Below are 121896 nucleotides of genomic sequence, written 5' to 3' on the forward strand. Positions count from 1 at the left end.
TAGCAATAACTCTAATTTTGCACTATTTATATGCCACTATATTTTCTTAGATACAACTACCGTGAATATCACTACTTTTACAGTCGGAATGTTCCATGCAAGTACTGTTCTAAGAGTCGGCATTGCCTCCCCGTGGTGTAATGCTAACGTCTTTGCCTTGTAACGAAGGGTTCCATTTCTGACATCCGGCTGGGGCACAAAGTGGGACGAATGGGAACTGTACAAGGTGTATGACCAGTCCAGATTAACCTGTGATAATGTGGACTTGAAACAAACTCAAAAGCTGTCAGAGTTACAGAATATCGACCTACAATGAGAAGAAATCCTAATTGAGACTATGTAATACTTGGAACCATACGTTCAGTTGAACAAGCAAATCATTTGATGAGTCCAGGAGAAAAACCTGATAAGTCACAAAGAAAACAAATTCAAACTTTCAAGACTCAATATTTTCCCCATGAGTACCATTTTTGAACTGTCACATTTGACAAGACTTGGAGGTTTCGTCTGTACAGTTACACCATACAAAACTACACTGACGGAGCTATTTGATGCCATCGACAACAGCAAATCGATAATATTGGACTTAAGTGTTTCGCCTGTACTCTTCGTTTCGTAAGGTAAGGACTTTCCGTCAAATGCTTTAGGAACCCTCAATAAGCAATTCTAGTCCTGGGAGCAATATATCCAATCCTTTTGTTGAAAAAGCTTCTGAAAAAGAATCACGACTCTTCATCCCAGGAAATCAAACAAAATGAAGACCTATTTCGCCCAATCAAGAGCGGTGCTGCCTTCCATTCTAATGAATCCATTCAACAAAGGCAAGCATTTGCTTTAAGAGCGAGACCGAGGAAAATGTATTGTGCCCTTTGCTAAGGACTTGACGATATGAGACCAAGCACAATTTTTTTCAGTTGCAATATTTCGAAGTCTGCCCGAAGTTTGGAGAAAAATCATTCTATTGTTGTTTATTTTTTATTATTTCAGTACTGTTTTATTCATGGGATTATAGCCGCAGATTTATCTCATAGCTATTAATGTGATATACCAAATAATGTAAATCTACCCCGTGCACATTGCACCATACCGTGAATATATATGGGGGGATGTGGGGGTAGTGCCTCAATGCGTTCAGAATCTCTGCCATTTGTAGAGGTGACAAGATTAGCACCATACCTTTATCCCTAAGAGTTTCCCCCGTTATCCGTCAACCCCTGAACTATCCTATGCAGACGTATTACAGGAAAAATTCTCACCTGAAATCACTTACTTCGGGAATCGAACCCGATTATTCCACGTAGCAGTGATAAACCCTAACGACTGATCCATCGCAGCTCTCACCGCATAACATTTAATACGTAATTAGAGACCGGATTTTCAAGGGAAAAACTTTCCTCTAAAGTGGAGAAAAAAGGGAAAACTATTGCCAAAAAGAAGAAACAAAAAGGACTATAGTTTATTTTTGCACTCCATTATTAAAAATACTATTTTAAATGAAAGCACAATATATACCATTCATATGTAAAAAGGGGATACATTAAATTTCATATTAATGTATCCCTTTTTATACATGAATGGTATATATTGTGCTTTCATTTAAAATATTTTTAGTGGAGTGAAAGAATAAACTATAGTCCTTTTTCATTGACTTTTTTGAAGATAAAGTACAGCGAATAATCTTACCTTCCGTTTCGATGAAATCTTCCTTGAAACAGCTTACCGCATCCCATAACTTGATTTCACTTGTACCTGGCTTCCCCATTTCACTGACACTCAATACTGTCGTCACTGTTACACAGTAAAGTTAAAAACTATTCCAAAGACTTCACAATAAAAGTCTAACAGATAAGTACACTTTCAACCCAGATCTCATTGTTGCAACAATCGCTGCAACGTACTCCCAACATTCATGGAGGGAAGGTTAGATAGGAGCTTGTTCTTTCTTTTCTCTAAACTGCACCAACTAGACAATTGTTGAATGTTTTGTTCAGGGAAAATACAGTCGTAGAAAATATTTGATGTCTTGTCAATAAAGGGAGCAAGGAAGATGTTTTTATTTTTAGAAAAAGGGGGGAAAAAAGAGAATGTACGTTGAAAAACTAGTCAGTAAAGGGACCAGAAAGGAAATTGTTTTAAAAAAAGGAAAAAATGGAATTTGGGGTGAAAAAGAGGAAAAAAGGGAAGTCAAAAACCATGTAATCTTGTTGGTGGAAGATAATCATGCACACTGTTGTTACTTATTCCGTGCTCCGTATTGAAAAATAAAACAGGGCTTCCCTTTAAAATTCGGCCTCTACACATACACAATTAACATTTGGATGATTCCACATTGCATCATGGATCTAATTTTTTTCATATTTTGAGTTGAGGTTTGGTTTTATGTCCAACTTTATGCACAGATAGGCTAATCGGAACCGGTTCCGTGGACCCCGAACCACCATGTGCCTCCACTGAGTATCGAACCAGGCGGGTTACAAGGCGATGACATTACCACTACCCCACCGGAGAGGCCTCTGATATTTTGAGTTTCCACGTTTGTCGAATTTTGACTTAGTGGTGTGGATCATATTTTTTGCGAACCCCCTTACAAGAATTTTGAATAAAAATGAAAATTGTATAGTTTTTAGTAATTTTTCAAAAAGACTGATTTGTAATAAGAAGCACGGTATTTTTAAAAGGTTATATCTCGGGAGTGTATCAATCTACGAAGGTGAAACCGATCCTATTTTTAAGTTGAAGAGTCTACAATACCTTTTATGTGGTCAAACACTTTTTGAGCAAGTCTTCAGCGTTCATAGTTAATAGCAGAACGACCCAAACGATTTTGCTCAATTTCGGATATTTTTAGCGTGCATATGTCTTTTACATCCCATTTGATAATGCACACGTAGAGTGTACCTGACGGTTGAGGTGTAGCGGTGACCCTTTTCGAAAATACGCAAATGTTAACCTCACTTCCACGTACCTGCAATACCTCGACTGCAATGTGCAGATAACGAGGCTCTGCGATCTGGACTCGCAGACAGTATAATTCTCTGTGTGGATTGTGTTATGTCCTGTCCATGTGTGTTTGTGATTATCCTCTCATAAATTTCATCTTATCACCATTCGTTATCTTCGCGATTAGCCAAAAGTGGCAGCTAAGCGAAGTAAAATAAAACAAATCAATCGTTCTGAAATGTGGTAATGTGTTGGATTAAAATTTACAAATCTCTACCGAGTGGATATCACACCACACTTTTACCTACATATTCAGTGATATCTTGCCAACTTAAAGGAACGAACAACATCCATTTTCGCTCCAGTTTTTATTTTATCTGTAAATGTAAAATAATATTCATGAGTAGGGAAAGGATTTTAAGTTGCGAAATTATAGTTTTCAAAAAGGTGCATAAAAAGGTGATGATAAAAAGCCTTTATTCAGGTCTAAACCAGTTACATTAACATTTTGTATTCAATACTGCTGCAAATAACATAATTAGTAATAATTAGATAAATTAAATAGCATTTAGGAATTAACGTGGTATTTACAGGGTTTCAAACAACTTGTTACTATATGGTATGATATGATATTAAAGATACAAGCCCTTGAGCTGTGCGTATCCTACAATATTGTTATATAAACACTCCGCCATAAACCCATTGATCATACATTTAGAAGAATTTATAATCAGAAACATTGTAGATTGCTCACTAATCACTATCACTACCTTAACAACTATGCACTCCACGCTCGGCCTATGCCTGAGCCACTGTTCCGTACCCTTCACTTTCACTGACCCCTTGCAGCATTTTTCTGCGCTCGCCCCAGACTGCACGTAAATAGGAGCCCAGGGCTTTGATGTTCTCATCCGTTATATCACTCCTCTTCTTAGATACAGCCTGGATCGTCTGCTCAATGCTGTCCTTTGCACTGTCCACCCATTTGCGTTGTCTGAGGGGCGCCGACCAAAACACACTCATGTAGGATGTGAGCCCTCGAGTCCTCTTCGCCGCATAACGTGCAGATGGCACGACCGTTCGGCCCCTTGAGTTTGTGTTGCCTCCACCCCCCTAGCAGGAACCAGGCGAGTCTGGAATACGCTCAATATTTCTATGTTTTCGAATGTAAGTCGCTGACGCTTTGAGCTCAAGATATCTTTATATGTGGAGAAAGTACATTATCTTGGGAACTTTTGGGGCTGCAATGATTACATTGTACCATTTGATAGCTCTCGTTCTGCTCTACAAAATGAGACTATAGAATTTTATGTAGCTGCTCAAGAAGAGTGAAAATCATTTATTTTTCTATCCGTTTTTTTTAACAAAACATGAAAGAAAAGGAAGGAAATAGATGCTGAAGCATCAAAGAGGGGGTAAAAAGGAGATAAATCTGCCAATCTCACGAAAAGATGCAAAAAAAGTACAACAAAGTGTGTTCATTTTACTTGATTTCATGTCCTAAAATACATATCTCAAACGATCGATAGAAAACAGCTATATTTTTGTAAAGGTGCTGAACCTTAAAATTCATTCCCTATTCCTTCCAAACAACCCTATGTTTAGATTCGGCTCAGTGACATATCCAAATTGACCCTAACTATTTAAAACAAATTTCACCGTACTCCCAGATTTGGTTACGGTAGAATTATTTATGGTCATTGTTGTTCAAACTATATCTTTCCAACCTTACACTATCACATCCTTTTAATAGAAAGAGTTCTGAATAAACAAATATCCCTCTCTACAAGTTTTTGCATAATTTCCCAAGTAGGATTATGAGGGAGTATTATCTGAGGGGGTCAGTCACTTTTATTTTGCCCTATATTCCATACAAAATATAGTAAAACGAGCATGTATTTAAGTTGGTGGTTGGAGCAATCACTGCATCGTGGCCATTTCTATATGCTAATGAACTTGGAAGGGCTTCCCCAATGACGTAATGGTTGCGTCATTGACTTGTTATCAAGGGTTACGGGATTCGATGCACAGTGGAGGCACATACTGGTTCGAATCCCACTTTAATCTCCTTAAGCTCAATCCTAATTAGCCTATCTGTGCATAAAGTGGACTTAAATCAAGAACCCAAACAAATATAGAACTTGGGATTTTAAGGATTAAGTAAGTGCATGTGGTTGATCGATTTCAACTGTTCTTAGAAGGTCAATGAGGGACTTTATTGATTGATAGACATTAAATTTTGGGCGCGTCAGCACTTAGGCTGTTTGAACCGTCACATTATATCAGGCTACCGTAACTAAAATCAAGACTTGTCTGTGAGGACTAAAGTCTGCTTTCTCTTGGTAAAAGGTGAGGCTCTAAAGGGGCACTCAGCACATGTGTGGACAAAACAGAGGACAACACACAACCCTACGGAGGATTACTCTGGCTGTAGGTGGAGGCACCAGAGCCTCGTTCGTCTGCAATAAGCTGTTACCGGGGTATACTACGTGGAAGTGAGGTCGGGGTGTCTTCTTCGCATGTCACCCCTTACACCCCAAATGAGGGACTTGGCAACGTTTCAGTTCTCGTCGGAACGCCACTTTACTTCAAAGAAGGTTCCCCTCTGAAAACCATATGTAAGTGCACGTGGAGCCCAGTAAATTCTCCACTGAAACCTTCCCCACCAATGGCGTCCGTTTTAGGAACTGACAGTACTTGTCAAGTCCACGTGGAGTAAATGACATGTTGCCAATTCAGTTTCTTTAGAGATTTCTTAACTTGAGGTTGCTGTTGCGTTATCTTTGCTAGGTTGTGTTATTGTGTTGTGCAATTTTCTATGCAATATGGAGACCTTGGGAATATAACGTCTAAACACCGGAGGTGCAAGTGACAACAGCCCAAGGCTCGAAACCAGATACGCATCCGGTCGGCTGCCTGTGTGCAAAGATACTGAACTGTCGTTCCAATGAAGCGTTAAGCCTGGTCCACATGTAATGTTTTGTCGTCAGTCCTGCATAATCATGCCAGACGGATGAAACAAAACATTGCGTATGGACGGCAAGTTTGACAACGTCTTGCATGAACTGAATGAGGTTTCACGACCGCTTGAAAGACGGATAGATTGGGGCTTTATTCTCAAACAAAACGGTCAAATTTCGCATAATTTTGCGCCGGGTCTCGTTGATATTGAATGAGTAAGATCTTGATTTTCAACTTCTGGGGTCACTAGCTTTAATAATTTGCAGTAGGTGTCCACATCCATACGAAATTAACTATGCCTATCCTCATGTTCCTACAGTAATTCACGGAGCAAATTGACATGTGAAAATTTACCCGTCTTAAGTAACAACTCTCAATACCACAGCGGGCGATGCGTATTTTTTCCATTCTCATCGTACACATTGAAATTATGCTTGTCATTAATGCTTCATCCATGCTGCTTTTGGAAAGACTGAGAGAAAGCATGAATAGTGTAGCCGCGTGTTTTGCGTCAGTCTTATCTGTCAAACTTACCTTATCATGCAAGACTGACAAGACATTGCGTGTGGACCAGGCTATAAGCATTAGATGGAAAGGTTAGTAATGTAAATTACAGGCTGGTGAGTGATTGATACCAAAATTCAAGGTTTCTGGGGCAATTCGCGCACAGAATAGTGGCGGTGAAGTCCATTCTTTAAGATCTTCGCCAGTCTAATAGCGAACAATAAATATCAATCAGAAGAGGATCGTGGAGAGTTTAATAGAATATCTGCATTCTGTCTGCCTGAAAGTCTCTGCTCGTTCTTCAGTTTAATTGTGCGTCATCCGCGATGAGTCTTTCCCTTTGTTCCTTCCGCAGAACAAGAGCTGGCGAGCTGAACCAAGATAAATAGCCCAATTATCGACTCCTCTCAAGTTTCAAGAAAGTTGTCCGCTTGTGATAACGTCAATTCACGCCGAATAATTCCTCCCAAGCGGATTAATGGCTGCACTTTATGTTGCCGGAGCCTGGGAGCGAAGATCCGATGGAGATATCCTTTCGAGTTCTCATTCTCACGGTAGGTGTACGGGAGGTGGTCGTGGCTTCAAAGGTGACTCTGCGGCCAAACTTTCCGGGGAATTCACTTTTCCTTGTGGCTCGGATGAGGTAACACGGTGGCTGGAATCCAAGATCGTGAAGTTATTGACTCCTGCTTCATCTTGTAAATATTGCTCCTCGCTCTAAATGGTATTTTTCCCTATGAGATTTCTTTGCGAATTTGCACTAGGTTGATTAAATTATTATAGTAAGAATCATATAGGATCGTAACTAACTCTCTAGCGTTCTTATACCCGAAGGTTTATGGTTGCAGCAACACAAGCCTTCCATCTTTCCCTATCCTGGGCAAGATGAATGCAATCTTTTCCATCCTTATCGATTTCCCTTAGGTCCATGTAAATGTTATCCACCCATCTACGTCTTGAGCTTCCTACAGCTCTCATACCATCAGGTTTCCCAACAACAATAAGCATATAGGATTCTTCTCTCTATTATAAAACATCCTGTTTTACAGTACGATATCCTACTGTACCTAGGACTTTTACTAGGGATAGAACAGGAACCTAACAATTTAGAGCATAAAAACTATTCAGTATATATCTGTGTGGGTGTGCATGCACACACACATAGAAATCGAATTGGGGAGAGGCAGAGGGATTCTATTCCCCAGGTAAGATAATCATCATAAAGCACCCTCCAGCTTGGAGTCTTTTGAATCTTTGTTTTAAATTCACTTTATGCACAGATAGGCTAATCGGGACTGGACTTACAGCTTAAAGTGGAACCTAACTTCTGTGTGTGTCCACCAGACCCCTTGATTACATGACGACGATGTTACCACTACACAATCGGATAAACCCTGCCAGCTAGAAAAATTTGGTTTAAAAAACACAACCATGCATAGGGCGCCAAAATATCTAGCTAAGGGGCTGCAGAGGGCTCCGCATTCTATTTTTACCCTGTGTGTGTGTGTGTGTGTGTGTGTGTGTGTGTGTGTGTGTGTGTGTATGTGTGTGTGTGTGTGTGTGTGTGTGTGTGTGTGTAGTATATGAAAAGATGGGTACACGGGTACATTGGAGTACGTTAATAAGTGGGTACGTGATTCTACTCTTGAAGAATCAATACATGCGAGCAGCTTACTCAGCTTTCAAACTCAATCTGATCCAAGTTAAACCCTTCCCCTTCCAGATCGTTGGAGACATGACATGGAGAAAAATATGAATACGTTTTCAGTCTATACTCCCACCCTCGATTCACAATTTGGCTTGGTTCCATACGCCATATCACATACTCCTCTACTTCATTCACGAATGCGCAGAAAGGAAACCGAAAGAAATTGAGACTGCCGCATTTTCTGAACCGTTCTCGGATTTCAATCGACCTAAGGCAGCGTCACACTCATTTGAAAGCTGACGATTTCGGACGAAATCTCAGTCCGATCTTGGTGGTCCCAAGAAATGGAACATAGGGAATTGAAAGCAATTGCACGGAAAGACAATTCACTTAGAAGGAAACCCTCTCAAGAAGAAAATCAATTGAAAAACCCTCGACTCTTATTGGAACGTTTTCATACTCGCCGAACTCGTCAGACTGTTACTTTGCAATGACTTTCTTTAAAATATCGATACACAGTGTATTTGGATGCTAAGTATCATTAAATATCAGGGCACGTCATAAAATTGATTTTTGCTTCCTTCTTATCAATTTAATGTTACATACATACAATCACGGTGGTTTCATTCGATTTTTTTTAAATCACGCATTTTAATCAGTTTAAGGAAATAATGTATAGAATAATGTTCATAAAGAATTCGTAGATATCAGAATCGCTTTTGGTGAAAGTACATTAATCTCGTAATTATTGAATGGTGTTTATGAGGCTATAAGAAAGGAAAATACACTTTTCTGATGGGGTGAAGCTCATACGAAAGTATATGTAATATCTACACTGTAAACACACTTAAATATCTCTCGATTTAAAATTCAATAATTTCAATAGTCAAAAATAGCAAAACTTTTCTGCAAAATAATACACAAAATGTTAATCATATTTTGAACAGTAATGAATGTCATTATCATTAAGCCGCAAACAAACAAGGCAGCTGATTTTTTGCAAACTATCATTTTTTTAAAATCATGAAAATAGTTGCTGAAATTATTGTATCATAGTTCCATTAACACGTTCAATAAGCATTTCCATAGTATTTTCATATGTATAGTATCAGAAACACAAAAATGTATATTTACATAATTTTTTATTTCCTTCAATCAAACAGTTCAAATATTTTACAGGGACGTTTACCAGAAAAACGTCTCTCTATAAATATATAATATATATATGTATGTATGTACGGCGTCAATAAACTTACAATCAATTTACCATGTTTTTTAAATTAAAAATCCGATTTAAATAAATCATCAAAAATGATTTTTTTAAATAGAAATTATGATATTTATCCACTCTGCGTCCAATTATAAATTTTTCGAATTGCATTATACATTCTTGCTAAAAGTTTGAACACTTTTGTGGAATTTCACGAACCGACTGTTTAGTTGGATAAACTTCAGCGAAGGGTTAATGCTGCCACTTTTGGCGCGAGTAGTCCTGGGTTCCATTCCCGGTAGAAATTCTAGAAATTCTGTATTGACTCAATATCGTGGGCGCGAGGATTTAAAGAAAATCTGAAAATATAAGTTTTAGCACATACGTTTTTCATATTTCAGCTTGCTCTTTGTAGTAGTTCGATGCTGTGATGAACACATGCAATTACAGTATCTTCGTCAGATCTTACAATATAACCGAGATGTGTGGCAAATAAGCATATTCTTATTGAAAACCAACAGCAGGAATTTATTGAATAAATACACTGTTTTCCTTCACCATATTTTGAGCCTTATGCCTATATCTTTGTTAATGATATTCATTTTTTTTGTTTGATTTTCAAAAAAATGTACAGCATTCCGGCATGGAAAAATGTATCCAACATCAATACAAATAGTTTCTCATTTTCTGGCGCGGTATTCGATGGTGGAAGGGAGAAGTATGCGGTGCCGCCAAAACAATGACAGGTATTTAATTTAAAAAAAAAAAATGAATTAAGGCGGAAATGAGATTACGGGACGCGCGATATTAAAAGGGTGTTTGTTACCGATCCAAACATCTTAGTCTCTTCAATGTGACGGTGGGTATCGTTAGAAGCCGTTCGGTACTGATGTAAAGATGCTTAGACATAACATTTGCATCAAAACAGAAAAAAGCGTGGGATGGTTTTTTCTGGGATATAGCCACAGTCAGGGGTAGACAAAGCTAAAAATAATTCAGGCGACAGCCCTTCTTCCTGGACCAGTCTTTTTTTTCAAATATTGGCCAAGAAAGCCATGAATTAAGATAAGGAATTAAATGTGATATTAAAACATTCCATTTATTAATTAATACAAGATTGGATTAAATGAATTCTTGCGCCGGAGTGGCCTTCCTAATGAAGACTCAACTATAATATTCAATTCCATAGTGATATAATGCAAGATAATTTCTGATGAGACCACATGACGCAGGAAATGTGCTTATAAGGAAATGTTGTTATAGTAACATCATGAATAACTGTGCAATACCTGCCTTCTACCATATCGGCTAGCAACAGTTAAAAAATTCATAATGACATGTTCGTTATTCTGACTTAATGATACACGTGATACAGATAGCACACAAATATTTGTACTCGTTATTTTTTAAAAAAAAATGTAATGAAAATTTCCGTAAACAAACTTGAAATATTAAAAAAAGTGTTCGAACTGAATTTAAAAATTCAGACGCCAGGTAAAGAGTATCAGGTGCCATGGCGACCGGCTGCCCTGTATTTTTCTACCCCTGGACACAGTTACTATGTACATATTTACCATACAAAAATGCATGTGGGAAATTCCTAAGGAAATAGGACACTAGACTTAAAAAATTAAAGTGCATTTTTTGGAAAATACTTAATATTGCATACATCTATAATATCTTAAATTTTCAGTTCAGATACTTATTTGACCAACTTCCTCCCATGTGACCCAGAAGACTAACTTATCTGAGTTACATGTGTGTATAATATTAATCAGCATTATTGCTTGTTGTTGTAGTAAATGTTTCAGAGTCTTTATTTACTGCAAAGCCTAAAAATAATGTGAGCGGTGAGCCTAATGTAAACAACATACGTATGGAAAAAGTAATTTGCGTAAATATTGTTCTTATTTCTTTATAATTCATAGCATTTTTGCAATATGCATGGAACTGAAAAAACTAAGTCCTTTTTGTGTTACGTCAGTAACAGAATATTTAATATTCTGTCGGGGGAATCAAAATAACAGAGAACCAAATTTTAGTGCCTCTTATTATTTGCATACGAACAACCTTTTTATGTGTAGTGTTAATATTGAATGAAGTTATGCATGTGCAGTGAAAAATGCAAAACTAGGTCTCAAGAACACTTCTGAATGTTACGTTAGTAACGATGGAATGGCCAATTTTTTTGAAAGAAAAGAGCATTTTTTTTAGTGTTTCTTGTTTTCTGGGGGAAGGGACGAATTTCTCAACTTGGCAGGGGGGGTTCGTCCCCTAATTTTTTCTTGCACCGTCACATATGTTTAGTCTTCTTTCCTCAGTATTCTTGGAGTGTAAGGAATTACCTTCGATGAAGGCCAGTGCTGATATCAGGTTATATCAGGTGATAGACTAAGGTACTAGCTATACCCGTGACTGCCATTGCAAGCCCAATGGTAAACCATTGGATGCTGGGCATTCGATATTTTTAATCATTAAGGTATGCCCCTAGTATGTATGTTACACTGATCCACCTCCAAGAGCCCAAATATCAGCCTGGTGTTATCTTCGAAGCACAGCAGCACCTGGTTGAGCTGTTGCAAGCAAGTGACGTGATTGGTTGTTTGATTGAATTGTTGTTCTAAGTCCTCTTTATGCGCATAATGGCTAATCGGGACTGTACCTCTGTTTAAAGTGGGATCCGAAGAACTATGTGTCTCCACCGGGTATCGAACCCGGGACCCTTTGATTGTGGCGTGATTGGTTCACACGTTCTCTTATCATATGACAGAGGATGTTTGGAACCACTAAGAAGGCACGGTTATTCTTTATACCTGCTCTTACTGTACCATGAGTTGTAGCCTACTTGTTGATTCATTAAGTTGATTTATTTTACTTACCTTTAATTTCCACTTTTGCCAAATCGCCGTGAAGAATGAGTGATGATACGATCAAATTGATGAAGTGACACTCAACATAGAACACCCATGCCAAAGCCGGGATTCGAACTCGGGATCCCTGGCGTCCTAGCGCGGTTTTGTAACCACTCCGCCACAGACGTCAGCGTCTGATGCAATAACAGTTGGCAGTCTTTATCTCCAATGACAATTCTTGAATTCGCTGCCATTGCCCAAGAAGATCTTTAAGAATTAAAAAAAAAATTACTAGGAACCGATATTCTTAAGATGACTGAAGGAAGCAGGAATAAAAAGTAAAAAAATGAAAATGCTAAATACGGTTACCGAAACCTTACAAGAAAAAGTCGGGAAGTTTGGAGAGAAAATGAAAAAGAGGGAAATTGGAAGATTGGTAGTTTACAAAGCATCGAAACAAGAAACCTAAGAGCACTCTTTTAATTAGCATTGTGCATGTTAACGAACTTACAAGACTACAGGTTCTTTTTAGAAAAATGACATCATTGCGCTACGTAATTTTTCAGCTCTCTTGTGCCTTAGATTACAATAAAATTACAGCCCCGTAGCTAGATATTTTGGCTCCCTATGCAGGATTAGGGTTTAGCGCCCCCACACCCCCACTAACACATTTTATTTACGTCCTTTGATATTTTCTTCTTTTGCCATGATTTGTGATATTTACATTCTACAAGTTTTGAAATGAGGAAACAAAGAAATCCTCTTTAAAAAGTAATATAGAAAGATTTATACATAGTTTGCATTTCTGATTTAAAAGAAGTTTAGCATATTTGAAGGGTCAAGGGAAAACAACATATAAGTGAATTTTCTGTCCTAAGCGAGTGGTGTTATTTCCTGCCATGTGGGTGATACAACATGCTTTCTTTTGTTTCATACAGATGAAACTTCCCATTAATCCAAGCATATTTTTTTTGTAGCTTTTAATTTACATGTTGAGTAACGTTTTGCAGTTAAAATTTATTTTTCTGGAGTCTTACGAGCGTTGACTTATCTGTTTTATCCTCTCATTTAAGAATATTTCTGTTATGTATTAGTGTCGGAAGAAAAGGAGTTTAAGGGGCGACCTTCTTGTAAGGCACCGAAAAGGCAACTAAACTTCCACGTAGTACACCGCGGTAACTGTAATGTTGGTGGCCATTAAAGCTCTGGCGTCTGGAACCACAGCCACTATGATCATCCGTAGGACTGAGTGGCCCTTTACAGCCTCAGCTTTCAATAGCTACGGATATTTTATTCCTCAGAAACAGAAGAGTTTTAGCTTATGTTAAGCAATGAATCAATGAACTAGTTTTCAAAATTTAATAATTAAGTAATAAGATATGTTTATTTTCTTCTCTACTTTACACTACGCCACTGATTTAAGTAAGCAGTCCATCACGATAAAAAATACATAATAATTATAATATCATAACAAATTATTGGTGTGCTCGGGTCCTACTGGCCCATATAAGTTGTCGCCAGTGCCCTATTTGACACTACATTGATTATTTCATAACACTAGCGCAACCCCGATCGGTAGCTAAGGAGTGGCGCAACGTGTTAGCAAATCTTGAAATTTCACATACGAGAAGTGTGAAATGCTCTGCTTAAACGAAGATTCATTAATGATAAAGTTCATTCTGTGTTAATTGTTCGTAACGAACATTGAAATCGAAGTTGAAATATGACAAATTTTCCTTTGCGTGATTAATTTGCTTGGTATTTGACACTGAAAAATGTGAATATTTGTAGTGATGCATTTTGTGGGAACGCGTCGTATTTTACAGCATGTGCGGATTAATTGGCCACAGACAGAAGAGAAATGTACAATGCCTGATTCGTCGTGCACTCTACTTCATAAAAAATCCACACTTTTGTTGTTTCTAACACCTGACAATTATCTGTTACGCTTTTTCATTGAAGCATGCATTTCTACATGTTTGTGAACTTACCTACATACAAGATATGAAAGAACAGTGTTGCAATATACACATATAAAGAACACCAAACACATTCTAGAAACAATTGTGATAAACGGGCTAATAGCAAAGAGTTCGTACACATACCTAATGTTAATAGAATGAAGCAATATTTTCACCAACCCTGATACATTTTTAAAGATTCAGAATGGAATTAATGTTGGATTATAAACATATTGACACATGGATTATAGGGAGAATGTCAGACGTTCAAGATAATTTGAAAATAACCTATTCCTGTTTTAGGTCGGGTGAGAATACGCATATTTTAAAAAACATATTCTGTTCTTCCCTGTTTGGTCTGTTACTCAAATCTGTGAAGATCTATATTTTCTAACATGGTAGATTTCAATGTATTTTTAGCTCTTAAAGAAGATTACTGTGCGTGTAATAAATATATTGAAATCTTAAATTAAATAATGTAAAACTTATACGAAACAACATTTCTTATTTAGGTATAATATTACTTGTTAATCTTTTACATCTAAGCAAATTTGCATTCAAGAGGTATTCAAAAAGTTCATTTACAATAACTGTACGAAATGTTTTTTCACCTGTTCTTAATTTTATGCTTGGGCATGATTTGCTCGGAAGCTAATATCTACAGTAGTTGCTTTTAGGACGTTAATCCAAATGAATAACTTGTATTCGAATGAAAAATTTCGATGGCTTAGATATTTTTTTACCTTTGATTCAAGGTGTCCTGAAATCGTTTCAAGAGGTTCATATCCTAATTTAAATTAGAAGTCAAATACCGAAGCTATCGAATTGAAGACAAACCTAAAAAGGGGACGAAGGTGTTATTCAAATTTACGGAATCAACTGGGAAGTGACTAGGTTCATTTGTATGCTTTATTTAAAATGTATTTCATGCACTATGATCTTGTTAATAGTTTGCGAATAGACTCATCACACAAAACTCAGAGAAAACACTTCAATTACTGATAAATATTTTGCAGATATTTCTATGATCCTACCCAGCCTATACTCAATTTTTGACTTGCAATAAATAAAACAACAATTGTGAAAGTCGATGTGAACATGTGTCGTTAAGGTTTGACTGGGCCTTGGGCCGACGAGAGCTTTGAGATGAATCTTCGTGTGGTTTGATGTCGCTGTCGTCTAGATCAGGGGTTCCCAAACTTTTTTGTTTCATGGTGTCCTTAGTGTTCCAAATATTTTCCATAGCGCGTAAGTCATAATGTACGCTTATCTAACACTTGCAACGCTAAGTAATGTCGTTAGTTTGCGTGTCTTAAGTTTCAAAATAAACACATATTTCAAATTCAGAAACATTTTACCATGTATAAAGTACTAAATAAGCACATACTTGGGACAATTATATAATTTCAGTGAAAATATTCGAACATTTCGATGCGTTCCAGGGAACCACTGGTCTAGATATTCGCAATACATTAATAGGATTACGTAGTCACGACACTATTGCAAATATCTAGAAAACAACGAAAGTAAACCACACGAAGACTCACGTGAATGCTCTAGAAGTAATTCAAAGCAGATATAATTTCTCAGATTTTTTGATATCATAGAGTCTAGCGATTTTTAAAAGGAGAAGAAATTTCGAAAACGCCTTTGTTGGCGGCGGTAAATGGTCCAGCCTTACGTGATTCCTTAAATTATCACCCATTTTCCCCCATAACTTTATTAACTTTGTCAATACGTGTTCGGAAAGCTATACTTATACCTATATAGGCCGATGGAGATTTTGTTGAAAGTAGAAATGGTGAGGAAATGAGAGAAATCTCTGTTTTTGTCCCAGTCCTGTCTCGAATTTCGAGATCTGCTTTCGATGGTCTTTTAAAATTAAAGACGAGAATGGTACAAAATATTTCGAGGCTTTTTGAGATGAAATCGATGAGAACCTCCCCCTTCCCCTCTTTTTCTCTAAGAAAATGAAGAATTAATAACTCAAATAATTTATATCACGGTAGGCGCTAGAACCTTTAGATTCCATCACTGGTGTACTACAGCCCACTCCGAAATTTTGAGAAAATCAAAATTTTTAAGTGGAAGTAGTACTAAAGAACTCGCGAAAAACCAAAATCATAAATGCAAACTCCCCTTAAAATGACACAGGACACCATTTCTTAATAACTTTTAAAATGATTTTTTTTTGTATCCTGGCCCCTAGACCTTTACAATTCCATCCCTTCCGAAAAAAATGCTAGTGGATTCCGCATATAGACTTCTGCATTGAATATATTAACTATATACATTTTATGAATTTTATATTGCTAGCATCTTTACGCTTGCAAGAACGAATCCACTCTCACAAAGGAGACAATACTTTGGAAGTGAATACTACGAAAAGTTTGTTGTTTGTATCTTTGGACCTGCGACTGTCGGCAAAAACAGAAGCTAGCAGTATTATAACTTAACCATTTGCAAATTAACAAAATAGCGTATGTACAAGTATAAATTATACAACTTTTCCTCCATGTAAAAACTGGTTATGATTCGTTGAAATGGAATATGCTGCTTGAATTTTGTAAAATCGTCACATTAACTTCCATAATTTAATCTGGCGGATGAATCACAATTTTCATAGTCTTACATAAATAAATAAATTAAACGCTCTTGTGGGACAACAGAAAATAATTTAAAACATTAGTAATATATTTTTCCTCAGTTGAAAAATTGAGTTCTAAGACATCATTCTTTTTTTAGAAATAATCAGGTTTAATTTCACAATTACGTAATATTATATTTTTCCTCCATTCAATAAATATTGAGCATATTAAAATGCACTGTACTAATAATGATACAAATTATTCATAAATTATTTCTTCCAATTCTCACTAAAATATAATACATGTATTTAAATTCTTCGGATTAATTGAATCATACGATGTTGCAATTAATAATCATGTTATGCAATAGAATGAAAGTAACAAAGGAGCAAACTGCAAATATGAAAAAAACCCTGCAGGATTCGACCCTACAACCTTCAGATTGTAAAGCAAAAACGACATCCTAATTTGCCACAACAATACGTGTCAGTTATAAATAAAGTATATACTTTCTGTTGTTTTTAGGCTTGAACTAGGAATCAAAATTTATTGATTTAGCAGTGTGTAATTGCTTTTGAGTTACGAAACTTGCCTTTTTGCGATTCGTCGTCAGATTCGCATGAATTTTGAGTAAACAAGCTTACGACCCAACCATATATAATTTTAATAACCTTGCACTAGTGTTACGTCTTGATTAGATCACAAATAATTTATAAGGATAAAATCACAACCATAGATTGCTAACAATTGGAACATCGAAATGCAATGCACATACCATGCTTTAGATTACGTCAACGTAACTACGTCAACAGAAACATGATCTCAGCTGAATGGGAATTGTTTGGAGTGAAAATTCCCGCGTGGTTTTTTGGGTGAATCACGCTCGACAATATTGATTCGGCAAACATTCCTGATCACGTCGTAAACATTGTTTTGCCCTGCGGTGACTTGTTGCTGTTGTTTTCGTTAGGTAATACCTTTTATTGAAGGGAATGATCGACAATATTATTATGGTATTCAGCCGATCACCGTGACGGGGTGGTCAGCACAATGCGCTACGATGAGTGTTCTTTGTAAATGTCCCTTCATCAATTTAATCATATCACTCATCCTCATCTTCGCGATTAGCCAAAGTGGCAGAAAAGAGAAGTAAAGTAAACCAAATCAATCAATCCTATAGTATTCAGAGATTTTCTTGTCAGAATTACAGTTTCCAGGAACTTTGGTTTATTTTACTTCGCTTTTCTGAAACTTTTGAGTAATCGCGAGTTTCTAAAAATTCAATGGTCTCCGTAGATTATTTGTATATAATCAAAACTAGGGGTCAAATGGATTTTGAGATATGAACATTATGTGCAAAAAAAATAGATTGCTGGACAAAAGTGATAATATTTTTGAAGATGAAGTTCTGTCTGTGTGTTATTCCTGCTATGGAACGGGTTCTGTAAATGGAGACGAACCAATCAAAAGTCAGATGGTGCCTTTCTTTTGGGAGCGTTTTTCTACCTGTACCTAATGTTCGGCGCTTCATTGAATTCTTTCAAACACTCAACTCCCTACCGAGCCTATATTTGACCTTTCAGACGCAGGTTTCTTGAAAGCATTGTGATGTCTGGGAAAGAGGACCAACGAGAGGGGATGAAGATTGCGGATTCCATTTCTTCTGCCGAAAAAAAAATATGTGATAGATTATAGAAAGAAGCGAACCAGAACAAAGAACATGATGCTAGAGAGGAGATATAAAATTAACTATTTTATATCCATTGTAAGAACTAAATTAATACAAACAAAAGTACGTGACTTCTGAGGAATGAATCGTTTCCAAGTGTATATATGTCGTATTGGCATAGACAGTTTGTAGTGGTCGACTTTCGATTTCGCCAGCAAAGTTCTCGGCTTCGATTGATTGATTGATTTGTTGTTTTTTGCACAGTGACGCTAATCAGGACTGAACTTACAACTTAAAGTGGGATCCGAACCACTATGTGGCCCCACCGGGTATCGAACCCGGAACCCCTTGATTACAAGGCGACGACGTTACCATTACCCCATCTGGGAGGCCTTCCCGTGTTCAAGTCTTCGCCTGGGCATGAGTTTTCTTTGTGAGTATATATATTCATGAAATTCACACAATCATCACTCATCCTTACCATTGCGATTAGCCAAGAGGGGTATAAAAGCGATGCTAAGTAACAAAAATAGCAAAAAATACAAATACATAATTCTAGCCGCACTGAAAAAGTTGACAGGTGAAATGATGGCCAAAGACTGCCATTTTCAGTTGCAATGGAACTACTGTCAAAACATGACCATCGCTCCTTTTTAAAAAAATTGACAACAATTATATAGTTTTTCTAAGGATTTCTTAAATTTTATTGCCGGCCCTTGTGGCGGACTGGTTAGCACATCGCGCTACGACGCCAGGGGTTCCAGGTTCGAATCCTGGCCTGGACATGGATATTTGTGAGTGTGCATTCATCAATCTCATCATATCATCACTCATCCCCATCTTCGCAAATTAGCCAAAAGTGGCACAATAAGCGAAGTAAAATAAAGCAAATCAAATCACAAACCACAAATCTTAAATTTTATTGATTCAGTTTCTAAAAATGTATGTGCATGCAAAAATAGTGACTACGGGTGATGCTTCACAACCGGGACGAATCGGGTTCGATACTCGGTGGGGGCACAAAGTGGTTCGGATCCCACTTTAAACTGTAGGTCCAGTCCCGATTAACCTTACTGTGCACAAAGTGGACTTAAAGCACCAACTCAATCAAGCAAACAAACAACCGGGACAAAGTTTCGCGCCTTACACCTCTCCTGTTAACTCCTAACCATAGCAGTAATCGGACTTTCAAAGTACTCCCACTCCAGAATGTTATAGAATGCAAGCCACATGTAATTGTTTTGAAATTAGCAGAATATGAGTACTTTATGAAATAACAAATGCTAATGAATTATGAAACGGATTGCAAACATTATTAATTCAGTATTATAGCACTTTGTGAAACATGGAATTGAGATTAAATCAATTGGACTGTATTTTCGAATATTAATTAAACAGTAATTGTGCAGACCACATAATCAAGATAAAATGTATGTGACTATTTCAAGTTTAATTGCTGCTGCTCATGGAGGTGTGTAAATAATTTAAGAACATTGTTTGTTTTTTTAAAAAAAAAGAGGCAGGTATTATTTATTGAAACCACGCACAATTGAAGCCCGACATACATGTCCAGATTTACTTTTATCGTAGAAATGTTAATTGCTTTATGTAGAAATATAATGTATGAATGTTGTTTGTATATGCATATATATACAGGGTGTATCATAAGTGATAGCGCAAACTGAAATGTTGAAAAGTATACGGTAGTATAAGCAAACCAGTCTCAGTAAACACAGGGTAGCAAACGAACAGTTTTTAAGGTAATTGGTTACGATCCGCCACTTGCTTGATTGTATTATTTATATATATTTATATATATATATATATATATATATATATATATATATATATATATATATATATGAGCTTAACTCGAGAAAAGTCCTTCCCGGATTCGATACCCGGTGGAGGCACATAGTGTTTCGGATCCCACTTTAAACTGTAGGTCCGGTCCCGATTAGCCGTACTGTGCATAACGTGACCTTAAAACACCAGATCAATCAATTAATCTAGAAACGTCCCTATTCATTCGTTCATTTCTTCGTTGACGTGAACAATCGAACGATTCAATATCTGCGTTTCCTCGGAAACTACTCTAAGTACAATTGTATAATATTTATTATCTTGATCGATCCGTCTACAAATGGTGACCACTATCGGAATTATAACGACTTTCCCTAACCAAATAATATTACACATAGGGGTAAATGCCCATAAAATAAAATAAAAATTAATGAGGCATTATATTGATTTAGAAAACTATGAATGCTATAAAGAAAAATTGTGTATAATGCTATTTAATAAATGTATAGATTGTCTTCATGAATAATTCGTTAGGAATGTATGAGCATTTAACTGGGGGATATGCCACGCACTTATTAATGCTCATGGAACATACCGCGGTTACGTAAAAAAATTCAACTATAACTTGTTTAAAATTGTTTGTGTTCCAAAGCAATTGCTTCGAAATTAATTAGAGATAATTGTTTTCTTTCCTATTAATTTATTTTCCTTGTGACTGACAAACGCCTCAATGAAATACTCTTTGTACATTCTAATTATACAGTTTTAATTAAGACTGAAGTCAGTTCCGGGTTTGTGAACTTCTCGTGTAACTTTGGAATCTGAGAGATATGCTGTCGAATTGAGTACAAATATTGATATTTCATAGGAGAGTGTCTGTGCCTGTGTTAATATTTAACTACCTATGACTTTTGTTTGAAGGAACTGTTCTTTGGCTAATGGTTGAGCCGGTTCATTATGTAATTCTGCCACAGTAAGGCCTAGGTTTATTTGTGTGTAATCGGCCAAAGTTAGGACTAAGTTTATATTTGTGTAATCTTCCAAAGTTACGCCTAGGTTTATTTGTGTGTAATCTGCTACATTTAGGTCTAGTTTTAAATGTGTGTAATCATCCACATTTAGGTCTCTGTTTATTTGTGTGTAATCTGCCACATTTAGGTCTAGTTATAATTGTGTGTAATCTTCCACATTTAGGCCTATATTTATTCGTATGCAATCTGCCATAGTTAGGCCTAGGTTTATTTGTGTGTAATCTGCCACAGTTAGATCTAAGTTTATTATGGTATTGCTTACTAAGATCTGACACTTTGAATACATGTACTTTTTATCAGCCTCATAAATCTAGAATATTTCACTTGTTTACAATATTACTTTCTTCTTTATTGCTTTAGTTTCTCACGTATACAGGTAAAGGTAAAAGGTAAAGTGTTCCCCTGTGCATAGCACCACGCTATGAAGGCGTATAGGGGGTCTGGGGGTAACGCCCCACACTTTCTTGATCCGGTCGTGAGTGGGGGTGATGTGATCAGCATCACGCCCCTAACCGCCTTTACCCCCCAGGGTTTCCCCCAGGTACCCATGTTATTCGACGCTGGGTGGGCGCCGGGGCCGCTTCCACCGTTAGAAAAGTTCCCGGATTTGAACCGGCCAAAGTTCACGTATACAGTCGCAGTTAAATTGTGTTGGAATTTAAGCAATCACGGTGGAAAACTTATTCAACCATATCCTTACAAGTAGGCAATTTAAATTACATTTCGATTTAACAGTTAACATGGAATATAAGGTTGTATGTTAATGACCACGAACTCTCGTGGCTGTGCAATATGCTGTACAGTCATCTGCAATAAAATGGAACATTTGTATCCTGAAACACTCTCTTTTCTGCAGTGTGTTATGTTTGTTGTCTAACTCTACGGCTATTAGCAAATTGCAATAGCAAGTTGCAATAGCTAATTGCGCCATCGCCGTAGAATTGGGCAACACACATAACGCTCTGTCGGGGAGATAGTGTCTCAGGATATTAGATGTTCAATTTTCTATTGCGAGTGTCTGTACATAGCAAATCAATTATGAACGGAACAATTTAGAAGACGGGAACTGTTTTGGTAAATGCTAAAGTGTAATAAGATTTTAATTTTCGTGATTTAAAATATCATATAGGGATATGCATCTCTTTACATGAATAATTGGTATTTTTCTTTCCCAAGACAGATTATGTGCAGTAGATTTACATGGAATTGAAATTTGGTGTATATGTAAAAACAAACTCGAATTAGAGAAATGACGGAATGAATATACCGTCGACGAAGTTTGACGTTGAAGTTTCTAAAGTTCAATTTACGCACAGAAAGGCTGATCGGGGCTGGATATACAGTGTAAAGTGAAATCTAAATCAATATGTGCTTCCATCGGGTATCAATCCCGGATCTCTTAATTACAAGGCGACGGCCGAATAAACCGTCTAAAGTATGGAAAGAAAACATCCATTGAGCCATATTTTTATGCTTATCTATTTAATATTTATATTACAGGTCTCGTCTGTCCGGCTTCCCATGTGTAATGCTAGATGACCTGCGGACATGGACTCATTTGGGTACGTTGTTCATGTTACTAGTTTTTCTTTCATAATATTCATGTAATCGCACGTTTTCCAGAAAGGGATATGAAATGAACAATAACCAAACTAATAAATAAACAGTTCTTTTAAATGGACGCAAGCCATCACATTTTATGTAAGATACTTCATAAGGACCCCTGTCTTTGCTTACTACACTATGTTTCGTCTGTAGCAGAGTTAAAGATAAAAACGTGTCATCGTCTAGAATTTGCTAACCTACACTGAGATACTATTGTTTTTGTATTCTTAATGACAAAAATGTAACTGCGATAGGCGTCCGAAATTATTCACTAATCCAACTCGAGCTTTGGCAGCTGAAAGGGCAAATATTTTCACATTTTCCTCTCCATTCTAAAAACCGCTGTGATATTCCAAAATCTGAAAAATTAAATCAGCTTGGAATTCCTTCTAGAGCATTCACGTGAATTTTCGTGTAGTTTGCTTTCACTGCTATCTAGATATTCTCAATAGTTTCGCGATTACGTAAGTGTATTAAACTATTGATAATATCTGGATAACAGTGAAAGCAAACTACACGAAAATGCACGTCAATGCTCTAGAAGGAATTCTAAGCTGATGTAATTTTTCATATTTTGGAATATCACAGCGGCTTTTAGAATGGAGAGAAAAATGTGAAAATATTCGCCCTTTCGGCTTCCAAAGGTCCAGTCGAGCCTTAAGTTGGCTCGGAATTATATTGTGAAGTAGACTGATCTACTAGGTGAAGTTGATACTGAAACAAAATATATTTATGATTAAGATGTAGCCTTAATTAGTATTCCAACATTGGAGATGTGTAGTATAACAGCTAAGTCGAAAAGAGCCGAGAGAAAACCTTGGTCAGAAGAAAAAGTAGGGTGTAAATTGATAGAAGAACTTATTGGTTTCATATTTTATTACAGAGATGGCTAAAGTCCTCGAGAGATGGAGCTACTTCCCGACTTAACAAACGTACAGGGCAATGAAATAATTTATGTCGTACTAAACTATTATTTGAAAGACCTTTAATGACAAAATTTTACATCCTCGCATTTATTAGTTTCTCACGAAGATACTGCAATCTTCTTCAAACGAACAAGACGTCGGCGCCAGCAGCAGAATCTGACTCTGGTACATACATCGCTGGATCTCTCGACCTGATGCTTAACCTGATCTGACCTTTAGAAGACAAGTAGAAGAGCTTCAGCATAAAGCCAACCAAAGGCTACGATGACTGGACTCTATCTTCAAAAACCTACGGCTGTCATTGGAAGCTCATGTGTGTATCTAGAAGATCATGGTGCGACCAGCCATACTACATGGCATCATCCCACGCGCAGTGGCACACCATAGCCAAATTCAACTTGCATAAACAAGTTCTCAAGAACAAAGCATTTGGAACAGTCGAGACATTTGCAAATCCAGGAGGACCTGGAGTTTGATCATCTGGAAGGCATCATTTCAGAAGAAGACGAAACCTTCTCAAGCAGCATAAAAACACATTCCGATTCTGAAGTTTGGAACATTGGTACACAGGTGCTCGGATGGGTCACCACGACGACCATGACATATTTCTGGTAACACCTTGCAAGAAACCTCTTCGGTCTTGTAAGGACCACAGATGCAACACAAGATCTCAAAGCTATAGGTGCAGGGATCACAGAATCCATACTGCAAGAACGCCAATGATTGGGATGACCATAATATTTTGACCCAAAAACGGGACATCCCAAGGAGATCAGTTTACCACCCCCCTTCCTGAAAAATCGATTAGCCTTAATTATAAAATTATTGTTATTATTTATTAAAGGATGGATCACATAAATGATACATTATAAACAATAAATTAAATATGATCTCCCGGTATGACTTACACAGCGTTTCTCGTCCTTTCTGATCAACCTTTGATGTTAGTCCCATGCTGAAGTTGAGTAATGTCAGAAGTATTTAGCAGAAAAAGCAATCTTCTTACGAGCAGCTTTAGTCTTCATCAACCGTTTATAACTCTCCCCGAAAACCTTACCCTACATATCAGACACACAACAGTAGTGAGTAGATCACAAATATGCCTTCTAGCACAGCTTTGATTTCTTGACCAAACGACTACAAAAAGTTGAAAAACTCATTTTCTCTCCCCGTTCCGCGCCTCATTTATTGCGCTGACGATGTTTCACGGGCGCAAAAAGGCAGTGATGAGTGAAAGATGAGCTCTCATCCTCTCATCCCTCTCATCCCTCTCATCCTCCTCTCATCCTCCTCTTATCCTCCTCTCATCCTCTCATCTTCCTCTCATCCTCTCATCCTCTCATTCTCTCATCCTCTTATTTTTTGAAAGATGAGTGCACCTTATCGTAATTTTCCAAGTCTGGGACCAAATGTTTATATATCGTGACCTTCGTAAACCTCTCCTCTCATCCTCTCATCCTCTCATCCTCTCATCCTCTCATCTTTTGAAGGATGAGTGCACCTTATCGTAATTTTCCAAGTCCGGGACCAAATGTTTATATATCGTGACCTTCGTAAACCTCTCCTCTCATCTTCTCATCCTCTTATTCTCTTATTTTCTCATTTTCTTATTCTCTCATCCTCTCATCCTCTCATCCTCTCATCCTCTCATCCTCTCATCCTCTCTACTTTTAGAATATTGTCGTCAACATTAGAGATGAAGTTGGAGTGCTGGAATCAACGGGGCCAAATGTTTATATATCGTGACCTTCGTAAACCTCTCTCTTGGGGGAACGATGTGGCATATACACACGCGCGCGCTCTCATCCTCTCATCCTCTCATTCTCTCATCCTCTCATTTTTTGAAAGATGAGTGCACCTTATCGTAATTTTCCAAGTCCGGGGACCAAATGTTTATATATCGTGACCTTCGTAAACCTCTCCTCTCATCCTCTCATCCTCTCATCTTTTGAAGGATGAGTGCACCTTATCGTAATTTTCCAAGTCCGGGACCAAATGTTTATATATCGTGATCTTCGTAAACCTCTCCTCTTATTTTCTCATCCTCTCATCCTCTCATCCTCTTATTTTTTCATCCTCTCATCCTCTCATCTTTTGAAAGATGAGTGCACCTTATTGTAATTTTCCAAGTCCGGGACCACATGTTTATATATCGTGACCTACGTAAACCTCTCCTCTCATCCTCTCATCCTCTCATCTTTTGAAGGATGAGTGCACCTTATCGTAATTTTCCAAGTCCGGGACCAAATGTTTATATATATCGTGATCTTCGTAAACCTCTCTCTCGGGGAGGGAACGATGTGCCACACACACACACACACGCGCGCGCGCGCGTATGCCTCTCATTATTTTCCGTATTGTGACGCAAGCAAACAAATAATAATTGTTGTTTTTTTTTTAGGATCCCTGGCCCCTATATAACCTCGCCAGGGGTGCAACCCCTCCCCGAACCCATTCACCTTGCATCCTCTTCCGCCCGAAGAGATTCTATTTTTTTCAGCTTTCCCACGGTTCTGAATGAAGAATCCACCACATCCCCGATAACAATAGAATCAGAAGCGGATGTGGCGGAAGCGAACACAGCAGCATCTTCCGCTTTTTGAGTTTTGTGCTGGGGATCGTCCGTTTCACACACCACACCCTGACGGGGCGTGGAATAGAGGCTGAGGGGGGGAAATGATCGACAATACATGCATGGGTGGAACTGTCAACATCCCGTTTATTGTTATTTGTCCCCCACAGGATATTGTGCGTATCACAAAAGTTTTTTTGTTGAAAAAAATATAGCATGAATGAATCAGTCAACAAGGGTTTTATTTGCTAGGACATTGACTATAGCCCTCATTGTGTTTTCACCAAAAAGAGTCGCGTGGAGTAGGAAGGAGAGAAGGAGAAAAAAGAGAGGAGTTCCTATATAACGTACCAGTTTCTTCTTTTGTACATTATTATCATAGTGAACGTCAATCGTGGCAGTTCAGTATTTTTTAATTTGTTTATCTGGCAGTATACATATATATCATCGTGGAAGTTTTAGTGAGCTACAAGTTTTTATTTTGAAGTTTTTCTATCTCTCTTGAAAGGTGAACGTCAATCGTGACAGTTCAGTATTCTTAATTGTTTGTCTGGCAGTATACATATTAGGGTGCCAAGGAAATGCATGGTAAAAAATAAATATATATTTTTTGTGAGTCTTACCCCCTAAATTTTTTCCTTTTGACCTAAAAATAAGATAAATGCCTTTTTCTTCAAAATTTTTTAATATTTACAGGTCCCTCAAAAGCATTGAACTTTATAATTATTACCAGAAAAAGTGCTGTAAATGAAATTTGACGAAAAGAGGGAACTGCTTGTGATTTTTTAAATATAGTTCAAAAGTTTCTATATGATACAGTTCAATAATTAAAATATCCAATTTTATGTTTTTAATAAATTATCAAAGTTTCTCTTCTCTGAAATGGCAGCACAGTGCTTTCAAAATGGCTACCGTCCACAATCACGTTTTTGTTTTAGGTTTTATTTCCAATGATTTGATAATTTTAGAAGATAAAGCACCAAGACATTTTAGAAGATAAACATTTTAAAAGATAAAGAGTATGAAGACTTTTTTGAAGATGAGGACATTTTAGAAGATAAAGAGTATAAAGACTTTTTAGAAGATAAGGACATTTTAGAAGGTAAAGACAATAGAAATGAACAAATCTTACACAATTTTTTGTTTTATTTAAACAATATTTCTAAAGGATATTGATAAAGTTAACTTTGTTTTATGTTCGATCATAACTAATTAACTACGCAATATGTATATTTGGATAAGTTACTTTTGAAATGAATTATGAAAGAAAACTAACCCTAAAAAAATATCACTTATTTAGTGAATGAGAGAATATTTAAAATTTTTGAACACGTTTTGAATTTATAATCAGGATCTATATTTTTAACATATTTATACGCTGTTACAAATTATAAATGCAATAATTAGGTGCGTTTTTGCTTTCAGGTAGATAGCTGCCATGACTTCACAAATTGGAAAAGACCGTGGAATTTGGTTGATTGGTGGCACTATAGATTTAATTACAGGATGCAAATTGCCATCAAATAGACAAATTTTAGCAAGATTCTTTCATTCTCACACAAATGAAAAGCAGACCATTCAAGAAAGTGCTAGGAGGACAACGATGGAGCTTCTAGAATTGTGGGAAAAGGCGAGAATACCTACTCGTCAAGAATACAATATCATTGTGAAAATTAAAAATTTATATGGACAATGGCAAACATTACAGAAAAATGCCAGTCGAAAAAGTGATACACAGAAACATAAAGAAGAAGCATTTACAGAAGCTTTGGATGATTTGTTTGATGTTGCCCATGCTGATGCCATGAGTCTCATAAAGATCAAGGAAGACAAAATGTTCTTGGAAGCACAGCGAGAAAAAGGAAGGAGGGGAAGTATGGGGCCGGTTGACATAAAGTTAGCCAGACAGGAAGAACGGCGTCATAAGCAAGAATCTTTACAAGATTTAAGAAAGCGCAAAGAAGAGCAGAGAAAGAAGGAGTTGGTGACAACTGATGTTGAAGTGCTTAGTGGCAGCAGTGAGACTGAAAACGATAGTTCATCAGATGATATGGTACCAGTTTTTAGTGCTTCAGCTGAAGATGTCTCACATTCTAAAAAGCAACGCGTGACTAATTTCTTTACTCCAGAGCTGGGCGCTGCTCTGGATCGTACAAAGGTAAGCGACAGAAATGCTACCTATATTTTGGCTGCTGCTGCAAAATCTCTAGGTCACAATCCTGCTGAACTAACTTTAAATAAAGAATCCTGTAGACAGTTTCGAAGACGAAACAGAGAGAACATTGCTACTCAAATCAAAAAGACTTTTTCACCAGACACACTATTGACTGTTCACTGGGATACCAAGCTATTACCCTCTTTGGAAATTCCTCAGTGTGGGGGTTCTGCTAAATCTGTAGACAGAATTGCAGTGCTTGTCTCTGGATGTGGTTTAATGAAATTGCTAGCTGTCCCATCATTACAAAATGGTACTGGTGAAGCGCAGGCATTCGCAGTGTATAACGCACTAAGAGATTGGAACTTGACTGATTCTGTTTGTAGTATGTCATTCGATACTACTGCAAGTAATACAGGGAGCAAAAGTGGCGCATGTGTATTGCTTGAGCAGAAGATGAATAAAAAATTGTTATCTTTGGCATGCAGACATCATATTCATGAACTTATCATTGCAAGAGTATTTGAAACATTATTTGAGACCGGTGGAGGTCCGCAAATAAAACTGTTTCAGAGATTTTCATCGGTGTGGAACATTATCAATGTAGAGGCCTATGAAAGCAGTATTAGTGATATAGAGCTAACTGTAAAATTGAATCCGATTAAAGATGACATTTTGACTTTTTTGAAAAACCAGTTGCACATACATCAACCCAGAGACGATTACAAAGAATTGTTGAATTTAGCAATTCTTTTCCTAGGCGACCTATCTAGTGCTGCTAATATTAATGCGCCAGGTGCCTACCATCGTGCAAGATGGATGGCAAAACTCATTTATTGTTTTAAGATCTACCTGTTTCGCTCACAATTTCACCTTACAACCCGTGAACTTTCCCAACTTCGGCAGTTTAATCTGTTCGTTGTGTCCATATATTTGAAGGTGTGGTTTACTTGTCCTTGTGCAGCTTCTGCTCCACAACAAGATCTGGAACTGTTGCAAAAATTAGTTGAATACCGGATTACAAATAAAGCTGTAGCTAATGCAGCACTGAAAAGTTTCCTGCATCAACTTTGGTATTTAAGCGAACACCTAGTAGGTTTGGCATTCTTTGATGATAATGTGTCAGTGGAGAACAAAATTCTGATGGTCAGTGCTCTTTCACGAGATGAAAAAAACGAACCTGCTAAGAGAATCAACCTTGACATTGACAATTGTGACATTTCTTCAAAGCGATTATCTGATTTCGTTACTGTGAACACAAGACATATTTTTGTTGCACTTGATATATCGCAGGACTTTCTTCGAGAGCATCCATCCAAGTGGACATCACTTAATAGCTATTTGGTTGCTCAAGTCAGAGTTAAATCACTTAAGGTGGTGAATGACGCTGCAGAGCGTGGAATTTCACTAATTCAGGAATTCAATCCTATACTAACAAATCAGGAGGAACAGAAACAATTTCTACTGCAGGTTGTGGAAAAGCACCGGCGTGAATTTCCCGAACCTAAGAAGTCGAAACTCGTAGAAAGTGTAACTGCAACAAGTTCCATTGAACATTGAGTTGATGGCTACAAAAAGTTTTGTAATTCACTTACTGACTCTTTACAGTACTTTTTGCTTCAGAAATACTACATTTATGGCTATTAATAACTAGTTTTCACACGTTTTTGTCATGTAAATAAATTTCCCTAAAATTAGTTAATGTAATAAATTTCAAATGCTTTGAGGAAGTGGTAAATATAATTTTTATGTCCTAATATTTTTGGTAGATAATTACTATGCCAAAAGGAACATTTTTGAGGGGTAAGACTTTAAAATTTTTAAACTTCGTTTTTCCTTGGCACCCTAATACATATATATCATCGTGGAAGTTTTAGTGAGCTACAAGTTTTTATTTTGAAGTCTCTCTCTATCTCTCTTGAAAGGTAAGTTTTTATTTTTTCATGATATATTAATATTTTTTTGTTTTGCGTCTGACACACACATATTCAGAGGAGTCATAAAAAATTGACACACACTTACATGTCGCATATTTTTTACCTCCTACAACAGTGCACACACACATACATACATACATACTGTTCGCGTCTAATATATATATGTGGAAGGAAAAATGTCTAGCATTTTTTCAATTTTTTTTCCTTCTGTTTCAGTGCGCTTTCCACTACCACCACCACAACCCCCCCAAAAAAATTTCTCTGTATATATATAAATAACAGAGAGAGAAAAAATGGAACCGCAACCAGGTCCCTCCGGTTTTTGCGGGAAAGTGGCATGTCGCAACTGTAGGAAGTTGATTTCTAAACCTAACATTGCTAGGCATTTGAAAAAATGTCGTCTACCGGAACATGATGTCGTAGTCCCGCCGGCAGAAAAATCTCGCATTGATGCGCATGAAGGCGGTGCTTTGAATAAAAGTGCACGCATCATGACGTATAAATCTGGAAGCGATGAAAAGTGTGACTCGAGCATCTTCCTCAACAATGTGAAATCTCAGGTAGTCGATAAATTACGTGATTGCCTCCTCAATGTTGCAATTAAAATTCATCTCGTCTTGACCCTGCTGTATGAGAAAGTTGTCTCGTCCGAGTCAAGCACTTTTAGCTTTTACGTAGGGTGTGAAGGCTTACACGATGACAATAACGAGGATCTTGACGAGATAGTGACACGGCTATTTGATCACCTGACACAAAAACAAGAAGAGTTTGAAGGTAGAGGAAGTGGATGGAGTCTTTGCGGTCGCAGCCACATGTTAGAACTTCGAGTCTGCAATTTCAAGCCGTTACGCAGCGCTCAAAAAAAAACAAAAACAAAAAAATGTTGCACGAGACATTAAAAAAAAAAAAGCTGTGTTGAACATACAAAGTAATGATCAGAAGAGTTTCCTATGGTCTGTCATCGCCGCATTACACCCAGCTAATAATAACCCCCAACGTCTGTCCAATTACAGAGGATACGAGGGAAAATACGAGAATATGATGAGAGGAATTTCCTATCCTGTGCCCCTGAATAAGATCAATCAATTTGAAAAAAACTATAGAGAGGAAAAAGGAGAAGATATCGATATTTCTGTGTTTGGGGTTGACGATTCCGGCAATATTCGTGTCTTAAGACCTGCTAGAAGCCAGAATAATGTAATTCGACTCTTGCTTGTAGATGGGTGTTACAGTTTAATTCGGAATTTCTCACGATTAGTAGGAAGACAGATCACCAAGGATCACGATAAGATCGAAATTTGCGATCGATGCTTCAGAATTTTTCGCGTGGGAAAGAAGATGAAAGAACAGCACAAGTGTTTTGGCTCCGTGAATGCAGAACCCGAAGATGTCATGCCGGAACCCGGAACCAAGATGAAATTTCAGAAACACCAGGCTCTTCTCCACCACCCCGTCGTCCTTTATGCCGACTTTGAAAGCTTCCAAGTTCCCATGACGTCTTGCAACCCTGATCCCTCTACCTCAAACACGATCCAAATTTTTCACCACGAGCCTTGCAGTTTCTCCATCTACGGAGAAAAATTGAATGATGTCATCTTGTATTGCGGACCCGATGCGGCAAAACATTTTGTTAAGAAGATAGCGGAATGTGCGAGAGAACTTGCACCCAGCCTGAAAGGCTCTTACGTTTCTCCACCTGCTCTCACGACGGAACAACAACGGAGACATGACGCGGCGACAAGATGCGAGGAGTGTAACCAGCCTTTTACCGCCGAAAATCTCAAGGTTGTCCACCATGACCATCAGAATGGATTATTCCTGAGCACCATCTGTAATTCGTGCAATCTTAAAATTAAGGAGTCGCATTTCGTTGCCGTGTTTCTGCACTACACGGAGAAGTACGACACGCATCTCTTCGTCAAAGAGCTCTACAACATAACTTCTCGAATCAGGATTATTCCGAGAACGAGTGAGAAGTATATTGCGGTAAGAATTTGGATCCCTCTCCAAGAAGGAGGAAGTGTGGAAGTGCGAATCCTGGACTCTTACAATTTCCTGTCCTCCAGCCTCGCAAGCCTTGCATCTCAACTTGGCGACGAAGATCTTGTGGCCACCAAGCAAAAATGTTTTTCGGGGAGAGATGAGAATTTGAATCTGTTGCGTCGCAAGGGCGTCTACCCCTACGAGTACGTCAACGATTTCGAGAAATTTGACGAGACGGAACTTCCACCCCGGGAGGTATTTTATTCTCATCTCACGGAGGACGTCTGTTCCGAAGAGGACTACGAACACGCTCGTAGTGTATGGACGGCATTCAATTGCCAAACTTTTCGCGATTATCACGATCTCTATCTGAAATTGGACGTGACTCTCCTCATGGATATTTTCGAATCGTTTCGTAAGAGATGCATCGCGATATACAAGTTGGATCCTGCGTATTTCTTCACGACGCCGGGGTTGACTTGGGAATCGATGATGAAATACACCAACGTGGAACTAGGACTCATCGCAGAGAAGGAACAGTATGCTTTCATGGAGAGTGCGATACGCGGTGGCATCGTCCAATGTCCCCGACGCCATGCTCAGGCAAACAATCCTCATACGCCTGGTTACGATGCATCGAATCCCAACACCTATATTGTCTACTGGGATGTCAACAACCTGTACGGCCACTCCATGTCCCAGTGTCTTCCCATCAGCGACTACGCGTGGATGACCGAAGAGGAACTCTCCTGCGAAGATTTTCTCAACTGGAGGGAAGATAATGAATGGGGCTGTTTCTTGGAAGTGGATCTCGATTATCCCGAAACGCTTCACGAGAAACATCACGGATTGGCCCTGGCCCCCACCAAAAAGAAGCCACCTGGAGGATCATCGGCGCCAAAACTAATACTAAGCATGGAGAACAAGCGGAATTACATTCTGCACTACCGACTCCTCCAATTTTACATAAGTCACGGCTTGCAGTTGAAGAAAGTTCATAGAGGATTGAAGTTCCGACAGAGCAAGTGGCTGGAACCCTACATAACCGAGAACACGCGCCGCAGAGCGCAATCGACATCGCCTGCAGACAAGGATCTGTACAAACTGTTCAATAACGCCATCTACGGCAAGACGATGGAGAACGTGCGTAATTACATCGACGCAACGTTGGTCACGGACGAAAAGAAATTTGAAAAGATCGTCGCGTCCCCCTACTTCAAAAACTTCACCATTTTCGACGAGAATCTAGTATTCGTCGAGAGGAACAAGAAGCAAGTGATGCTCAACAAGCCGATTGCCATAGGTGCCACCGTCCTTGAACTATCAAAATTGCACATGTACCAATCGTACTACGATCAGTTTCAACCCTTTTATGGAGATAACATCCAAATATGTTACATTGACACGGATAGCTTCATTTTTCTAATCCAAAACACACCAAGCCTCGAACATGATCTGACTAAGATGAAGCATCTGTTTGATTTTAGCAACTTACCATCAGGCCATCAGTTGCATTCGGCAGAAAACAAAATGACGATTGGAAAATACAAAGATGAAGTTGGCGGGAAGTACATCAGCGAATTTGCGGGGCTTCGTGCCAAAATGTACTGTGTAAAGATTGCAGAAGAAAAAGAGATCAAGAAAGCGAAGGGGGTGGGAAAAATAAGTACCAGCAAATTTAGCATGCAAGACTACAAGGAATGCCTTTTTCATGGTAAAAGGCAACTCAGCACCGATCATCGCATTGCAAGTAAATTGCATGATTTGTACACGACGCGCGTAAGCAAGGTCGCATTGGATGCAACGGACAACAAGTTACGTGTTCTCGATTGTCAAATCCACACGAGAGAGTGGGGCCACTACAATGGAAGCGATAAATGTGACGTGTGTTAACCGTAACCCCATAGCCATGAAGTCCGTTGTGTTTTTTGCTATTCTTCAAAACATACGGAGGAAAAGAGGAGCCCTCGGGCGATGAAAAGTTGCAAGCTGTTATTATGTTGTTAAGCCCGCTCCAAACCGAGGCTCATTAAATTCAACTCTTACTTTTCATCGCCCGAGGGCTCCTCTTTTCCTCCGTATGTTTTGAAGAATAGCAAAAAGCACAACGTGTTAAATAACTAACAAGAACAATGAATCTCTTTGGTTTCCGCAAACAAAACAACATGGACACTGCATCACCAAATTCCAATAACCTCTTACCTTCCGTGTTATCTAAACTCAATGGTCTACTAATTGTACATCTTAATAGTATATGGACGAAAATAAATGACGATGTGGGCAAGATGTTTTATGTTTTTAATAACAATTTACATTTCTATGAAATTCCGATCGACGGGAAACTTCAAATCACCGTGAATCCGGAGAACACAGGCGAAATCAAAATTTCTACCGGCAAGAACATTTTTCGAATGAAGCACGACAAGGTACTTTCTAACATGTCGTACGATGTGTCTGCAGGAGATTATCTTTACGTGGAACTCCTAGGAGATTACGACAAACTCGTTCCTCTCTTCGTAGAATTACGAATCGTCTATTCTATTATAAATAACCATTAACCAAAAATGCCTAACGACATTTTCGGCAACACCAAGCGTGTAGACCATGCAGAAGAGATTCTCATGTTGGACGTTCGTGTTAAGAAGTTGAGGACCGATTTGATCGCTTTGCAGGAGACCTTAAACAAAAGTTTAGAGTCTGAGATCGCTACGCTCCAAACGCAATGTCTCGATCCCATTCTGAAAATCGATTCCGAACTGAAAACACTGATAAAAAATTATGTCGACGTACCTTCTTACGACAACATTCAAAATATACAGTTGAGCATGGATTCGCTTCAAAATGATTTGGCCAAATTACAGCAATTTCAATCGAAAAATGAAGATTTGGAAAAATTGAAACTCGAAATCGAAGAGCGAACTTCCGCAATAGAAAAGAATTTCTCTGAACTTCAAACCGTGGTGAATGATATTGATGTAGAACGCTTGCAGGTTGTTGTTTCCAAATTACAAGAAGAATTCACCGGCACGTTGGAAGAAATCAAATCCAAGTTGCAGATTTTGGAAGATACAATGACGAACCTACCATCGTCGGACGAACTGCAGGTCATCGGTGAAAGCGTCGCGGACATAAAAATTCAACTGGAGGCTTATCAAGATTTCGAACACATTCAAACCACCATCGCTACGCTTCAGGCGTCCTTGGAATTGATCAACGAAGAAATTAAAAATATTCACGCTGAAGCAAGTGTGTTGACGAGTATTCAGGACACGTTAAGCACGGTTCAGCAGAAGATCCAATATTTGGAAAATTTGAACGTCGAATCCAATCTTACTCATTTTCATCACGTACTGGACAACATACAGGGTGACTTGGAATCGTTACGAACGAGCGTGCCTTCGAGCGAAGATTTGGAAAAATTGAAAACGGCGGTGACGGCACTATCCGATTCGAGTGACATCAAAAGTTCTTTGAGCGATCTCGAGAGTAGGGTGGCCAATCTCCCCACCTCCAAAGAATTACACGCTTTGAAAAGGAACATATCACGTATGCTGAAACGACTGGAAACGGAAACGGCGAACGTGGAACAGATTCGAGACGAACTTGCTTCGCTGGTGTCGACGCTGCCCACTTCGCAGAGCGTCGCCGACCTTCACACGCAGTTTACAGACATGCGAATCATCGTGAATGATCTTACCGAGAAGAGCTCGAAATTGAATCAAATCGAGAACCTTCAGAACATTGTGGTCAACATCAGAGATCAAGTTGGAGTGCTGGAATCAACGCAGGAATCGACGCTGGCCTCTTTCGGTGCCAAGTTGCAAGAACTCAACGAAAGCTACAAGCAGTTGAACGTGGAAGTGAAAATCAAACCTTCATTTTCTACCGTAACGGATACCATAGTCGAGCATTTGGTGCCCGTACAAAACACACTGGGTCAGCTTCACAGCAACCTCGTTAGCGTCGATACTAAATTCGCTAAACTGCATTCTCTGCAAGCCATCGAAATCAACAGCGTACCCAATCAACAGAGAATCTCCACGTTCGTCGAAGGTAACAAACTGTACATGCTGCATCCTTATCATCCGTACTACAAGTTTCTCCTCGATGGCACGATTCAGGTAAACGAATTTTCGTACTGGTCTCACGGCAGAAAAGCTAGCGTTCCCACCATGACTTTGATATCGAATCGTGGTGTCCAGAAAGCAGGAAACATTCCTCTGGCGCGTTGGAACGAAACGCGCAACATATATGAAATACAGGAAGACGAAGACCTTACCGTTTTCGACGTGAGTGCCGGCGATAAGCTGATCGTTCAAAACACGAGCGAGGTGCCACCCTCTTTGAATCCCATCACGCTGGTGCTTCTCTTCAAACGTAATCTCTAAAAAAGAATGTCAAGGCAAGCCATCGTCCAAGAATTGCATAAACCTGCACGCCGCAACTACAAATGTTTGGCTGTGGTAACCAAGGGAATCGACGACCTCTGGGAAAGTGACCTCGTGGAGATGAGTAGCGGCAAGTTAAAAAACGTACATAAATTGAACAAGGGCAACAAGTACCTCCTCACCGTCATAGACACATTTTCGAAATTCGCATGGGCTCTACCTTTGAAGGTGAAAACGGGAACGTGCGGCACGGAAGCATTCAAGACAATTTTTCGCGAAAGCGGCGGCAGACGACCTCGGTTTCTGCACACGGACAAAGGGAAGGAATTTTACAATGCCGTATTCCAAAAGTTTATTCGGAAACACAACGTTCAACATTACTCGACCTTCAGTGACGTCAAGGCCAGCATCGTGGAAAGATTCAATCGCACTCTGAAATCGCGCATGTGGTCACGCTTCACGCTTCAGGGAAGCTACAAGTGGGTCACCATTCTTCCGGAACTCGTTAACGACTATAATCACACACGGCACGGAACGATAGGCATGAAGCCAGCTGACGTTACCAAGTCTGACGAGCAACGTTTAATTTCTAGCGTTTACTGTCCAAAGTACACGCCCACGACAAAAAAAGCTAAATACAAAATTGGAGAACAGGTGAGGGTCAGTAAATTGAAGCGAACGTTCGACAGGGGTTTCACACGAAACTGGAGCACTGAACTTTTTACCGTGGTTCGAGTTCTACCCGGGAACCGTCACACGTATATAATAAAAGACAGTGGCGGTGAAATTTTATTGGGGCGCTTCTACGAGGAGGAACTCTCTAAAACTAAATACCCCGACACGTACCTTATCGAAAAAGTTTTGCGCAAGAGAGGCAACAAACTTTTGGTGAAATGGCTGGGACTTCCGGAAACAAGTTGGATCGATTCAAACGAAGTGATTCTATGAGTACGTGGAATGTTGTGAAACGTTTACCTAATTCGGAAAGTGGAACGAAGAAAAAAAACGGTGAATTGCTCCCCGACAGCATCCGCTGTCTGATCGTAGGACCTTCGGGGTGTGGAAAAACGACACTGCTCGTGGACAATTTTCTCCTCGCACCGAATTGGTTAGATTGGAAGAACAGGCACCTGTACGTGTTCTCGAAAAGTTTAGAGCAATCCAAATACCAGCAACTGATGAAACTGTACGATGGTCTGGACATTGCAACGTTCGCCTCGGAAATAAAACCACTCGACGATTGTCGTGAAAATTCAGTCGTTCTGTTCGACGACGCCATCCTGGAAAATCAAAATGAAATTCGCAACTTTTTCACGCAAGGTCGTCACAAAGGAATGGATTGCTTCTACCTAGCTCAAACGTTTTCCAAAATTCCAAAACAGTTAGTACGCGACAACGCTAATTTCATATGTTTGTTTCGTCAAGATCACACCAACCTCAAGCACGCGTACGATGACTACGTAGGCGGAGACATGAACTACAATCAATTTTCGGAACGCTGCTGCTCTACTTGCTGGAACGGTGACGATTTCGGATTCGCTACGATCGACATGACGAGGAAACCCAACGACGGAAAATACAGAAACAAAATCAACGACTTTCTAAACGTTGCAACGTTGTGAGAAACGACGTGTATAAATAACGTCATGACGAAACGAAAAATCGAAGACGAAAATCTCAAGCTTCGCGATTACCTCGCGAAACGCTTCAAAGGTTGGAAATCCGAGAATCGTGGATTCTACGAAGAGAAGAAACGTCAGGATCAACCCGTGATCGATGCCATCAGCGGTCTAGGTAAAGAAATTAAAAGTGTCACGGAACAAAATAAAAATTTGATCAACGAACTCGTACCGCTCGCAGCTAAAAGTTACGCCGTACCCACGCCCATTTCGAGCATTCCTTCGACGCCGTTCGAACTGAAGGATGCACCGGCACGACGTCGAGCCATAGGCAGCACGTCTTCGGATAAAATCGAGTTGGGACCTTTGGCACGAGACTACCTGAGCACGGGGAAATTCGACAAGGATGAAGTTTTCGGATTGTATCCCAGCATGGAAACCAACGAAGGCGGTGGTGTGGTGTGGAAGATTGGGAAATCGAAGGTGACCTTCGAAGGCAACGACATTAAAGTCAATTTAGGCGACAAGGATAGTTGGACCAGGTATCCGGGTACGGTGGGGCTGTGGGAACTCGTCGCCAAAAAGCAGCCGAAAGATTACACCGACGAAGATTACCAAAGTTACAAGGAAATTCTGATCATGACGGATGCCTTGTACCAGAACAACGACGCCTCGCAGAATAGGGTGAAATCGAGCAGCGGCGAGAAGTACAGGAATCTCATCAAACCGATTTGGAACCAGGTCAAAACAGGCAGCGGCGTCAAACGCTACAACACGTTACCCAAAGAATTCGTTTGGGTGGACGACGTGAGGAAGCTCGTGGACCGATTGTTGGTGATAGCCGGCGAAGAGAATGCAGGCAACCGTAATTTCTACAACGAGAAGGTTGGCATCGTGGACATGATCAGCACGAAACTTTCCAACTTCATCGTGAACGACGACAAGGGCATAGGTTACCTCATCAAAATCATCAACACGCTGCCTCCTAAATTTTGGAACGTGGCCGAAGGAAAGGGGCTTGTGAACGACATCATCAACAAGTTACCTTTCGAGATGCATCTACCTGGCTACCAGTACTGCGGACCGGGTACCAAACTCGAGAAAAGATTGGAGAGAGGAGACAACGGTGTGAATCCGTTGGATGCCGCATGCAAAGATCACGACATCGCCTACAACACCACGCAGACGGATCTGGACGCACGTCACGAAGCAGACAGAAAATTAGAGCACGCAGCTTTCGAAAGGTTCGTAAGCAGAGACGCATCGCTGGGTGAACGGGTCCCCGCACTGGGTACCACCATCGCCATGAACACGAAACAAAAATTGGGGTGGGGTATATAAATAACATACAGTAAAAAAATAAACATGGCTTGCATAACTGATTTGCCGCACGAACTACTATCTAAAATATTCAAAAAGGTAGTTAACGGAGATGTTAATAAACTTGTGATCATAGCTAGAACGACGCCGGCATTTCGCATGGGATGCGAAATAGTTCTCAAGGACCATCTTCGGGAGATCAGTGGAATAAGGTGCGGTGATCTCGACACTCTTCTGTCGGCCGCGGGGGAGAAATTGAACGAAAGGTTGGACGAACTGCACGAGGCGAGGCAGGGAAGAAGACGATATACTGATGATTGGCGTAAATCCAAACAGGAAACTGAAGAAATCATCACGCAAATCATCGCGTTCTCCGAAGCACGAACTTTCTTCCTCTGTTAAAAAAATCTTCGATACAAATCGTGAAAAAAAATATATATAAATAACACGCATCGTGAAAAAAATAATCTTCGGTATAAATAACACACATCGTGAAAAAAAAATTAAATTTCTCTAACACACACACTGAAAATTTCTCTTCTTCGATATGACAACTGAAAAAATAAGTGACCTCCAAGCATTAAAACAAATGCTAAATTTGTCAGTCGAGTATGTCAAAATTCGGGAATTGGAAGTCTACAAACCTTACACGATAACTTCCGGTTCAATCGTTTCTACCCAGTATGGTCCCAAGGTACGCCTGTTGCTCAACGCACAATACAGTCTATTTTTACCAGATCGATACGCTAACATGTTATCGGACGAGAAGCTATCTATTTTAATCGAGAACAAAACTCGAATCGTGTACAAGGGGACAAAGGAACTTCTTGGCAAGAAAACGAAGCACGTAATAGAATTTGTGTAGCGACTGCGGGGGGGGGCCGTGAAAAAAAAATCTCAGAATATTTATATATAAATAACATACCGTAAAAAACTACACAAGAAAAAATATCAGAATATATATATAAATAACATACCGCGAAAATAACACATAGAGCATCAACATGAAGCCCAAGGGTGTCGTGTACCAGATACCATACTCCAATCTGAAAAATCTAGGTGCCCTCGATGGGTTACTCACCAAGAAACAACGCGAGAAGAAACGTTCTTGCTTGTCGAAAGGACATGGAATGAAATTGCTGCTCAGCACACCTCAATTGAGACGGTTGCAGCGTTCGCGGAAACAGCAAAAGATCGGAGGTTTCATATTCAGCATCCCGGCCATCCTAGCAGCATTGGGGGGCGTTGGAAGTTTGGCTGGCGGAAGTGCCGCCATCGCGAAAACCGTCATCGACTCGAAGAAGAACAAAGCGGAATTGGAAGAACAGAAACGTCACAACCTGGCCATGGAGAAGAAAGGGGGGAAGGGCGTGATGAGAAAATTTAAAAAAAAGAAACAACAGCACTCACCAACCGAGACATTGAATCTCTGATCGGACCGTTACAAATCAAACACTTCAGAGGAGTTTTTATGTCCGACTCGTTACCTTCAAGCGTGAAAAGAAGAGAATGCGGAGTAGTCAACTTGGACGGTCAAGAAAATCCAGGCACGCATTGGATATGTTACCACAAAAATGATGATAAAGCATTCGTTTTCGATTCTTTCGGAGGTGTTCCACCTACAAATTTAATTCATTATCTGAAAACGAACAAAACCTCTATATACTACAACGACGAACGCATTCAAAATTTCGGAGACGTGAACTGCGGCCATCTCTGCCTCTCCGTGCTCGCGTTTCTCTCTGAAATAAATAACCCTACGGTCGAAGATTTCCAGAAAGCATTGTGGAACCTCAAACAGCATCACTAGGATGGGCGTGTTCCATCTCACGAGCGAATCTTCAATCTTGAAACTCACGCTGCACGACGACATCGTCTATCCTAAATCCGTGGCTCTGCGTGCATTCTACAGCATGTACCTCATACCTAACGTCACGCAGCACAACAACAAAATTAGCGTCGGAAGCGAACACATCGTCGTCACGCCAGGACAATACAATCTTTCCACTTTGCAAGCTCAATTACCCAAAGGCACATACCTTTCTCAAAATTCGGTCACGCACAGAGTGGAAATCCTATCCGCGACGGAGACCGTGGACCTGGGCACCATGGGAGAACTTTTAGGTTTCGAGAACAACCACCCAAAACTCGAAGCTGGTATCAAGCACGTGGCAACCAACATTCCTAAATTCTTGGCCATAGAGACTCTGAACGTACACTGTAACGTGGCGGAAGGCATGATCACGAAATCTTCGGACGGATTGTTAGGAAGTCACAAGCAGACGGGAATCATAGCCACTTTAAAACCAAGTTCCGAGTTCATGGAACCGATCATCTACACGCCCTCTCCGCCGATCTATTTTCCAGTATGTCGCAACCGCATAGACGACATAGAGTTGGTGGTGACGAACGAGAAAGGAGACGTGGTGGATTTCGCAGGTGCCACTACGACGGCCATCGTGGAGATCAACATATAATAAATAACCATACATGTAAAATGGAGCAAATCGAAAGTTACGAATTGCAATCTTTCCCACCCAACCGTCGCACGTTCGCCAATCTGAACGAGGCGAACAGGGAGATCGAATACGACGTGGACGTAGGCGATGGGTTCGTTCATCCTCACAGAGCGGACCTCTACCTTCAATTCGACGTGGTGAAGAAAGAAAGCGGAGACGCGTTTCCCGCAGCAGCAAACTTGATACTCGTGGACAACTTCGTGCCTCACCTGTTCTCGCAGGTGGAGGTGAGGAAACACAACACCGTCATCGACAGAATAGATTATCCAGGCATCACGTCGACGGCAGTGGGAACGTTGAAATTATCCAAAACAGACGCAGCGTACTATCAGGCCGGGGGATTCGAAGCCGGGACCAAAATATCGACGAGAAGTCACACGGTGCTCTTTCCCATGCGTCTGCTGCCTGGTTTCTTCTCGGACTACAAGGAGATCATGTGGAAGGGAGGACTGAGGGTCACGTTTCGAAGAGCGGCCAACGACAACGACGCACTGATGCGATACGCTACTTTGGGTCCGGACGGCACCACGCCGATAGCCAACACTTTACCCGAAGCAGCAAAATGCGTCATCCGGAGCATGGAATTGAGAATGCCTGTGGTGGAATACGAAACGAATTACGCCCTCAAGTACAAAGCGGAGATCTTGAAAAGTCCGCAGGTGCCGATTCACTTTCACGGTTACCAGTGCGTACAGAAAATGGCGTCGGGAAGTCACATGGAATTCGACGTGACGACGCAGTTCAACAACATACAGTTCGACATGCCAGATTTCGTCGTAGTGCTTTTTCAGACCGGGAGGGACAAGAATCAGGAAAAAGATTCCAGCAAGTTCGAGGACTGCAAAATCAAGAACGTTTATCTGAAGAACGGTAGGAACGAAGTGTTCCCGCGCGAGAATTACAACCTCGACGTGACCAAAAACGATTACCTCAAACTTTACGAAGCGTTCTCGGCTTACAAACGCGTGACCGAGGGAAGCGTGGACATGTACTACACGCCCAGCGAATTCAAAGCCCGGAGACCCATGACCGTCATCAATACCACAAAAAGAAAGCAGGTGGTGGTCAACGATCGAACCAACATCAAGATCGTCTGCGAGTTCCACGATGCCTTGCCCGAGGACACCCTGTGTAGCGTCATCCTGATTGCAGAGAAGTCCTTCGCCTACGACGTGAAGAATGAGAGGGTCACAGAGCAGTTTTAACAGGTTTTTAACATCTATTTTCTTGCACAATAAGAAATTTTTAGTACTAGCACAATCAGTTACAATGGCACAATACGAATTTCACTAGTTCAGATCAGTTACAATGTCAATTTCATCAGTTATCAGTTACAATATCTTTTTCATCACTATAGCACAAGACAATCAGAATTTGCACAAAATTTTTTGTTTTTTACACGAGAAAATTAACAATAAAATTCTTTCTTTTTATCGTTTCAGATGCTGTCGAACATCAAAACACATATACACATACACACACTAGAAAAAAAAAAGCATGCAACTTTATTTGTAACACACACACACACATATTCTCCATCTTCATCAAGAAAATATTATAATAAACATAATTATTTTTATCTATCTCGCAATAAAACTCTATATCCCAAAAAGTTACAATATCAAAATAACACTAGAGTCGTTAGTACATGTTGCATGCAATTACGGAGGTCCTCTGTAGAGTTTCATGGAAGTTTGAGAGAGAAAAAAAACAAACACGTGAAACTCTATAGAGGTGCGGTAATCTATAACCGCAGCCGTTAGAGAACCTTTTACTTTTTTGGTTGGGCACCACGCACCCCTGGCGAGGTTATATAGGGGCCAGGGATCCTAAAAAAAACAACAACAATTATTATTTGTTTGCTTGCGTCACAATACGGAAAATAATGAGAGGCATACGCGCGCGCGCGCGTGTGTGTGTGTGTGGCACATCGTTCCCTCCCCGAGAGAGAGGTTTACGAAGATCACGATATATATAAACATTTGGTCCCGGACTTGGAAAATTACGATAAGGTGCACTCATCCTTCAAAAGATGAGAGGATGAGAGGATGAGAGGAGAGGTTTACGTAGGTCACGATATATAAACATTTGGTCCCGGACTTGGAAAATTACAATAAGGTGCACTCATCTTTCAAAAGATGAGAGGATGAGAGGATGAAAAAATAAGAGGATGAGAGGATGAGAGGATGAGAAAATAAGAGGAGAGGTTTACGAAGATCACGATATATAAACATTTGGTCCCGGACTTGGAAAATTACGATAAGGTGCACTCATCCTTCAAAAGATGAGAGGATGAGAGGATGAGAGGAGAGGTTTACGAAGGTCACGATATATAAACATTTGGTCCCCGGACTTGGAAAATTACGATAAGGTGCACTCATCTTTCAAAAAATGAGAGGATGAGAGGATGAGAGCGCGCGCGTGTGTATATGCCACATCGTTCCCCCAAGAGAGAGGTTTACGAAGGTCACGATATATAAACATTTGGCCCCGTTGATTCCAGCACTCCAACTTCATCTCTAATGTTGACGACAATATTCTAAAAGTAGAGAGGATGAGAGGATGAGAGGATGAGAGGATGAGAGGATGAGAGAATAAGAAAATGAGAAAATAAGAGAATAAGAGGATGAGAAGATGAGAGGAGAGGTTTACGAAGGTCACGATATATAAACATTTGGTCCCGGACTTGGAAAATTACGATAAGGTGCACTCATCCTTCAAAAGATGAGAGGATGAGAGGATGAGAGGATGAGAGGAGAGGTTTACGAAGGTCACGATATATAAACATTTGGTCCCAGACTTGGAAAATTACGATAAGGTGCACTCATCTTTCAAAAAATAAGAGGATGAGAGAATGAGAGGATGAGAGGATGAGAGGATGAGAGGAGGATAAGAGGAGGATGAGAGGAGGATGAGAGGGATGAGAGGGATGAGAGGATGAGAGCTCATCTTTCACTCATCACTGCCTTTTTGCGCCCGTGAAACATCGTCAGCGCAATAAATGAGGCGCGGAACGGGGAGAGAAAATGAGTTTTTCAACTTTTTGTAGTCGTTTGGTCAAGAAATCAAAGCTGTGCTAGAAGGCATATTTGTGATCTACTGTAGTGTAATCAGCCCGGTTCAACGTCATTAAGTGAGGATCAAAAAAACCTCAAAAACTCACTTTCTCTCCATGTTCCGCGCCTCATTTATTGCGCTGACGATGTTTCACAGCGTAGAAAACAGCACCAAAACCTCAAAAACTCATTGAAGTGAGCCACAGTGTTGCAAACCTACGAAAATTTCATCAAAACATCAAAAAACTCATTTTTTCTCTACGTTCCGCGCCTGACGATGTTTTACAGCGCAGAAAAAAGCCGGTACGAGTAAATGTACTTTCTCATCTTTCAAGGATGAATGTACCTTATCATAATTTTTTTTTCCAAGTCCCGGCCAATGTTTATATATCGTGACCTTTGTAAACCTCTCTCTGTCGCACACACACACACATATGCGCGCGTGCCTGTATTGTGACGCAAGCAAACAAACAAAAAAAATAATTGTTTTTTTAGGATTCCTGGCCCCTATAACCCCGCCAGGAGTGCGTGGTGCCCCAACCAAAAAAAAGTTCTAACGGCTGCGGTTAGTTAACCACATACCTCTGTAGAGTTTCACGTGTTTTTGTTTTTTTCTCAAAAATCTTATGGGACACCTCTGTTTATCAAAAATTCGAGATATTTGCAATTTAACGCAGGACTTGGAAAATTTTCGATTGATGAAAAAATTGGTTCCATGACGACCTATGTTTATTTTGGTATGGGAGGACAGAGGACACCGAGACTCGACCGACGCACTAAACCCGACCTCTCTACGACTATTCGTTCAAAAGTTACGAGTGATCAAAAAGTTTTTGGGAGGGGGGTGGGCTAACTTCTTACCCCTTGACCCCAGGACCACCAAAACTTGGTATACGTATTCTACACCTCCAAAATCGACAGGGGGCATCTAACGATGCCGTATGGGGGTGTTTTTCGATATATTTTTTCGATAACTCTTACCATTTTCGAGATATTTGCAATTTAAGATTTTTTTAACGCTGTGGACTTAGAAAATTTTTGATTGGTTCCATGACGACCTATGTTTATTTTGGTATGGGAGGACAGAGGACACCTAGACGATGCTAACGCAAGAAATCCCAGCTCTCTATGATCATCCTTTCGAAAGTTACGAGCGATGAAAAAAATATTTTGGCAATTGGCCCACTCTTGACCCAGGACCTCTAAAAACTTTGTACACGTACTCTGCATCACCAATATCGACAAAAGGGTCAACGGGGAGGATTTTTGCACTATCTCTCTCTCTCACTGTTTTTTCGAGACATTTGCAATTTAACGCTGGACTTGGAAAATTTTTCGACAGAGGGGTCAAATTTGGTTCCATGACGACCTATGTTTATTTTGTTAGAAGATCAAAAAGGACACCGAGACTCGACCGACTCACTAAACCCGACCTTTCTACGACTATTCGTTCAAAAGTTACGAGTGATCAAAGTTTTGGGAGGGGGGTGGGCTAACTTCTTACCCCTTGACCCCAGGACCACCAAAACTTGGTATACGTATTCTATACCTCCAAAATCGACAGGGGGCATCTAACGATGCCGTATGGGGGTGTTTTTCGATATATTTTTTCGATAACTCTTACCATTTTCGAGATATTTGCAAATTTAAGATTTTTTTAACACAGGACTTGGAAAATTTTCGGAACATTTTTTTTTTTTGTTCCATGACAACCTACGCCAATTTTGTTATGAGAGGACAGAGGACACCTAGACGATGCTAACGCAAGAAATCCCAGCTCTCTCTATGATCATCCTTTCGAAAAAAGTTACGACCAATGAAAAAAAATATTTTGGCAATTGGCCCACCCTTGACCCAGGACCTCTAAAAAAAACTTTGTACACGTACTCTGCATCACCAATATAGACAAAAGGGTCAACGGGGAGGATTTTTGCGCTATCTCTCTCTCTCTCTCTCACTGTTTTTTCGAGATATTTGCAATTTAACGCTGGACTTGGAAAATTTTTCGACAGAGGGGTCAAATTTGGTTCCGTGACGACCTATGTTTATTTTGTTAGAAGATCAAAAAGAACACCGAGACTCGACCGACACACTAAATCCCGACCTCTCTACGCGTACTCTACGTCACCAAAAAAAAATCGACAAGGGGGAGATTTTTCGATAACTCTCTCACTGTTTCCAATGTACTTAGGTTTTTTGATAGACGACAACGACGGAGTCATCAATGAGTAAACATCTGTGAACTCGGTGAACAAGTCAACTTTTTTTTTTCAGTACGTCAATATTTTTTTTTCTTATTTCTTAGTGAATGGGTTATGGATGACTTGCAACGACGAAGGCCTTCTAGCAACACGTACTTAGCTTATGCCTCTTCCACCGAACATTCAACACAAGAGGGCTGTGTTAAATATACAAAACAGCGATAACAAGTGTTTCCTTTGGTGTATATTGGCTGCACTGCATCCTGTTTATTGCAAAAATAATCCACAGTGGGTTGGACATTACAAACAATACGAGTCCGAGTTTTGAAAGTGTAATGTCTGGCATCGAATACCCGATGACCATTTCTGATACATCAAAATTCGAAACACGAGCAGGAGATGCAGAAGAAAAACGCTTAATCATCAACGTGTATTCCTATACGTTGGATAAACATGTCGTGCATCCCATCAGGATAAGCGATGTCGACGATGATGATGCTCGTGTGATTAATCTTCTTCTAATTTCAAACGACAGTGTTCACCATTACTGTCTCAGGAATGTTATGCTCTTCCCCTTTTCTCTATAAAAAAGAGAGATTTGTGTTGATTGTTTGGTTAAAAAGAATTTCCTAATTATTTGTTTTTGTCACAAGAATTGTTTGCATTTCAAACATTCCTAAGTGTTTGCGTAAAGATTGATGCATTAACCTGTTAAGAATGTCACATTAATAATACCGGCTCGGAAATGTCATGTCCTCTTCCTCTATAGAAGGTCATATAAATGTGCTAATTGGTTTGTTAAGGGGGATTTTTTGATTAGTAAATTGAGGTTATAAATAAGTACGTATAAAGGTTTTGCTAATATGGAATGCTAAAGCTTAGTACTTGGCTCTCTCAGAGATTCGAATTCTATTAGGTTAAACAGCATAGAAATTTCACAGCAAGAATTCTCATATTTACTGACGATATTCTTAACAACCTGTGTTTTGATTCCACTACAAAAACTGTATACAAAATATGCAGTCCCTAGAATGAGATGGATGAGGCTTATGAACCTCGACCTATACAGTTGTACAATCTGGCAATGAATAGATGTTGTTTTTTATTAAGCATAGCAGAGTGTTTTCGCTTATTTTAATATCAGGCAACAATGTTAGAAAGTGGCCCCAAGAATAAAATTTAAAATCACTAATGTGATATGAACTTTTTTTTTTTTACTTGTGTGTATTTGAATATGAAAGTGAGGTACTTTGAATAAATGAGGGGGACAATCACAAGTAAGCTTGCAATGGTATTGGGGGGTGTCACGAGTTCAAACTTCAGACGATTCCTGCTAATCTGCTAAGGCGATATCAGTACGAAAATTTGTAAAAAAGAAGAGGCTAATGGCAACGATGAGGATGAATAATGATAATTATGACGAAATTGATGTGTGGCACTTAGAAAACAAAACTTCAAAGTGTATTGCACCAACAGCTACAATTGTCCCCCTCTCCCCAAAATACAAGGCAGTCAATAGAGGTGTATATTTGTTGGTTTACGAGTCTGAGGGCTTAAGTTAGTATGTTTATTATAGCTATACATATTAAAAAAAAGAAATGACCTGAGCAATAAAATATAACAATACTGATCCTGACCTTTGTCGGATGACGTAGTGGTAATGTTGTTGCAATCCCACTTCTGATGGTGTATAGACTTAAATATTTCCATAACATGAAATACTGTTAATGGGAATATGTTGTTTCTAATATTCTATATAGAAAGCAGATAACAAGAAAAAGAAGAAAAGAAATGTTGCAGGTAGATACGGAGCCTCAACCCAAACACATATATGATCGGACAGGATGTCAATAATGCATTTATAACTAACATGTGATTATTCAAAAATTGAAATAGTACAGTGGGAAACAACTAACTAACTAACTCTCTATGTTTTTTTTTTTAAACCGGCACGAATGAGAAAGGAATAAAGGAGATTTTTACAGGAATCTTGTTGGAAAACCTGATGGTAAAGGACCAAAACGAACATGGAGATGAATCTAAAAGAAATCTGTAAAGATTGGAATAGAATATATATAAAGTAGTTGTATTTACTGTACTATAAACCCGAGAAAGTATGAACCCCCCTCAAGCAGATTTGGATATACTTAAAACAAGCCCAACATGGCCATATGAGCTTTTTGCTCTAGTGTGGAACCCTTGCCTAATCCAAGATTTTTGTAAAAATGCCCTCATGGATTCCATGAGAAAGTATGACCCCTCAGATTGATGAGGCTACACTTATAAAAGGTACTTCTGAGAGATTGTTGTCCATAATCCTGTCAAAAATATGTTTTTTTGATATTGTTTTGACTATACCTAAAACTAGGCCAAAAATGCTCATATAAGCCATCCACACCCACCCATACCCACCTACACCAACCCACACACACATATTTACTTCCGATCCAGACGATCCGGGTGATCCAGCTCCGCCATTTTTGTAGTAGTAGTAGATGGAAAATGGCGGAGCTGGATCACCCGGGCGAGTCGTAGTTTTTTATGTTGTATATTTTAAGGTACCTTCACGATAAAAAAATTTTGCATTACATATCAGCTAGTATTGTGGGAGTGGCTGAAAAGTGTGGGTATGTTGTTGCAGTGCTCCTCATATTTTTTTTTAAAAAAAACACAAAAATATAGCAGATTTGTATAAATTAAATTTGTTTGATTTAATATACAGAATTTTTTTATTATTCATATCAAACATATTTACACACACACACACACACACACACACACACACACACACACACACACACATATTTATTTCTGGTTTAAGTTCAATTGGATACCAGCTTCAATTTGTTTATCTAATATTAAAACAATGTAATTCTTCTAGAATTGCTCCGTGACTCTCTCATTTCTTACATCATAAACATATGATTTTTCACCTATGAGAATAACACTGCATATGGTGTCATCGGGTAATGCCTCGTGGAATTCACAGATAATTTTAATGTTTGTCCTGTCATTCACCACAACCTGTTTCCTTTTTGAGGTGTTGATGACAAACATGGGTCTCTGTGCTTTGAATTCATCTGGTGGGTAATACATGTCAGTATTGCCTGTAGTGACCCTTTTGAAAGCCGAAAAAGCCTCATATAATTTGAGAAAATCATCCTTGGAAATGTCTAAATTGTAATTTTCTCTAGGAAAGACCTCATTTCTGCCATTTTTAAGATATATGTTCTTGATGTTGCAGTTATCAAATTTACTTGAATTTTTTTCCTGATTATTGTGTCTTCCAGTCTGAAACAATACCACCACAAAATCCGGCATGTCATATTGTATGCTGGAGAATGAATTTGTAGCATCAAACTCATAATAGGTACCAGATGCGGGCTTCTGTACAGATTGATATGTATAAAATTGCAGAGGAATGTGTGGATTTTTTAGGATATCAGCTTTGTATTTAAGAGCATAACTGGCTTCATATTCAACAACTGGCATTCTTAGCTCCATAGTCTGAATAATGCATTTGCCTTCATCAGGTAGGGTATTAGGCAGAGCTTCTCCTGTAGGGTTTATTGCACTGTACCTCATCAAAGCATTGTTATCATTGGCAGCTCTTCTAAATGTAATTCTTAACCCACCCTTCCACATGATATCTTTGTAATCCGAGAAGAATCCTGGCAACAGGCGCATGGGGAACAGTACTGTGTGGTTCTTGGTTAATATCTTATCACCAGCTTCAAATCCACCTATTTTGTAGTATGAAGCCTCGGTTTTGGATAATTTTAATGTAGCCAAAGCTGTGGAGGTAATGCCGGGATAATCTATTCTGTTTATAACAACGCCATGCTTTCTGATCTCAATTTCAGAGAACAGATGCGGCACAAAATTATCCACCAATCTTATATTTGAATTTGCCGGATAATCTGTTCCATCGAGCTTTACAACATCAAATTTGATGTATAGATCTGCTCTGTGGGGGTGTATAAAGCCGTCCCCTACATCAAGATCAACCTCGATTTCTGTGTTGGGTTGATTTAAATTTGCAAATGTCCTCCTGTTTGGGGGGAATGATTGTAGCTCATAACTCTCAATATTTTCCATTGTATGTATTTTTATTTAAATGTTAATCTCTATGATAGCAGTTGTTGTGGCTCCAGCAAAATCAACTAATTCTTCTTTTTCATTAGTGACCATCAATTCAATGTAATCTATTCTATTATGGCACACAGGAAAATATAATGTTGGGGATGGATTGTAGATGATTGGCTCCATGAATTCGGAATTAGGTTTGAATGTTGCAATGATGCCAGTTTGTTTGTGAGTGCCTATGCCATTTGATTTGGTGATCATACCCTCGGCCACATTACAGTGAATATTCAGAGTCTCTATGGCTAAGAATTTAGGTATATTCATAGCAGTGTGTTTGATGGCTGGTTCAAGTTTTGTGTTGTTCTCAAATCCTAGCAGCTCTCCTATAGTACCCAGATTCACTGTTTCCGTAGCAGATACAATCTCTACTCTGTGAGTGACAGAATTTTGACTTAACACTATACCTCTGGGTAATTGTGCATTTAGAGTGGACAGATTATACTGCCCTGGAGTGATGACAATTTTTTGATCCCCTACTGCAATTTTGTTGTTGTGGTGTGTAATATTAGGGATCAAGTACATGCCATAAAATGCTCTGAGAGCTATTGTTTTGGGATACACTATGTCATCATGCAATTTGAGTTTCAATATTGAATTTTGGCTGGTGAGATGGAATACCCCCATGATGTTTTAAATACCACAAGGCCTTTTGAAAATTTTCAATTGATGGTTTATTTATTTGAGACATATATCTGAGAACAGATAAACACAAATGTCCGCAATTAACATCTTTGAAGTTTTGAACACGGGCATTATTGTAATAAAGATTAGCTGAATTTAGATACTTTATTAAATTTTCAGGTGGAACACCTCCAAATGAATCAAACACAAATGCCTCATTGTTTAAATATTTAAGATAACAGATCCAGTGAGTGCCCTGATTTTTGTACTTATCCAAATTAACAATGCCACACTCTTTGTTGAGTGGTTGTTCTGGTAAAGAATCAGACATGTACACTCCTCTAAAATTTTTGATGCCCAGTGGCTTGATTAAAGCTTCAATATCTTGGTTTGTAAGCGGCTCTTGTTTTTTTTAAACTTATTCATGGCTCTCTTAACACCTTTGCCTTTTTTCTCCATGGCGAGGTTATGGCGCTTCTGCTCATCTAATTCTGCCTTATTCTTCTTGGCATCTATTACTGTTTTTGCTATGGCAGCTGAACCCCCAGCCAAGCTCCCAACAGCCCCGAGAGCAGCTAAGATGGCATGGATGGTAAATATAAATCCCCCCACATGTGATTTTTTTCTTGATTGCTGTAATTTTTTTAATTGGGGGGTACTAAGCAACAATTTCATACCATGGCCCTTGGCAAGACAAGAGCGTTTTTTCTTCCGCTGCTTTTTGGTCAAAAGACTGTCAATAGTTTTAAGAGATTTGAGACCTGCATAAGGTATTTGATACATAACACCCTTGGCCTTCATTGTAGGTTTATTATATACATGTTCACAACCCCCACCCCAGTTTTTGTTTGGTGCTCATAGCTATGGTGGTTCCCAATGCTGCTATTTTTTCACTCAAAGAAGCATCTTTGCTTACAAATCTACCAAATGCAGCCTCTTCTAATTTCTTGTCTGCAACATGTCTCTTGTCAAGATCAGAATGTGTGTTGTATGCTATGTCATGGTCTCTACAAGCAGCATCTAGGGGATTAACACCAGGATCACCTCTGTTTAATCTATGGTCCAATTTTGTACCGGGACCGCAATACTGATAGCCTGGAATATGTAGTTCAAATGGCAGCTTGTTTATGATGTCATTAACCAGGCCCCGACCCTCAGAAATATTCCAAAATTTAGGTGGTAGAGTATTAATAATTTTTATGAGATATCCAATCCCCTTAGTGTCATTCACTATAAAATTAGACAATTTTGTGCTTATCATGTCCATAATTCCAACCTTTTCATTGTAAAAATTGTGGTTGCCAGCATTTTCCTCCCCAGATATCACCAATAACCTATCTACAAGTTTCCTGACATCATCAACCCACACAAATTCTTTAGGCAGGGTGTTGTATTGTTTGATTCCACTGCCAGTCTTGATCTGTGACCATATGGGCTTGATTAAATTATTGTATTTTGCTCCACTGCTAGACTTGACTCTTTTTTGTGTGGGATCATTGTTCTGGTACAGAGCATCTGATTTTATTAATATTTCTTTGTAATGTTCATAATCTTGATCTGTATAGCTGCCAGGCCTTTTCCTAGTCATCAGTTCCCACAATCCAGGTGTGCCGGGGTACTTAACAAAAGCACCTTTTTCTCCGAGACGAGATTCTGAATATACAATTATATCATCCCCCATAAAAGTTACTCTGAAATTGCCAATTCTATGTATGATGCTCCCATCAAGCTCTGTGTCAGCATATAAGCCAAACACCTCATCTTTGTTGTCTTTAGGTGTGGTTAAATATTTTTGAGCAAGAAGACCCAATTCAATAGGATCCTGTGTAGCTTCAATTCTTCTAGGAGCAACAGGACTAGGTGTATGAATACTGGAAAGTGGGGTGAATGGATAATCTAATATGTTCCTTGCAGCTACAGGTACAAGCTCTGTGATCAAATTTTGATTTTGCTCTGTAACAGTTTTGATATTCTTACCTAAATTATTAATAGCATCAATTACAGGCTGTTCTGTTTGTTTGTGTTTTTCATAAATTCCACGGTTCTCTGATTTCCATCCCTTAAATCTTTTTACAAGATAATCTCTTAACTTAAGATCATCAATGATTGGCCTTTTCATGGTTGTTTATATACGTCTCTACGTCTAGAAAATCGTTGATTTTATTTCTGTATTTGCCACTATTGGGTGTTCTTGTCATATCAATTGTGACAAACCCATAACTGTCCTGGTTCCAGCACTTGCTGCAAAACTTGGAAAAATCATTGTAGCTCAAGTCCCCACCTACATATTCATCATGTATGTGTTTGAGGTTGGTATGATCTTGATGAAACACACATATAAAATTGCTGTTGTCTCGGATCAGCTGCTTCGGTATTTTAGAAAAAGTCTGTGCCAGGTAGAAACAATCAATGTTTTTGTGCCGCCCCTGTGTAAAGAAATTTCTAACCTTGTTTTGATTATCCAGTATAATGTCATCAAACACAACAACAGAATTATCGAGACATTCATGGAGAGGCTTAACATCTGGTTCAAAAGTGGCTATATCCAATCCATCATATAGCTTCATCAGCTGCTGATATTTTAATTGTTCCAAGCTCTTAGAGAAGATATACAAGTGCCTGTTTTTCCAGTCTAACCAGTTGGGTGCCAATAAAAAATTATCAACCATTAGTGTAGTTTTACCACAAGCAGATGGCCCAACAATAAGACATCTAATATTTTCAGGCAGCAAGTTGCCATTTCTCTTAATCTGCTGTTCAGGTTCTGGCAGCCTTTTTATAACATCCCAGGTGCTCATATTATTATTTTGTCTGCATCGATCCAGCTGTTTTCCGGATGACCCAGCCATTTGACAAATAACTTGTTGCCTTTTCTGCGGATGATTTTTTCTATGAGATATGTGTCAGGCTGTTTAGTTTTGCTGAGCTCTTGTTCATAGAACCTGCCTTTGAGAATTTCTCCTCGATGATCTTTTATTATATATGTGTTAAGGGTCCCGGGTTTAATTTGAACCACTGTAAATAATTCAGTGCTCCAGTTTCTCGTAAAGCCTCTTTTGAATAAGTGCTTATATTTGCTGATTCTTACTTGATCACCCACCTTGTATTTGGCCTTTCTTGTTGTTGGCTGGTATCTAGGATAATAAACAGTCCTGATCAATTTTTGCTCATCAGATGGAGTTACTTCAGAGGGTTTCATGTTGATTGTGGAATGGACAGAGTTGTTATATTTATGTAGAAGTTCTGGAAGAATATTAAGCCATTTATAATTACCTTGGAGGGTAAATTGTTTATACATAAGATTTTTTAAGGTTTTGTTGAATCTCTCTACAATTGAGGCTTTGAGATCACTGTAACTCGAGTAATGTTGTATTGCCTGGCTTTTAATAAATTGTTGAAACACTGAATTATAAAATTCTTTGCCATTATCTGTTTGCAAATAGCGCGGTGATCTTCCACTCTGATTGATGATTGTCCTGATGGCTTCTGTAACACATTTTCCAGTCTTGGATTTGAGTGGCACAGCCCAGGCAAATTTTGAAAATGTGTCTATGACAGTGAGTAGATACTTGTAGCCCTTGTTGATTTTGTCTAAGTTTTTCAACTGTCCACTTGACATTTCAATCAAGTCCCCTTGCCATAAATCATCTATGCCCTTTGTAACTACTGGGAGTCTCTTAAAATTATGTCTGGCTTGTCTGTGTAATTCATCAACAATAATTTGTCTAGACATAATATGAAAACAAGAATATTGCAACTATAGGGTGTTCAGCAGCTGATACTACAGGATTTTCTAAATACAATTTGTCCCCTATTTGTATTTTAAATTCCAGAGAGCCATCATCTTCAACATAGGCTGTTTCTAATGTATTGGGATCTGTAAAATCCTCTAACTCTACACTGGTGATTTTTACTTTGTTGTCAGCATTTGTTATTGATAAGGTGGGGTAGTGGTGTGCCTGTGGTTGAAGCCAATATTTGATCTTGATTGGTCTCAATGTGCCTCCAACAAAAAACTGGTAATAAAATTGTGCAGGGGACAGCATATATATTTTGCCACCTGGTGTAAATGGTGAATCATATTCTTTGTTGGGGATGCTGTACAATTCAAGAATTACTGTATGTTTAGGATTCTCGATTATGCCTGTTATTTCCTTTTCTGCTGTGAGCAATCTGCTTGTTACAGATTCAAGGTGCTCATTGATGGTCCTAACAACATCATCATGGCCTGGCTTGATTTTTATGTCCACAACAAGTTTCTTGTATTGTTGCACAATCTCTTGAAGCTGGGTGGCAAAAACAGACAGAGCATTTGCTTGATTGGATTCCATGGTCCCTAGCTGTTGCTTGATATTAGCTACAATTTGTTGCAAATTTTCAACAACTGCCAATTTTGAATTTTGAGCAGTAAGATCATGGACCTGTCTTCTGATATCCTCAAACAGGGCATGCAGTTCATTAATATGTTGATTGGTTGGAAGAGTGGCCACTGTCTGAGTGAGTTGTTTGATCTCTGCCTGGATATTCTTGATATCTTCTGATTTCAATATGCGATTCACTGCCCTCTTAATATTTTTAAGTTCCTGTGATGTGGGAAGATTTGATACAGTATTTTGTAAAAATTCAAGTGCCAATTTTACATTGTTTAATTCAGAAGCATCAGCCACATTTTGCATAGCATTTTGGAGCAGGGCTATATCTGCCTGAGAGGGTGTGGATTGTTGTAAAATTTCAAGCTTTGTTTGGATATCATCAATCAAATGATGAAAATGTAATAGTTCAGATTCGGTGTTGAGGTTTTCAAGCTTTGTGATCTGTTGCTGGACACTGACAAGGGTATCTACAATCCCAGGCAATCGGGATTCTTGTACATTTGTCAAATCACTTTGCACTGCTGCTATTGTACCCTCAAGATGGGTTATGGTACTTTGAATTTTTCCAAAATCTTCATATGTTTCAAGTTGTAGCTTAATATTTGCAACACTCCGAGTTATTGCATTCAAAGCATCAGAAGATGGCAAGTTGTTCATAAAATTTTCAAGTGTCTCAATTTTTTCTTTAACCTCGGCTATGGCATTGTTCAGAGGGTCCAGATTAGGTATCTGGAGTGACTGAATCTGTTCTTTTAGAGTGGAAATCACTAGATCAAAATCTTCTTGTGATTTTATGCTTTTGACAATTGTTTGGAGCTGTGTCTGGACATTATTAATCTGCTCTTCCAATTGTTGTTTCAATTGCTCAGAGTTGGTAGCCTGAGTCTTAAATTTGGCTTGAAGAGCTGCTACAGCTTCTTCTAAACTTTGAAAATTATCTAATGTGGCCAAGTCAGTATATTTCTGAAGCAGCAATTTGAGTTCCGAATCAATTTTAAGAAGAGGGTCCATGCATTGTGATTGTAAATTTGTAATTTCTAATTGAAGACTGGCATTGAGTGTGGTTTGTAAAGCTTGTAAATCACTTCTTAATTTCTTGACTCTGACATCAAGCATCAGAATCTCATCACTGTGATCTTCATGTCTTGTATGGCCAAATATATCATTAGGCATTTTTGTTTTAGTGGTTATTTATTATAGAGTATCTGATTCTTAATTCTATAAAAAAAGGTATAAGCTTGTCATAGGATCCAGGGACCTCAATATATAAGCAGTCACCAGCAGAAACAGTATAAACAGTGCCAGAAATCATGTTTGAGTGCTTAATTCTATAAATATTTCTCCCTACTGAAATCTTAACATCACCCTCAGGGGTTGTAATAAATTGCAATTGACCACCTACAGGTAATTGGTAATGATTTAAATTATTGTTAAATATGTACAATATTTTGCCTGTTTCATCATCAACATCTGTAAGTATGCTGTTCAGATGAATAATTAATAAACCACTCAGTTTAGACAGCATATCAGGAGAGGGTTGTGGTGTTGGCAGATCCATAATAGCCTGTTTTTTGAACCCAAATAAGTTCATAGGCATGTTTATTTATTTCAAATCATGCTCTGTAATTGGGCATTGATCCCCATTTTTCAAATCACAATGCCCCCAATGTAAAGTATGTATGCCACATGATAAAATGTATCTCTTATCATCATGTGGGTCCAGGGCCACTTTTCTTACAATATTTGAAGTCAGCAAGTGATCCACACTCTGAATTCTGGATTCTGATGTTTTGATTGAATTCTGGGATTTGAGGCAATTTTCATAATCTTCAAATTGGAGATCTTTTTCAACAGTTACTTTGCCAATGCCCTTGGCTTTTTTGGCAACAGCACCACTACATGTTTCAAAAGTGTACATCTTGGCACTTAACCCAGCAAATTTCACAATAACATCACCAAGTGTCTCATCTTTTAACTTGCCAGGCACCTTTTTGTTGTGGGGTTGAATTCTTGTATGTTCACTGGTATCAAAATATTTAAACAATTCAGGCTGTGACATATCTTGATAAACATCTTCTGTTTGAATATGAAGAATAAAACTATCCGTATCCATGTACAATAATTTTACACGATCGCCATAAAAAGGTTTCAGCACATCATAATACAATATTAACATATGTAATTTGGACGATTCCAATATCACAGCCCCTACATAAATAGGTTTATCAAATTTGATCTTTGTTTTCTTCATGTTGAAAAGTGCCATGTGCTCATCATAAATTCTTCTGTAATTGAAGTTGGGCTTTGCAACCAATTTTTTGCTCAGGCTGGGGTCAGTAATTATTTTAACATCGGTATGTTTTCTGACATTTTCAATTGTTTTTCCATACACTGAATTCACCATCAATTTAAACAAGCCCTTATCAAATTGGCTCTTTGCAGATGTTCGAAGCTCCGTGTTTGTATCAATGTATGGTTTCAACCATTTTGAGTGCCTGAACCTCAAAACTTTTCCAACTTTGGTCACTTGAACACCATGTTTCATCAGGAACTGGAGGTTTTTGTAATATATGACATAACCCTGTTTCGGCTCCAGAGTCATCATGAGCTTCTTCTGTTTAGAGCCAGGTGAACACTGAACCTCAGAAATTGGGGGCAGATCAGATAATTTATTGTGCAAATCATCAGGAATTATCAGATCAGCCTCTAAGAAGAGGCCATAGTCACTGTCATCAAAGTCCTGAAGATCCTCAATATTGAAATCTTCAACCCACTCAAGCCCTGCATATGGCAGTTTTTGCATCATGGCGTGACCATAGAGGCTGTTTGCATCTACATAGAGTATATAATTTGATGGCCGTGCTGGATCATAATCAGGCATATATTTGTTATTTGCTCTGGCATATCTCTGGGAACATTGCACCATCCCTCCTCTTATACCTTTCTCCATAAACAGATACATATCTTGATCGTGGATCAGATCCAATTGCTTTTTGGTGTTGAAAAACATTGCGGCCCATGCTAGGCCCGGGGCACTGAAAAAATACACTGGGTCCAGTTTATAATTTTGCATGGAAGATTTTCTGAATGCCTGTATTACATCAGCTAAGAGGGTCACATCAAGTTTCAAATAAGCCATGTGATAATCACCAAATATCTGGCATTTTAAATTGTTCCACATCAATTGGGCATGGTGATAATCTTCATCAGTGATTCCAGATCCTCTGATTTTGCTGTAAAACTCTTCTTGTGGTGGTAGGGAACACTCATCAAATTTAGAAAAATCTGTAACATAGTCATATGGATATACACCCTTCCGCCTAATTAATTTCAGGTCCAGATTTGGAAACGAGGCACGTGTGATTTTGAATTGATCATCAGATAATTGATTTGCCAGTGTAGCCAGGCTAGCAGGTAAAAATCTGTAAGAATCAAGAAATCTTATGTGAATAGGAACACCATTAACTTTAATTATCTTGCTAATAGATATATATTTCTCATCATTTTCAGCTAAAATATTTAAATTCTGCTTGTCAAACCCCTCGTACCTGATCAGATGATGGAAATCATAATTGGATGCTCCATGGCAAAATATGGGGATAAATCTTGGTCTCTTGATCTTAATATTACAGCTATTACACAGGGCCTGTTTATATCGACCATCTGTATGAGAATGGTGCTTCACCTTGATATTTGTATCTGAAAATTCAGAATCACATACTGGGCATTTTTCTGCATTGTTGAAATCCTCAATCTGTTTCTCTGTTAAAGGCAACATAGGCTTTGATTTTAATAAGATGTTAGATGCTATGTCACGGCACACATTTTCTATTCTATGTGCAAATATTTTGATGGCATTTGGTCCCATGTATAAGTATGGCTCACTAGCTACACCATCCCGTATAACTGTATAACAAAAGCTGGAAGGTTCATGTTGCTGGTATGGTGTACTTGAAGATTCCTCGGGATCTGGATTGCAGAATGCAAAAGGATTGAGGTTCGATTCAAAATCACAGACAATATATGCTGGGTGTTCCAACGAGGCTTCAGACTTTTTGAATTTGCAATTTTCACTTGGATTGGGCATCACCATATGAACAGGTTTATGGTTCCCACAGTATTTCAGATGCTCAATTAACTTGTTTTTAGCAATTTCCGCACTCTCTTCCCGAACCCCCTTCACCATTTTTTGACCATCAAATACAGTTAAGCATCTTCTACACAACTTGAATATTGTATGAGTTTTGTCTAGTTGTTTTCTGACTAAAGCTTCAAGATTATGTATCAGAGTGTAATGATATGTACTATCCTTTTCAATTAAGAGCAGATCAATCGGAATTGCAGATTCATCATCAAGTGTACTGATTCTGAGAGGTGCTATCAAGCAATTGCCAGTGGAACAAGTAAATACATTAATAGATAATTGTTTGCCATTGATGTGCCTGGCCTTTTTTTCAAATTTATCAATATTCTGAACTGACATTGGATATTCCAAACCCTCCATTGCATCGTCAAAAATATGTTCATGCTGTTTGTAATAACTTATTCTCTCAGGATGCCTTGAAACTAGAAACAAAGCAGCTAATATACACCACAGAAAACATTTCTGGTCGGTATTTTCTATATTAACCACGGCTCTTCTGTTTTTAATATTAGCAGGTAATGGCAGATATGTAGAACCTTTTAATGGGCTGAATTCAGAAATATTAACATATAACTTGTGCGGAGAGCCACATAGGCTCCATCCTGACTCTTTTGCTGCAAATTCAGAGTGTTTCATATTCAATTGATCTATCAACCTGCTTATTATTCTGTCCGAATTTGTATTTGAATATACCGGTACAGTTTCTGTTAAGTGGGGATGTATAAATTTTGTGCCGTTTGGCTTCTTATATTGAGTATACAATTTGAGGGACAGCTTATAAGAGCCATTTTGTGCATTTAGAATTGCCTGTATATCAGGTTTTTTACTGTTCAAAAAATTCTTAATGTCACATCTTGGCTCTGATACAAACCGGTGATCCCTAAGTTGGGCATTAAAACTGCTACGGATAGGTTCATAGCGTGGCTGCTTTGCAGGTCCAGCATTAACAGGTGCTTCATGCTTCCTTTTCAGACCAGATGTGGATGGTTGTGCAGGGCAAGTATTTTTATGTATATATGTGAAATATTCCATGTTATATTTTCTATGGCATTTGGGGCAAATTTTTGTGGGAGTTCTGTATTTGTCTGGGTTACAAATCTTTTGATGCTTGGCCCAATTGGGGCTGGATATATTCTTATTGCACTGATTACAATATTTTTGACTTGGCATTTTTGTTGTTGTTTATTATATACAATTTCCTGGGATTCAAATCAAAATTCTATGCTGGATAAAAATATCAGTTGGGGTTCAGCACTGTACTTTGTGTGTGTGTATGTATATATGTGTGTATACACTTAATATTTTTGGCTTTGGTATTTATATAAAATTTCTTGGGGTTCAAATCAAAACTCTATGCTTAATAAAAAATATCAGTTGGGTTCAGCAGTGTGTTTTGTGTGTCTGTGTGTGTGTGTGTGTGTGTGTGTGTGTGTGTGTGTGTGTGTGTGTGTGTGTGTGTGTGTAAATATGTTTGATATGAATAATAAAAAAATTCTGTATATTAAATCAAACAAATTTAATTTATACAAATCTGCTATATTTTTGTGTTTTTTTTTTAAAAAAATATGAGGAGCACTGCAACAACATACTCACACTTTTCAGCCACTCCCACAATACTAGCTGATATGTAATGCAAAATTTTTTTATCGTAAAGGTACCTTAAAATATACAACATAAAAAACTACGACTCGCCCGGGTGATCCAGCTCCGCCATTTTCCATCTACTACTACTACAAAAATGGCGGAGCTGGATCACCCGGATCGTCTGGATCGGAAGTAAATATGTGTGTGTGGGTTGGTGTAGGTGGGTATGGGTGGGTGTGGATGGCTTATATGAGCATTTTTGGCCTAGTTTTAGGTATAGTCAAAACAATATCAAAAAAACATATTTTTGACAGGATTATGGACAACAATCTCTCAGAAGTACCTTTTATAAGTGTAGCCTCATCAATCTGAGGGGGTCATACTTTCTCATGGAATCCATGAGGGCATTTTTACAAAAATCTTGGATTAGGCAAGGGTTCCACACTAGAGCAAAAAGCTCATATGGCCATGTTGAACTTGTTTTAAGTATATCCAAATCTGCTTGAAGGGGGTTCATACTTTCTCGGGTTTATAGTACAGTAAATACAACTACTATATAAATTTTGCTCAGGATAAGTACAAATTGAACTGTAACCATGAATTTTCAGAATCAAGAGTGCTAGAGAATTAATTAATTAATTAATATTTAATATAATGAAGGTAGTAATATAGTATTGTTATTGAGAAGAGAATTTCTACAAAACTTATTTTTCCTCGTATGTTTACTAATAGCAGTTACATTTGACATGTTTGACTAATCGCGAATCAACGTACGGAAGCTGTTGGAAGCAGTTTGAAGACTGAAATGGCTATGGAAGGACACTTCTTATAATGTTAATATTTTAGTATAATGTTTTGAGAATTGCTTCTCGATAATGTTTGGTATATAATTTAATCTGTTGTTAGATAAAATACATAATTATCAGAATTTAAGTATGGAAAATATGAAGAGCGAATGAATGATACGTTTGACTAATCGTGAAGATAAGTATCACAGTACGTTTTATCGTTCTTATATAAACGTTGAAATGTTTAAGAACGTATAAGAACGTTTACTGAAACGTTTCAACGTTGTTCTTCTACCGGTTATCGAACCCGGTTAGAATGCAAATGGTTTATCTCATACCTCACATGGCGCTTGTGTTTGGTTGAGGGAGGTTTCATTGCCTGTTGGAATTTTCATTCTCGTGGCTGCTGCCAAACCAAACGAACCAAAAACCCACTCAATATACCATTTGTGTTTCTAGAACCGATTAATAACACAGAAACAAAATTTCTTTCTGCACTTCTTTACTATCACGTATTATATAATTTTGTAAACAAACAAGATGAAACTGGATACCGCATTTCATACTCATATTATACGGACTGCCCGATGGCGTAGGGACTTAACCACTGTACAATGTAGTAGTAGGCAAAGTGTCCATCACAATATCCATCCATTCTGTTTCCCGCAAAGGATCGAAACGAAAAGCACGGTTAAGCAGAAAGCAACATCTGCTCCAGCACAATTTCATTCTCTAAGAACACACAGAATGAAGAAGGAAAAATATCAGTGGATAATTTGCCTATTCTTTTATTGGGTACAAGCCAGAATTTACTGTGTGCTAAATTGAATAATCGTTTGCTTGTTCACTAGAATTGAAACCAATATTTGATCACGTGTACCTACTTGTGAGATTTTACAATCAAACACGAGTTTCTATACCCCTTTAACACAGATCAAGATGGCATATTTATATATTGCCATATTTAGATACTTAACGTTGTTGTTAATTTCTGTATTTAGTTGCCATATTTCATTGTATAAGTAAGGGGGGAAAGCTAATGGTAATAGTCAGGTGAACGAGAAATGCGGTAACACTGTTAAGCCTTGTTCCATGTTTAATAAAACACTCAAAATGCTGACCTAGGCAGAATTTATTGTCTTTTCATTTTTTTTTTTTTTTTATATAAAATATTTATTGGTTGTGGACAAAATCCATGCACCAGTTAACAATTTATCAATTGGTATTATATACATGTATGCACATAATATTTACTCACAATTATTCCTTTCATAATAAATAGTTTCCAAATTTCATTACACTTTTACAGAATTATATTAGACTTATTAAGATATTTTGTAAGAATATAGATTACCGAGGATGAAGGTGAAGTCAGTAAACAAGGCAGTGTCAGTGGCGCTTGATGTCCACTCCTGTACAATTCCTGTAAAAATGGTTCTCTATAAGTTTCATAAAGTTTGCATTGAAATATAATGTGGTTTGGAGTTGCAGTATATTCATTGCACAAACAAACTGGTGAAGTCACTAAATTCTTCTTGTACAGATGAGCTGCGGCGATAGTGTGATTTAACCTGCAGCGCATTATAGTTGTGAGGGAACTCCGGGAGAGTTGAATCTGTTTAAACCAACATTCCTTTGGAATTCTTTCTTGTATAGAATAGTAGGCCTTACCGCATTGAGTGCCAGTATTTGTCCACAAGTTTTGCCAGTCAGTAAATAGTATTTTTCTAGTGTGTGATTCCAAAATGATTCTTTTCATTTGAATATGGTTCAGAGTCTAAGAAAGACTTTGCTATGGTTGAAACGTCACGTTTATATTGTGTTATTTCACAATGAATTCTGCCTTGGTCAGCATTTTTATTGTTTTAGGAAATATATACATTTCCATTTCGTTGTAAATATAGGCTTTCATTTTTTATATCTTCAGCGAAGGAATCAAATATTTCTTATCTTTATTTCTTTCCATTCTTAGAGATATAATTCGGTCATGCTTTCAGAGCCATGCCCTAGTTTCTGACACTTAAAATATATTTTAACTTTACGCTTGCAATGTACTGTGATTTAATAAATCGCCGGCTGGATGCTGTTCTGTTGTATCTCCACTTTTCGTCAGAAATGAATTTCTTCATTGATTGATTTGCTTTATTTTCCTTCTAGCCACTTTTGTATAATTTGCGAAGATGGAGATGAGTAATGATATGATGAAATTGATGAATGGACGCTCACAAACATCCATGCCCAGGCCAGGGTTCGAACCCAAGACCCTTGGCGTCGTAGCACGATATGCTGACCACTCCGCCACGGGGGTCGGCAGAAATGAGTTGATGACGTAATCGTGTTCCGTACATGCATCTCGTTCCGAAGTGACATATCTGGGCGTCAAGTGGTGTGAATTTTCAACAATAATAAAATGTTTGTGCAAATTTTGTAGAGTATTCAAACTACACGTACGACAGAATAGAATTCATCGGGCGGAAACTGAACCGTTAAATAAATAAAAGAAAGGTTTCTCCAGAAATATTTATTGACTTTATTTACATTTTATTCTTATCAAAACAAAACTTTCCTTTAACAACGAAATTATTCTTTTACTACCGTTTCTTCAGCTTGTAGGCTGGTTATTGTTTCACAAACAATGTAGAGAGGTAGGTAGCAAATGCCTGGGAAGAAAAATATAAATTGACAAATAAACATAATGATTAATTCAATGTGTATATGAAATCAAGATCCTGTGACAGCTCTTTTGCAATCAGGTCGATATTAATTTAATAGTCATTACCAATATATCTATCTCATTGTATAAAAATAAAAAGTTCGTAGTAATTTTTATAAAATGTTAGTTTTTTTCTTGAAACGAGTTTACAGACAGTGCTTCTACTCCAAGAAGTACGTTCGTGTATGTTATACATCATTACCTGTGAACCGCAGTAAATTATAGCGTAGGGAACTGTTGCGTTGAAGTAGTAGAAAATGGAACCATACTCTGTCTCGGAAATCTCTGCAACAATGTCGCGAATAACGGTAGAGAAGAGGAGAAAGGAAGTGGGGAGGAAAGCAGTACGCGCTGCTACAAAGGGCTGTCGTGTGGCATCTTTCCCTCTCACGAGGTCATTGGCCAAACCCTCTTGAGTCGCTACTTGTGCACAGGACTAGTTTTCGTTCGCTTGCTCCACAGATTCCTAAAGTATAGTCATTACCTTTCATATTACTCTACACTTTTGTGTCTTTGGATTGTATATCTGTATGATTTAAGGTTGAAAGTGCATTTTTTTTAATGACAAATACATGATACTAACACCTTGATTTGGCTTGTGAGTGTTCATAAACAAATGTTGAGTCAGAGTTTTAATTTATGTCCGCTTTATGCACAGGGCAATCGAAAGTGAACATACAATTTAAGGTGGCTTCCAAACCACTATGTGCCTCCACCAGATATCGAAGCCGGGACTAGTGTTGCCCACGAGACGAGACGAGACGAGACTTTGGTCTGTCTCGTCCCGTCTCGTGAAAATGCCGTCTGGTCTCGTGTCTCGTCTCGAAAATATACGTTTGTCTCGTCCCGTGTCTCGTCTCGAAGGGTTCTGTCCCGTCTCGTCTCGTCCCGTCTCGTTTTGTCTCGTCTCGTCTCCTAAAAGTAATGCAGTATATTATGCCAACAAAATTTAAAACTGGAAGACATCACAAAATATTATTCCCGAAAGTGGGTAAAACCTTAAAATATTTTGTTCACTGTATAGTGAGAATAAATAAGGTTCGTTAACCATAATAACATTAATCTAATATATAAAAATGGATGTATGTGTGTGTGTGTATGTTTGTTCCGGCATAACTCTCGAACGCCTGGAGCGATTCAACCAAACTTGGAACACGTATCACTTGCAATCTCCAAAGAAATACTGTGGGGGTAAGACAGCCCTGGAGGTGGGGAGGGGTGACATGTAAAAATAATCGAGAACTACCGATATTAGTGTGGAATCCATAGTTTTCTGGGTCTCTAAGATGAATAGCGATACTCCTAATGCCGTTCAACTTAAATTCATCACCTATCGGGATGGAGGTTGAGAGCTGAAAATTAAAATGTAAAAAATTACAAAGATTAGTGTCGAATCCATAGTTTTTGGAGTCGCTAAGCTAATTGGTGACATTAACGATGACCAAACTTAGTACACATATGAACTACACTCTGGAAAGAAATACTGTGAGGGTAAGACACCCCTGGCACCCCTAGGTTCGGTGGTGGGAAGGGTGTGACATTTAAAATAATCGAAAACGACCGATATTAGTGTGGAATCCATAGTTTCCGGGGTCGATAAGATGAATAGTGACACTCCCAATGCCGTTCAACTCCAAGACACCTCTGGCACCCATAGGGGTGGGGATGGGAAGGGGTGACATGTAAAACGACCGATATTAGAGTGGAATCGCTAGTTTTCGGGGTCGCTAAGATGAATAGTGATATTCCCAACGCCGTTCAACTCCAAGTTCATTTTACACTATAGTTAGAATTCAATGTTTTCCTGATCTAATAGAAGATTGGGATAAATAAATACCCGAGCAACGACGGGCAATCAGCTAATATTTAATATAATGTTTGTTAATTACCAATAGGTAGAGAATGAAATCTACTTTGTTGTTTTTCTGTCTTCAATCAACACTTTTATCCATCGTACACTAAGGGAGCTTTCAGACCGAAGCAACAAGCGACAGGCGACAAGCCGCATGGGGAGTTTGCACCGAAGTTACGATCAACACGAGCCCCTTCCGTATATATTCACCCCATAGTATGCACTACCAACTAACAGACCGAGGCTACACTATGCACGATATTAAGTTTCAGCGATAAAGAACACGAACACCCTGTCGTGTTACTTCGGTTCGGGAGGTCACATTTACTGATTGTTCGATTCCAAGCGATTGCTTGTCGCTTCTCGCCTGTCGCGTGTCGCTTTGGTCTGCAAGCTCCCTTGAGGGAGCGTTTAGAACGAAGTGACAAGCGACATGGTAGTTCACACGTGACACAGGCAACTTCAGTTTATTAGCAAGCATTCACAGTCCGAGGCAACATGACGCACGGTATTCAGAAAAACGGTCTAATCCGTTCAACACGCAAGCGACAATCGACCCTGAACAGTTTGTTGCGTCGCTTCGGTTGCAAGGTTTCATGTAAGGGAGAGTTCAAACCGAGGCAACACGCGACACATGCTGCTTGGGAACTAGCCCATCAACAGCAGTATTGCACACCGTGGCGGCATGAGACGCCGTGAAAACCTGCGTTCGATCGGTGGAATCACCAAGCGACACAAGGGTTTCGCACCGAAGTGAGAAGCGACAAGCGACAAGCGACAAGCGACATGCGACACAAGCTCATTTAGTCTCTAAGCAGGCTTTCCCCACGCATGCGCTACCAACGGACAGAGGCGACACGATGCACTACATTAGAAAACGGTCAAGTCCGAGCGACACGACAGCGACAAATGACACGTCCAGCTCGTCATGTCGCTTCGGTTCTGAATGTTATATTTATTACGTAGGGTTCATTTCCAAGTGGCAGACTTCGCTTCTTGCCTCTTGCATGTCGCTTTTTACTCCTTTGACTTCAGGCAATATAGATTCTTTACGTCAACGCAGAGTATCTAACTAAAATATATTGGCCTATTACCAGGTTTTTGGTGCGAAATCTTTAGAGTTTGCAACCAGTACTGGGATGGAGCTGTTGATTTTGAGAAGAGGGGTCGCAATGAATGAACTGTTTGTGCCGGCGAGAATTTTATGACTATTGTCCCCAATAAGGCTGGAAGAGGACCTACACTAAACAATGGCAGTGGCTACCTCCACATCGTTTGGCGCAAGGATGAATGGAAGGAAGCCTTTGGGGTAGCAGTTGTTGAGGAAATTTCAGGATTTTTCAACTGCAAATTCGTTACGGGCATCGTGTGGCGAATTACGTTTTACGAGGGGGAATCTTACAGAAATAACTCGAAAGAGCTTGTTAAAGAATCGAAGAAATGTTGGAACATCCAGAAATATGGAGAAATAAGAGAATGCTTAACCGACGCAAGAAATTCATTAGAAATGAGATGTTGATATGGGCAGTGATAAAAAATACCTTTTCCCAGCGACACGTGCAGCTGGTCGTGCTACTTAGGTTCGGAAATTGACATAGGTTGTTACTTTGGTCTGGTCACTTCTTACTTCGGTGTGACCTATGCGAAAAACAACACAGGACAGGCGAAAAACGAGAAGTGTCGCTTGCGAAAGAACCAACAGTAATAAATGCAATCTTTCGTGCCAAAGCGCCGCGACAAGCAGGAGAGGATAACGATCACACAGGGAAGTTATGCCACAAATTGATTACATTTCCTCATAGAATTCAGGTGTTTTCTTTCTCCAATTTTAGTTTCCATGTCTTCCCTTTTTGCCGAATCCCGTTTCGCCCAATTACCCAGTGGCGCATTATATCATATTTCCCATCCAAGTAAAAATTTCGGCGAAAGCGGAATTCCCGTTTCGCCGATTATTTTGAAGGGAGGGAATTCTCCCTCCTCTGGGAAATGTCATGTTTAAACAGACAGAATGCTTAATTAAAAGTTAAAAGGTGAGAGATACCTAGAGAAAACGATTACTGACCGCGAGGGGGGTTTGGATGGGGAAATATTACAATTAGCAAGGGAGGTTAATGTCAAAAATCATATGACTTCCTTCCATGAGAAGACTACAAAAATTGCTTTAGGTCCGTTCCTTAGATAGCACGATTTTATGTGGAATATTCCTTATTCCTTGTGCGGGAATAATCGTGTTGTGAAGATATCAACTATTGTATGTCTCACTTAACTGTTCAGTGTGGTATTTAAGAAACTTCCAGTAGGGGAAAATCTACTGACTGTCTAGGGACAGCATGAGATAATGACTCTTTGCCATATAACATTTCCCCCATTGGATAAATTTTATCAAGCAGAAGGGGGATACAAGTACCCAGAGGGGAAAAATCCCCCCATCCCCCCTACAAATACCACCTTGCGCGTTATAGCAGTAGTTTTTACTTTAAAGGCGTTAAATATATTTAAGCTGTTTTAAGGATAAACAAATAATAAATTTCGTTACTATGGAAAAGCAAACAAAGCCCGCACTTTTCATAATTTTCGTAAAGTTTACAATATTTTTCATAAATTTTCCATTCAAAGAAATTATCGAGAATACTTCTCTCACACAATATTTTTATACAGATAGATATCTGAATCGGTATTTTAGTAAAGTACTTCTATCTGGAGTACTATTACAGCTTAAAATTACTAAGCTTGAATAAGAAATGGAAGTAATACTGGATTTCGGAAGAGTATAAAAACTAAATGAGATAGCCTTTTTTATGTACTCGTAATAGACGCTGATTTGAGTTTCCAAAGAATATTCTTTACTCCGAGTAAATAAATATTCGCAACTGATTAATTATTTTGTTTGTATTTTTTTCGAGACTTTCGAGACGAGACGAGACTTTTCACGACCCGTCTCGTCCCGTCCCGTGTCTCGTCTCGAAAACGAGACGAGACAGGTGGTCAGTCTCGTCTCGTCTCGAATTTTGAAACGATTGTCCCGTCTCGTGTCTCGTCTCGTTACGCCATCGGGGAAGACTTATTAACACGTGATGTGTTTGAAGGTAACTTGCATAAGAATATGGGAACAAATGTGCAGATGCAATCTTAAACAACATTTAAAGAACAATTTACTTACCGATCACAAGTGTTGAAATGACAGTTATCATCAGTATATCGATGAAGGTAGTCGACATATGCTGTACGATCACGCCCAACATAATAAGAAGAACGGCGCAGCCTACGAAGAAATCGAAGATGTTTAGGTAATACCACGGTTCCATATAGACAGCTTCTCCCTGGAAAATATAGAATATCAATTTCAATACAACATCGTGCAAGAAGGAAATTCTGATGTGAAGCTTCCTTATTTCATATTATGTCTTATCCATCGCGGAGATTGTCAAGGGATCCCGGGTTTGATACCCAGTGGAGGCACATAGTGGTTCGGATTCCACGTCAAGCTGTAGGTCCAGTCCCGATTAGCCTATCTGTGCATAAAGTAGACTTGAAAAAATACACACACACACACACATATATTTATCGGGCAGAACTTCGAACTTCATGTTTAAGTCGGGTTCATGGCTGTTAGGAAAGCAGAAGTTCCAGATACTGAAGTCCTCTTTCCTATAATATTCTGTGTGTTCCCTCCAAATACTCTTTCCTCAAATTAGCAAGGCGGTTCGGGGTTAGCGCTTTCTGTCTGAAGACTTCGGGTTCGAGTTACGACTAAGATTCTTTCTGTGGTTCAAATCCTGCTCGTGACAATATACCCAAGTTTCGATTAAGATATACAGGGTGTAGTGTTCCGAAAATTACTTTAAGAAAGTAAGTCACAATTATAGTTACTTTCACAGTGAATTATATTCTAGATAGATATAAGTCTATTCAAGATAGATATATCATACAGCATGTTCCATCTCCATGAGTGTCAAGCAGGATGTTCTTTTTATTCATGAAGATTAAGCTGGAGAAAAAAAAGAAAGGCAACATTAAACTAAATGTTAATTCGTTACTTGTTACTGGAAAAAGGAAACGCAGTTACTGAACAAGTTACGTTTACCGTATTCGAAAGGTATCTGTTAGTGTTACAAGTAACTCCTTACTTTCAAAGACTGTCAGGGTCTCATTTATGGCGAACCCATATGAAATATGTGTCCTGGCCTAACTAATGATCTAAACGTTCATTCTTGTGCCAGGACGGACCAAGGATATTGATGCGTGGAGAATGGAGCAGGACGTAGAAACCGTACGTCTTTTTCTGAACGAGCTGTACAGTGTTTGCTCCGAGTTCCTTTGAGAGAACGAACCACGACATTCTGAACAAGTCGAGACCATTTCTGCCGCGGAAACTTTGCTACTGTGCCGCGCGACAGTAACCCATCATCTGATGACCACTCCCCCCGCCCCCCACACACACACCTTAAACGAGTTGCCGGCTAAGCTGGACCTTTGTCCGACGCCATCGAATTAGTTTTCGAAAAACCGCTATGATATTCTAAAATCTAAAATATTACATATGTTTAGAATTAATTCTAGAGCATTCACGTGAATCTCTATATGGTTTGCTTTTGCTGATGTCTAGATATTCGCAATCGTTTCGTGGCTACGTAAGACTATTATACGAATGCGAAAACTTATTCAACAATAATTGACTTACCTTGTAAGCACCGTATACCAATCCCATATTAAGTACAAAGTCTAGAAGAGGAATTCTCACATTCAAGTTGCTTGCGACTTCAAGAACTGAAAGAAAGACCAAGAAGTAAACACCTGTATTTTACACTGTGTCTATTTCTTTGCACGAAGGCATATTAAAAAGTGGGACTGATTATATTTTGTTTAAATGCGCGCGCACCCGTCAGTTGTCATAAAGAGGCGTGACCTTGAACGGTCTGAGATAAGCGCCACTGTTCTGGAACTATTCAGTTGGTGAGAAGCAGAACGTGAGGTTCCAGAAGGTTCCAGAAATACACCTATACTCTGTTCCGGGCATCTCTGGAGCAAGCGAACGAAAACAAGTGTCTGCGGAAGTAGTGACGCGAGGCGACTACACCAATGAATACGTGAGAGGTAACGGGATTGCGTGGATGGAAGGAAAGCGACTGCAGTTACCAGCCTTCGTAGCAGCGTCTACTGCTTTGCTCTGCACACAAGACCCCTCCCCCCTTTCCTTTCTCTGACTCTATGTGCGGCCTTGTTCCGCATATTCCGGGGAGAGTATAACATGTAAATTCTAATAAATTTTAAATTCTGGTGTGGGGCAAGCGCCCCCCCTTGCCTCCGCCTAGTTACGCGTATCGATTTTCAAGCTTCTTCAGCTTATTGGAATCAGCTCTTGTTTGACAAAATTGGGTTTGTTTATGATCATGTGGTCCGTAAACAGTATTTAGTTTCTGTCCAGCACTACTCTGATGGTAGGCTACTTAATAGGTATGTGAAAAATATAGTTTCGTATGGACCCGATTTTCAATAGGATTGTGAGCTGAATAACGCTGTTTCGGGTGAGCTACGGATGGCTGTCAAAGGATGGCTTCAATGGTTGCCTTTGAAAGGGAATTGAACGTTGGAATGAGCGTATCGTGTCAGAAGAAGACTCTTCTGAAAGTTTGTAATTGAAATTCAACAGAGAGAACTAAGTGTCTTAAAACAAAAGTATCAATTCCATTAGAGAGTTGCAGGTGTGATTGGGCTGGGCACCAGTCTTATTTTAGTAACCAGCTTCCGGTACATCCAACAGCAAAACAAATAATAGGGGAATTCTCCATCAACATTTTAAGTCCGTCTGTTTTCCACAGATAACATCTGCTTCACATCATCAGAATTCCTTATTTTAAACCAACACAGGAAGTAGAGTCAAAAAGAATGAAGATAGTGATGGACAATTTGCGTGTCGTCATTTTTGCCGTTGACTGTGCAATCATCAATCCTTCTGGGTTTCAGCGTGCAGCCTTCACTTTTCAAGATACGCTGGGAAACACGGAAATATGCGGCAACAGAAATTCTGTCGTCTGCTTCTATTGAAATCGAACGATGTAACGTCCACTACAGGGGAACGAGCGGAACCGAAGCACGGAATTTCCGGGTAGAAGTCTGCAGGTTATCTTGAGGGTTATGGCCCACTGAAACGCCGGAAGCGAAACTGTTTTGTTCTGTTGCCGCGGTTCCGGCATCTCAGTGCGCGGGGTTCTCTACTTACCACGATTGATTGCCGTTTCGCACTCTGGAGGTAGCTCAGGGAAGTCCTCTGCGTTATATAATTCATCACGAGGAAATGGATTTGGATGATAAACAAACGATCTGATATCAGCCAGTATGCTCTTTACCTGAAAGGGAAGAAGATACGGGATTGAGTCATCAGTTCGCTTTCATTATCACCGCAATAGAGAAGAGGTGCTTTCTTCTACAAACAAGATTTCTTCATTGAGCGTTTGATGAATTCGGTTTATTTTATCTCGCTTTTCTGACACTTTTGGCTAATCGCGAAGGTGAGGTTAAGTCACTAGCGTGCGCAGAATTATTTTTTCTAGGGGAATACAATTGTAATAGTTGATATTGCATAACAGCATTCTACGGGTGGCAATACACAATAAAATTATTGTAGTTATCAGTTTCAACTCTCGTTTTAAAAGTTGTTGAAAAACAGAAATTGTAATGCGAGGTTATTTTAAAGGAGATTTACATTTACCACATTGGGTTTTCCAAAATCCTTTAATGCTTTTATTTTAAAATTTTGTTTTTATTTTGTTTATAAACATTTCTGGAGGGAGTTTGCCCCCATCAGCCCCCTCAGTACGCCAGTAAGTTAATGAAATGACACGATAACGTATCCGTTGTATTGCTTTTGTGAATTAACGTGTATCACGACTGAAATGTTGTTGAATTTGAATTTTTTCTCACTATTATGATAATTGAGTATTAAATTGATGCGAATGTTGATTGTCGATCACTGGAGTGCTGTATAAAAAACTATCTTGTCGTGATATATCTTTTCTGAATTAATTAATAAGTAATTGTACATAAATCACTCCCTAATTGAAAGAGTAATTTTCATATTATAAGGTCATTGTTTGTTATATTTAATGTTATTTACAGATTTTCATTGATTGTTGTTAATGGAGTACCATTCTGTATAGTAGTTAATAATTTATGAACAATATATATTTTACTTTGAAGAAACTTGTATATATTCATTGACATCATCATTCATTCATCATCATTCATCCTATAAGTGGACTACATATCGGCATATAGTATACAGTAGATGTTACGTGAAAGTGACTGAAATTGTGTTTAGTTTGTGACAATTAAACAAAATTTATTATATTCAAGCGTCGTGTGTGATTTAGATCTTCGAGAAGTGAATATAAGCATATAAGAAGTAAAAGGCCGTTTAAGGTCTACAGAGGCAAAATGGAAGACTCAAACGATTGTCATAATGCTGCATTAATGAATGAAAATGCTAGTGTTAATGTTAGTAATATGGATCCCCATTCTCCTCCTTCTCCAGCACAATATATCGAAGTGGATAACATTAATAGTGAAGAAAATCAATGTAATAATTCACAAGAAGGATCAATGACACAAAACACAGAGAACTATATCAAGTCTCAGAACAAAAGTATCTCCTCTCCTTCTCAGAATTTATATGAGCTCAACAGTTCTGGCCCACACATTGTCTTGATAAAGGGTATAGGGAAGAATATTGGAAATCTAGCTGGGCGAAGCCTAGGAAATAAATTTAGGCAGGTAGAAATACCAGTGAAGCATATTGATCAATGTGGACGTAATAGAGTTAGAATTACGTTCAAATCCGCTCCGGAAGCGAACAATTTCGTCAAAAATACGAAATTCCAAGCTGAGCTCTCGATCAAGTCTCGCATACCGCAAGCTTTACTTCAAAGAGAGGGACTAGTGTACGGGATGGAATATGATGTTAGCGAGCAGGATGTACTAGATGGCGTTCAATCGCCTATCCCAGTCATTGACGTCAAACGTATGAAAAATAAGTTGTGGAAAAATGATGGATCATTTTTGCTACGTGATACAAAACTTGTATGTCTGACATTTTTGGGGCCTATAATTCCCCAAAAATAATCATAAATAGCATAATACATGAAGTTAATCCCAGGCAAAAAGCTGTTCTTCAGTGCAGACAATGTTTCAGACATGCACACTGCAACAAGTAGGCGGATTAGCCCACGTTATGGGCGCCACTTGCAACAAGTGAGGCGTCCGCCCGTTGCCAAGACACACGACACACCGGCTCGGTCCCCTCGACAGACAAAGACCGGGCGTCGCTGCCTACCAAATATCTTTCTGTTATAAATATATAAATGCCACGACTACGCTCAGTTCCTGCGGGGCATGGGACCCCGCATCCCAAAGTTCGGGTAAGGGTCTGTTTCAAGATAATAATATAATCAAAAGTTAAATTTACACTTACATAACCAAGACTTCAAATTATATTAGCCCATTCTCATGCTTGAACTCCACCGCAATCGCACCCGCATCCCACTGACCAGTGAGGATACGCATACGATTCGCGATTGAAATCAGCATAATCAATTTTGGCGTCCTTTGGATTGATAAGGCCTCCGCCTCACTGACCAGTAACGGCGGGACACCTCTCCAACCAAAAGGAAGCCAGTTAATTTATACTTATTAGGCAAACTTACTTCAAAGAAATACCAAATAACGATTATAAATTTATTTACTAATCCATATATATGTTAGGATAAAAGAAAGTATACAATCTTCAGATCGAGAAAAATTTACAATGCCAAAATTTAATTTCTGTTCAAATAACTTCCGAAAAACATAGACTGAAACTTGCTTTCTCATAAAATACAATCCAGAGAGCTCTCTCTTATATAGATATATATATATATATATCGTCCATATCCCAGCTTAACTTGGTTTCAATAAACAGGTGACAAATTAACAGTAATGATCGACAATTTCCATTAACCAAAACCAAAAGAAAATTACATAAACTTCTTTCCGTAAATATCTATTTGTGCTTCTGTCATATTTTCACTTCAGTATTATGTTCTTTAGAACTCTCGAGGTATACTACCCTCTTCGGGGCCAACCTCCAATAACATTCATAACTAAAGATAAGGGGAGCCTGTCTCTACCCAATTACCAAAGCCATCTCTCGGCTACAAACTACAAATGCTCGCTTGGAATTCCATAACATAACAGGGGACACTGTCTACCCTCTTTGGCTACTTACATTGCAAAAGCAAAACAATAGACTTTTACATAAAACGAATTTCTACAAAAACATTTACTCGACCGGTCACCTATTATAACTGTTTCAAAATTATATCTAACATAAAACCAAAATAAGAAAACCCATTAAACGTTCCGGATACTCAGACTTTAGAAACGGACGTAAAACTATATAAGTTATTAGATTTAAGAGACATCCTCTGACCAGAGGTATGCTCTCGGATTTAAGTATCAAAGAAACAAATTTATTTAAATGAACCTCCTGACCAGGAGAATTCAAAATGATTTAAGAATTAAAACAAATAACTCGACGAGAAGGAAGTATAACTTGAATTTATACCGGAGTCACACTGACCAGTGCCAACTTCGATAGAATTTATGAAACAAAATTTTAAATTATTAAGATTAATTATGTATAAATCAAATTATTTACAAGCCTGCCAAAATCCCCTTTAAGGATCATGCTGACCAGCACAAATCCAGAAAGGTGGCTTACGGAAAACTCAGGACATTGTAGAAGGGAGAGCTGACCAGCCACTCCCCTCACAATGCCTGTGTTCTCCCAGCCCTGGACCTCGACAAGCGATTTAATCACCTAACGATTCCGGAATCTACTGCTATACTGAATTAATCTGCCAGCGAGAACGCTGATATTTATACTTGCGAGATTGCGCAATCCTATTTCTCAACAAAAGATTTCGACAAACTGAAAAGTTATTTTTAGCATCTAACAATTACCCTTTCCAAAAGACATATCCAGAAACACAATGCAAGCTAAACTTATTTACAAACCCACGCAGCGCCGAACGAAAAAAACTCATTGTTGTTAAGGAAGAAAAACAACGCAAGCTTCTACTTGCTTTGTGTTCTTTCTCGTTGGGCCGAAACTGCGTTACAATGTTAACAAAGATAAAAGATAAAAATGTACATTCAAAAGATTAAAACTCCAAATGAATTTATACGAGGGCTATTAAATATTAAAAAGATTTGCCAAAAATTTTTCAATCGTTACAATTTGCCCCTTTCTTTTTTGGGAGAATTTTTCTCAAAAGAAAAAAAATTAAATTCCTTCCTTTTGGAGAAAAATTCTCAAATGAAAATTCAATTAGCTAACGATTGCCTTTAACTTACTTACTAATCTACACGCTATGACAATACTAATTTACATACATATATATATATATACACTCAAACAAATACCTCAGACTTTAAGAAAAGCCATGCCCTTTTTTACCACGATGGCTTTTCTTTTTAACCGAAAAAAGTTCGCACAAGTGGTCTTTGTTATCCCTCGGCGCTCAAGTTCTTTCATTAATTTTCCAACTGACATTTTTCCATCTTCAAGTAGGTCACGGTACACCTGTATCACTTCCTCATCCTCTCTTTCACGTGACGAGAAACTCCAACCATCCAAATTATCTCCCGCTTCTTCATTGATTGGCGATCCATTGTCGCTGTTTTCTCGTTCACTGTACTCTTCACCGGAACTCACTGCACTATGTTCGTGGACACATTCATCCTGTTTGAGGTCTTCATTGATTGGCGATCCATTGTCTCAGTCTACTGTTTCCAGACGAGGTGTTCTCTGGACGAAACTTCTTCAACAGCATTCTACTTTTCTTTCATTTTGACACTGGAATTATTTGCACTAAAAATTCGTGTCACTTACCTCATCCTCTGCTTTCACCAAGTCACAAATTTCCAAAGAGTCCATTTTCTCTGCTGGTTTTACTACTTCGTATTTCCATTTCAATCTCTTCCTCGGGTTTCGTCAAAGTCCAAGAATCTTCACTTTCAGTCAGGTATCAATAAGTGTGTCACTTCAAATTGTAGTCCACTTTCCAAGACAATCTCAGTTCAAACACAATTCTCACTTATCTGCACTACATCCAGTGTCTTTTCACTTTACTTTTGTGCATGCATTCTATATACAATAAGAATATTTTATGGAATAATATACAACTATTTTTTTTTTACAATATGAGCAATTACAGGTTCCCTTTTTCTAATCGAGCCCCAACGTTATGGCGCCACTTGCAACAAGTAGCTTGCTCGGGCCCCACGTTGGGCGCCACTTGCAACAAGTAGGCGGATTAGCCCACGTTATGGGCGCCACTTGCAACAAGTGAGGCGTCCGCCCGTTGCCAAGACACACGACACACCGGCTCGGTCCCCTCGACAGACAAAGACCGGGCGTCGCTGCCTACCAAATATCTTTCTGTTATAAATATATAAATGCCACGACTACGCTCAGTTCCTGCGGGGCATGGGACCCCGCATCCCAAAGTTCGGGTAAGGGTCTGTTTCAAGATAATAATATAATCAAAAGTTAAATTTACACTTACATAACCAAGACTTCAAATTATATTAGCCCATTCTCATGCTTGAACTCCACCGCAATCGCACCCGCATCCCACTGACCAGTGAGGATACGCATACGATTCGCGATTGAAATCAGCATAATCAATTTTGGCGTCCTTTGGATTGATAAGGCCTCCGCCTCACTGACCAGTAACGGCGGGACACCTCTCCAACCAAAAGGAAGCCAGTTAATTTATACTTATTAGGCAAACTTACTTCAAAGAAATACCAAATAACGATTATAAATTTATTTACTAATCCATATATATGTTAGGATAAAAGAAAGTATACAATCTTCAGATCGAGAAAAATTTACAATGCCAAAATTTAATTTCTGTTCAAATAACTTCCGAAAAACATAGACTGAAACTTGCTTTCTCATAAAATACAACCCAGAGAGCTCTCTCTTATATAGATATATATATATATATCGTCCATATCCCAGCTTAACTTGGTTTCAATAAACAGGTGACAAATTAACAGTAATGATCGACAATTTCCATTAACCAAAACCAAAAGAAAATTACATAAACTTCTTTCCGTAAATATCTATTTGTGCTTCTGTCATATTTTCACTTCAGTATTATGTTCTTTAGAACTCTCGAGGTATACTACCCTCTTCGGGGCCAACTTCCAATAACATTCATAACTAAAGATAAGGGGAGCCTGTCTCTACCCAATTACCAAAGCCATCTCTCGGCTACAAACTACAAATGCTCGCTTGGAATTCCATAACATAACAGGGGACACTGTCTACCCTCTTTGGCTACTTACATTGCAAAAGCAAAACAATAGACTTTTACATAAAACGAATTTCTACAAAAACATTTACTCGACCGGTCACCTATTATAACTGTTTCAAAATTATATCTAACATAAAACCAAAATAAGAAAACCCATTAAACGTTCCGGATACTCAGACTTTAGAAACGGACGTAAAACTATATAAGTTATTAGATTTAAGAGACATCCTCTGACCAGAGGTATGCTCTCGGATTTAAGTATCAAAGAAACAAATTTATTTAAATGAACCTCCTGACCAGGAGAATTCAAAATGATTTAAGAATTAAAACAAATAACTCGACGAGAAGGAAGTATAACTTGAATTTATACCGGAGTCACACTGACTAGTGCCAACTTCGATAGAATTTATGAAACAAAATTTTAAATTATTAAGATTAATTATGTATAAATCAAATTATTTACAAGCCTGCCAAAATCCCCTTTAAGGATCATGCTGACCAGCACAAATCCAGAAAGGTGGCTTACGGAAAACTCAGGACATTGTAGAAGGGAGAGCTGACCAGCCACTCCCCTCACAATGCCTGTGTTCTCCCAGCCCTGGACCTCGACAAGCGATTTAATCACCTAACGATTCCGGAATCTACTGCTATACTGAATTAATCTGCCAGCGAGAACGCTGATATTTATACTTGCGAGATTGCGCAATCCTATTTCTCAACAAAAGATTTCGACAAACTGAAAAGTTATTTTTAGCATCTAACAATTACCCTTTCCAAAAGACATATCCAGAAACACAATGCAAGCTAAACTTATTTACAAACCCACGCAGCGCCGAACGAAAAAAACTCATTGTTGTTAAGGAAGAAAAACAACGCAAGCTTCTACTTGCTTTGTGTTCTTTCTCGTTGGGCCGAAACTGCGTTACAATGTTAACAAAGATAAAAGATAAAAATGTACATTCAAAAGATTAAAACTCCAAATGAATTTATACGAGGGCTATTAAATATTAAAAAGATTTGCCAAAAATTTTTCAATCGTTACAACACACGGCAACTCAGTGCCGTTCCCAACCAAAATGCGAAACCTGCGGAGACAATAAGCATGGTTCCTCCTGTAACCTACCAACTAAATGCTCTAATTGCCAAGGAGCTCATTCAGCTCTTGATAAAAATTGTCCAATGTGCCGAAGAGAGCAAGAAATACAGGAGCGAATGGCAAACGATAATCTCTCTTACCGTGAGGTTAGACAAATTATTGAAGGCACATATATACAATCGCCATCTATAGAGGAAATTCTGAATCCCATTGTAAACAAAATAGATTTTCCTCCTATTCAGTTTCGTGCCCGACTAAATACTTCACCCAGTGTCTCAAAAATTCTAAATCATAATGCACAACCCACTCTCACATCTAAACCCATCACAATTTCAAACCAAAGCCCTACCATTAATAAATGGCAAGATCATTCTGTTGGATCAAATCTAACTCCAGTTGCTTCAACGATTCATCATCCTATTCTACACACATCAGGGAAGTCGATAGAAGTACATAAAAATATCAGAGTGACATCAAAACAAAAAAGGAAACATTCTAGGAAACCAAGGATACATACTCACTCCAACCCATCCACATCATCAATTACAGACACTTCTTCTACTGAGTCAGAACCCAAGCCCTCTCTAAATATAGTGCAAAATGCTTATTCTAATTCTAGTTCCTCAAGGATACAGCATGCTAATTCAACAGAAAAAAACTTAGAACAATTATCCTCTTATCATCCATCTGAAAATATTCACGAGGTTTACACCTCATTATTAAAGACAATACTGCTTCTATGGTCTACTCTTGTGCAAATAAAAGAGTTTCAGCAACAAAAACTTATTTTACAACATATTAACACCCTATCTAAAAACCTGATGGCCGTTTTACAGAATCTCACCTCTTAATTAATCAATTATATAAAAGTTGACTAATATGACATTATTACTTCAATGGAATGTCAATAGTTTCTCTGCACGTAAACTAGATTTACTAAAACTAGCGTCGGAAAGACACCCTTTAATACTGTGTTTACAAGAAACTAAGGGTCGTCAGCAAGAAATATATAGAATTTCACATTATCATTGTATAGGACCTCCATACAAAGATACGGAATGGGGAATTGGTATATATGTCAATGAAAAAGTAGTCTTCCAGGAAATACAATTACCTAAACACCAAAAACTATTTCGGATTTATAAAGTAGAAGCAAGAGCAATCCAAATTTACATAGCAGGATATAAAATTACGATAATCAATATATATATCCCTTCCAATTACAATTCTCAAAAAATAAAACAAACTGGTTTACAAGCTTTAACTTCAACATACCCAGTCCTTATTTAATTGTCGGGGATTTTAATGGGCATCACGATGTTTGAGGTATGCATGCAACAGATACTTGGCACTAGTACAATGGATTGGATGGACGACAACTCTTTCATTGTCCTAAATGATGGATCACCAACACACATACCTCGAAATGGAAGTAATCCAACATCAGTTGATTTAACTATAACATCGGACTCACTATTCCCTCAATTTCAGTGGTTCATAGAGGATGAACTCTATGGTAAACATCTTACTTCCTCCCAGCCTATATCTTATTCACTGCTACTTCAATATATTGCTAACGCTTTAGATATACTAACCTTACGTAAAAATACTCATTGTGAAACAATGTTTCCAAAGATACATTGGTGGACGACAGAATGTGAAGAGACAAAATCAAATAGGAAAATCAGAGAAAACCAATATGCCTCACGCCCCAATCCTGTAAACCTCATATCATGGAAAAAGTCCATAGCTCAAACACGGAAAATATATTTACAACCCAAACGACAAGCATGGATTAACTACTGCAATTCGATAAACATGCAGGAATCACCCCGGAATATTTGGCATAAATGTCATAGATGACAGTTGGTAACATCAATTTCTTTCCCAATTAACTCCACCATCTGTTCGCCTACATTATGATATTAAAGGGAATTTCCCCTCAAAATTTACAAAAGATTTTCCACCTGTAACCCGAGAGGAATTAACAACAATTTTTAAAAATGTGAAAAACATCGCCAGGTCTTGATGGTATTCCGTACCAGGCCATAACATATTTACCGAATACCGGATTAGATATTCTTGTTTCACATTACAATATATATCGAATCGGCATAGTTCCGTTACAATGGAAAAATCATGTAGTTGTTCCAATTTTAAAAGCAAACAAATCTCCGCACCATGCATCCCCATACAGACCTATAGTACTTATTTCAGTTTTGGAAAACAATTTTGAGCGCACATTGAAAAATAGACTATCCTGGTTATTAGAACGTGAAATTTTTTTTCATCCCATTCAATTTGGATTTCGAACTAATCTTAGTAGTCAAGATGCTATAGCCACTCTAACAGCAGCAATTCAAAATAGTAAAATTACACGTTCCTACTGTTTCAGTTTGTTTATAGATGTTGAAAAAGCTTACGATTCTATAAATTTACATAATCTTTGTCATAAATTAGAGAATCTTCATATACACCCAAAACTTTCAACAATTGTGTGGAATCTATATTCCAACAGAATTATATTTGGATGGTTCTCCCATAAAGTAAGCGATCCTCGTTCCACTTCAATCGGCATACCTCAAGGCTCACCTCGGAGCCCTCTCTTATTCAACGTTTATACGAATGAGATACATGCATTACCAATTCAACCATTTCATCCCCTTCAGTATGCAGATGATTTCTGTTTCTATAACATTACAGATGATGCTACTCAAGGTATTACAGCAATGCAGAATTTAATCTCCACCATAAGAGAGTGGTTTTTCAATGGAGGATTATCCATCAGCGAAACAAAATCAAAAATTATTTGTTTTAATAATAAGCGATTGGGTACTTATCCCAACAATATATCACACATTTCTAATATCCCAGTAATAGAAACACATACATATTTGAGTATACATTTTGACAGGCGATTCACATGGAATACACATATTATGCATTTCATCAATAAAGGCCGTAAAATAATAAATATACTCCGTACTATGACAACAATAAAATGGGGTGGCCACCCCAAAATCTTACTTCTACTTTACAGGAATTGTTTTCGATCAAACTTTGAGTATGCAGCCTTTAGTTATGGGGGTGCAAAAGAAAGTATTTTAAACAAAATAGACATACTACAGAGAAAAGCTTTGAGGACCTGCTTAGGTCTCATGCAGTCCTGTCCCAATGTTAGTGTATATATAGAAAGCAAAGAAACTAATTTGACACATAGACGGATCCAATTAACAATAACATTTCTGCTCAAAATCTGGGAAAATCATACGCATCCTTTCAATAAATTGTTCGAAATACAAAAACAATGGACAGAAGCAAAAGTCATAGATCCTAATACGGTCTTTTATTTTGCATATTGCCAATACATAGACCCGGAAACCCATGCAAAGTCTTTCACCTTTCAACATCCTTTAATTTATCAATTAGACATACCCTTATATACTCAATGCAATATCAATTTCAGGGATCTAGGAAGACATATCATGTATAAAGAGAAATTGCCAACACACCTCATCATATATACTGATGGATCCAAAGATCGCCTAGGTGTTGGTTGTGCATATTTCATTCCAGATCAAAATATAAACAAAAAATTCCGTTTACCACCTGACACTTCTATTTTCACTGCAGAAAGTTACGCAATATATAAAGCTCTCACATACTCTATCCATAATAATTACACAAAAAATCTTATCATAACAGATGCTTTAAGCGTATTAATGGCGCTGAGTTCCTCATATCCTCAGATTTGTAAACATCCTTTATTTATCATCCTTATAATCCAACAAACCCAGTATGCTAATGGAAGAAATATCAACGTTCAATTTAGTTACGTAAAGGCTCACCAAGTAAATACGGGAAATGAACGTGTGCCAAAGCCGCCCGACCATCGGAATCTACCTCACTTGCGAGACTTCCATACACGGATCTTCTCCCAAGAGTTAAATATAAACTTCAAGATAAATGTAAACAGTGGTGTATGGAACAATTTCAATCCACGGGCAATACATATAAATGGTTTGCAGAACATTCACAAAATAAACCTTGGTACAGTGGGATCCATGAGTATTACCGTTCAAATTGTCCATCACCATGTTCGTGAACTTTATTTGACCCAATAAGAGCCTCAACAATTAATCGAAAACTCAAAACAAGCTGTTGACAATTTCTGCAACATACATAAAAATCCATCGCTTAAAAACACATAGGATGTAAGAGAAAAATTTATGAAAATAGTCATAGTCATAGTCCACGGTAATACTCGTGGATCCCACTGTACTTCTCATATAATCTTCGAAGATCAGTTTTTATTTTTATAATACGCGTACGTCTACGTACAGCTCATGTTCGTACTAATTATCATTTAGCACGATTACATATTACAACAAAACAAGCCTGCACATGTGAAGAAGTTAATCAAGATGCCACACATCTCTTTTTACAATGTCCTAATTTCGACAGAGAACGAGATAAATTATATAATGGTTTGGGTCGCCATGGAGTTCCATTCCCTACATCTCTAATTGCCCTGCTCACGGTTCCCATTCCTCCCACTATATGGCTTCTTTATGGATATGCAAGAATATGTAATTTTACGATCTAACAATATATATATATATGTTTTTCTTTTTTTTCATTCTTGTGAAAAATAAGTGCATAGTGAACTAAATATATTTTGCAAAAAACTCAGAAAGATGACTAAAATCGACTAACAGTTGATAGGGTCAGGAAAAAGAAGAAGAAGAATATTCATGTAGTAGAATAGAATCGCGTATGAGAAGCAAAGCTGTGGAAACAGGCGGTAATTCTTCTGTTTGATACGTGTGGAGTAAAACGTGCACTTTTTTCCTGTTTTGGGAGTGGATTTTCAGCGTACGTTTTTCGCTTTGAGGGAAAGTTTTCCATGTCAAGATACGTGTGGTGCAGCTAATTCTAGCTGCATATTTCAACAGTGAATTCAAATTTCCTAGGAATTTTAATGATGAAATTCGAGGACTGTCATGGCGTCGTCACGGATTGCGTCACGAAAAGCTGGTTAAGCAAGGAGTTGAGCAAAGGTTAAGTAATTATCAATCGTTACATGATTTTGTTTAGCTTGATTTAGCTTGATTTTGTAGAGTATCTTCAGAATACATGTAAAAGCAACGAATTATTATTTTCTCACTGCTTTGTTGAAAATAATACATTTTGAAAATTGAACCTAAAAGTGATGTCACTTGAAAAAATAAATACATTGAAGATGAAAAAAACTATTCACCACAAATTTTACACTATAACAAAGACCGAAAGTAGTATACATAAAGGAACGGAACTTTCATTTGTGAAGTGTTAAAGAATATATCTTACCATTGTGTTTGGAATTAAAATGCTCTTTTAATGTGTATTATTTACATCAAGTGATTGCATTAAACAAACATTTTTCACCTTGAAAATCTTGATCGAATGCTACAAATAATATCAATATTATCATTTATATTTATTATGCGAAGGACTATTGTCATATTCTTACTTATTAAAATAATCTTGGGTAGATTACATTTATTACGGTGTCAATTTCTCATACTGTGATTTGAAATTCACAAGGTATTTATATTCATTATAATCTTGTATGTGTACACCAATGTGCATTATACAGTACTGAGATGTTGGTGACATAACTATTTGCATGTCGAAGTTGATTTGAGCAATTATATGATACATAGATAATTACTTGCATAAACATTACCTTTCTAAAAAAGAAATTAGTGGTTATTTTGAAACGATATTGTGATTACAGTAACACATGAACAATTGGAAATACATTTTGAATTTTATCTTCATGTGAAAAATTAAGGAGTTTTAATTCTTACTGGGATTCATATTTTTCTTAAACCTTTTTAAATAAGATGTCTCTGTATCTGTAAGGAGTTACGTTCAATGAGACCTATGAATAATTAATCAAGGTTGAATTATGAGAACTTCCACGTAACTAAGAATACCATTCACGTTCATTTTCAAACATTGTGTCTACAAGTGTTGCTAACTTTTAGTAAAATCAACAACATTCTTCAACAACATATTCAAAAAATATTGCCACTATTTTTGTAATTTTATCCACATATTATTTGGATTTCAATTTATGATGAATGTACATGCATTTTTTTAGAATATAGAACACAATTTGTACGTTGTAGTAAGGCATAATATTTACAAATAATTCAAACTTCTTATTATATATAAATTGACAAAATTTTTTGAACAACATATTCATATCAAAGACAACTATTTTTATAATAAGTTGAGAGTGCTATTAAACATTATATACACATAATATTTACCGGTGTTGCCAACTTGGGCAAAAAATGTCAGTGCCTTTTAACATTATTTTGTAATAAGTGATACCAATTTTTACAGTGAAGCAAAATATCTATAACTGTCGCCAACTTGTTTGCATTATTGACAATGTTCTTTGAGAACATGGAGATATAAATATTTACATAAATCTACTAATCTGGAATTTTGCTATTAATTGACGATGTAAGCCTAGAATTTAAATAATCTATCAAACGTATAATTTCCTTTATAAAAAATTCCAAGAAATTTAAGGCATACTTTAAACATTAAATTCTGAAAAGTATTTCCAATTTCTAGAACTAGAATAGCCTACTAGTGCATCAAATTGTTACGTCACTCATCCTCATCTTCGGGATTAACCAAAAGTGACAGAAAAGTGAAGCAATTAAATTCCACAATATTCAAATATTTTATAGTGTTAATCTTAAAGGATTCTAGCAGTTGACAAAACTTACGGTGACGAGATTGTGAAAGATGTTATTATCTAAAGTTATTGATGCAACGTGCAACAACAATCTTACCCCCTTAATGAATAAATGTTACAGCTGTTCAACGATATGTTAGAAGTAGGAGGAGACTGGGAGGAATTGAATTCTGCCATAACCATCACTACTTCCAAGAATTGAAAGAAAAAAAAAACTATTCGCCGGCCCCCTTGGTGGAGTGGTTAGCACATCGCGCTAGGACGCCAGGGGTCTCGGGTTCGAGTCTCCCCCTTTAGATATGTATATCTGTCTCAAAAAAGTATTATTTTATATTCACTCAATATTTCCTGTATTACTGAATTTCTCATGTTCTAATTAAGTATTGTATTATGTTACACTGCATGAAGTAGTGAATCTTGTACGTCAAATAAATTCACGAGGAAAAGTTTTGTAATGAGATGTACTGAAAATGTGATCCAATGAAATGTATGATAAAGATATGAATGTATACATTCTAAAGGTCAATAAATGTGTGTGCACTAGTCAATTTCATCATTTCATCACTCATCCTCATCTTCGCAAATTAGCCAAAAGTGACACAAAAAAGATAAGTAAAATAAAGCAAATCAATCAATCAAAAAATATTCACACATTTTTTTTATATGTCCCATTAGCTACGTCAAAGATTACAAATCATACTAATTCAAATAATACACATTTCTACAATTAGGCTGTGGTCCAGACGGTAGAGTCCTGAATGTCACGGTTCGAATCCCGGCGTGAGAATATTTCCGACAATGACTCGACCTCACCACTGGCCGAAGCATGGTACAGATCACATCACCTTCGCTATGTCCGACATCGGAATTGAGTGTGTCTGCGCCTCTATATAAATTAATGACAGGGAATTTTTTTTCTGCAACTGCGATTATTTTTCTACACCACTTACCGACCCGATGACGCCAATTATTAAAGTGAGCGTTCTCAGGAAAGGGAGGGACCGTAGATCGTTTAGAGTCAGTTCTGCCATATCCGCAGGGCTATCCTACACCAGGGGGGCCTGTAACGAAAGCACAGCTTTTATATATCGTGTACTTGGATCTGAACAAACCTTTCTGAATATATATTTATGGAAGTTATTTTATTTATTTCGTCTTGTTTTATATGAGGAAGCCTTTTCTTCAACTTGACCACATATTTGAACGTAGGTACGTGTGTATGTACACACAAACACACGCTTACCTTTAAATATGAACTTTGTCCTAATGCTGCCTCCTTGTAATCAAGGGCTCTATGTTTCAATGCCCAGTGCACGCACGTGCAGGTTCAGATCCAGTTGCTATTAGCCCATATGTACATATAGTGAACTTTAAAACAAACTTTCAGGTTTACTTGAACAGGGTGTTGCGTGGGAGAGGGGCAGAGCAGGGAAAGAGGAGGCGTAGAGGGGAAAAAAGGAATAATTATATAAGCAAGCCTCTCTTAGGCTGAACATCCTGTTTAAACGTAAATAACTCCACCGCTATTCATAATACATTATGAATTTATCACAGTTTAGCTCGTCTCACATGTAATCCTATCTGGAGTGTAAAGGATGACCTTCTGGAGATACTCAAATTACAGCCTCTATTTCATGTTGGAAACAGGCTATCGATGCCCTGTTCGAAGGATTTGCGTTTACAAGCATGTAGTATGGACGATAGTGAACAATATCCGATGCATAATGATATATAATTTTCTTCCTACTGTACAATAAATGAGGTTCTTACCTTGTCATGTTTTAGTGACAACAGTATCGAGCAAACATTAACCAATACAGTCCAGGGTACTGATGGTAGACTCGTGAAGATTTCCGTGAATGTATTTTAACATTAATATGATCACAACCAATAAGTTTTATGTAACAAACATAAGTGAAAATATATCTAAAATAAACAAAGGAGGAAATGGCGGGAAAAATTATGCAAATAAAATAAACCCCTTTACCCTCCCTGTGTGCACTAACTCTTTATTATGGTTACTCTTCGTATCTTTTTAAACTGTGTACAATGCTGAGTTGCAAGTTTATTCTGGAAAGGAATGTTCATAAATTGTCTGGCATTAAGGCGAATGTTAAAATCGAAATTGGACTGACTGTATTGTCTGTGAGATAATTAGGTCATAAACAGCATGGTGCTTCACTTCAATTGGACCAGCTTCTAACTACCGTCCTGTCACCAGGTGGCACTGCCATCGATTATATGAATCCGCGGCTATTATCCTTCAACACTTGAAGGCAGAAATGAGGACCAAACAACTCACCAAAATAAATCTATGCTCATCGTTAAAACTTGTAAAAAATATATACTTAGAAAAACAGTTGCCTTGTCTTGGTGACTATTTTCCCTTGAGCATATCGTTGGCACTAGCTTCTGGATAGCGTACCGGAGTTCGATCTCCGGTGACAGCACAGTGGTTCGTCGGATCAGCAGTCCGGCCAGTGTATCTGAGCATAGAGTGACCTTAAAACTAATTTTGGAAATATACGCAATTTCTCATTCATAAACTTTGCCACTGCCGACCTCCGTGGTGTAGTGATTTTCACAGCGCGTTATGACGTCATGGGTCTCGAGTTCGAAACCTGGTTTCGGCATGGGTGTTCGTTGTGAGTGTCCTTTCATTCATCATATCATCACTCATCTGCATGATTTCATACCACTCGTTTTGCCTGTTCGAGCCTTTTTCGCTCGACCGAAGAAATTCTCAATTCGGTACACTATCTAGCATCGTCTATTTCCGTACATTATCTAGCGTCATCGAACTATTTGGCGCTCGGGAGAATTATTTAACTGCTGCACGCTAGTGTGGAATGACACTAAACGTTTCTCCGTAAAGACCGTAATGCCGCTTCCACGCAGAACGCTTCGTTTCCTCTGTTCGATGCTACGTTTGCTATTCCGGATGGCCACACAGGAAGCTATGTTTGTACAAAACTCTTCAGTCTGAGAGTTTGTAACTTTCGTAGTGGGTACACAGCGTGAATTGGAAAAGAAGCACGCTTTGGCGAATTTAATCATTTGGTAAAAAAATTACGTGGAGTTGAAGTCAAATTTGAATGAATACTAATCACTTGGATCACCTTTTACTACTACAACCCGTGGAACGTTTTAAGTTATTCAGTTAACTGCTCAAGAAACGTCATTTTCGCAGCGTCGGATGTCAGAATCAAACACTCCTGGGTGCAGTTAGGGTAGCGAACATGATCCATGCAACTCTATGTGACCAATCACATATTGTCCATAAAGGGTGTTATTTTTACTTGGCATAGCGAACATTGCGTGCTGTGTTGTCGCAGCTTTATGGTAACTCTCAGTCTCGATAATTTTACAGTTAAAATCGAGACTATGGCCGTGTCCGAAAGGTGCAAGACCGTAGTTGAAGCGAGCAGTGCCGGATCCACAAATCTTGCCCCCCCGCAAAATATTACCAAAGGCCCCCTCCCTCTCTACCTAGTTACTTTCACACACACATTTTATATATATATATATATATATATATATATATATATATAACTTAAAACAACAAATCAATCAACAATATAAATAATATATATATTGCACATATACTATAATGTATGTGTGTGTCTAATTCTTGATCTCATGTTGACAAAGTCACATACAAGGGCCTACAGGGTGATTTAAAAGTCACTTAACACCCCCATTAAAAATTAAAGGAGTTAGGCTGGGTACAATTGGCCATGATTTAACCACGTTAGGCTTATGGGGAAACACATTGGTGTGTTCCAAGGAACATGTTGAATTAAACTCTAAACTATTAAATGGGAAGGGTGTGATGTGCATAGGCGCCTATTTCTTAAGAGATTTGGGGGTGGGGGGTGGGCAAAGCTAAGTAAAGCAAAAATACTGATTTCTTTCTGTTTGCGGGGGGGGTGAGGGGCAAAGTTCTTCTTTTTTTTTTAGTTTCGACCTAATATACTTGAGATAACCTTTGAAAAATAGTAATTACAATAAGTATATTTGACAACAAAACATATATATCAGGGTACATCGAACTTTATTAGCTAAACAAAAAATTCACTGTACTACTGTGATTATGCAATTATACAACATAATACTTTACATGTTACTTTTGACCGAGAATTTTATCATCATATTCGGTTTACAATACTTATTCCTACAATCCTTTATAGGAGTTTAATATCTTCACATGTATTTACATAAAAAAGGAAGGCCCAAGATAAGATTTCCAGAGGTGAGGCCGATTTTTGACTTTTCCGAAGGGAAACTAAGGTGCCTATTTTGCAATGGACTGGCTCAATCAAGAGCATGAAGGCTAAAGTATTCCCATGCTTCTTCCTCTATTCTTGCACATATTAATTTAAAAAATATGCGTTTTCCTTAATTCATTGTCGGTTTGAAAAAGGAAGTACTGAAATAGTAAACGCACAAGAAAGACTCTCAAACTGAGTGATAGTCCTACATTATTGATGCTGCCTATTTCAGAGCAGAATCCTACGTAATTCCCCATCTGTTGTGTGCGAAGTTTCTGTGTGCAAAACTTATGTAATATGTTGGAAGTTATGCATTAGGTCCCCTATAGGGGGGTCAAACGAGAAATGGAGGAGGCCGGGGCGCCCTGTTCCTCTCTCCCAGTTTCGGCGCCGGTGGTGATGTCATATATATATGACACTATTTGTTACAATCATACAGTCATAACTTTTTCCTGATTAAAGATAGATTGAAGAAACCTTCACTGCACAATTTCTCGTGAAATTGTAGCCTGATTTGATTTAAGGTCGGAATTGTTCCGGCTATGTACCCGCAAAAAGCTGCTCCAGAGCCTACCAAGCCTCAAATCAAATGGTACCCGGTTGGGGGAGGGGGGATAAAGACGGCCGTAGCGTGGGTGGTGCCGATCACATCACCTCCAAGATGTCCGGCATCGAAAATATGTGGGGCCCCTACCCCCGTATATCCTAAATGTGCCTTCATGGCACGGTGCTATAGGCGCAGAGAACTTTAACTTAATCTTTACCTGAACATATTGTATTCGTTTTGGTACCTCTGAGTAAACTACGTTTATTTTTTGGATACGCAAACCCTCTACTGTGTGAATGGCTGAGGGCCCCTTAAAGGCTTACTTGTCCCCGGATCCCCGCGCACTGCGGGATTTTGCGGCTTGTAGATCCGGCACTGGAAGCGAGCATCCTCCGAGAATGGTCTGGCAGTTCGGTCTTGAAGTCGTGGACTGGAAGTGAAAGTCTTTCGAACTGCACTTCGAATCCACCCGCAATTACAATCAGTAGATAGAACACGTTGTATACACATGTTGTTCACCATAAAATGTACTCATACTAACATTTCAACATATTATAAGAACTTCAACCAACAAGTAGCTGACTTTCGATTTCCATGATTTGAAACAAATGAACGAGTGCGCGAGTCAAGTATTCAATCCTGCAACGATGCGTGCTTCATACTGCGGTCTCGATTGCTCTTTTAATTGGAGCTCTCGAACTGCACTATGACGTCACTTCCGACAAGACCGCATTTAATCCTGAGTTTTTGGACCTCTCGCGCAGAGTACTTCGAGTAATATACGCTAGCAGTTATATATACTTGTTGTTGTTTGGTTCTTTCAGTAATACGCTAGAACAGGAAAGTCTTGACAGTGCGCAAGCAGTTTTTCTGAGCTAGGCAAACCAGTGAGAGATCATCTAAAACTGCTTTGTATAGAGTTTGCAAGCGTAATAGCTAGTGAACGTGAAATTCAGTTTTCATACTATGCCTGTCGATTCACGAACCTTGAACGAGACAAATCAATACAATGGCCTTAGTTAGCATTTCACCTATCAGGAAACAATGGGTTGTAACCTGGCAACAATGCAAAACTAGCTTACAACAAAGCTGCTTTGAAACTGCATTGTTAGAAATCCTTGTCGATTATTCGTTGAACAGTGACTCTACAAGCCATTTCCATTATGTGAATTTCAGTTATAATAACCATTAACAGACATAGCGCTACGACTCCAGGTTCGGTTCCCGGGCTGGGCATGGATGTTTGTGAGTGTCCATTCATCAATTTCATCCTATCATCACCCGTTTCCATCTTCGCAAATTAGCCAAAAGTGTGTGGCACAAAAAGGGAAGTAAAATGAAGCAAATCAATCAATAACCATGAACAGATATGGAAACGTAGGTTACTAGTTTCCCAACGTGAAGATTTGATCAAATTTAATTTCAAAAGCAACTAGGTCCATATATTCGATGGAGGTCGATATGATCACTGGAATACGGTTCATCGTCAATGTAGAGTACTCAGCATTGACCAAATAGCATCATCTCCAAGTTCACTTGGTTCTACATGAACGCGAACTATCAAGTAATTCGCATCCACCCATGTAATGTAACAAGTACCGAATGATCACCCTCATTGCCACTAATCTTATACTTTTCATTCTAATGATTGATTGATTGATTGATTTAGTTTATTTTACTTCGCGTTTTGTGCCTCTTGGCTAATTTGCGAAGATGGGGATGAGTGATGAAATGATGAAATTGATGAATGGACATTCACAAACAACCAAGCCCGACCGGGATTCGAACCCGGGACCCTTGGCGTCGCAGCGCGATGTGCTAACCACTCGGCCACAGGGTCGGGCTTCATTCTAATGCACCAACATTATTCATACATCACTTTCTAGATTACGTTTAGAAAGATATAACGTCTATAAGTGTCTACTTTGATACTTAAACACACGGCCATGAAATTAGGCGGGTGGGAGAATTTCGCGCTGTTGCCACGTCGGATCACAACCCCGTGTGTTCGGTTTAAGAGAATGAAAAATCTCGTTGTAGAATTGGTCTTTGTAATCCATGTGATACAAACCGACAGTATTTGTTAGAAAGGTCATGACTGACACAAAAGTGCCCGGAGAGAGGTCGGTCTGACGCTCGAATTAGGCAACGCAGCCCGGTTGACGTTGCCACACGGTGCGCGGGAACCAGCGACTTTTGTCCCGCTCTCGCTTTGCTTTTACCATACGTGACACCAGCGCAATTCTACCCAGCCGCCTATTTTCACGGTCGTGCGTTTAGTACAGTGTCAACAAAGTTAGTAATAAGGTGTTTTATACAGCGCATATTGATAACCTGTAGGTTGAATTGTATCTTCTGCAAATATGCTGTATAAAGAAACAATCTGCCGGCGTACTAATTGAGGTGGGTGTACTTGTTTCAATTTCATGATCTTCCTAATTAAATTACATATTTCAACTTGACTGAAGGCCAGATTCAGCGTACTCACTTTCCTCATTACCATGTTGTCAGCAACGACGTGTTTCACTTCTACTGGACTCGCGAATATTAGTATTAGAGTAGGGTCACGGTGTATCTGGTTTCGGCATAACATTTACATTGGCGTACACGGCAGAAAACGGTAGAATATGCCACGTCCCATTCTCGAGACTTGGTCACTTGCAGGCTTAGATCAAGGGTAGATACATGAGATACCTCGGGCTAATAAACCTGAGCAACAGACGTTAGAGGTTGATAAAAATAAACACAATGTTTACCCACTACTGAAGGAAATAAACCAACATATATTCTGAAAGACAGGTTATCAATACATTCCATACACGTGAATAATTTTCTACAATCTCCATATAAAGTTTTATATTTCCGAATTTTTCCTCTTTCCTCTTTTGTACGATCTTCTTCTTCCATATATAGGCTTATTCCTTCAGCTATAGGCTTCTTCTTCTACATTAAACTTCTTCTTCTACATATATGGACTTATTCTTTTAGCTATAGGATTCTTCTTCTACAGCAAACTTCTTATTCTACATATATGGACTTATTCTTCTAGCTATAGGCTTCTTCTTCTCAGCAAACTTCTTCTTCTAGCTATAGACTTCTTCTTCTACATATATGGATTTCTTCTTCTACGGCAAACTTCTTTTTCTACATATATGGACTTATTCTTTTAGCTATATGCTTCTTCTTGTACAGCAAACTTCTTTTTTTAGCTATAGGCTTCTTCTTGTAAAGCAAACGTCTTCTTCTAGCTATAGGCTTCTTCTTCTACAGCAAACTTCTTCTATTTACCGATGTATTTCTTCTTTCATCTTTCCTTAATATAAACGATCGGGACTTTGTACGTGGTGGAGGTTTTGCGCGGCCTTTTTTTTTTCATACATTTCCCCTCTCGAAATGTATGTCCAATTTTTCGTGGTTATTTTTGCCCCGCACCTCCACCACGTACAAAGTCCCGATCGTTTATATTAAGGGATCGTAAATAGGCTATGTGAAGCCTGATGTTCGAAGTTATTTGGCTGCGAGAGGTGTATCGTAAGAGGGGGTATAGCTCTGAAAAGCTACGTCTACACTTAACCAAGCAAGGGGGCTAGCCCCGTGAAATAAGAACTACACTCACGATTAACTTTAAATACTACAATTGACTGGTCTGGCAAGGGTGTGAGAGAATGAAAGACAAGGATAGAGAAACGTTCGTTACCTGTAGATCTGGAAGTGACGATCGACTCGCTGGTTCGTTGATGAGACTCTGATGAACTCTCCTGAAATAAAACTCCTTTCCGATATTGTACTACTCCTCGCTGTAACTCCTTTTGTAACGTTCGGTAACAACTATTCACGCCATAACTTTCTTATTTCAACAACTTGTATAATTCCGAGGCACTAACTGTGCACGCGATAGATTTCAGATACCGACTGGGTGAAGAAATATTCTCCCGAGCTATTTAAACGAAATTCGAACTTCGGCCGTTGAGAGAACGCGTCTCTCAATAACGGTGATTTCAGCGTAAAGCTGTGTTTGCAGTATCTTTCCTGCGATTCCGGAAGAATTCGTATCAGCGGATTTTTACATCCGCTGAAGATCGCAGGTGGCATTTGCTTGAAAGAAGCTCTTTCCAGCTTCTTTCATACTCGGGCCCTTTTTATGAAATAATTATACTATCGGACTATGGCGCCCGGGGTCCCGGATTCGAGTCATGCCTTCGGCATGATACGCTATTGTAACGAACCTGAGAGTTTAAGATTTTATATTTGTAAGAAGTTAAGATTTTTAAAATGTTTGTTATTTCAAATAATGTGCAAGTTGTCACAGATAATTATAGTTAGACTGATACAGTTGTAGTTGGAACTTTTATGTATGTTTATAAATACGTCAAAATCTGTTCGTGTTGACGTCACTTTCTAATCTCAGCCGAGGAAGTGAACTAACCTGAATGTTTCTCACCTGACGACAGACAGATTGAAAAACAGGTGAAGGTGAAAAATAATAAGAACTTGGAAACGGAGAGAATCGAAGTATAGATTTTGGTTTCCGGGTTTTCTTCTTGCCGATAAGTTGAAAGTAAGCAATTAATTATGTTCTTTGACTTTCGTTATATGTGAGGGAACTGACCAACTCTAGTATTGAATGTTCTAGTGTTGTACTGGTAAGTGATTATGAAATATACGCGATTATAAAACTGCGTTTTAACTTTGAAAATAGTGTTGTGTTTCTTTTCTACCCAGCAAGCCCTGATGATTTGTAGATTCTCATGTTCCCGACTAAAGGAGTGGCGAAGTAACTTTCTGACGACTGGTGTCCAACTGGAGTACGTTGCACTATGGACAATTACTTAGTCACTACATGTGCTGATGCCTACTTCTTTACATTCCACTTAGATGCTTCTTCTTTTGTTGCTTACTATCGCCCTGCGGATCTTTGGAATTACTTCCACCTACATCTTTATACAAATATTTCGATGGACCTGACGAATCTATTCGTTTGAGCGTAAATTTATTTTCTTCTTTCTTCAAATCATGAAAGAGACCTAGTGGATCTTTGACCAAGACTGGTGGCTGGATTATTCTCCACCTTCTTGTCTCCTTCTTTCCAGTATGACTTCACGGGTCTTTTCCCGGGTCTTTTGCCTCTTTTCTTAGTCATTTGCCCCCAAAGATCAATTGCCCCTCTTTCGGGTCGCTGCCTGACACGCCGCTCCACCGCCTAAACCAATCCAAAAGGCAAAGGGGGTAATCAAAGGGCGCCGAATCTGACAAACTTATCTAACAGCAAAAAAAAAATATAGGTTGAAACACATTAAGATCTTCCTCCCCCTTCGCTCAACTGCACGAAAAAATAAAACGGAGAGTGGTGTCGGTCGTTCCTTTGAACGACTCCCTCAGTGAGCAAGCTCCAGTGAACTGCTTCGCAAAAAGGAGCTGCATCGTTCCTTTGAACGACTCCTTGCGGTGAGCGAGCTCCGGTGAACTGACTCCCGAAAAGGAACAGCCATAACCCATCACTATTGTGCATGTCCATTCATCAATTTCATCACTCATCCCCATCTTCGCAAATTATCCAAGAGGCACAAAACGCGAAGTAAAATAAATAAATAAATAAATCCAAAAAACACAATCTAACTTCTAAACATTCGACACACGAAATTGAAATCGTTATTTGGTTTCTATACTTTCCTTATATGGCCACATATGACATGTGTAGCGATCTTTTATCTCTGCTACCTTTATCAAATCCATTATTGTTATAAGTACACAAGTTAAACAGTCACAATTAATTTCACTATTTACAATCGCATACATATGATTCCCTTCCGCATTGTTGCTTTAATTAATGCCCTTCTGACTTTTACCGCGTGCTGACATCTATCGTCCGGTATATACAACTGATCATGGTATTTGGATGCGTAACAAATAGACAACAGCATATAAGTAAGTGTGGGCAGTCACATTGTAGTCGAGCTACTCTGGCGTGCAGAACCGTGTTTCACCGACCGCCCTTTCAAACCATGCTCCTTTGCTTTTCCGGTCGAATTCGCCAGTGGCGTAGTGCCATGAGACTTGTCGCTGAAAAGTACAGAGGAATTGCAAACCAACCATATATGTCGATATTAAAAATACCCTCTACTGTTATCGCTACGACGCGAGAGGTCCCGGTTTCGAATCCAGGGCTGTACATGGGTGTTCCTTGCGAGTATCCCTTCATTAATTTCATCATATCATCACTCATCCTCATCTTCGAAATTAGCCGCAAGTGGCAGAAAAGCGAATTACAATAAACCAAATCAATCAATCAATCAATTAAGAAAAATTGAAAGCCTCGAAAATCTCGTTAAGTCACTGTTTCTAATAACATATTTTTAGATGTATTTTTCTAGTAGCGGCGATGGGTGCAAAAATGTGGTGCAGGGGAGGCTAGGAAAGTTTACGTTCCCTTCTATATACAAGGCTTAGCATTAAGAGGCCATAGTGCGGGGCAAAAACGCCCCGCCGAATCGCCGCCACTGGGTTTTGAAATTTAACATTTCGTCGGTCAGGTACATTTTCCACATCAAACTCTACGAATTTCGTAATTCATTGTGATCAGTCGCCACATCGCCAGAACGTTCGTCCATCCAACACAGCAGAACATGGCAGTGTAAAACCTCGACAGAAAACGGATCGAATGTGACAAGGTTCCCTTGGGTCTTGTCGATACTACTGTGGTAACCTTCTCACTTTGTTATTAAAGAGTACCGGATTCGAGCCACGACGGAGACACTTTGTACAGTGGTCGTCGAGTCACAGTTGGCATATATGAACATAATATGTGGGTTGTAAATTTAAAAGTTGCAACACTGTCAGAAAAATGTGATAACACCGTACATGTGCTATATGAGACAGTGAGCATTGTCAGTTGGGGCTCATGTCGATGCGTGGAGTGCCAAAAGTGGTCGATGCAGCGAGTGCTGTTGTGCATGCGAGGTTAAAATAAACACCAATTTCATTATTGCTCTATAACATGTTTGCCCAGGTAAAAGAGCGATTTTGGATCAAAATTCAGGTGGCCTGTGTGTCGCCCCAGTCGAATCTGGTCATGCTTTCTATTTACAAAGCAAGAGCTCAACATCTGCGCGTGCTTGATTATGCATACATTATCTGTGACCTGCACGAGATTCGAATGTTCTGGAATTAATCAGCAGTTCTTAAAATAACAAAATTACTTATCATGTGACGTTTATAGGCATTGAAAAAATATTTTAGGAAGGTATGTAATTTACAACTTTAATGATTTTATGTAAATTTTGTAAAAGTCTAAATTGCATGTTGTAATTATGGAAATCCATGGATACGTGTAAATATCGATTGAGTTTCCTTGGTATTTTGTAAACAACCATTCAGTATAAAAGATAACCCGATTTCTGTATATTGAATGCTTTCTTACCCGGTTGCCGTTAGGCTGGTATCACAAGTCAACCTCTCAGGGAGAACTGCCTGTGCCCCATGTCGAGCTCTGCTTATGCTTGGGTCAGTTTCTCAACCTGCTGCTCATGCTCTGGGTTCCTGCGATACCATCAAACCGTAAATAATCTTGGAAGGGTTGCCCGTTACAGTTTTGGACGCAGATCTGCATCTGTCAACTCGATACAGGGTTGGCAGTGGATACGTTTTATTGTATACTGTGCATAAAAGGATAATAAATCAAACTTTATTGGAAGAAAGTTCCATAACCTTTCATTTCTAACTCAAGGAAGGTATAAATCCGACACCAGTGAGTAGTCAAAGCCTGTCATCTGTTTACCCTATTAGCTAACTGAGAAGTCCGATCTGGGTAACTTAGTTGTGACCATTCCAAGGCCCTAGGAACTAGGTGTCATCTGTAGAAAAAATGAACGATAATGTCATCAATACTTGCATGAAGCCTGTAGCAACAATACCTAGCCATATCTGATGGTTGCACAATGGTGATAATACGGGGAATCCAGCAAGATGCAATTTTCCTCATGTTCTCACTGCCGCATCCCAATCCCAACAAGGCAGCGGGATATTTACCCATGTGGAAACATCAGATATTCCTAAGTATTGTTGCTACAGGCTTCATGCAAGTATTTATGACATTCTCGTGACAATGCTCGCTGTCTCATAGCACATGCACGGTTTTATCGCCTTTTCCTGACAGTCTTGCCACTTTTAAAATGTACAACTCGCATATTCCTGATAACACTGCAACGCTATGGATAAATACTTAACTTTACTTATTTCAGCATCTAGCATATTTTTCCCACTTACCTACACCTACACGTACATTTTTTGTATATGAAATTTAGAAGACACATGCACACAGTCAGGCGTCAGCTCCGGACCAAACACCTAAGATACCTGAACCCAATATGGCCTACCTAAGTTTCGCGATTGTTTCTAATGGCGTACAAAGTCAGAAAGATAAAACTAGTGGCAAGGTTCAAAAGAGGAAACATTTCTGGGCCTACATACTGGTCAATCAAAGAATCTCAATCTCAAGAAGAGTACCACCATCCTCAAACGAACGAAACTCTGGTGGACAGCTCATACCTTCGCCGACATCGTTCGATGGCTCGACCTGACTCAAGACCATGGCCCAACTCTCGGACAACACGTTGAGGAGCTTGAACATAAGGCAACCAGAGATTGGGAGGACTGGACTCCATCTTCAGAAACCCAACGGCAGGATCTACTAGATCATGGTACGACCAGCGTGGTTACACATTATCAAATCCATCTTCCATAAACTACAAGTTCTCCAGAACAAGGCAGCGGGATCAGCTGACACACCAGCACCAGCTCTCTGGAAGACTTCATCAAGAAGGCTTCAAGGCCAAAGATGTTGAAATATTCTGGAGCAGCATTGAAACACATTCCAATCCTCAAGTCAGTCGTATTGGCACACAGATGCTCGGATGGACTGCCACCAGGGCTCAACAAGATATTCTCTACACCACGAAACTTAAAGAACACCAAGCGTCCAGAAGGAATCATTTGGTTCGGAGTTCCTGTTTATGGATGACAATGCTCGCCTGCAACGCGCACGTATTGTGCCCGAATTCCTCTAAACGGAAGACATAACCCGTATTGAGTGGCCTGCATGCTCGCCGGACCTCAATCCTATCGAGCATGTTTGGGATGCTCTTGGGGGACGACTTGCGCAGCGTAACCCACCACCACGGAAATTTTCTGACCTGAGGAACGCCCTCTTACAGGAGTAGCCCCTCATCCCTCCACCGTTGATTACCAATCTGATCCAGAGCATGGAGGCTAGATGTTGTGCCTGTTTGTCTGCTTGAGGTGGCCACGCATCGTATTGACGGTCTCAGCGATCTCACACGCCAGTTCAATCTGCTGGGGTATCGTGCTTTTCCGATTTGTGGACACCCTGTATATGATTCTGCAATGTTGCTCGTCATTTTAGTTTCAGTTGCATCTGTACCTTATTGTTGGTCATAAACCCTGGTGAAACCTGTTTTTATGTTTCTTTCCTTCTGTTGCCTTGGTGTTTCTTAAGTTTTGTGGAGCAGTGTACGTCAAGTTATAAGCACAGGGATCTCTGAATTCACACTGCAAGGAGTCTGCCAATAAACCAGCCAACATTCATTGAAGTCAGGGATACAACACTTTGAAACATAAATTGAGGAGGGAACCCCCGAATATAACCAAACCTCCACCCGTATACATTCGAGGGTATAAGTTGTGTCCCAGTGCCTTTGTAATAAACTGGGACGTCAATTACTCGAATTACGGTTCCCCCGTTAATTGTATTGCTCCGTACCTTTATTAATTGATTTCAAATACAATATAAATACATATAATGAAAATTTTGATTACATTGATTATACATAGAGTTTTGATTGGCTTGGTTATTTCCCCTAAATACCTTGTAATTTATGATGATGATGGTGATGAGTGGTGTAGTCTGGAGTACCAGACCATGAATTGCAAAATTCCTGGTTTCCAGGCTTGCTAATATCAAGGTTTCGAGGCTGGTCATTCAACATGCAGCTGAATTTAGTTTGTTTGCAACAATTGTCAAATAAGTCAGTTAGTCTCAGAGATCAACAATGACTTTATCTAGATTGTTGTTGATTGTTACCTCACACCATGAGCGTCACCAGAAATTTTTAAAGAGGCGGGTCGGGCAAATGATTAAAGTTGGATATTAGAAAAATAATAATTATTGTTACAACGGTTATAAATGTTATTATAAATATTATAAAACAAAAATAAATTTTATTCCAAATAATAATAATTACTATTATTATTATATAAATGGGAGACTCGATCCACCAATCAAGTCAATACCAACACAACTATTTTCCATTATTTCTTTTGCATTTTATGCAGTTAGTATCTGAAATGCATTTTGATTAACTTTTGCTCGTCTCGTTCAAGAAAAGGCCTTAAATGTTAGGGGAATTTTTTTTTCATAAAGTTTGTTGTGTGACCTCTCACCTACAACTGTAAGGATTTGAATTTCGAAAACTGTGGAACCATTTGTTCTTTGGATGAAATGGTAGAATATAACCTTTTTGCTGTATTTTTCACTCAATGTTTTCCATCCAGTGCATTTTTATTTTGATTATTCTGTTCGAATACTAATTAAATGAACTTTATTTCTGTTCTTAACAATAAGAGTAACAAAACAACTAAGTATCTTTATATGAAAGATGTCAGTTTCCAAGGGTATCCACCGACCCGTTCAAGTTGATTTATGTTCCGTTGAGCTTCTATTTGGTAGGTTTATCGGACAAGCAATATTTAAGGCACCTGGACACCTAAGGATTGCAATTGTTTCTAATGGCACTGAGTATGATCCCATTACGTAGTACGTACCTAATTGGGGTATTGTTATTATTTCTTTTTGTCAAATTGACTTGGTTAGAGCGGCTGCAGGTGCAGTAATTAAATTTAGCCGATCAATCACGAAGCACTGAAACGACATTTACGAGCTACAGGTAGCAGGTGATCGAGTTCGGCGTTCCTGTTCTATCATGCATTTCTGTCATCTTCGTTATTATTAAGTTCGTGCTTATTCGAATATACGTGCACAAACGTTCAGAAGAGGAGAAGTAGTTCCATGAAAGTGGTTTATAAATTCCTCCAAGAAGAAAAAATACTCACGTTAAGTAAATTAAGGAAAACGTTTAGCTGAACGATTGGGTTACCTTAAACAAAATTTCATACAGTCAATGGAAAATATTAATAGTACGCAAATTAGTCATTGTCATATTTACTGTTCTGTTTTCTACCACAAAGATTGGAACAAAAAGCACGAACAGCCACTCTCTGAAAAGACAGAATGAAGAAGGAAAATAACTGTGGCGAATATGCCTCCTGTTATTTTTAGTATTTACTAAAACTATTGTACTAGTGCACAGTGGTCCAAGTGACTGCAAAACCTACCCAAATCCCAAAATTGAAATTGCGAAAGTAGGTTTGGTACCCTTATAATTCTAGAGTAAAAGGGCCAGCCTATTGAAAACTACCTGATGTTACACAATAAGTGTCGCCCCCAGTTGGCTAGCAACCCTTGAAGTGTGGCTATGATGTTCGTTTGTTGCAGAAAGGACTTTTCCACGTAGTCACATTTATCGGATGCCAATTGAGGTTTGAAACTTATCTTTTGTTAGTTTTAAGCTCTAATTATGAGGAGATACTTTTGTCATCTGGTTTAATCAAGTATTAAATTGTTAATGTGCCGGAACTCAAGTTAGCCACAGATTTCTTCTTTTTCGATACTGCTCGTTGAGTTACAAAATGACTCAAACAAGCTTAAGTTAAGATTAAACCATCTTATGTTACAATAATGTTTCTAGTTTCAGGATCCAAAAGTAGTTTTTGCTCGTTCTTGCCCCTTTTCATAAACAGTCGTAAAATTCAATTGGTTACGCGAGATCTTCATTCTTCTTAAGTTGGGTTGGGATGGACATCTGGGCAATTTCAATTTAAGCAGAGGGCCAAGGATGAGGGATTTCAAGACACATGCATTTTCTTCACGTCCCTTGTGCAGTTTAAGATACACTATGAATGTAAGAAACTAGAAAAAGTCTTTGTCCTACAACGACAAGATTTTGCTGGCCGATCAGGCTTCAATTACAAAAGGAAACCACGACTCTCACAGAAAAGTGTTATATGCGCTTACTTAGCCCAGATCTACACAATAGTGGCATGTGTGTGTGTGTGGCACGACTCTCAAAAATATGAAGGTAATAGAATTTAGCAGGAACGAAAATCAGGACACATTCCGGATTAGCCTCTCCAGGTTATGTTACATTTCGTGGAAATGCATGGAAATCAAAGCATGGCAGGTGAGTTGAAACGCAAATAAACAATTGATGAGGAAAATAAAACAGAAGATATAAGACGAGATAGAGATGGAATTAGGCATCATTATAGATGCACAAAGGCAAATGGGAAGTGGGACGTCCAACGATAAAAATACAGACTTTTTTTCTTCCAGAACTCCAAGAAAGTGGTGGATATAACGGGAGTAGACAGAGACCTCCTCAAGAAATGATCCTATAGGCACTATGTTAAGGACTGGGCCTAGACGTGGTGAAATTTAAGGTGGGAACCAAGCACAAAATTGAGCTGCACTTCTCGCTCTATCAACATGCCAGCTTCAATTCATAAGATACTTGTCCGTGGCCCAGCGATTATTTCGACTGCTGAAGATGCCGAAAACAAGGATGTAAAGAAGTATTATCCGTAACACCATACTCGGACCAATTCTCGGGGAAGGGGAGGGGAAATGATGCATGCAATCCTTCGACTCCTTGAATCCAGTCATCTCCACAGAGCTATCTGAGATAGACACTTCAATACATTGCATTAGACTTTCTTAAACGTCCCCTCCAGTCACTGGCTGATGTTGAAACCAATAGAGATGGAAATTGTAAATACGTTGAACAACTGTTTACTGTATTGCGAGTGCAATTGGCATTAAGATATCATAATACTGTTCAATATTGTGTTGCTTCCCTAAAATGATAAATAAATAAATAAAATATGTGAAAAAATCTGCATTCTGAGGTCATAGACCAAAAAATGAATTTTTACCAGGTTTTCCATGCATCTGGACCACTGTGTAGTGTAAAGAATCAATTTCTTGTTAACTTCTATTTAAGCAAATATTTGTTCATTAGTACCTCTTTGCATTTTTTTACAATCAAACATGATTTTTTATGGACTTTTAACGCAAACCAAGATGACATATTTATATATTGACCTGTTTATGCACTCAAGGTTAGGTGTCATATTTCCTTTTGTAAGCAAAAGGGGAAAGGCTAATAATATAAGTTAAGGTGAACAAGAAATGTAGATACATTTCCATTTCATTATAAATAAAGGCTTTCAGTTTATCATATCTTCAGCGAAGGAAGCAAACAGTTTTTTCTCTTTATACTTTTCATTGTTATTCTCAGAATTGAAACATACCGCTAACAGATAATTGGACCATGTTTCTAGAGCCTTACCCTCGATTCTGTCATTTCAAATATTTTTCTAAGAATTTAGCTCTCGCTGTGTACTATGATTTAATAAATGTGAACCGTTCACGAAATAAGATAAAGGTTTCTTCAAAAAATTTTATTGAGTAAGTGACCTGAGTCTACATTAAAGTGGTATCAGAACAAAACCTTCCTGATACAACGAATTATCCTCTCTCTGACGTTTCTTCAGCTTTTAGGCCTGTTATTGTTTCGCCAACAATGTAGAGAGGAAGGAAGAAAACTCCTGGGAGGAAAAATATTGAATGATATATAAACATTACAACTAATGCAATATCTACATAAGATCGAGAACAAGTGACACATTTTTTTGCATTCAGGTTGATGTTAGTTTACTCATTTTTATCATTGAACAAACATTTCAAGCTCATAGTAACTTTTTAAAATGATGGATTTTTCTCAAAATGAGCCCACAGGAAATTAGTAATCGGAGGTAAATTATACTTGTCTCTGGAATAGAATAAAACTTGAAAACAGTTTGTAATGTATTTTGTAATGTAGAACTTGTCTTTCACCATATTTGATACTATTATAATCTCTGAAAAGGTATAATTTTCTTGCTGCCCTGTTTGTTATGTATTTTACCCTAGTTTTTGGGACAAGAATGGACTAAATTATCGGGCTGTGAAAGAATTTCCTACATTTTGTATAGTCTTAGTTCATAAATACTTTATAATTATATATTCTATTCTAGATTATATATATATGGTATATTTTGCATCATTAGCTATGAACTTGATTTCTTTGAGTAAATTATTTATTGTTAATTTAGTGCAAAAAAATATTGCAATAAAACAATAGACAATGGAACTCACCACCTGTTCTAAAAGTATATCATTGCTCTACATCTATTTCCTTAGATATTATGAAATAGGCTATACTTGTGTGTCTTTCAATTGTATATCCATATGCTATAAGGTTGAAAGTGCATTTTTATATAAAATACAAAACTTTTCAACCTACAGAACAACCAAAATTGACACTAATTCCTTGATGCGAGTGTTCATAAATAAATGTTGAATTTGAGTTTTTCTGCCTTATGTACATATTGGGTAATGGAGACTAAACCTACAGTTCAAAGTGCCATCGGAACCACTATGTGGCTCCACAACGTATCAAACCTGAGACTCCTTGACTACTACATGGCGACGACGTTATCACTACGCAGTCGAGGAACCCCCTAAACAAGTGTTAACAGGTATGTTTTTGAAGGTAACTCGCATAAGAATATACATATAAACAAATATACAAATGCAATCTTTAAAAAAAGGAAGAGTTTACTTACCCATCAGAGCTGTTGAAAAGACAAGCATAAGCAATGAAGCGATGAAGGAAATCGGCGTACACTGAAGGATCACACCCGTTGTCACAAGAACAACACCGAAGATTACGATAAAGTCGAAGATGTATAGGTAATACCACGGTTCCAGATAGACAGCTACTCCCTGAAAAATGTGTAATATCAATCGAATTGGTGAGAGAAAGAAGGTAAAGATTCCACATTTTGGTCATTTGGAGCTCAGATAGCCATTTTTTTACGTAAGCAAAGCTGCATCAAGTGACACAGAGAAAACAAACATTTTCCCTCTCAGCTTCTAGTAGTAGTCAGTAGGAAATATCATTGAGAGGAAGAAGGGAAGCATTCCTGGAATGTTTGCCTTTAAGCTCTCAGCACGGGAAAGAAGCAGCCAACATTTGAAGTAAAAAGTGTTGAAAATCAACAAATGATCAACTTTGAGCAATGGTGGCGTATTCTGTTTAAGAAGAGCACTAAAAGCTCGCAAAGCAGAGAAGTGTTCCAAATTAGCAAGCACAGGCATCTCGCATAAAAGAAGAAGGAGGATATGTGACAGCACACGAGTTTATAGACTGCACCGGGAGAAGTATTCAAGCTCTGCAAAGACGGTGAGATTGTTCTTACTACTACTAATGCTTATGGTGGGAAACTTCCAATAAACAATAAAATTATAAGAAAATAAAAAAAATTGAGGACGTGGTTAAAATTCTGCATTATGTACGAGACGACTGCAAAGAGTTGAATGACATCATTTTATCATGGCCTACATCCATGCAGTCTGCATGTGATGAACATTCTGACAGTGACTACTCTGTACCAGTGTTGTAGAGAGAATACTTTTCAATTCATTACGTTCATGTTGCATGATCACCACTATTTGAAGAAAATGTTGTTACTTAAAATGTATTATCGAGAATTGTTAATGTAAAGATTTTATTTGGTCAGAACACTTATCTTGCATTCATAGTAATGTTAAATCAACTAACATCTGGGCTGTAATATTTAAAAACTTCATTTATTGCTTTCTACGTTCAAAAGAGAACCGAAAGGAAAACATTCCACGATGTTTTAATATCTGTGTCTATTTACGTATGAAGAATTTACAAGTATTGCTTTAGAATTATTGTCAGAGCTTTGTATTATAATTTGACAATAGAAAGTTTGTTTAATTAATGAAGTATGTTGAGCACCAGCACTATCTCGTTGATTACCCCAAAATTACACTCTACGGCATCTGTTCCTTCTTTCTCTCACCCATTCAATTATAATACAGCATCGTGTAAGAATGAAATTCTGATGTGAAGCTTTCTCCCTTCGTATAATTTTATACCTTACATTAGGCAGATATTTGAAGGTATGTAATTAGTAAATAGGATAAGCTGCAAATACTACCCATAAAGTTCAAATCTCAAGTGGATATCCATAAGATATCCACAAAGTCCAGATCAGATCCATGGATATTCCATATACTATGGATATCCAGTTCTGGACATCCAAGGGACGTCCGTAGGATACTCCGTCCTGGACATCCAGAGGATGTCCTGTCCTGGATATTCCTGGGATATGCGGTATGACGTCCACGTGTTATTTAAAAAATGACAAATGTTTTGATATCCGCATAAAGATTCATTCATAGCATTATTAATGCTCTAGAATGAATTCTAAGCAGATAAAACTTTTTTTAGAATCTGTATTATGATAGCGGTTTTTCAGAAGGAAAGCACATTCCGAAAACTGCTTCGCATGATTTCGCCCGAAGGCCCAGCCGATTCTTAAGTCCATTCGCTTTCGTTGTTGAGCGAGTTGACTGCCCAAAACATACATACGCGTACATACATACATACACACACACACTGAAATATAGTTCCAACCTTTCTAATTGTTTTTATGGCACGATTTAAGAGTCACTCTGTACTGAGTGATATAATCAATCCTATGAATCTCATCAATGAGTCAAGAGTCATGTTTAGTTTTTGCCACTTGACACGTAACTTTCTTTCTGTGTTCAATGAATGAAAGTGTGTGTGTGTGTGTGTGTGTGTGTGTGCTTGCTTTTCTGACTCCTCTCAGGTACAGGAACAGTATTATTACCTCCTCAGATATTCATGTGGTTCTGTAGGTGTTACAAAGACAGTAAAGTATATGTAAAACAACTTTCGCTTTTGTACATAGGCAGAACAACGATATTTGCTAGCACTCACCATAATTACTTCAAAAATTGTTTACTTACCTTGTAAGCACCGTATACCAATGCGATATTAAATGCAGAGTCTAGAAAAGGAATTCTCAGGTCCACGCTGTTTACGACTTGGAAAACTGAAAGATAGAAAAAACAGCAACATCTGTTTCACATATTTTCTAGTTCTTTATACGTACGAGAGTTTATTAGAAAGTGGGGGGGGGGGGTTACTCTGTTGAAATACGCTCTTGCTAGCGTCTGTCAATCACAGAGAGGCGTGACCTTGATTGACGTCCAAGCAGTATCCTCTTACAAAGACCTAGGCATTGTTTTTGACCAAAAAACTCACATTTGAAGAACATATAACAGGTACAACAAAAAAGGCCATGTGTCTCTTAGGTTTACTGTATCGTTTCACTGAAAACACTGACATCTCAGCCCTTACCTTATACTTCAAATTATTCATTTCCCCAATAATAGAATACTGCTCTCCTGTCTGGTCCATGGCGTGTTCCAATCACCTTTTTAGAATCGATTCAGTTTTTCACTTCTTCCTAGCTATAGTTCGATACAGGATTCCCTCATTACGCAGTTTTTCATCTCCGCATCTATTGTCTTTCTAAACCTACAAATTTCTTAACAGTGATGTTTGAAGAATGAGTTCAGTTATTTATACAAAATTGTGAATGGCAAAATCCACTGCAACACACTCCTTGAGGAATTCCACTTTCGAGTACCTATGCGCACAACTCGCAACACATGATTATTTTATACAAAGGAACCTAGACTACAAATTCAGAAAAGATCCCTCTTTTACAGACTTGCCACACAATACAATGACCTCCCATCAAGAATCAATATATTTTCCTCCGAGTTTGCCTTCCGGTTTTCTATTAGAAGAAATGTTTGTAAATAATATCAAATAGTGCCATCTTTTGCTTATTCTTTTCTCAATTTGCTATTCTCTTTGTGTTATTTTGTTACTTTTAATTATTATTTTTTAATATATTTTTGCTTATTATTATTATTGCGTTTTCATTGTTGACAATTTCAGTGTAAAATGACCACCTGTGCTGTATCTGGAATTTTCTCAATAAATAAATAAATGAACTTGTTTCTAGAACCCAGCACGGATTTGAAGCAACAGCAGTGCTTGGCAATCAGGTTTTGTTCGACTAAATTCTAATTGTTTATGTTCATATGGTACGTAAACAGCCTGTAGTCATTGCTCGGTACTACTATGATGCCAGTGAAGAACCATATGAAAAAAGAAAAGCTTCGTAGACACCATTTTCAATCAGACCGTAAGCTGAACATCACTGTTTCGGGTGTGCTAAAAGTAGATTGAACGTTGGAATGAGTGTATCACTTCAGAAGACTATTTGGAAACTTGTGTAATTGAAAGCTAATAGAGCTAACAGCTTTAAGATAATCCTTTTAGTTTCGTTATTTTGATAGACACTCATAGAGTGGCCGCGGTGGCTCAGTGGCGGCCCCTGTGGCGGAGTGGTTAGCACATCGCGCTACGACGCCAGGGGTCCCGGGTTCGATTCCCGGCTCGGCCATGGATGTTTGTGATTGTCTGTCCTGAAAAGTCTTGAAATTGAAATATGAATGAAATGATATGAGTGAATGAAGTGTGATGGGGGAAGCTTCCGCATAGGGGCTTTCCTTTTAATAAAAAAAAAAAAAAAAAGTCGGTAACGCGTCTGACTACCATGCTCAAGGTCCCGGGTTCGATCCCCGGCCGGTTCAAATCCGGGAACTTTTCTAACGGTGGAAGCGGCCCCGGCGCCTACCCAGCGTCGAATAACATGGGTACCTGGGGGAAACCCTGGGGGGTAAAGGCGGTCAGGGGCGTGATGCTGATCACATCACCCCCACTCACGACCGGATCAAGAAAGTGTAGGGCGTTACCCCCACACCCCCTATACGCCTTCATGGCGTGGTGCTATGCACAGGGGAACACTTTACCTTTTTTACTCATAGGTGCGATTTGGTAAATCTTTCTGTAGATTTAACAACTCTTCTGACTTGCAGCGTGCACATTGACTTTCCAAAGGACCGCTAGAACCCGTAAGTGTATAGTTTCTGTGAACACTTTCCACTTACCCCGATTAATTGCCCATTCGCACTCTGAAGGTAGCTCAGGGAAGAAGTAATGAGATCCCTCACCAGAAAATTGGTTTGATTCAGCAAAGAAATATTTGATATCATCCAGCATGCTCATTATCTGAAATGGGAGAAGGCACAGGATTGAATTAGTTCGTGTTGGCTGTCACCGCGACGCAGGAATAGGTGAATTCTTCTATACTCTGTCTCAGATATATCTGGAACAAGCGAACGAACCCAGTTCTCTGCGTAAGTAGTGACGCGAGACGGCTCCACCAATGAACACATGAAAGGGAATGGGATTGCCTGGAGGTCGGAAAGCGAATGCAGTTACCAACCTTCGCAGCAGCATGTACTGTTTCTTTCTGCTCACTCGACCTCCCCCCCTTTGCTCCATAGATACCCGGGATAAAGTATACAAGCTGTAGCGTTTATTTTGGTAAGCCATCTTCGTGGTTACCACAATGAAACAGAGTCTTTCACGTAGAAACACTTTGAACTATAACCAAGTTCTGTTCTATCTGTCACCTTTCCCGCACTAGCGATCATTCGACAGTTTCCTGCCAATCGGATACCAGGAAAATGTCCTCTACTAGGCAACGAATGGGAAGGAGACAAGCAGCTCTTACACCAGTCTGTTGCCACGCGATGTAGTTTTATCCTCACCTTGTAGTATGTTATTACAGAAGTTCGTTTTACACAGGAGCCTTGAGTTGACCACGGCACATGGGGTAACAATTAATGTTGGTTGGGTAAATAGGCGGCGACTCCATGGGGCTTGGGGGGGCTCGAGCCCCCCCAATATTAATGATGCGGGCAGAGCCCCCCAAATAATTTTGCTTAAGAGGATCTGATGTATTATTTTGCTTCTCTTGTAAAGTTTACTCTGAATTGTGCCACATGAAATTAACTTTAAGTACACATTTAAAATTTTCTAGATCATCAACTTCGGGGGGGGGAGGGGGCTGAGACCGGTAAACCATCAACTTTGGGGAGGCTATAACCAGAGACAGCAAAACACATGACTTATTACTATATACTAAGTATGTAATTATGATGAGTATTGTTAAAATGTTTACTAAGAAGAGTTTCAAAAGACGATGTGCATGAACTAGGGTAGTGGATGGGACATTCGGGCTACAAATTGCTCTCACGTGACATTCAGAACGAGATCATTGATATATTAGGGAGATGTTTTGCGCTCCGTGGTAGCAGATATTGAAAGTCGGGAATATTTTGCTATTATGGTTGACGAAACTTGTGACATATCCATCCGTGGACAATTAATATTCTGCATTCGAACTGTGAATATAAAATTTGATATTTTCGAGGAATTCATGGGCTTTTATTAGGGGTGTGCGGGACGGGAAAAAATTTCAATTTCCCGACTAAGTCGGGAAATTTTCGGGACGGGAAATGTTCGAAATTTCCCGAAGCTCTGAAAATCTCTAATTCTACACGTCATTTTCACTTTAAGTGATTTCTGGATTAAAAACTAACAATTTACGATAAGTTCCAGAAATTGACAATGCAGAAAACGACGAGAAATAACGACATTTTAAAATGAGCATTCAGTATTTCCCGACTGCTCGGGATCCCGAAAAGTCGGGAAATCATTTCCCGAAGTCCAAATCAGGACGGATTTTTTTTCCCGATCCCGGTCCCGACTTTTCGGGATCCCGCACACCCCAAGCTTTTATGAGATTCCGAACACTGAGGCCAAAACTTAAAAAAGGGAGAGAGTGAGTCATTTATTAATTTATTTCAGTGATCAGAGCCCCCCCAATAATTTTGATAAGTCGGCGCCCCTTGTTGGGTAGACGATTGCGTGTGTGGTGTGTGTACACACACAAATCGACATAACTAACCCTCAAGATTAGTGCTTTAAAGCATTGTGGGCTCTCTTCTACACACAAATACATGATTTACTTAACTAAAAAAAAAACACATTGGCGAAACAGCCCTACCAAGCTACTTTAATTGGGTGAACAGGAATATATTAGCATGAAGGGACTCTTTTAGGCAGAACACCCTGTGTGTCAAGATTTACTTCACCAGCACCATGTTATACTTTCCGGACATCAATATTTCAGGCTAACGAGGCCCTGACGGCAGGACTAGAAGCTATCCTGTGTTCGGTTCTTGTAGCTATATACAGATCCCGTTTTCAATGAAAGAAGCAGTAATGTTAATTTTAAATGTGTATCCTGATAGGTACATACGTTTCATTACAGTTTAGACATGATTTTATTTTTTTCCCCCAAAAAATTAGCTTTCATTCTTCAAAGTCTTGAACCGTAATGGGTAAAGGGAGCAAATAATATTATCGCGACGGATGCACCCCAAGTAATTGTAGCAACCAAACCAAATCCTTATCTTACCTCCTTATTGAGTAAATGTTACAACAGTTCAGCGAAATATTAGATGCAGTAGTTTTGAGAGCTTAATCATGCATGAAAATCCTAAAAATCTCGATACGATAAGTTTCACTTGGTTACAAAATTGGGAAAAATGTGAAATTTTGTCCGAGTAGAAAGGTTCCATAAAAAACGAAATTTGGGATCACAGTGAGGAGATGATAGATTATTGAGTTTTAAATACAGGCATTGAGAAGGAATTGAAACTCCTTCCAAGAGTTAACATCAGGAAAAATATAAATGCATTTTCTTGTGTACTATGTTCTTAGTTACTATGTTATTTTTCAAAGCTTGCAATTCATACTTAAAAGTTGTATTTAAATAATACGCATTCTAGAGTTGGGCGATGGTAGATGGTATGGTCCTGTATGTCACGGTTCGACTCCCGGTGTGAGAATATTTCCGACAATGCATAAAGCGGCTCTGGTGGAAAAAGGCCTCACCACTGGCCGAAGCATGGTGCAGATCACGTCTAGGCTTGCCATCTCTCCCGGAATGGCCGGGAATGGACATAACTCTCCCGATATCCTGGACAAAGATTGGTATGTCCCTAATGACAAGATTTAGCATTATTACATGTATTTATTATTATATTTTCATTTTATTTTTATATGCATTTGCCGATCGAAGAAATTTGTTATCGCACACCAAACAAGTATCCTTCACAATATAATTTTGAAGAGTCATTGTCATTGGAGATAGAAATAGTTTAAACATATTGTTGTACCAGAAACGTCTACACAAGAGTTACAGAAACTGAAAACAAAAGTCTTGTGATTTCTTTAGGGACTCCCGGTGATAATGTCGTCGCCTTGTAATAAAGGGGCCCTGGGTTCGATACCCGGTAGAGGCCGATGGTGATTCACATCCCACTTTAAACTGTTGTTGCAGTCCCGATTATCCTATCAGTTTATAAGTATATGGCTCATGTGATGAAGTCAAGTAGGCCTGTGACTAAAGCAAGCGCTGCCATTGGCTAGACCTCGGAGCTGTATGAGCGAAGAGTTTAACGTTGCAGAACGTTGACAACTTGGAGACTGGACGAACACCCCCGACACAGGCTGAGTATATTGTATCCCCGTATACTCATCTTTCGACTTGCATGGCCTGGTAGTGATTTACCTTAAATTTTCTTGTCGTTTCTTAATAGTTTATATTTCAATTGTTTAAATTGTTAAAATGTATTTGTTTGGTGAGATTAGCTAGATTTCTCCGGGTCATGTTGGTCAGTTGTTGGGTTGCAGGAGACTCGTTAAAGCCATATTTTCTGCATCCCTCGACTGAATTACGTGGACTGACTTTTCAATACCTGTTATCCCTCCTCCTAAATGAATGGAAATTGTATTTTAAAAAATTGAAAGTATTTGATGCATTTTTCTTGTATAGGGTTGTTCTAGTTGATTGTTATAAAATGAGGTTCTACTTTGTTGTTATAAAATTTGTGATGGGTTTTGTTAGAAGATTGTGGTATTTGTACAAGGGCAAATCAAAAAGTCTTTGCGCCTAACTATTTATTGCCAGATTACAAACCATAAAAGAAAAACAAGATATACACAATCTTCTACGTACTTCTTGCTATTTTTTTTTACATAATCACCACACCTGTGAGGCACTTGTACCACCGTACCACAAGTTTCGCAATGCCCGTTGCATAGGTGGCCGGCTCATCGCGGAACCAACAACGAACAACATTCTGCACTTCGGTGTCGTTCGTGAACCTCTGTCCTGCCAGGAACTTCTTCAATGGACCAAAAAGATGGTAATCACTGGGGCTAGGTCTGGGCTATACGGGGGATGCTAAATAATCTATCACCCCGATGACTGAAGTTTGGCGATTGTTTATTTTTCGCCACGTGTGATTTCGCGTTGTCATGGAGGAAGACCACACTGCTCACTTCACGAATACCCTGACGCTTTTTTCTAATGGCTGCTCGCAGATGGGAGAGAGTGTGACAGTAGCTTGTCCCCATACACTGGCTCCATTTCCCTGTAGATATCTGTGGCTGTTTGTCCTTTGCACCATAAAAGCGAATAGGAATAACACTTCGCTGCTCATATGGCGTGGACTTCCTGAGCACTCCGGCCATCTTTGCCAACTGATAACAACGACGTGCCGTGGAAGAAATCGGAAGTTACAATAGGGCCGTTCCAAGAAAAGCCTACTGCATCGCTCGTATATCTTGCTTTTGTAATAACACTTATAACGAGCTACAAAAAAAATTAGGCGTAAAGACTTTTCGTAGTTATTCAGAACAATTGTTAATATAATTTGGGAGTGAAAAAAGCTTTCAAATTGGTTAACCTTATTAATATTGACCCCTGTATACACCCCTATTCTTATACAACATAAAAATAAGACTTTTAAACAAAAATTAAATATCAAAGTATGATAAGGAAAGACAACCCAAACAAGTAAGGACAAAAACAATCTAAAACTTGGAGATATATGATAAGGATAATAATTTCTTAACGTAGGTATGTTCCCTAGTAAATAACCTAATCTCATCAGCAAAGGGTTGGAAAAAAACATAAATCCCAACCCAATTAGTTACGTTCCTTTCGAATCTGAATATACCCTAAATCCTATGCTCAAGTAAAGCAATAGGAATAGTAATATATACTTAGTAAAGTCTTAGTCTTAGAGTTGTATAACTTCCACTACGCAGATAAGTTAATCCCCTTGCCCCCCCCCCCCCCAGTATACATAGTTCCGGCAAATAGAGGTGTAAGGGATTACACAGTGCATAGAGTGGACATGAAAACTACAATTTAAGTCCTGATTTGATTATTTCCATCAACTCAATTATTAATCATTACATGAATTTCCTTTGTAGTATGTTTGATGGCGTTTCAGTGTTCGTGTTGTTATTGAATGTTCGGAATCGCGAGATAGTTGCTAGGTTGTTTTTGTTTTAGTTGACATAATTTTGTATTATCAGTAACAATACCACAAACAGATAACAGCTTATATTCAGAACATTCCTCTTCCAGACAGGCCCGTGCCCACAATTTTTTTGAAGGGAGGAAGGTCAAACCCTAAAATTTGGAACAAATATTTTTTATTTTGTTTATTGTTCTTAGCTTTTATGCAGGACACGAAATCATTGAAGACTCTTGGGCGGGGGCAGATCATAATTTCATAAAATATTTTTTTGTTACTTTTATATATTTCAAACATTGATAAAGTAACAAACTAATTATTTTACGAACTGGTTAAAATGTCAAATTGCAAAATGGTTGAAATGGTTTTATTATGTTTAAGTTTTAATTTTACTTTTCATTAATATAAATCAATTATATTTTCTTCATTATGTTTGTCTTGCATTCTTGTTTTACTTTCATTGTGCATATATTGTTATTACTGTAGATGTGTACAGGTCTCTTCTGTGTGTGCGTGTGTAAGAGAGAGAGAGAGAGAGAGAGAGAGAGAAATGCATACAGTACTCACAAACACAACATTATCCTTATCGTTCTTTGCATGTGCTTTGAATATTTTCCTTAGTGAAAGAAAAGTTTATTTGAATAAATTTTGAGTATATTTGAATTCAAATCTAACTCCTTATCTTTGCTCTTAGAACAAAAAGAAACCAACGTAATTGCGTTCTCTGCTAACCACTCTGCCACGGATGCCGGAGTGAAACAAAAAGATGATCCTAAATGCTGTTGGAATTGCATTTTTGTTTTACATCCACTTTATGGACATGTAGGCTAATCTGGACTGGACCTACAGTTTAAAGTGGGATCCGAAACCACTATATGCGTCCACCGGGTATTGAACCTGGGGCTCCTTGATTACAAGGCAACGACATTACTACTACGCCATCGGGAAGGTAAATGGCTATTGGAGTATTAGATGTGACCAACAATGTTATACTAGTATTGTATCTAGAGCTAGACGTACAATTATAGAATTTCAATATTGTAGTTCAAGGTGACGAAATAATTCAACTCACCGACAGACCACCTCCCCCTGAACTGCCGCCCCCCGTGGCGGAGTGATTAGCACATCGCGCTACGACGCCAGGGGTCCCTGGTTCGAATCCTGGCCTGGGCATGGATGTTTGTGAGTGTCCATTCATCATATCATCACTCATCTCCATCTTCGTAAAATTAGCTTATTGTTTACATTCAATTCTCAGAAGTACTCGAATAGCTGTATTTCGCAAATGAAGGATATTTTCAAATTTCCTTAATGTTTGTTTTACCAGTATCTTTGAACTTCATGATAATTCTATGTTTAGAAAACTTATTCTATGTTTAGAAAACTATATATTTATAATTTAAATGACGTGTATTATTATCAAGGATTCCTACAATGAAGAACCTGCAAAAAAACTAGACATTTTCGTATCACAATTTCAGTTCGAAAATAGTCGGTGCAGGATTAAAAAAATGGATTGTCCCGAGTAAGTCGGGTCGTCTGGTATCCTTGCAACAATGGTTATAAAATTAAAAGTACCAAATGTTGCAGGCTGCAACCTTCTGGATCTGGTGGCCTCTCTCCACAAACAACCCATTTAATTTATGGAAGGACAAAATCGAAATTATATTAAAAATTGCCAACTCTTTCATAGGTTTTTACCTATGTTGTAGTGTGTTGAGTTCACACTACAACATTTCATGGCTCGAGGAAAGGGGGATTCTTCCAGAACATTTTAAACATGAAGGGTTTGAAGGCTGTAAATAATATTATTTAAAGTTTGCAAGCCTATCTATGGCAGAGATCGAAATTGAGTGTGTCCACGCGTCTATGTACATTTATCACGGGAAATATTTACTTTTTTTTTCTTACTACAATTGAGGCTACGGTTACTTACCGACCCAATCACGCCAATTATTATAGTGATCACCCTCAGGAAAGTGGGGGTTCGTAGATCGTTTAGGGTTAGTTCTGCCATATCCCAAGGTTATCCTACATCAGGGGGGCCTGTAACGAAAACACATTCAGGGTGACGCATATTGTATCTACCAATTTCAGTTGGCAAACCTGTCGGAACGCAGGTTTGCATGCGCAGAAGTCTCCTATGTATCTCCTGAATGTAACTGGTTCGGATGAACCCCTCCAATGCTACGATCCGTGTCTGAACACAGGAACGTTCCATGGTAAACTGCTAGCGAGACTTGCAGCTGCCTAAGCATGGGAGACTTCTGCGCATTCGTAACTGCGTTCCGACAGGGTACAATATGTACCACCCTGTATTTTGAAGCTTTATAATTTATATATCGTGTACAGTTGGATGCATAATTATTACCAAGTAAATTATCCGTCATTTATTTTATCCAATGAGCGCTAAACAGCATCAAACAACTCTGTGTGGCCAGCCACATTGTTAAGGGGCTATTGTTGGTGAGAGCTCTATGAGGCCGCAGATTTATGATAAAGCATAGCGATATGTTGAGATGCAGAGAAATACGGCAGCAGAAGTTCTGTTGTCTGCTTCATTGAATTCAAATAGTGTAATGCCCATTACAGGGAAATGCGTGGAACCCATGTACGGAAATCAGTGCCAGAAGTCTGCAGGTTTCTAGGGTGAAAAATTTCCGTTGAACCACGTCTCCAAATGCCCTCTCGTGTAATTCCGCATCTCTTAGTTTAGCTCCGACGAGCATCATCCGCGGTACAGGGAGGACTACCCTTGGAATTCACTCAGTGGTTCGGCGTGGCGCGTATCTGGCGTCCCAGTGGGCGATAAGCTTAACTCTCAATTTCGGAGTTTTTACGATATAAAAACGACGCAATTCCACTATTATGCGGTCAAGTATCCTTTGCTTTCACCGAACAGTTGCTGTTACATTTTTTCACTAATAAGTTAAGATACGTATATTGATAGAAAATTGTTACCAACTGTAGACTTACGTAGAGTTTGCAAGCGTAACAGCTAGTAAATGAAATATTCAGTGTCTATACTATGCCTCTCGATCCACGAACCTAGAACATGACAATTCAATGCAATGGCCTCAATCAACATTGCATCTATTGGGAAACCTGGCAACAATACCAGAGTGGCTTACAATAAAGCTGCTTTGAAAGTTAATTGTTGTAAATCATTGATGTTGATTATCTGCTTGACAGTCACTACAAATATTTTCCATTATGTGTGGCTAAGTTGTAATCATTAACAGGTAATTACGCACCCTAGTTTTTCAAAGTGAAGATTTGATGAAATTTCTCGAATACCAAACAAGTTCATTTGTTTTGTTTGTATACGAGGTCGGAATGATCAATACAATATGGTTCAATGGCCATGTAAAGTACTCAGCATTGACCGATTTCAGTTGGTACGACATACACGCGAACTATCACGCATTTCGCACCAGCCGATGTAGCAAGCACTGAATGATCGCGTTCATCGCTAATAAACTTACACTCTCCATTCTGCTGCACAAATCATTTTTCATACACAGCTTTCGAGATCAGATTCAGAAAGATACAAAGTCTATAAGTCGTCCATTGAGAATGAAAATGTTCTATCTCCAAATTGTAAACAAATCGAGATATTTTGGTCTATTTATAATGGAATTGCTTCATTTTTGCTAACGTATTATGTCTACATCCAACCAATATTGGTATATTGAGTATGTTTTTGGTTCGTCTACAGAATTTGGCAGCAGCCACGAGAATCAAAACTCCAACAGGCAATGAAACCTCCCTCAACCAAACACAAGCGCCATGTGTGGTATGAGATAAACCACTTGCATTCTAACCGGGTTCGATAACCGGTGGAAGCACGTAGTGGTTCGGATCCCACTTTATACTGTAGGTCCAGTCCAAATTAGCTTATCTGTGCATAAAAGTGGACTTAAAGCACAGAAAAAAATTTGCCTTCTAACCTCAGCTACTTGTGGCAGCTGCTTAGAAGTAGTAGTACTGCTGAACTTCTGTTCTTAATTTTGCTTTTAACAGAAAACAATTTTCATAATAGCGAAATCAAAGTAGATGATTTAAAGAGTTTCTTTATGTTACTTTGCTACCGAATGACAAAGTTACAATGAAATTGTTTCATCTCCATTACAGAACAACTACTTAATCTCATTGCTAAAATGCAGGTTCTTTCTGGTAGATAGAACACTTACACTCTCAAATCAAAGTTAGTGTTGGGTGCAGTGGTTCTATCTGAAGTTTCAATCATTAATTACAACATAAATACCTAAGAGAGGCTTCAATATATCAGCCTTTGCAATGATTGAACCTTTCATCGCAATGGTGACAAAGGTCCAATAAATATATAACGTCAAACTTAATAAAGGTCTCTCCCTAATATAAAAGTTCGGCAGAAACTGGATCCAATGTGTCTACAAGGTATACACGCTACGTGACCTCGAGCTACTAGAGAGAAGGGTAATTACAACTGATGACGTATTTAAACACGCAGATTTTAGGGTGAAAATCAGCAATGCTAAAACAGAGCCCTCATACCTTTCCCTTTTAATCAAGAGGTACCAGGTTCGAGCCTTGATGGAGGTACATTGTACACTGGAAATCTGAGGAAACGCCCCCCCCCTTAAGGTTATGCAACCTGAATTTAATATCATCTAGTTTCGCCAGGAAGAGCAGCTCGCGAGAAGCGAAGTGTTTCCAACTCTTGAATCTAGCCACAGATTCACGCGACCGGGTGGAGATCTTGCTTTCCTCTTGATTTGATTTCAAAGGACAACAAGTTTATTTTGAGAATGT

At 38.6% G+C, this 121896-nt stretch overlaps 2 protein-coding genes across 3 annotated transcripts; both read right to left on the reverse strand.

The window, feature by feature from the left end:
• Positions 1-65616: 65616 nt before the first annotated feature.
• On the reverse strand, positions 65617-93748 carry LOC145987080 (uncharacterized). Its single transcript, XM_083121546.1, has 6 exons — positions 93692-93748; positions 88838-88948; positions 73890-74016; positions 72351-72436; positions 70830-70989; positions 65617-65764 (listed from the first exon to the last, which is right to left on the reverse strand). Exons 2-6 carry the CDS (start codon positions 88916-88918, stop codon positions 65685-65687), a joined length of 534 nt encoding a protein of 177 aa, XP_082977672.1. The 5' UTR covers positions 88919-88948; positions 93692-93748; the 3' UTR covers positions 65617-65684.
• Positions 93749-106310: 12562 nt separating this feature from the next.
• Positions 106311-120230, reverse strand: LOC145987081 (uncharacterized). 2 transcript variants are annotated; one of them, XM_083121547.1, is made up of 6 exons: positions 120151-120230; positions 119039-119148; positions 111805-111925; positions 109744-109829; positions 107502-107661; positions 106311-106442 (listed from the first exon to the last, which is right to left on the reverse strand). In XM_083121547.1, the coding sequence occupies exons 2-6, from the start codon at positions 119117-119119 to the stop codon at positions 106363-106365; spliced, it is 528 nt and encodes a 175-aa protein (XP_082977673.1). In that variant the 5' UTR covers positions 119120-119148; positions 120151-120230; the 3' UTR covers positions 106311-106362. The 2 variants fall into 2 exon arrangements, with proteins under 2 accessions (XP_082977673.1, XP_082977674.1); XM_083121548.1 differs by having other exon boundaries at positions 120079-120182.
• Between the last annotated feature and the right edge of the window lie 1666 nt (positions 120231-121896).

This window comes from Lepisma saccharinum, chromosome 4 (assembly GCF_977018435.1).
Source record: "Lepisma saccharinum chromosome 4, izLepSacc3.1, whole genome shotgun sequence".
NCBI lineage: Eukaryota > Metazoa > Arthropoda > Insecta > Zygentoma > Lepismatidae > Lepisma > Lepisma saccharinum.

What these genes read in the sequence shown, in the direction of transcription:
- LOC145987080 (XM_083121546.1), bottom strand. Translation starts at nt 88,918, where the DNA reads ATGGCAGAACTGACTCTAAACGATCTACGGTCCCTCCCTTTCCTGAGA. An exon ending in TGGTATACGGTGCTTACAAG is followed by an intron (nt 70,990 to 72,350) that starts GTAAGTCAATTA and finishes TATATTTTCCAG; the next exon opens with GGAGAAGCTGTCTATATGGA. An exon ending in CATTTCAACACTTGTGATCG is followed by an intron (nt 65,765 to 70,829) that starts GTAAGTAAATTG and finishes TTTTCTTCCCAG; the next exon opens with GCATTTGCTACCTACCTCTC.
- LOC145987081 (XM_083121547.1), bottom strand. Translation starts at nt 119,119, where the DNA reads ATGGCAGAACTAACCCTAAACGATCTACGAACCCCCACTTTCCTGAGG. An exon ending in TAATTGGCGTGATTGGGTCG is followed by an intron (nt 111,926 to 119,038) that starts GTAAGTAACCGT and finishes CTCCCATTTCAG; the next exon opens with ATAATGAGCATGCTGGATGA. An exon ending in CTTTTCAACAGCTCTGATGG is followed by an intron (nt 106,443 to 107,501) that starts GTAAGTAAACTC and finishes TTTTCCTCCCAG; the next exon opens with GAGTTTTCTTCCTTCCTCTC.